This window comes from Hyaena hyaena, unplaced genomic scaffold (genome assembly GCF_003009895.1).
Source record: "Hyaena hyaena isolate Hyena2069 unplaced genomic scaffold, ASM300989v1 scaffold_390, whole genome shotgun sequence".
In the NCBI taxonomy this organism is placed as follows: domain Eukaryota; kingdom Metazoa; phylum Chordata; class Mammalia; order Carnivora; family Hyaenidae; genus Hyaena; species Hyaena hyaena.
Window position 1 is genome coordinate 203,052 of NW_024081018.1, and position 141,853 is coordinate 344,904.

The window sequence follows — 141,853 nt, forward strand, 5'->3', positions numbered from 1 at the left end:
CTCTTAATTTTGAAGGCTCTTTTAGGAATATATTTTGAATATATTTTAGGAATGTATTAATATTCCTGTGGTCAAAATAATTCATCTGATGTTCAAAAATTCTGTGTCAATTCTTTGAATTTCCTTTTTTGCTATTAAAATTTTCAGTTACGGGCACCTGGGTGGCTCAGTCGGTTAAGCGTTCAACTTCGGTTCATGATCTCGTGGTTCGCATGTTTAAGCCACTCGTCGGGCTCTGTGCTGACAGCCTGGAATCTGCTTCGGATTCTGTATCTCCGTCTCTCTCTTCTCCTCTCGCACTCACACTCTCTTTCTCTCTCAAAAAATAAATAACCATTAAAAACTTTTCATTTAAGGGGCGCCTGGGTGGTTCAGTATTTTAAGCATTCGACTTCAGCTCAGGTCATGATCTCACCCTTGTGGGTTTGAGCCCCACATCAGGTTCTGTGCTGACAGCTCAGAGCCTGGAGCCTGTTTCAAATTCTGTGTTTCCCTTTCTCTGCCTCTCCCCTACTCATATTCTGTCTCTCTCTGTCTCAAAAATAAATAAAACAATTTTTTTTTAATTTTCAGTTAAATTTAATACATGCTTAGTAAAAATGCCCTGCACAGTGTGATTCCATCTTGACCAAATTATTTCTCCAACTACCTAAGAGATCTCTATTTATATGCATACAGACAAAATGGTTATCACAGATTGTTGATGATGACTCTGTTTGGTAATGAGTAGAGTAACTTTTTTCTCAAATATTTTCACTAAGAACATTTACATGTAAATACAAAAGATGATTAATTCTTTTTTTAGTTTTTTTAACATTTATTCATTTTTGAGAGACAGAGCATAAGTGAGGGAGGAACAGAGAGAGGGAGACACAGAATCTGAAGCAGGGCCCAGGCTCCAAGCTGTCAGCACAGAGCCCGATGTGGGGCTTGAACTCACAAACCATGAGATCATGACCTGAGCCAAAGTCAGACGCTTAACCGACTGAGCCACTCAAGTTCCCCAAGATGATTAATTCTTAAAACTGAGTAGCAAGCACAAACTCAGCTGAGTAGCAAAGGACAATATTTGAAGGTTTCAAGAGCAAATGAATCGAACAGTCCTGTGGTCATTTCCTGAGTCCAGCTTCCCTGGGTGTTTGTACCGGCCCCGTATGGGGAAGTCAGTGATCAAGTGCATGACACACGGGGCTCCACACACTAGGGGCAGACATCTGGTAGTACTAACATTTGAGCCAAGGATTAGATGTGTGGCCCGGACTGTGTATGTTGTGAGGGTGGGGAGATACAGGGAAGGAGCTCTGTATTTTTCTGTTTCTAAACTCACTATGGACAACCCCACTTCTCAGGAGTAGGTCAAAGCAGAAATTTCTGGAGGGTGTGGAGAAATGTCCTCAGCCAGTCTGTCTGTGAGATTTTGGAATAGCAAGCAGTGCCCACAAGAAACCAAGGGGGCTCTCCAAAAACAATACTGCCCATCTCGCAAGATTCATTTGTGATGGGCCAGAAAATTGCTACAGCGCAGGGTCAGGAAGACACGCGGCAGAGCCTCTCACAAAGTTCTGTGGACAGCTTATGGAAGTTTCCAGTGGAGGATCAGTATTCCCACTGACCACTTGGATACAGAAATGGACAGCATGCTGATTCAACCCAAGACGGCATGAAGCCAAGAATTATGCCAGCGTCCATCTTAAGAGATTGCGTAGGCTGGAACAACACACGCAAAGTAACAAAGTCTGCTAAATAAACACAGAATGGGAAATTTTAGCTCGTCTCCAGGTAAAGACTTCAGAGCTTTAGTTGACTTCTCTCCCTATTACTGGATTCTGACATTGCTCCCAAAGCCAGTATTGGCAGTTCCCAAACTTACTGTCTTTACTTGGACTTTGTAGAGAATGTTGTTTCCTAAGTAGCCAGGGACCCTAAACCTTCCTGATCAAGGCACTCCATCCTCAAGACCCAGGTGTCATTCAGCATCTCCAGAAGAGCCCTGGCCTTCCCACAGCCCCTCTGCTATGCCTAAACCACTAGTCCAAACCTACCAGAGCTTTAACCAAATATAACCCTTTGTCTTTGCAAGTGAACCCTAAGCTTCCAGGTCTTTGTCCTCTGTGTTCCCATCAGCCTAGCATTGGAGACACGTGACTGGTGAATAAATGCTTGATAAATGAGTGGGTGGGTGAACAAAGCACTGTGGACTCCCCAGCTGGGGCAGCAAGGCCCAGGGACAAATGGCCCGAGTTCTGTGACCACAACTTCTCTAGACCCATGTGGTGGTTGGTCATCTCCACACCAACTCCAAGCTCCGAGGGGGGCCTTGGATTGTTGGTGCTTCTGAGTTTTCCTAGGCAAAGTTGAACTTCGTGAACTCATTTTGCTCATCGGTGAAGTGAGTAGATTGGGTGAACAGCTCTAGCCAGGGCCGACTTCACAGGCTTATGGCGCAGTTACACGGATCCAGGGTTTGTAAGGACCTGCACTTGGTTTAAAGCTCTGCTGTCACCATCTTCAAACCTCTATTTTTTTTAACAAAGCTCCCCATAGTTTCATTTAGCAGCGATCCCTACAAATTATGTAGCTGGTCCTATTCATCTACGACTATAAAAGGACCCATATTATTTTTACTGTAAGCTTAAACTAGTTAATGAACATTTAAAGCAATGCCAACTTGCATCTAACCTTTATCAGCTCACTGAACAAATATTGGCCTGCTTTGTGTAGTTGTCATTGGAAAATGCATACAAACATACATACTTACCCTTTGCCACACGTCATTATTTCATATGTGCGTACTTGTCCGTGCCTTGACATGGTTCCCATATTTGTCATTTTTAAAAGCTCTATCATATTCTAGAATGTAAATACACTATGGGTTTGAAGCCAAACCCTGATGGCTGGGCATTTGGGTTGCTTCCAATTTTTATAAATAGCATTTCTAAGAGCAATTACTTTCTTATTTTTTCTCTTTTAAGCTATTTCCTTGGTGTATATTCTCAGAAGTAGAATTATCAGGTCAAAGGGTAGGAACAATTTTATAGCTCTTAAATATTACTGGATTGTTCTCTTGAAAAAGTGGATCAATTTATGAAGCCATCAGCAAATACACATGTAACTGCTTCTAAGGTTCTGAAAGAATTATTTTTTACTAGTTTAATAGGTACATAATGATAGCTCAGAACTGAAAATAGCTTAAATGTCCAACAATAAGGGAGTGAATTTCAGAAGCATGCTAGGTCTGCATACTTTTTTTTACATGATCAGCAAAAATCAGGTCTACTGACCAGGCACATGGCAGTCCACCCCCTTCTTCCCGAAACTGAGCTACTATGTGCTCCACAAGGTGACCTCAAGCACAGACACCCTAGGCTGGCCAAAGGCCCTCACCCCAGACCAGTGCTACATAGACAATCAGGACAGCCAGGTCCTGGCCCCACCATTCCTAACTACGAGCCTCTACCTATGAGCTTGGTGTCACCTCCGCCAAGGGCCTCCCAGGTTGAGAGAGGATTCAATAAAATAATGTAGGAAGCAGGCTCTTTGAAAGCATCCAGATTAGTTACTGGCATAATGAGTTTGGTTCTAGGAAGGAGCTGGCTGTTTAGTCACTGATCAGTCTGGATGCAACCCTGGAGTCCCAGTCGTGCTCCAGGAGGAAGAAACAATGATGAATACCTGCTGGTGTCAGCGGAGCCAAGCTGTGTGCCTTCCAAGAGGGAGGAGTCCTTTCTGGTACCCAGCCCCACCTTTCTTTGAGCTTGATAGTAATACATATTGATTTAAAAAGCACTTACTGTATACCACACACTGTTCCGAGTGTTTGACCAAATTAACCTATTTAATCATCTTATTTAATAAGATAGTGAGTTACGTATAGGAGGATTAGGAGGAACTTAACTGAGGAACAATGGGGAGAAGAAGGGGGGAAATGGTGGGGGAAAGGGAGAGAGACAAACCATGAGAGACTCTTGAATGCTGACAAAAACTGAGGACTGATGGATGTGGGGGGGAGGAGGGATGGGCATGGAGGAGGACACTTGTGGGGAAGAGCACTGAGTGTTATGTGGAAACTAATTTGACAATAAACTATTTGTAAAAAAAAAAATAAGATAGTGAGTTAGCAACTGTGCCCATTGCATAGGTGAAGCAAGAGAGGCAGAAGAGATTGAGTGACTTGCTCTTAGTAAGTCAATAGCAATGGAAAGCTAGTAGCAGAGCTAGATGGAGCCCAGGAGGTCTAACTCCTGTCTCCAAGACCCACACACTTGTCCTCTGAGCTATACTATCTCTAAATGAATCAAAGGACACCAGAATCCCACGGGCCCCAAATGGCATCTACTACAACCATCTTATCTTTGAGTTGAAGAAACTGAGGGCATATCCAAGAAGCTAACCCACCCCAACTCACACAGTACACAGTGACCAAGCCAGATGGAAACCCAGGTCTCCCAGCCAGTACTCCCCACTCCCCACCCGCCACCACTAGCTCTCACCATGGCTCATCTGCTGCCCCAGGATCAGTGACGGGGCTGAGAGGAGACAACCCCCCAGCCCACATCCCTGAAGACCTAAGCCAGAGAAATGAGCAGTCTCAATGCTGATGGAAAATCATACCGGACAGGTCAGCTCTGGAAAAATCAAGCTGAGACCAATGCTTTTTGGATAAACACCAAACCCACCATTTGCCCTGGACAACAGAGTCTTTTCTTTCCAGCTATTTCTGTCCTGGACTGGGAGAGAAAGGCAATGAAAGCACATTTCTTTTGAAGAACTCAATGCAGAGGTACAAGGAAGGAAGACTCTCCAAGGCCTGGCCTATTGATCCCGGAGAGACACTCTCTGCCAAGAGGAGCCCCCGTACTGAGCTCTGTCCTCTCTCCTCTCCCAGCCTCCCTGGGCCCAGCTTCCTTGCATCAGGACACCTCTGGCCCCTTCTGGGATGAGTTCTGCTGCTCTCTCCCCCTCCTCCCCCTCCTCCTCCTCCTCTGCTGATGTTCACCTTCTTCGAGCCTCTACAGTTATAAATAAATGATGTCTGGATTGATTAGAGGATTGGCTTTCCCTCTAGCGACAACCCTGATCTCTCATTTCTGAAATCTTGCTGCCAACCAGCCTCACTCAAATTTCCTGTTGCATCGAGACTTAAGTGGAAAGCGTCCTCAACTGGGGACACCAGAGTGCCAAACCTGGAGTCAGGAAAGGAGGATTCCAGGTCTGGTCGCTGATGTTCTGTGTCCTTGGGCAAATCATTCAATGCTCTGAGCCTGTTTTGCTCTCAGTAAAGAAGACAATAATTCCTAGCCACCTTCCTTACAGAATTATTGGCAGAAGGGAACATTCTAAGTGTGGAAATACAGTGAATTGTCATGCCCGTGTGGACAGCAGGTACGAAGTGGCTCCATCTTGCATCCGGCCAACTCCATGAACCAAGGAAATCCCAGTAATTGCTGCGAGCTTCGCTTCCATCCTCATGATATAGTCACACACGCTCTTCTCCAATGTTGCTTTGGGGAAAAAGATGGCATAGACATGTGAAGATATTTTTGAGCAATACAGTGTCCTGCCCCACTGATATACAGTGATTATAAATTAGGCTTATGGAGAACATTTAATGACACAAGTAAATAATTGTGCCATAAGTGAAAAACCCAGAATACAAAATCGTGCATACAGGATACAAAGAAAGAACCCATAGACGAGATAATGCTAGTAGTAAATATATCCTCTGATAGGATACCTTACCTGCTTTATGAACTTTGTTTTTTCTACAGTAGCGTGTATCGAAATAAGACAGGGAAGGGACTAAAATGTTTTTTACTAAGGTTTTTAAAAAGTTATTGAGAAGTCTTGTCCTCAAGTTGCTCAGACGGAGCCAGGCACTAACTGTCGGATCAATGCTGTTAACACAGAAGCTACTGGCACACAGTGTGTTAGGGACGGAGAGGTTACCTCCTGCAGGGAGGAGGGGAGATAAGCAGACAAACAGCCAGCCCACGAGCCACAGAAACCCCACGTGTGACTTCTGTGGGCCATCACAGAACCTCAGAGCTGGCAAGAAGCTTAGAAATCCCTGGTCTCCCACTGTTCCCCATTCCCACTTCCCAGATCAAAATAGGAGGCCACGATAGGAAAAGGGACTTGTCTAAGATGCCATGTCTCATCTCCTGCTTCTCCAGCCCTTCTGTGTCATCTCTGGGGCACTGGGCCCACCCAAGTCAGTGCCTTTCTGCTCGTTACCTAATATTCCCCCCACTGCCCCATTTTCTGGTCAGTATATGTGGCCAGGGAATCAGAATCACTGTTATGGACGTGGGCACAACACATCCAGGATGTGAAGCTGCCGTCCTGCCCAGAGAATGTGGCTGCTGCAAACGCAGCAGCTGAATAACAGTCAGAGAAGTTTGGGATCTTAGAGCTTAATGCAGCGTCTTCATCTTGGAAGAGAGAACGTGGAAGCACAGATCTCCAGTGACTTACACAGTGATGTGCCAAGTCACAAACCTCACCATTTTTATTCATGATTTGGCGATCTTTTCCATTATGTTGTTCAACCCTTCAGAAATGAATGAATGGGTGAATGAATGAATGAATGAATGAACGAATGAAATGAAAACTGATAATAAATGCTGTTACTTAATAGATAATCATTACAGACTAGAATGTCCAAAATATCTGGAACATAAATAATAATCAGAGCCATTGTTTTAATATACAAAGATTGCCTGCACATCAATACCAAAAAAAAAAAAATTACCCAATAGAAGAAAAGAACAGGGGCACCTTGGTGGCTTAGTCAGTTGAGCATATGGTTCTTGATTTCAGCTCAGGTCATGATCCCAGGGTTATGGGATTGAGCTCTGCATAGGGCTCCGTGCTGAGTGTGGAGCCTGCTTGGGATTCTCTCTCTCTCTCTCTCTCTCTCCCTCTGCCCCTCTCCCCTGCTCAGGCTCTCTCTCCCTCTCAATCTCTAAAATTAAATTAAATTAATTAAATTAAAAATTAACAAAAGAAAAAAGATCTGATAAAAGATACAAGGATGTAATTCACAGGAGAAATACAAACAGCCAAGAGATATGTATCTTACTTTTGTAAGATGTGCTTGTCATAAAAAAATTCAATTCACGCAAAGGAGGATTGGGTCTGGAAGCTTGATGGACCTTCAGTTTTTACGTCATGTATTTCTGCATTGTTTAAATTTATTATCGCAAACATCTTATGAATTTCTTAAAATCTGACCACCCAAAATAAAAATATACACTCACATGATTTCAAAGCTAAACATTTCTTTGCTATTTGGAATTATCTTTGCCACTATCTGCCTTACCCATCTACATTATTAACATGTTCCATCAACAAATAAATAATAGATACATACCACCATCCAAAATTAAGTCCAAGTATGTCAAAATGACAAAGTAAAAAACAACTTTAAAATATCACATGAAGAATACCTGGGTGGCTCAGTCAGTCAAGTGTCCAACTTTGGCTCAGGTCATGACCTCGCAGTTTGGGAGTTCAAGTCCTGCATTGGGCTCTGTGTTGAACGCACAGGGCCTGCTTAGAATTCTCTCTCTCTCTCTTCCTCTCTCTCTGCCCCTCCCCTGCTTGTGCTCTCTCTCTCTCAAAATAAATAAGCTTTAAAAATAAATAAATAAAAACAAAATATCACATGACAAAAAATAAGAGTCTATCATCTAGATCTGAGAAAGGCTTTTCAAGCAAAACATAACACCTGAAGGTCATAAAGAAAATAGTTGACTGATGTGACAATTTACAAAGTAAAGCTTCTGTACAATAAAAGACTCATAAACAAGGAAACAAGCGAGAGATTGGGAGAAAATATTTGCAATATGTGTGGCACATGAAGGATTAATGTCTGGACTCTAGGCAGTAACCTAAAATCAATTCTAAATGACCAAATACCAATAGAAATAAAAATGGAAGGATATCATGAATAGGCAAGTCAGTAAAAATGTTTAATGATTAATTAATAATGTTTAACATTTCCACTTCATTTGTAATCAGAAGACCCATCAAATATCCATTAAAAGTAGTCAAAAATGATAATTCATGTTATAGAATACTATGGAGGCTTTAAGGCCAATCTATATGTACAAACATGGGAAGATTCCCAAACATATTTCCTAGAAAAATATGTTATGAAACAATGCAAACAGTATGATCCCAATTAGGCTTCTATCTGTTTTCATTTATGTACATATACGTGTAAGTGGATGGGCAAAGTTCTGAAGGAATATGCATCAAACTGTGTCCCCCTGGAAGAAAGTGAGAATGAAGGCCGTAGCTTGGGAACCAAGGGGACGGTCACCTTTTCCTTTTATTTGCCAATGTGCGTATTCTTTGAATCTTTTGCAAAACCATATACCTCTGTGAGGGGTGTATTTTAGAAAGCAACCAAACAACACAATGGAAAGGTCATCAATGGCCATTTTCTCTTGAACCAGACTATCAGGAATTGCCTCAACTTTAGGAATAATCCCTTGAGATAGAATGAGACCACCAGCTTTGGAAGCCTCAGGAAGTTTCTTCCGAGTGCACCCTGAGTCTTCATGGTGCATAAACATAGCTTGTTCCCTCTTGTTCCATCCTCAGGGTGCAACCTAGAAGCCAAACCCACTGTTGGCAAGGGGGACCTCTTCACACTTTCATAAAGAAGCGTCCCCCCTCCCCTCTACCCACCCTCTCCACTGCCAATCTCCACCTCTAACCCGTCTCCTTGACCCTGGCACCCTCTGTGGGAAGGACAACTCCAGGCCCTTTACCAGGAACGCCTAAACTTTGGGCATCTCAAGAGAAGAAATTGTACAAAGTGGACTCAGGCAAACCCCAAGCAAAGGTCTCCCAGAATCCATGGACACTTCCATCACCCTCACCTGAGGAATGAGAATTCCTTCTCTATTCCATTAGAAGATGGTAAACTCAGAAAGTTCGTGTATTCACAGGGTGTGCGAAGACCTCCTTATGTGCCAGATGTCCTACAGGCCTTTTGGTAAGGTGCTCATTTCATTCAGGCCACACTGCAACCCCAGCGTGGGCACTACTCCTTGTCTACATTTTACCGATGAGAAAACCAAGATCTGAACAATGATATCACCAAAGATCAATTCGGTGTCACAGACGTCTATTAATCAAGTACTCCAGGCACAGGTCAAGGTGTTTGGGACCCATAGAAAAATAGATGTGGTCCCCACCCTTGAGGAGTTCATAGTCTAAAGGTTGAGACTCTCAGCAACGAAGAAACCTTAGGTTGATACAGTCTTGACTTACAGTCTACAAAGAGGCGGGTGTCAGGCAGAGACCCATAATGAACACGAATTTGACTCCAAAATATGTAATTTCTCCACACTGTGCTGGGAGTTAGAGATGGAGACAAGTAGGCCCCAGGGGCCATGGAAATCAATGCATGGGGGTTAACAAATGCATCCAAAAGGTGGTGAGCCAGGATCTGGACCCAAGTCTGTGGGTCCCCAGGTTGTGTGCCCTTTCCTACTAGGCCACACTGCAGAATCTATTTCTCCACAGTAAGGAAATCTCAGGGTGCGGTTCACACTCAATGAGAGAGGTCAGTGTCAGACAAACAGATCATCATGAACACCTGCTTCACAGACTTTCACTCAAAATTATGCCCCATAATGAACTATAACCCCGGGAAGGTCTGTCAAAAAGACCAACGTTCTCCTTTAGCCTTGACCTTGGTGAGCACAGCCATTCCTCAGTGGACCTCAAGTGCAGTCTTGGGGCAGACACTGCTCTCCACACAGCCTCTGGAGCCCCAATTCCAAGGTGCCATCTTTCCTTTCCAGACCCATTTACAGATATTCCTCTATACTCTGTCTTTTCTGCTTTCAACTATGCAGCCCCTTCCAATGGCCACTTCTTGCAACCTCAATCCGTTTATCAAGTAGTCTGACCTAATTTCTCCCCGCTTTATCCCTGCCTCTGGGACCACTCCCAACATCCACACCAAGAGCAGCAGCCCTCCTCCACAACTTGACCCCCTACACATCTCACTCCGGGCACACACTAGCGCGGCTGGGGGGACCTCAGCGGGGGCCACCATACCACTGGTACCCTTGAGTTAATTCATCACTAGCCCCGTTTACATATCTCTGGTTTCCCCTGCATCGGAGGACGGACACCTCTCTTCACACTATCCACATAGTATGCACCCTTCCTTTCAGGGAGGGAGCTCCTCCAATCACAGATCAATCCAGAAGGTGTCCAATCACAGATCAATCCAGAAGGTGTCTTGATTGCTCTGGAGACTTAAACAGGATACTTTTTGGTCTTCCCTCTTCTTCTGCCTGCATACGCGTGCACATGCGCGCGCACACACACACATACACACACACAGCACATGCCTGCCACACATGTAGACAGAGACATTGTGCTTTAACACAATGGAAGCCAGAGCTTCCGAGGAGGCTCCTCCTCACTCCCCCAGCCCTTGGCCGTCTGCCCAGGAAGCTCCCCATCCTCTCCAGGCCCTGCGCCTGGGTCCTCCAGGAAGCAAGCACCTGACAAACTGACAGCAGCCGCAGACCACCCCACATCCCCCTTCTCAGCCTAGAGAATCCCATCTGAAGCAGACAGGGCTTTTTAACAAACAATTAGCTTGAATTTTTCATTAGCTGCTGCTTCCTTTGCAGTTTCTGCCTGTACCCCCTTGCATGGCCAAGCTATGTACAGCTGGGGAGGCCCAGGCCGTCACAGAGGAGAGCCCGGAGGATGCATGGGTTAAGGCTCTGGTGAACCCACCTCCGAAGTGGACCCCTAATGAAGCTCATTATAAATTACATCCATTTCTTCCATGCAGCCCATGGGCGGTCTACTTGAGAGACAGGTGTTTTCGAGAGCACCAGCAAAGTCCTCCCACTGCAGGGAAACCACTCTGCCCTGGGGCTGGGATGGCAACCATGAGGATAATGAAGATGATCAAAGTGATGGAGAAGTGGAGGCCTTCCACTGGTACAACGTTCCACTGTTTGCAATGCTCTTGCACATTCCGGCTCTCAGCTGAGCTTCCTGACAACCCTTGGAGCTCATTATGATCATTATTCTCAGCTTCTGGTTCACAGAAGAGGAAGCTGAGCTTCAGGGGTAAGTGACTTCATCCAACGACACAAAACAAGGGAGTGGCTGAGGCAGGATTAAGGATGCCTTTCAATGGCAACTCCAGGCCGGATTTTCAGAACAAGGAGACCAGCGAGTTCCCCTTTCCTCTCTGGGGCCCCAGATAGGGGAAACATTGTCTAGATGAGTAAATGGATGGATGTTCAGGAATTGATACTCAGCGGGGTTTCTGGAAATGTCTGAGAAGAGAGGGGAGACTCAGTTCCAAATGTATAAGCAGACAGTGAGGGAGGAGCCCTGGGAGGTCCACACATCGGCCTCCAGTCCCTGCCTCCAGCATCACTCCCCAGGACGTCTCCCTGAGGTCAGAAAGGTGACGTTCTCCCAGATAGAGCACCTATCCCTTTAAGGCCAGCGGGAGGGGAAAGTGTCCTGGAGGAGGAAGAAAGGCCTCTTCAGCCCTGAGAAGGAGTCTAAGGGGAGACATCTCCCCACTGCTCCCCACAACCTAAAGAGAGGGCCACCCACCTATCAGATCGGTCTTAGCACCTCATTTGGTTCCAAGTTACCCCATGGCCCAGGGTAGGAGCAGAAGATGAGCTGGTCGTTTTTAGATTGATCTAGTTGCTCTGTGATACCCAGTGGATGGTCAATAAATAATCGCTGATGAATGAATGCACGAATGTATGGGAGAAGGGCAGGGAGGAGGCCACAGCCCCCCTCAACCACACAGTCTCCTCCTCCATCTGCCCCTATGCTACTCCTGTGGTTAGCATCCTGGTCTCCTGCTGCCTTCTCTGTCTCCTGGCCACAGCTCCGTGGCCTTGAACTTACCTCCAATGCTCTCTGTCTTTCCCCCGCTGTCCCAGGGCCTCTGTGCAGCTGTGAACAGCAGAGGGGACCTGCTCAGTGTAGGTGCCTGTGTTGTCCATAAGCTCTGGAAACCAATGCCCTTAGAGGCAACACACAACCAACGGTAAAGGGGCCAGTGGATAAGCACATGCCCTCAGATGGAAGGTTCTGTGTTCTCCCGAATGTTCCCAGTGGAGTCCTGCCCAATTCCCTGTAGCAGCGTCCTCCTTCATGCACCCTCCTTCTACCGCTTTCCCGGGGGCTCCCCAGCTAGCCTACCTACCATAAGACCCCTAGGAGGGTTCCCTGTGCCCCCGGCCCTCTGCTGTTTCCTTGGCTCCTCTCCACAACATGGCCTCTGTTTCTACCCCACCAAGGGAAATTCTGCAGCCTGTTGTCCATGAGGGCAAACCAACCAAACAGCTGACATGGCCAGAGGACCAACTCCATGCTGTGGCCTGGGCTGTGCCTATATAGACCTTCTTTCCAAGCCTCACCTCTGGGGGATGCATTACTATTCCCATTTTATAGATGCACACACCAAGGTTCAGAAGAATATGACACAGGTCACAATAAGAGAGAAGTCCAGAGCCATCAGAGGTCTTACCTTGGCTTACATAGCATAGTAGGCATGGGCTTAGAACAGCAGTGACCCCCAGAACCAGTGTGGAGACACACAGAGCTCTGACATGGGACCCCCATCACCCCCTGGGCGAGTGACACAGAACAAAGGCTAAAGGGTGGGTGAGAGCCTAGGGGTTCAGGAATAGCAAGATTAGAGCACAGGGGAGCAGGCTGAAGGGCTGGGAGACAGGGCTCCAAGATCCAGACAGCCAAGTGCACAGGGCCCTGCAAGTTGGGGTAGGAAAGGTGGACCCCACCCCCCCGCCCCAGAGAGCAACCTGGAACTTGTAACGTCTCTGAGACAAGGGATTGGCAGGGTCTAAAACAGATTCCGTTTGAGAGAGCTTCCTCAGGCTGGGTGTGGTCAGAGTGGCTTGGCCAACTGTCCAGGAAGGAATCAAGAATCAAGGCCGGACGCAGGGCAGGTGATGTGAGGAGTCTGGCCAAGGAGGAGAGAAACCAAGAGAGCCGGAGGCGAGAAAGAGGGCGGAGTTGAGGACAGCCTCGGGACTGGCTCCCTGTCCCCACCAGAGAAGTCAAGGCCAGCCCAGTCTGTATCTCTGGACAGCCTCTCCACTCCTCTCTACTCCCTCTGCCTCTGGGAAAGGGCGAGGTTCCCTCGAGCCCCATCCTGGAAGTTGGCTGGGCCATCTCTGCCCCCCTGAAACCGTGAAATATTTACAGCCCGCCGAGCAGGGGAAGTGAGGGGGAGCGAGCACATGAATTATTGACAGCTTCACTTTCATCCTGGCCCAGGCTGAGCACAGACCCAGGGGAGCCCCGAGGCAATCTATGGGCATTAGGCAGAGTTTTTGAGGAAGCCAGGAGTAGAGGCCCCCCTGAGTGTCAGGGGAACCAGAGGAGGCCAGAGTAGAGCAGACCCTGTCCCAGCCCCTCGGGGTGCCCAGTATCCAGGAGAGGGTAGTGAGAAGAGTGACTAGCAAGGAGCCGGGCATTGCTGAGCCAGGCTGGGTGGCCCCCACTCCTTCCCTGGTTGCCTCCCAGACACCCAGGGATTTGGCCTGTCGGGGCTTCATTCACCCCTGCAAGCTGCTCGGATACCTGTCGTGACAGAGGGCAGCTGCCCACTCTGAGATGACTTCCGGGGTGTCCCTAGCCCTGCAGGGTACCAAACCTGCTGTGCCACCCCTGCAGCAGCCCCGAAGGGCCGGCCTCCTTTGCTCCCACGCTGTCTCTGCTGGGATAGAGCAGAGAAGGCTACGCCTTCCGCACCCCCTTGCACAGAACACCCCCTAGGAAAAGGCTTCAGGGCAACTGTTCTCTCCTAACACGTGAGCAGCACCAGCAACCTGCCTTCAAAGAAAGAGCTAGATCCTGCAGTTGAGGCATGAGCACCGGACTGAGTCAGAAGACATGGGTCTGAGTCACAGCGCCACTGGCCAGCCATGGACCCAAGCCTCAGTTTTCTCGTCCGAGAAACGGGTATGAATGTGGTACCCCCGGCCTGTCCTATGGGGCTGGCAGGCATCTCTAGGAACCCTCGAGAAGACAGACTCTGCAGACAGAGATTGTTCTCACCAAGACGGTCCCCCCCCCCCCAGCTGCAGCCAGAGCTCAACCTTCCCAGGCAGCAAAAACCCGCCAGCCAGGGTGACAGGCCACCCAGCCGTGTGATCCGTGTGATCCTGTCCCAAGACCAGAGGCTTTTTATATTTTCACATTTTGTCCTTCTAGGGACATGTGGTGTTGAGAGAGAGAGAGAGAGAGAGAGAGAGAGAGAGAGAGAGAGAGATGCAGCCTCCTGCCAGGCTCCCTCCCTCCTTCCTGGCACAGGGCAGCCTGCCCTCCCCCCAAGGGAAGGAACCGACATGGGGAGGGGGGACATGGGGAGGGGGATGCACTCCGAAGCCCACAGCTAAATAGGCAGCATCTGGGTCGCTGCCTTCCCTCATCACTGAACTGAGGAGCTCGCTGGGCTCCCGTGGGGCCTCCAATTTTCCACTGGGAGGCCCCGGAGGCCCTAAGCCCACGGAAAAGGGGAGGATTCCCTGCCACACACACCCCGGGCAGGGGGAAGCCAGCTGGTGCTTCTACTTTGTCCACTTGCTGCCTCCCTCCCTGCAGCTCAGGGCACTCACTCTGCAACAAAGTTAGCAACCGCAGTAAATTCCAGAGAAGAGAAGGAAGAGAGAACAAAGAAGTGGTCACTAGAGGTCTGGGTGTGGGGAAGGTAGCAGGGCTGGCCCTGCAATGTATAAAATGTTCTGTATAAAATGTTCCGGGGGCTCCTGGGTGGGCTCAGGTCATGACCTCGTGATTCCTTTGTTTGAGCCCCGCATCCCATTCGGAATTGTACTAACAGCTCAGAGCCTGGAGCCTGTTTTCAAGTCTGTGTCTCCCTCTCTCTCTCTGCCCCTCCCCACTCACACTCCGTCTCTCTCTCAAAAATAAATAAACATTAAAAAAAATTTTTTTAATGTTCCATTTGACTGGACATAGTACTTCTCAAAAGGAACACTACTGGCCTGTAGAGTGAGGTTGTTCTGGGATTATCCTGGCCCCTAACGCAGCACGAGCCTCCTACAAGACTATCCCAACCAACCCCTGTCTCACATTTCAGGACACAGTCCTCCACATTAAGAAGCACTGGTTGAGGGGCGCCTGGGTGGCTCAGTCGGTTAAGTGGTTAATCTGACTTCGGCTCAGGTCATGATCTCGCGGTTTGTGGGTTCGAGCCCCACATCCGGCTCTGTGCTGAGAGCTCAGAGCCTGGAGCCTGTTTCAGATTCTGTGTCTCCCTCTCTCTCTGACCCTCCTCTGTTCATGCTCTGTCTCTCTCTCTCTCTCTCTCAGAAATAAATAAAACATTAAAAAAAATAAAAAGAAGTGCTGGTTGAGGCCCCCCAGAGAAGAGAGACTGGGCCTCTCTCCTTCCTGCCTGACTCCTACTGCCCATGGCACTGAGGCCCCATCTCCGCCAGCGATTCGCACACACAACGCGCTCCTACCCACCAACCCGACTGACCGGCCCCGTGTCCCCTCCAGGTCGCTGTTGGACAGCCTACCTCTACCTGCCGGACAGATGGACCACCTGGCTGACAGGCTGACCAGCTGAACTGCCCAATGGTCTGCTTACCCGACCGAGAGAAAAAAGGAAGGCCTTTCTGGAACAAGAATTGCCGGAAACCTCACCCAGATCTGCACTCAGCCACATTCCGTGCAGACACCCTCCACCACCTCTTAAAGGGGGCGTTCTCACTTGCCTTGATTCCTTTCCTGGGGCAATTCTCTGCCACCCCCCCTTGAGGAACAGAGGCCCTGGGCCCTGGCTCCAGGTAAACCCACTCCCCAACAGCCCACCTACAACACTGCCTTTACACTGACCTCGGGGACGTGTCAGAATGAGAGATGGCCCCCCAGCGCCTCGCCTGCAGCTGGCAACATGCAGGCACAGCACTTCCCCAAGCCTCTCCAGTGGAGCCTCAGAGGGGCCTTTCTCAGGCGCCCCCACCCCAATTCACACCTGGCTGGCTGGTGTGTGTGAAATACGCTGTCTGCTGCCCCCCCTCCCTCCCACCTGGTCTCTTCCAAACCCTGCCTTCTCCACACAGAGTAACAGCCATCCACCAACCCAGTGCACCACCCCTCTGTCCATCTACCCACCTGACTGCTGGACCCAGTATCCACCACCGATGCATTAAATCACTCACTCGATACTCAGGATCCGTTGGGCAGTAACAGTGCCGCGCCTGGCCAGTGCAGGTCACTCGCTCAACTAGCTCCTCATTAAAAATACCTTAATGTTATTTTTTCAAACCGTACCCCTGGGAGCTTGGCCTTTGCACTCGGTTCACATGCATTAATTGAGCACCTACTATGTGCCAAGCACTGTACTTACTAGCTGGTGTGGATGCAAAGACAAAGGATCCGGTACATGCTTGCCAACAGTGTGTTTGTTGCCAAGGAGACAAACAAGTGAACAAGGCATTGAAAGAAGACACGGTCCATTTGAGGACAGGGACCGGCATCATAGGCCAGAGCAGAGTGGAGTTGTAGCCATGCCCAGCCCCCATTTGGGGTTCAAACATGTACCCCAAAGAGCAGGTGATGTGTAAGGACCACGGGGAGGTTCTCTTCAGTGCGGCTGAGTTTGAACGGGAGTTTAGATAGGAGAGTGAACTGGGTAGGCTTGTCCCGGCGCCCAGCTCAGTATGGCCCATTGTCTGCCGCGGTCCTGAGCACTGTGCATACGTTCACTCGTCTAATCAGAGGTAGGCACCTATTTGGTGGGGAGGGTGGCAGATTCCACACAGAGGGAACAGCCTGTGCAAAGGCAAGAAGGTCACAGTGACCACAGCATCAAAGGCAACTGAGAGATTGGCAAACGATGAGGCTGAGGACAAGGGCAGGGGTCAAGGTCATTCTTTCCCCAGATGTTCATTGTGTGGGGACCCAGAGATTCAGGGATTCTCTATGCAAGACAGACAGAGCCCCAGCCTCACGGAGCGTATAGACTAGTCTTAGAGTCTGAGTAGCCGGGGTCAATGGACGATTCTGAATGTACCCTTCACCTGGGTTGAGGATCACTATACTAAATGATCCCAAAACACAGTTCACACCCTAGCAATTCTGTAGAAAGGTAGACTAGAGAAAGGAGCCAAATCTTCCTGCCCCAGGAAAATCTGAGGGGCTAAGGCTGGCTGTGGAGCCAGGTTGGAGGCATCCAACACCACGGAGGCCCTTCCCGCCTCTGTCACGATGGGAGGGGGATGCTATGGTGCATCACCCAGGTCTCCCTGCCTTCAGGTTGGAGGTGCTCACTCCTGCAGCTGCTGGAGGTCAGCGCTGAGTCCTTTTCCAAGCACGGCCCTCCGCAGAAGGAATCCCTTCCCCAAGGGTCACACCTTAGAGCAGCCCACATCCAATGACTGATGGGAGGGCATAAAGGTCTTGCTTCCCAGACCCAAAAGGGAATCTCTCAGAAAGGTCATCCAATTCTAGAGTTCCCCATGGCATCAGCTGAGACGTCAGCTGTAGCTGATCACAGTTCATGCTCCCCTCCCACCCCAATCCCACATGCCCCTGCAAGGTGTTGATACTAAGTGCACTTCCCAGTAATCCTCCTGCAAGGAAATCTCAGTCTCAGAGTCTGCTTCCTCGAAAAACTGACTTATGACAATGGGCCATAATGAGCTGGGCACTGGGATGGTACTGCCTTGACAAGCCTACCCAGTTGTCCACTTGCCTATCTAAACTCCCGTTCAAACTTACCTGCACTGAAGAGAACTGCCCGGTGGTCCTTACCCATCACCTGCTCTTTCTGGGTCTCCATATGCCACGAGTCTGCCAGTCTCCCTCACCTACATGAGATTGTCCTGACCTGGATCTTTATCATCACTATTTCCCTTTTCTTTGTACTCCTTTCCTTAAGCGCACACGCGTGCGTGCACGCACACACACACACACAAACTGCTTCCTCCTCCAGGAAGCCTTCCTAGATTGATGAATCCAGAATCTTGGAGCATTCACATTTCTAGCTGTTGTTAGTTTGGAAATTTTTGTGTGTTTATAGATGGATATTTCAAGCTTTGCTTACAGATTTCTTTGAAGTCTACATTTGTGCATTTCTCTCACGAACGTCTGCTCTGCTTCTCCAAAAGAGGTGGGGGGTAGAGAGCCCAAGAGCGAGGTCCTCCTTCATCGGTGTCTCCCTTCACCCTATCTGTTTGGCAACCACTTGGCTGCCCACAGAAGTGACCAGTGAAAGTCCGATGACAACCCAGTAACTCAACAGGAACTAGAAGGAGGAACACAACCTACTTCTAGCTCTTATTCCCATCAAACACCTGCATATGCAGTCTTTCTAGGACAGAAGAAAGGGCCGGCAGGATAGCTATCATTATCTCCAGTTTATAAATGAAAATCCTAAGGCCAGAGAGGTGAAGTGACTTGCCCAGGGACACCCAGCCAGCGAGTGGCAAATCCTGGACTAGAACCCAGGCCTCCCAACTCCCAGCCCAGGGCCCCTCTTGTCACAGTCTGCAGGGAGGGGGAGCTGCATGTTGGTGAGACCGGCAGCGTGTGGCGGAGCTTGGGAATCTGGTATGAGGGTGAGTTGCGTGCTCCTGGCAGGTGAGGTGGCCCACGCCCACCCAGGGTGTTGGGAGATGCGGGCAGGCACTTGTGGGGGCACCCCAACCACCGCCCTTTCACCAGATGGCCCTATGCAGAGGGCCCTTTCAGCAGACATAGTCACCAAGAAGGGACCCTGGCTGGAGGAGGAGCCGGAAAGTCTTCCAAGGACATGGCCAAAGGCTGAGCCCCCTGATGGAAATGGGCGGGCGGGTACCAAATACACAAGACTCCATCACACCACCCAGCCAAGGCTTCTGCTCCTGCTAACCTCACCCAGACCCTGGAGAAGGGCACCAAGGGGCACCAAGGGTTCACAGGGGTCACAGCACCACTGGAAGTGAGAGCCCTGAACCTTACTGGGCTGTAAAGGGGGGAGGGGAAAGGAGAATGCTCTAGCAGCACTATTCTCTGACTCAAGGCCTCCCAGTGGGTGGGCATTAGCCCTGACTTGCATGGGTGCCTTCAGAGAGGCCTCTGCGAGCTCACCACCCCCATCTCTGCTGCAGCCAACTCTATGGTTAAAGCTCTATGGTCAGTCCTGAGCTTAGCTAACAGGAGCCTCACAGGGCCCTTGACGACTTTATATGTGACTGGAAGGACACTGGGGTTAATCGTCATGATCATAATAAATTAACAGGTATGGAGCCCTAGCCCCAATGCCAGGCTGTGTCCTGACACTGCATATACAGTTGGCTCGCGGAGCTAAACCCCGCACCACCACCTCCGCCCCCTGCAGGCAGGTGCTATTATTACGCCCTTGTACAGCTGAGCAGAAGCGGGCTTACTTGACTGAGGTGACCAGGTACAAGTGGTAAGGGTAGGGTTCAAACCCAGGCAGTCCCGTAAGAGTCTGCTCCTTTAGCCTCCGTGTGGCATCACCCTTTCTAGCGTTTGGGGGTGTTCTTGCCCTAAAGTCCAGTTCCTAAGCCCGTAGAATTGACCAGGAAGGGACACCTCCACTCTCCCTGCCCACATACATATACAAGTTTGGGGCTGGGATTTGGAGGAAAATGTCCAAGCCAGAGTTCCAGGCAGCAGAAAGCCTCCCTCTGCCGGGGTGGAAAATCCCAGACCTCCTCCCACAGCGCCGGCAGCGGGCCCACGGCAACCGCTGCATGGCCCCATGCTCCGTCCACACCTGCACCACCCAGCCAACGGCACCGGCCCCCCCCCCCCCTTCGGTTGAACGATGAAAATCATGACCTCCTCCCGCTGCCTAGCAGGGAAGTACGGGGGCCAGGGTGCAGGAGTGGCCGCCCACGGGTTCAGCACCGCAGCGAACGCCACATCCTTACCCAGGCAGCGCCCTCTGCTGGTCGGGCCGGCTGCATGCGGCGGGCAAGATGCCTCCCGCCCTGGGCGGAAGCCTCCACCTCCTTCCCTCGAGCTGGGCGCGCAGGGGCTGCCTGAGCCTAGTCTACCACTCCCTGAAAAAGTAAAAAAGGAGAGCCACGTGGAGACGCTAAGATACACAGGCTTCCAGACCGGATAGGTCCAAGTTCTGTTCGCCCCAACTTCGTGGAAGCCTCAGTTTACAGATCTCTACAATGGAAGTAATCGTTCCTCTGCCCTAGGATTAGGTTGAATGTGATGATGTCATTAGGATTCAGGCTAATAGGAAGTGGTCATAATTACATGACCCCCCTCCGCCACACCCCAGTTCAGGCAAAGAGGTGGCCCACACTGCGGGACTACCGAACCCGAGTTCACAGGGCGTCAGGTCCTCAAGCTCCTTCACAGCTCCCTTCCCCTTACGATAAGGGTGCCCAAAAGACAATGTCCCCCGGAATCCCTCTGAGGAAGGTCCTGGTGTAGAGGTCAACCAACTCTCCACTTGAAGGAGGGTAAATTAAACCCCTTCTCTGGGCTTTACCATTAAATGTGGCCACTGGACACGATTTATGGTTCCCAGATACTAGACTATCAACACCCAGAACACCTAGAGAGCTCTTTTTAAAAATGCAGATTCGGGGGGCGCCTGGGTGGCTTAGTCGGTTAAGCGTCCGACTTTCGCTTAGGTCATGATCTCGCGGTTCGTGTGTTCGAGCCCCGCATCGGGCTCTGTGCTGACTGCCAGCTCAGAGCCTGGAGCCTGTTTCAGTCTGTGACTCCCTCTCTCTCTGACCCTCCCCTGCTCGCGCTGTCTCTCTCTCTCTCTCTCTCCTAGAAAAAAAAAAAATCCAGATTCGGGCACCTGGGTTCAGTCAGTTAAGCGTCTGACTTCAACTCAGGTCATGAACTCAGGGTCTGTGAGTTCCACCCCCGCATCAAGCTCTGGGTCGACAGCTCAGAGCCCAGAGCCTGCTTCAGATTCTGTGTCTCCTTCTCTCTCTTCCCCTCCCCTGCTCATGCCCTGTCTCTCTCTCAAAAATAAAATAAAAACATAAATTTTTTTTAAAAAAATCCAGATTCCTGGATCCCCTCTCTCTCAGAAATAAAACAAACATTTAAAAAATTTTTTTTTATGGATAAAGGACCTGAACGTGAGACAGGAAACTATCAACACCTTAGAGGAGAAAGCAGGAAACAACCTCCTTGACCTCCACCGCAGCAACTTCTTACTTGACACATCCCCAAAAGCAAGGGAATCAAGAGCAAAAATAAACAATTGGGACCTCATCAAGATTAAAAGCTTCTGCACAGCAAAGGAAACAACCCACAAAACTAATAGGCAACCAACGGAATGGGAAAAGATAGTTGCAAATGACATATCAGACAAAGGGTTAATATCCAGAATCCATAAGGAACTCACCAAACTCCACACCCGAAAAACAAACAACCCAGTGAAGAAGTGGGCAGAAGATATGAAGAGACACTTCTCCAAAGAGGACATCCCGATGGCCAACAGACACATGAAACGATGCTCAGCATCCCTCCTCATCAGGGAAATACAAATCAAAACCACACTGAGATACCACCTCACGCCAGTCAGAGTGGCTAAAATGAGCAAATCAGAGAACTCTAGATGCTGGCGAGGATGTGGAGAAACGGGCACTCTCCTACACTGTTGGTGGGAATGTAAACTGGTACAGCCCCTCCGGAAAACAGGGTGGAGTTTCCTCAGGAAATTAACAATAGAACTCCCCTATGACCCAGCAATAGCACTGCTAGGAATTTACCCAAGGGTCACAGAAATGCTGATACATAGGAGCACATGTACCCTAATGTTCATAGCAGCACTCTCCACAATAGCTAAAATATGGAAAGAGCCTAAGTGTCCATCAACAGATGAATGGATCAAGAAGATGTGGTTTATCTATACCATGGAATACTACATGGCAATGAGAAACAATGAAATCTGGCCATGTGTAGCAACATGGATGGACCTTGAGGGTGTTATGCTGAGCAAAATAAGTCAGGCAGAGAAGGACAAATATCATATGTTTGCACATATAGGAGGATTAGGAGGAACGTAACTGAGGAACATGGGGGAGAAGAAGGGGGAAATGGTGGGGGAAAGGGAGAGAGGCAAACCATGAGAGACTCTTGAATGCTGACAAAAACTGAGGACTGATGGATGTGGGCGGGGAGGAGGGATGGGCATGGAGGAGGGCACTTGTGGGAATAAGCACTGGGTGTTATGTGGAAACTAATTTGACAATAAACTATTTGTAAAAAAAAAAAAATTTAAAAATCCAGATTCCTAGATCCTGGAGTTCTGATTCAGGCAATCACCATGGAGTTTGGGAATTTGTATTTAAACACTCTCCCCAAATTACTTGGACATCCAACCACATTTCAGACCATAAGGTCTTCTCCAGGTCCAAGATTCAATAACCTTAGATCAGTTGAAGAAAGGCCTAGATTGATCCCTGGGCCTTGTTCTCTAGTCTGGAGTAAGCTACCTTTCTCTCGGAAGACAGTTCGGAGAGGCTTCTCCCTGCCTCTGTTTCTCCTTTGGAAAATATTAGGAAATGGTCCCTGGTGAGCGAACATACTTGGTTGCTTTCCTGAAATACATTCTTCTTGCCTTCCTTGGTAAGAGAAACCCAATCTTGTTAAAGTGTCCCTTTAATCACAGAAAGTGATATTAATGCTGATACATCTCAGCCAGTTCTGGTAATCCCATTTTCTTGGCTGTTGTTTATTCCAGAAGCATCATGAGAACCAGTTTTGGCTGGGAAAATATGAAGGGAAGTTTGTGGGGGTGGGTACGGGGTGGGAAAAGGTTACTTGAAAAGAGATACAGAAACAGAGACTGGTTCTTCTCTCCCTGGACAGAGACGCGATCAAGGGTGCTGTCCAGAATCTCAGCAGCCACCTTTCAACTGGGAAGGGATAGCTTGAGGCGACACTTCTGAGCAGAGTGGAAAGCAGGAAAGAATCTCGTTCCTTCAATTACATTGCGAAGCTGCTACATACATTAGCCAACTCTGGAGGCACTTGCTTCTGGCGGCTGGGTTTTCTGTTACTTACAACAAAGAGCGTCCTTACTGGTACGCTCTGCTTCTGTAACCAAAGGAAAACGAACGCACCGCGAGTTGTGGGCAGGTTTTCTGTACTAGGAGCCGCCCTTCTTCCAATTCATTCCATTCTCAAGGCCTGTCAATTTTATCTCCTAAATCATTCTCAAATTCATTTATTTCTCTACATCCCCACTGCTGTCTTCCTGTGAGAACTGTGGCACTTACTTCTTAACTGGCCGCACACACGTACCCCTCCCCCACTCAACCATTGATCATCCCTCAGGCAAAGTGTGGACCATGTCGCTCTCCTTCTTCCCTTTCTCCTAGAACAGAGCCCATACACTTTCCGTGCCCACAGGGCCCTGCGTCATCAGCCCCTCTCTGCCTCTTCTGGGTCGCCACCATTTATCATTTCCCGATCGTTCTCTGCTTCCATCACACTGCACTCCTGGCATGTCGCGGAAGCTTGTCTCCACATCAGGAGCCCCTGACCACAGGGATGCCTCCGTCTGGAACCCTCTTGTCCATCCAATCTCATTCATCTACCTGACTCCTACTCCCCTTCAACCCCCTCCAGACGCCACTGCCTCAGGAAAGGAACCCCTACACCAGCCCAGTGCGCCTATTCTCCCTGCTAAAGGTTCTCAAGCTTCCCGAGCTTTGCCTTTGAAACACATCAGTTTGATTCGGCCAAACCTTGTCCCCCTGGCTAGACTATAACCTACATAAGGTCAAGGACCCTTTCTTGCTCATCATTTAACCCCAGCACCTGGCGCAATGCCTCGCACAAATCCAATACTCAGTACATCATTGTCAAGAAGGGAGTGAATAAACGAGCTCTCACCTTCCCATACAAGGAGGGTGCCAGCTTTTAAGCTCTTCCTCCAATACTTTAGGGAATAGACTCCTCCTCAGAGCAACCCTCTTCTGTGTCATCACAGATTGTCGGCGCTAGACAAGACCCAAAGACTTTCCAGACAAGCGGACAGAGGCCTTGGGCAATCACTGGTTTGTCATCAGTCCTTACACACCCTCTCTCTGCCAGGTGCTGTGCTGGGGGGTGGGGGGGGGAGCAGAGTAACTAGGACAGGGTCCCTTCCCTCCCAGAGCTTCCTTCTGGTAGATTTTCCCAATCTTTTTGTCCATTCTGCCCTCCCCTGACCCAGTTCTCCATCTGTCTTCTGAGGCACTAAAGGCAAGTGTGACGATGGGGCCCTGTCCTGCCTGGGGGTGCCCTGGGGACTTCCCAAGGCTCTGGTCTCAAGGACAGAGAGGTGTCCAGTCAGCGCTGACCAGACACTGAAATGGAAGACTTCTTGCCAGTCCTTCTTGCCCATCAGCCAAAGGAATATGGTACCATGGAGAATCTCCAGTGTACAGTGGGTAGTTCATAAGTGCCTCAGTTTCCCCCAGAGTGGCTTTCTCCCTCAGAAGCTGTGACGTCAGGCATACAGTAGGGGGAGAAATTCAAACTCTGTTTCAGAAGAAGATAAAAATCCTATGGAATGCCCCTCGGCTGCCATCTTGGTGCCTCTTGGTTCCTCTTTGTTCCTCTCCTCCAAGAAGAGACAGACCTCGTTGACCAGCGTAGAGCTGCCAGAACCTTCAGGCCTGACACCAGGACTGACAAGGAGACGAGGGGGAGAGCTAGGCTCAGGGTGGGGTCGGAGAGGGATGCTGAGGCCAGAAGCTGTCATGTGGGAGGACGGGAAGGAGCTGAAGTTGAGGAGCTAAGCAGCATCTCCAGGCATCTCCCAACAGCGGACTCTGCAGCTGGGCCCAGGTACCCACGCTCAGGCACCACAGTCTGAGCTTCTGGGCCCACCAGTGCCTTTCTTTGCCCCACCCCCTCACTCAGATGCCCCATGGAAGGTGCCCCAACATCACAGAAGCCTCCTACAGACTGGCAAGAGTGGAGGGCTGGAACCAGATGGAACGTGACCCTGGAGAGAAAGCCGTGGGCTTCTTTCCCCAACACATCAGGTGGTTATTCTTTGCAAGGTGGCCTGGAGGCAGCAGCAGATTAGGAAGAGAAAATTGGGAGGGAGGAACGCCCGGATGGCTCAGTCGGTTAAGCGTCTGAATCGGCTCCGGTCATGATGTCACGGTTCATGAGTTCAAGCCCCACATCAGGCTCTCTGCTGTCAGCACAGAGCTTGCTTTGGATCCTCTGCACCCCCTCTCTGCCCCTCCCCTACTTGTGCTCTCTGTCTCTCTCTCTCTTGCTCTCTCTGTTTCAAAAAATAAATTAAAACATTTTTAAAGAAAGAAAATTGGGAGGGAAATTCATTCAGGGAAAGAGCTGCTCTTTAATTTCTCAAATACATTCTTTGTTCTCTTCTCCTCCTCCTTCCCCTCCTCTCCCTCCTCCAGCTCTCCTTTCCCCTCCCTTCTCTCCCCCCCCCCACCTCCTCCATCTTTCTCTTCCAGCACAGACAGTCTTCATACAATTAAAGTAGGACAGGAATGTTTTCCAAAGCTTTAAAATATCTTTGTTAAGGAAATTCACTGGGAGGAAGAAACTCTGCTTAATTTCTTGGAAAATAAAAAGCATATGGTGCAAACTGCTGTTGTTTCTCTTGTCCTCCAATCCCCTCCTAAGGAGAGCACATCTTGGGCTCACCTGTCAGGCACACCATGCAGGTGGGGCCTGGGCGGTGATGGCCAGATCCAAATTTGCAGTCTCCCATCTGGCTCCTGGCCTGACTTCTGCTTGACAGGTGAGTTTAGGGACCTCTGCTGGCTAGAGAAAGAAAGTAACAGCTACCCCCATCTTCCCCCAAGTGGTCCTCCTCTCTACACAGCAGGCCAGAACTTCAGTTAACCCACATAGGCCCCCCACTGTCCTCCAGAATAGTCACTGCAAAGGCTCACTGCGTAGGCAGAAGCCAGTTCAGGGGGCTTACACCTCAGAGATAAGGCAGCAGCCGTATCCTTGTGGACTGAAAGACCCAGAAATGACCCAGAAAGGGCTATTTGAGAGTAAACTGAATAGTTAGGGATGGCAGTCCTTAACCTTTTTGGGTCTCTTTGGAAATCTGATAAAAACTAAAACTTCTTCCCCCAAAATGTACGTATACTCAAAGCAACAAGATTTTGCGTATAACTTCAGTCCATTCAACCCAAGTAAACGATCCGGGGGTCTGGGGACAACATCACCTTTAGAACCAACTTCAAGCTTTATAGACCTTATGCCTCAAGCTTTATAGGGCTCCATTCTGGTCCTTCTCCATCTCTATTCCTCCCTATGGGACAACAAGTCCTTAGGACCAAGAGGCTGTTCACATCCGGAGCTCATGCCCCCTTCTGAACCGTTCTCTAGGTACACAGGACCCTTCATGCTTTGCCCAGCCAGATCCAAATCCACTTCCAGGACTTGCAAGTTGCTCTTCACCTGATTCATCCTCTCAAGGATGGAACTTGCCACGTGTGTGCTGCTCCATAGGCCCGTAAAGCAGCTGTTTGGAGGGGAGAGTGGAATGTCCACACCGTGCACAAGAACCTTGTGGAAAAATGGAATAATTTCCCCCTCCAAAGATGTCCACAGTCAGTCCCCAGAACATGTGAATATGTTACCTTACAGGGCAAAGGGACTTTGCAGATGGAGTTAAATTAAGAATCTTGAGATGGAGAGATTATTCTGGATTATTCAGATGGCCCCAACATAATCACAAAAGCCCTTCTTTTTTTTTTTTTTAACATTTGTTTATTTTTGAGAGACAGAGAGAGAGAGAGAGTCGAGGAGGGGCAGAGAAAGGGAGACACAGAATCTAAAGCAGGTTCCAGGCTCTGAGCTGTCAACACAGAGCCCGACACGGGGCTCCAACCCATGAACCGTGAGATCATGACCTGAGCTGAAGTCGGACGCTTAACCGACTGAGCCACCCAGGAGCCTCAAAAGTCCTTCTAAGTGGAAGAGGGAAGCAGGAGAGAGAGAGAGATGAAGATGCTACACTGCTGTCTTCAAAGAAGGAGGAAGGGGCCACCAGGCAAGGACGTGGGCAGCCTCAAGAAGCTACAAAAAGGAAACAGATTCTCCCCTAGATTTCTCCTCCAGAAAGACACGCAGCCCTGCCGACACCTTGATTGTACCCCTGTGAGACCCACCATCTGACTTCCAGAACTGTAAGAGAATAAATCTGTGTTGTCATAAATTACTAAGTGTGTGGTAATCTGCTACCGCAGCAGTAGAACACAGCCCCTCAAAGTGCTGGACAGAGCCAGGAACGTGAAGCAAAGGAGGATGGGTTGCAGGCTGGGGGGCGGACAGAAAATTCAACTATGTTGTGCCACAGAACATCAAGGAATCTGGGGTTTCTGAATTTGAACACGGCCTCCAAGGTTATTACAAGGGTACATGTGTCAAGGTAAAAAGTGAACATGTTTTATGTAACAGTTGTTAACTTGACTTCTAACTTCTAATATGTGAACATATGGCCCACAGGCCACCATTGCACTCTTGCCACAAGCCCTACAACTCTTTGCCTTCCATAGGGAAGGCTCAGGACTAACCCCCTTATGGGCACCTACATTTAGGCCACCATCTTCCAATATGCTCAGCACCCACAATGTGCCATTATCTACAGGTGGTCACACGAGAGAGCTCTTTGTATCCTCTGAAGGCTAAGGCTCTCCAATGTCATAATCACACTAAACTTAAGAGCCAAGTGGGGCACCTAGGTGGCTCAGTCGGTTAAGCATCCAACCTCGGCCCAGGTCAAGATCTCACAGTCCGTGAGTTTGAGCCCCGCATCGGGCTATGTGCTGACAGCTCAGAGCCTGGAGCCTACTCTAGATTCTGTGTCTCCCTCTCTCTCTGCCCCTCCTCCACTTGCATTCTGTCTCTCTTTCAAAAATAAATAATAAAAATTTAAAAAAAGAGCCAAGTGAAATGCATATGCCATGATCCTCATTACCATTTCTGGGAAACATGGCAATTAGACATTTATGGTAGTGTTTGATTATATTTTTCTTGTATTTATATACCACCAAGCTACTTCTTATAGTTCTCATTTCCTTTGATATATCTTCAGTATTCCAGTGGAGACTTACTTTCTCATACCAAGTATATTGTAATCCTCATCCTATATTGACATTCATATATATTAAGAGATAAGTGTCCTTTCCATCTTCCCAGTAGCCATGGTTGCCTACATCCTCTGTACCTCCTTTCTCTCAGACCCAACAAATGTTATGGCCAAATCTTCATGTTCCTGAGCTCTCTGCCACCCCTTCCCAATCCTCAAGTCCCTCTACCTCTCTCTTCCATAGAAATCCACCTGCTCCCACTCTCTGCCTCACAGATGGTGTCCTGGCTTCCAGCAAGGGTGGGGCCCATACTGAGCCCTTCTAGAGGCCCCACTGTAGCAGCAGCAACGTAAGGACCATGGTGACAGGCAGAGCCATCCCCAGATGCCTCCTCTCCTTCTGTTCCATCTTCTTCCCTCTTGGTAGGTTCCTTGCTTCCCCAGGATTTTCCAGGACTTTTTTCGGTGACTTCTTCCTCTTTGCACTAAAAATGGTGTCAGCTAATTCTTATTGAGCACTTCTATATGCCAAATGGCTTTATCATCTGCTGTAATTTGTGATCTTTATAATAAGCCTGTGAAACGGGTCTTATATCCCTTCAACAGGTAAAGCCATGCACAGGCCTGGGGAGGTTACGTTCTTCCCCATGCAGCTCATTGGCTGCAGTTTCGTACTCAGAGCTTCGGTCCTTACCATCTAGTTGGCTTCCCACTGCTTTGCATTAGGTGACCAAAGAAAGATAATGGAATTTCAGGCTACAACCTTACCAGATAGGTAAAGTATTCCAGGGGGCAGAAAGGTCTTGGACTTCTGCTGCAAAGTTGGCCTCTTCCTTCTGCTCTGTGAAGATTTACACATGGTTATGGGTAGTTTGCACTCAGTTTGCGCTGAGGCTCTGGCCCAGGCTGCCTGGAAGAAGCAGACCCTTGAGAGCTGCTGTTAGAATCCAGGTAGTGGTATCAGATCTCACAAATAAAGATATAGGACGTCCAGTTAAATTTGAATTCCAGACAAAGAATCATTTTTTAGTAAAACTATTGCATGGGGCATACTTAGACTATCGTATACTAAAAAAACATTCATTGTTCATCTGGAATTAATGGGGGGGAGGTCTTATATTTTATCTGGCAACCCTGGGCCCAGGCCACTCCAGTGTGGGCTTCAGCTGGGCAGGTGGAGAGAGAGGGCAGCTGCAGTTCCTTCCACTCACCACAGGTGGGCAAGGAAGGTCTGGAAAGGCAGGGCCCAGCCTGAGCTGTCAGGAAAAAAGAAGAGGAAGCCCTTTTACTCCAAGCTGCCCTTTCCCCGGCCTGTTCCTTGTGCTCTCAGCCCCCTCCTGCCCATTCTGCCATGGGCCTCAGCCTCCAGTTTCCCCCTACTTCCCACGGGTCTTTCCTAGCCCAGTGGGCTCTCCTCTGCTGACCCCAGCATGCCCAGGTCTGTGAGCCAAACATGCAAGTCAGCCCAGGGCCACCTTTTCTGTGACCTGAGGTGGCACAAGTAAGAGGGTGTCCAGATCCCAGAGCCAGCACAGACTGCTTCTAACCCTGGAAAATGCCTCTGTGCAAACCCATTTATCAGAACCACCATTCTTGTTGCTGAGAAGCTGAGAGCTGTGCTTCGTGGTGGAGGGATCTGAATCAGAAGCCAGGGCAGACAAGCCAGAAGCTTCAGCCTCCCTCGTGCGCTCACATTCTCTCCTCTCTGGTCCCTGGGGACCGGAGGTGGCAGGGTGTGGGCAGAGGTCATTTCCTATTTCTCAAAGGAAACCATGAGCAGTTAAAAGCAAGCTGCCCAATCCGGGGAATGACTGACTGCTATGGATTGCAATGGGCCATTCCCCTCCCCAATTCATATGTAGAAGCCTCAAACCCCCATGTGACTGTATTTGGAGATAAGGTTTTTAGGAGGTAATTAAGATACAATGAGGTTATAAGGATGGAGTCCTAATGTGATGGGACCAGAACTTTGTAAAAAAATTTTTTTTAATGTTTTATTTGCTTTTGAGAGAGAGAGAGAGAGAGAGCATGAGCAGAGGAGGGTCAGAGAGAGAGGGAGACACAAAATCTGAAGACAGGCTCCAGGTTCTGAGCTAGCTGTCAGCACAGAGCCCGACGTGGGGCTCCAACCCATGAACCATGAGATCATGACCTGAACTGAAGTCGGACGCTCAACCGACTGAGCCACCCAGGCGCCCCATGATAGGACCAGAACTTGATCGTGCTGGCACTCTGATCTCAGACTTTGAGCCTCCAGAACTATAAGAGAGTAAGTTTCTATTGTTTAAGCCACTCAGTCTATGGTACTCTGTTATGGCAGCCTGAATTAAGGCAATGACCAACACATGTTGGGTCCCTGGAGTATGGCAGCTCCCAGGCACAGGGACAGAAAACCACATACCACCCCCTGGAAGTGGAGCCTACTGTCAAAGTACATGGGCTCAGACCCAGACAACCTGGAATTAAATCCCAGCTTTGCCATTACGAGTTGTGTGATGTTGGACCATTTATTTAACCTCAGTTTCCTCATGTACAAATCAGGACTCATAATTGTTGTAGAATTAAGTGAGTTAATGGATATACAATTATCTACTGAATGCCTCCTTTGTGTCAGGACTGGGGGTCTAGTAGTCAAAGCAGAGAAGTGTTCCCACCCTCGTGGAGCGGCAGAAATGTGTGTAAGAAGGTAAATACAGTAATGATAAATGCTAAAGAGATATATAAAGTTTCAGCAGGGAGGGCTAGGCTGAGGTGAGGGCCACAGTCTTAGGTAGGTAACCATGGAGGGCCTGATAGAAGTGACCATGAAGGCGTCTGGGAGAAAAGCATGCCAAACAGAGGAAAAGTGAGTACAAAAGGCTTGAGGTGAATGCATGTGACCTTGTCTAAGAAAAACCAAGCATGCTAATGTAGAACAGAGTAAGCAAGGGGGAGAGCTCGGGAGAAGAGAAGTAGTGGGAACTGAATCATTCATGACCATTGAAAGGACTATGACCCATACTCTGGTATATGAGCCATTGGAGGGTTTAGAGACATGAGTTATGTTTTTACAGAATCACCTTGACACTGTTTGGAGAATATACTGTAGGTAGTTGGAGAGCTAATGCAGAGAGACCATAGGAGTAGTCCCGATGAAAGATCCTAATGGCTAGACCTAAAGCGGAACAGTGCAGGTGATGAGATGAGGTCAGATTTCAACTATATTTTATAAGTAGAGCAATACGACTTACCACAGATTGGATGTAAAAGTGGAAGAATGAGACATCAAGGAGAGCACCGGAGTTTGGTCTAGGCAGCTGAAAAAGGGAGTTGAGGTTGTGAAGATGCCAAAAGAAGTTTGATGGGAAATATCAGAAGATCCATTTTGGATTTGTTAGGTTTAAGATGCCTACTAGACATCGAGCAGAGTTACAGGGGAAGCAGTTAGATCAACAAGCCTGGAGTTCAGGAGTCTGGGCTGAAGGCAGTTTTGGAGTCATCGGCATGTAGAAGGTATTTACAGCATGACATTGGATGACATCACCAAGGGAGCAAATGTAGACGGAAAAGAGGAGGTCAAGGGCTGAGCCCTGGGACTCTCCCACATTAAGGGCTCAGGGAGCAGTCAACAAAGGAGAGTGAGGAGTAGTCAGCATGATTTCAGTATCAGTAGCAGTGTTTGTTTTGTTTGTTGTTATTGGCTGCATCACCAGTTCTTAGCACCAGTTCTCAGGTCAGGGTGATACTGTCTAAGGCTCACAGAGGGTGCCTGAAGGATCTGAAAATTCAATAAAATTGTTGAATTTTTCATCAGACCAGAAGAAGGGCCAAAGAAAAGAAACACATACTCAGTCTTGTAGTGATAAAAGGTGGCGCAAAAAGGGGGAAAAGTCTTGCCAGAGAAAGGTGGAAACAGGAAAACATTCCTCATGTATAAAAGGGAAAAGGAGAAAAAAGAGGAAGTCACACCCCTTCTACCCACTGCAGCCACCCACTTCCACCCAGTTGAGTGACAGAATAACAGGAGACAATGAGAAGACAAAGAGTTTTTTTAACTGCTGCCTTTATTTTAAAAGATCAACTATAGTCATATAATTAGGATGCCTTGTTTGATAGAAGGATGAAAAGCCATACTTGATTAGGACAGGAAATAATTAAAGAGGTCTCTCAGGTGCTGTTTCATAACTAGCTGGCCCCTTTGACTTACATCCTGAAGGCACTTAGGAAACTGTGATTGTTTGGCCAAGGTATTAGGGGTTGTTGAGACTCACAGAGGATGGGAGACATCCCTGAAGACTGCCATGGAATGGATATTGAGATGGCCCCGACACTGAGAGCCTAGGTAGGCTTCCAGGTACAGAGTGAACAACTCAGTCTACACCAAACTACACCAAACAGGTGAAACCAAACAATCCATCTGCAGCCACCTGCAAGATGACAAGATTGCTAATGTATCCTGAGAGAGCAGAAACTGTAAAACTAAATGCAACATCCTCACAGCCCAAGGAGGCAGAAGGGAGATGACAGATAGGATAGATGTTAAGTTACTTGCTTAATGCTCTCAAGCAATCCACATGTTATATATACACATAAGTAGTAAAGAGAGCTGCCTTTTATTAAGCACTCATGGACACTGAACTAAGCTCTTCACACAAATTATCTTCTTTAATACCAACCACAATCCTGTGAGGTAAGGGTGCTATTTTTACTCCAACCCTTTTACAAATCAATGTGTTTACATTTAGGAAGGGTCAAATGACCTTCCCAAGGTCATAAAACTAGCTATTAAGCAGCTAAGTTGGGCCTTGAGCCTGGGGCTGTCTGGCTCTAGAGTCCATGTTCATACACCCATACCACTGATTGGATACCAGAGTCCATACCATAATACCATAATCCCTTCCTGAGGTTTCCAGGCAGCCATCCTCCTCTTACTTCTCAGCCCTTTGCCACCACTTTCTTTGGGTAGTTTCTGCCCCCTGCAGCCCCCACTGCCAGTGAGCCCTCAGCTCCATCTATGGTCAGAGCACATGATCAGTGCATGGTAAGGCCTTGTGAATACTTCCTGAATTAAATATCTGGTATAACTTTGAATTGGGTTCTCTAACACTGAGAGTGAGGAAACTCAGTCTCAAGGGAGGCAGAGAGCCAGAGCTTTTGGTGAAGACCAAGTCACCTGAGATGGAACACTTTTTCACGTGGTTTTGAGAAGCACTCCAAACAGACCCACAGGTTGCTTGTGGACCATCACTGGCCTCCGGCCATTGTCCAACTTCTCTATCCAGATCAGAAAACTGATTCATTAACTGGGTAACAGGCTCCATTGTGTCACCACTAGCATGTCAACACTGTCAAAGCAACTGGTCAAGTAAGTAGAGGTGGAAGAATGATCACCCGGACCCTCTGGTGCTGTGTAGACACCTAAATTTCACTTAGGTTTTAGGTCTTAGGTTTTATCCCTGTTAACTCTTATGTGATATTGAGCAGGCATGACACATGCAGAAATTCTTATTTCTTTGCCTTCGTGTTCAGAGAATGGGAGCTCACATCAAAACTTAGCTATATCCTCTACTGAGATTTTTTTTTATGAAAAAGAATAATCCTGGAAACTCTTCATCTAGAAGTTTTACAATCTCAACACAAGAGATATCAAACAGATAGCATCTATTCCAAGGTGGTATTTTAAGGCCAGAAATCTAGACACATCATTGGACAAAAGATTATTAAACTACACCTATAAACAAGAAACAGACTAAAGGTATGATCTAGGTGACAAAATATTAGAATGTCAGGGACGTTTCAATGATTTGTGAAAACCATGTGATAGCATATTTGAAATTGGAACAGTACCAGAAAATACGGGATATATATGGTGATAGAATCAAAATACAGACTTTTCATGGAAGACATTTTGCCAAATCATCCTGCAGGCCTGGACAGTATAGAACAAATATGGTAACAAAAGGTTTATGAAAAATCTTTAAGCCCCAGGTTTATTACCTGCTTACTGGGGTAATATTTTAAGATCTAAATCTTAATAGTTGTCAAAAATGTCATTGGCGCCCATGTTCTGTGAAGCTGATTCTTTCCTGAAGCTAACCATGGATGGAAGACCCAGGATTCAGCACCAAGGACAGCGCTCTCTTAATCGATAGGAGTAACGTTCAGTTTTTCAATTCTGCAGACAAGAAATTTTTGTGAGTTCAAAATGAAACCACAGAATATTAGTGCTAAAAGCAATAAAGTAGTGAAACAGTTTCATTTTACAGAGGAATAATCTGTGTCTCAAAGAAATCAAATGACCCCAGAGCCAGAGCACCAGAACTCAGGCTTCCTAACTTCCAGCCCTGTGCACTCCCTGCTGACAGGTGAACCCCAACTGTAGAAATGGTCATGCCAGGGTAGGAAAGCCTGATGCCATTAAACAATCAAATACTTTAACTCATCTTAGCAAATTTCTCAATGTTTCTGTAATTTAGCTCAATATCATTCCCTTCACCTCTATAGACACCTTTCTAGATTTTTCAGGGTTCAATCAACACTTGAACCAAGAGTGAATATATTTCAGAGGAAGAAGTTAGGTAGAAGACACAAAAGATTGACAAATCTCCATGGATCCTCAATCAAGAAAGCTTTTCTTATTACCTTCTGGGAGTGCGACCAGTTGGAAAGAGAGTACAGGTAATGAAGCACAAGTAAGTGGATTGCTCTTGCCAAGATCACAGCTTGAAAGAATCAATGGCAGATGGGAAGCCCTAACCAGCCAAACCCAAGACCAAGGAACAGGGTCTAGGGACCATTCCCCAACCAAACCTCAGCCAGTCAGCAGCACATGTTGAGACCCCAACAGACATGCACCATAACAGGTTCTTGGTGTAAAACACAGGCATGGCTTCTGCCCTGGCATGACCATTTCTACAATTGTTCAGCATCCCAGATCTCTGTTGAATCAGCCACACCACAGGAAGAACAAATCTGTGGCTCTACCAGATGAGAATCTTCCCATATGGAGAATTCAGGGGGATATGTGAATTTGGACAACTTGTACAAATTCTCTAAGCCTGAGTGTCCACTTCCATAAAGAGAGGACGTTGAACTAAATGGTCTGAACTTTGTAAATTACCATCCCAGGACTACCTTTCTAAGTAAGATTCGATGGACTGGAAAGATACCATTAGAGGGGCACCTGAGTATCTCAGTCAGTTAAGCTTCTGACTTCAGCTCAGGTCATGATCTCAGTTTGTAAGTTCAAGCCCCATGAGCTGTGCTGACAGCTCAGAGCCTGGAGCCTACTTTGGATTCTGTGTCTCCCTCTCTCTCTACCCCTCCCCTCTCTCAAAAGTAAATAAACATTTAAAAATAATAAATAAAAAAAGAAAGATACCATTAAGTAGTAGGTCTTTGAATCTGTAGGTCAAGCTCAGTGCCTCCTTTCCCCAACTTTTTCTATCCACCAAGAGTAATCACTCCCCTGATCTCACTTGAGATTTGTATATACCTAGATAACAACATTAACCATAGAGTTGGAAAGGAGGAAGGATATTAATGCAAAGGCTACATGAGGCCAGCTGGCTGGACATCAGAAGGCAGCTTTTATTCTGATGAGCTTGCTACCAACGCAATTCTAGTCTTCATTCTTACAGACTAATAAACTCAAATTCTATCAGGGTCCCAAATCAAATTTGGTCAGATTTGAGGATACTGATGTACACTAACAAACCTTACATGAAGACCAATGAATGAGACCAGATGTCAATTAAATCGCAGTGAGAAATGTAACTGTCAAGTGGATTGGAAATTTACTCAACCTGACCACAAATTCTCCATGGGACCCAAATTATAGAAACATTGAGGAATTGGCTAAGATGTGTTAATTAAATTTTTGATTGTTTAATGGCATCAGGCTCTCTTACCCTGCCATGACCATCTCTACAACTGGAGTTGACCTGTTAGCAAACTGGCTCCCCTCTACACCTGCCAGACAAGTTCTACCCAGATGGGAGTTAGAGAGACCTTGTTGCTTTGATATCTGACTGATTGTCCCTTCTGCTTCCGTTTCTGACTAATTTCTCTTCTGACTGACACTTTCTCTGTATGTGAGTAAATTTATTTACCACCAAGTATGTTTGGTTCTCTTGACATTCTCTTCCTTTAAGACTATATTCTTGTCTGTGCTCTGATCCGTCATACATTGGTCATGTACTTTGACATTTCCTGTTTGCCAAGTTTGGGAATTAGGGGAGGGTACTGTACCTGTTAGATATGGTAACATCACACACCACCCTCAAACTCAGGCTTGAAGCCACACTCATTTATGATTTCTCGTGCATCTTTGGGTCATCAGATATTTCTCAGACCTGCTCCTGTACCTGGGGGTCTCCTGAGAACCATCTGATCTAAGCTGGTCACCACTGAGGCAGCTCTGGTCTTTATGGTTCTCACCCCCAACCCCACCTTGGCTGGCAGAGACATGTTTCTCTCAAGGCACTGGGAGCTGCAGAAAACCAAGAAGAAACCCATAAGACCTCCTAAGGGCTTAGAACTGGCACATTGTCACTCCTACTTCCTTCTACTGGCCAAGGAAGTCACATGGCTGAACCCATAGTCAAGGGCTAGGATGAACTATAAAGTCACATGACAAAGGGCATGAATATAGACAAGAGTATAGAATGAAGCCAATGACACAGACTACCATAGGTACTTTGCTCCTGTCCCCATGTATCTCCTATAGGAATTATCACACTAACATTGTTGGGACACTTTTTAGTTTGAAAGAACTTTAATGTATATTATCTCATTTATCTCACAACAACCCCATAAATTAGGACTTGACATAGCCTCCCCTACTTCACAAATGAGGAAACTGAAACTCTGAAGGATTTTGGTAAATTGAGACCAAGGGGCTTGATTCTAATTTATCTGGCTCCAGATGCATGTTCTTTCCTGACTACTTCTTTGTTTCCTCCCACCCCGGCAGGGCCTTGATGCAGAATCAGGTGTCCCCTGTGCCTCTTGGACACTGTGACTGACACTCATGTTCCCATGCCAGATCCCAGACCCCTGCCTGCTCAAGTTCTGAGTCAGAAGCCCCTGGCTGACTCCTTGAAGTTCTTATCTGGCACCTCCTCACGCTGCCCCCACCTGCCCCTCCAGCACTCATGCAGCTGAGTGTGGAGAGAGCAGCGTGTTCCCTACCTTGATGTACCATTCTAGGGGATATCCTGGTCTAGTGAACTCTCTGACCCACCCCTCTTGTTGCTGCTTTTTCTAAGAGTAACCAGGCTGAAAGGGCCTTGGTTTATGCACAATGAACTGCATAACCTGGAGAGGCTGGGAGTGCTGAGATTGTCTCAAAATGCAGAGAATTGGATCCAGGCTTTCAAGTTGCACTTCCAGGAGCTTCCTTCTAGACTGTCTGTTGTATTGACATAATTCAAACTCAAGGAGAAGAGTTTTCAGATGACAGGACTTGAGCCTCTCCTGGGGTCCCACCAACCCTCTTTGACCTTCCCTGAAACTCATTTTCTTTTATTCACCAAGAACTGATTAGAAGCTTACTGTTTTCCAAACATGCCATGCTAGTTGGAGATAATGAAAAGATGAATTAGATATTGTCCTTGGACACAGGAAGAGGAGACATAATTACAACATGATGAATGCTATATTCAGGAATGTACCTGGTCCCATAGGAGCACAGGGGAGGGAGAGCCTTGGCAACAATGTATGACCAGAAGAAAGCTCTGAAAAGAAGGAGATGCCATAGCCGGGTCTTGAAGGAGCCAGGAATTTTCCCAGTGCATGAAATCCCAGGGAATGTGTCAAGGGAACCATCCCAGATGCAGGGGACAGCATGGGAAGAGTTCGGGAGGCATGTCATCTTGGCAGTGTTGAAAGATCTATCTATAGAGGAAGGTTGGGAAGCAAAATGAGGTGGGGCTGGTCTTATGTGCTGATCAGCTGGGTTGGGTTTGACTACAAGTGACAGAAACAAAAGTGACCTAACCGAGATAAAATATTATTTCTCACTAGGGTAAAGGCCAGATTTGTGATCCAGAACTGGATTGGATTCTGCTGTCAGGGAGCCAGTCTCCTTCTATCTTGTTGCTTTCCTGTGCTTGCACTTGACCTCGGGATCCACAAAAGACATCTTATTTCAGCTGGCAGAGATTAAAAAATAGACAGAAAAGAGAGCAGAGAGTGAGTGCTGACTCTTAAAACAGGGTGCCCAGCAGGCTTCCAGGTAACACCTCAATTACTCCCGCCTTAGTCACTTGACAACACCCAGTGATGAGGGCAGTTGGAAAATACCTAGTCAAAAATGATGGGGTTAAGCAAGAAGGGAGAGCCAATATTCGGGGACAACAAGCCACATACACCATAAAAGGAGTTTCAATTTTGTACCGTAGCAGATGGTGCATCATTGAAGAATTTTGAGGAGGGGAGTGACAGATGTGATTTGCATACGGGAACAATCACGGAGGATGCTGTGTGGAGAAAAGACTTCGGGAAAAGCCAGAGGCTCCTGTGCAAAGGCCCCCTCAAAGCATCTGTGACCAGCAGAGAAGGGAATGGTGAAGCCGAGATGAAAGATATAGAGAATAGGGCCTGGGAGGGAGTCAAGAATGACCACAAGTCTCTAACTTAAGTCAATAGCAATGCTCGATAACTATTTGTTAAATAAATAAAAAATAAATGAAGAGTGTTTATGAGGGATTAAATAACTTCACATTTGCGAAGTGTTTCAAACAACATGGAACACATAGTAAGCACTCAGAAAGTGGATGTTACATCTCTGGTCTCAGAGAAGGCCCTAGGTTAATGGTCTTTCTTACTGGGCAGGACCACCTTCCATTTTGCAGGCTCCCCACTCACCTACTCCCTTACTCCACACTGCAGTTTGAGTGGACAATCAGTCCGCGTCCTGGCCCAGTGCTGGCTCACAAAACAAAGGTAAAGAGAATGACCCAAATGGATCTGGGTTCTTCAGCCCATTCACAAAGACCTTGGGGGGGCCCACCCATAATGGGGAAACCGTTCTAATTTTAAACAAGTGGAATGGGAAACACCAGGCCAAGGGGAGGGTTTCCTGAGCCAAGGGGTGGGCAGGTTGGTGCAGGATTGGCATCACTTGCTCACAGGATGGGGTTGGGGGTGGGTACTTCTCCAACCCTTATCCCAGCCAAGTCAGCCACATTTAGAAGAAGAATGTGAAGAAATGACTCAACTAGTTGAGAACATGGTAGTTGTTTTCATTGTGCTCTTCTATTTTTCACGCTTTTTCTATTCTATGTATTGCTTTTTAAATAAAAATAAATAAATAAAAATTTAAACACACATACACATCCTAGCCCCAAATGCTGGCCAATTATAGCTCTGATGAAAGGTGGGACGCCGCTTCTCAACCCCTCCGCGCCAAAAAGCAGCTCACTGATTCCTGCCAACCAACCAGAAAGAGGGCAAACCCCTCACCTCCCCTACCAACCTCCCCGGGAGCTAACATGCCTTGCTATTGGCCTGCGGGTGCTTCCTTCACCCCATTGGTCCGTCGAAGCCCCGCCCCGCCCCCGCGCTCCAAGACTCTGTTAATTCCATCAAACATTTTTCAGGCGCCTCCTGTGTGCCAGGAGCTGAGGATACAAAGATGACTAAGCCTTGGCCCACGGCCTGGAGGTGCTCACACGGAGAGACCTATTAGGACCGGCCTGCTCTGGCGGTAGGAATCTGGCTGGAGCTGAATGTTCACACTCCTTTGGCAGATGGAGATGGAGGGGTCTGGGCCACAAGGCAGCGCCTGTGGGGACAGAGCTAAGAAGGGAGCTCAGATTCTATATTACTGCCCCCACCTCCTGGGAGAAGCCAAATTAGAGATAAACAGAGTCCTGGCCCTGCCCTGGGGACAGAAGCCCAAAATGCTGTCTGTATCTGCGTAAAGCACCTTCCCCTTTCCACCTTAGATTTGGGGGCCGGGGTGCAGGGGCCGCAGCTGGCCTCCAACCTTTGCTCGCTGCCTCATTGTCAGAAGAGGGGTATGTGAAGTATGGGCCTGAGGGCTGCCGTATAAGACACTAGTTGGACTCTGTGAGCATTTTTCAATAGTGCCACCCCCCAGGATGAGCGTGTACCCCCCCCAGTCACACCTGCCCATCTCAGAGCTGGGCCTTCTCCCTCCCCACCCTGTCACTCTTGGAAGGTTGCCAGTTGGTCAGTGGGTTGTTCTGTGAGGGTCAGGGAGGAAAGCGAGGCCTGCCGAGGGCACCGAGCTCCCATCTGCCTCCATCAGACAAGAAACTGAGCCACTCAGAACCTGAACCAATGTGGTTTTTTCCAAACTGCTTTGATGAAAGTCAGTATCACCTGAAACCTGAGACTGAGGTCTGTCCACAAGGATGGGCAGGTGGCCGTCTCCGCCGCTGGTGCGCCCTCCCTTCCTGCAGCCCCTAGGAACCAACCTCAAAAGGCAGGAGGCGCCATTACCATGGGGGCCAGGAGCCAGGCCCTCACTGCGCCAGACCAAAACGCCACTCTGGAAAGTCTCAGAGCATCAATATTTCATGCTGCTGGAGCTGTCTTTGTTTTTATGCAAATCGCTCAAGCTGCCAGATGGGCAAGGGCTGGCAGCGTCATCCATCACCAGGCTGTTCCCTCCTTGCAGCCTCGCCTGCTGCCAGGGCCCCGCAGGCTGGCCTCAGCTGCGGCCTGTCCCCTCGCTCAGTCTGCACGGCAGGCCAGAGCCCCGTCCTGAAAGCTGGGGAACGTGACTGCCGCGCTGGGGGATTCACAGGTGCAGGGACCTCATGATGAGACAGAGGCGGCTTGTCACTTCAGTACAAAGTCATGTAGCTTTTATTTTAACACTCAAAGAACCTGTAAGGAAGGCACAATTTCCCCTTATTATCCCCAGTTCGAAGATGGAAAACAAAGTCTTTCAGAGGTAAAGGGATTGCCCAAGGTCACCCAGCAAGTTGAGTAGCTGAGCTGGTCCAGGGTGACTTCCTGTCGTCTGGCCACACCTCTAATCCAGACCCACTGTGAGCTGTGGTTAGAGGCTCTGCTCTCCGTGGCCTAGCCTGCTCCTGATTTGCACGATGCCCAGTGTTCACAGTCTCCCTTCCCACAGCGAGGCCACCCACCCTACTAGCAACCTCTGTCAGGCCACAGCTACCCCTTACCAGGTTCCCAGGGCCTGAGCCCGTGTCCAAGAACCTAGCCAGCAGGCCCTTCTTCCGGTACAGGGTTCTGCCTCCTTCTTGCCAGTGCTTGGCCCCCTGAATCGGGAACAATTGATTCTTCAAAGCTGGCTCCTACCTATGGCTCCTCCTATGCCAGGATCCCATCAGGTCTCTGGGCCCTGCCCAGTGATGATACCCAGCCCATCTATGCCCAGCGTCCAACACCAACTTTTCAGGTGGAGTTGTATACCTTTTGGCCTCTTCAACATGACATCCTTTCTGAACCCACTGCCAGCCTAGCCCATCCCAGTCAGTGGGTTCACCAGTCCCACCAGCCTGATCCAGTCTGCTGCTTCTGCCCCAATGTCCCTGAGCCAGCAGGGACAAGGCCCCAGTCATAGCTCTCAGCCCTGCCTGGTCCGTCCCACACTTCCAGGGCTCCAGGACAGTAACAGTGATCTGAATGACACACAGGGCAGGACCCTCCAAGCACGCAGCCCTCGATCCTGGGGGGTGAGGGGGTGGGGCGCAGAACCTGCAGGGGTTGGTCAGATGACTGTGGTGTCACTGAGTGGTGCCAGCTCAGCCAAAGGGGAAGTCAGGAGACCTATGAATAAGTCGGTGGGGGGCCTGGGGCAAGTCACAGCCCTGTGCATCCATGTCTGTATAATTCAGGTTAGGATCAGTGATTTCCAAGTCCCCTTCTGAGTCTCTGCATCTATGAGCCAGGGGTCACCACTCCTCATCACTTTCTTCCCCTTTTTACCCCTCCCCGGGACAGGGTCAGAGTCGGCTACCGTCAGGGTTGTGGTGAGCCAGTGACCCTTGCACAAGCCCAGAAGCGTCATGCAGAGTCTGGATGTCCTCTCTACTGCTGTAGAGCTTCTTGCATTAATGAGAGGCTGAAGCAGACCACTCCTAAAACCTCCTAATTCCAAAATTCCGAGTCTCAGGTCCTGCCCCTCATAGATGGAGTAGGAGCAAAATCCCATGGGCTGTGTCCTGAGACTACATTATTCATGTCACCCTTGCATCATAACAGACCAGCAAAGGGTTACTATTCCCCCTCTAGGTGAAGCAAACTCCTCCCTACAGGTGAAGAATGGAGCCTCAGAAAGGTTCAAACATGCGCCAAGGCCACACCATTAGAATTTGAGCCTGGGTCTGTCTGAGTCCGGAGTAGCTCTCCACTAGCCACTGTTGTATTGAAGGGACCCTGATGGCACGTAGGCAGGACATTCCCGAGTTGGGGGTTTGCCAGGTGAACGGGGCTTCCCCACAGTTGCGTGCCTTCCCTTGCATGTGCCATTTTGCACATGCCTGGAATGCCCTTCTCCAGATCCCTTCTGATCCACGAGCCAAACCTCTCTGCTTCGCGAGATCCCATTTATCCTACAAGACTCCGTTCAGGCTGCTCTGAAGAGACGAGATCTTCTTACCTGCCTGTTCCACCCTAACCTAAGTGTTCCCCCCTCTGTGATCTGGTTGCAAATACTTCCATTCTTTTCCCAGGCAGCAGGCTCAGAGCTGGGCGCTGTACACGCAATATCCATCCTGGCCCGTTGGCCTTCTGTGAGGCGGCTCTGGAGATTTCCATGGATCCACACCTTGTTGCCTTTTGCCTCCCGCCCCCATTACATCCCTGCCTCCCCCACTGAGCACTGTGCCAGGCACTCCTTCGGTGCTGAGCAATCACGTGCTTATGGAAGAGAGGCTGCTTGCACCCGCTCATATCTTCAGGTGCTGAGAGATGGAGCAGGGCTGCACCACAGAAATGAGGCTGAGCTGTTCCGACCAGATGGTGGTTTGTTCCCTGACATGCAGAAAGCAGCTTCCATTCACTCCGCCCCCCCACCTTGACTCACTCTGCCCCCTGCCTCCAGGCCACCCCTCTCCATTTGTCCCAATGTATACAGTTGGGGCAAGGGAGGCTCCCCCAGGGTGTGCATAGCCCTCCTCATCGTCTTGTCCCAGTTTCTACGTGGGAGTTTAGGTCAGAAGGGTGAGCCCATGCCGAAGTCTGAGAGGTCCCAGGACCTGATAGGGGAGTTCAGTTTTCATGGCTCAGTGTCCGATTGGTCAGATGGAGGCCCCGGGCCTCAGGCCCTGCTCCCGGCGGCCGCTGGTAATAGAGCCAGAGGTCAGGATGGAGAGCAATGGGATCAGGTTCTCAGGCAAGGACCAAGTTGGACTGTGTCACCTGCCTGCACAGTGGGGAGAAGGGACCAAAGGACGTATCTAGGAGGGGGACCAGGGCCACCAGGCGGGTCATACCTCAAGTGGGCAGTATCGGGCAGTGATGACATTAGCCAGTGGGTTTTGGACTGTGCTCTAAGGAGCTGAAGAGGCTCCAGGGAGCAGGGAATTGAGGGCCCAGCAGGCAAGGCTCGGGATGCCCACCCCACCCCCCAGCTCCAGGAGAACAGCTTCTATCTGGTTTACATATTGGACTTTCACACAAAATTTCCTTTGAAGAAAGAAAACGTTGTAGGAATAATGAGGAGGAGGGGCGGGGAGAACTCACCCTACCATGCATTGTAAATGGGTCTTAGACCTCAGCTCCTCTTCCTTGCTGTCACCCGGCCTCAGAGTGAGCAGGAAGAAACCACTTATAGATTCCCCAGGAGACAAACAGTGCACACCGCCACTCTACAGCCTGTGTAGACGCTGCGTAACTTGGACCCCACTCTTCCTGAGCACGCCACACTCTAGTCACTAGAGAGCCTCCCTGCTAGCCCTTCAAACCACTGTACTGAAAGGTCCCCTCCGTGCCTTCTCCCCTTCATGTCTTTTTCCCAGCCTGGAGCCCTGTTCCTTCAGCTCCGGTGCTACCTCCCTAGGGAGCCCTCACAGACTTCCTTAGGCAGAGGTGGTCCCACCTAGAGCCCATGCCCGCCTGCCGCCGCCTGGTGCGTGGCACATACCTTTGGCACACAGGTTCAGCCAACAATCCTGGGTTCACATGTCAGCTCTACCATGTCAGGAGCTATAAGACCTTGAGCAAGCAAACCTCTCTGCGACTCAGTTTCCCCAAACTTGAGATAATTATAGTACCTACTACTATTGTTGGGGGGGGAGGGGATCAAATGAGATACTCTACCTAATGGAGGGCACAGGGCAGACGCTCAACAGATGATAGCTGCTGTAAATACCCTAGCGGCTCAGTGAGTTCTTGCAACCAGTTCTGAGCTCTGCTTCCTGTACCTTCTGCCTCCTGTGAATTTTGCACACACAACTCAAACGCCTTTGAGCTTCTCAGTGGACTCTTGACAAAAATCACAAGTTTCTCTGCCAATGAGAGCAGAGAAGACAGGCAATGTCAGGAAGAGAAAGAAGCGAGGTGAATTTTTTTATAGTTTTATAGCGTTTAGGAGAGTCTTGTGTTTTCTACCCTTAGAAAGCCTTGCTTCTCACCCAACATTTATGGCATTGTGTTCTTTTTTAAAGTTTTTTTTTTAATGTTTGTTTATATTTGAAAGAGAGAGAGAGACAACGTACAAGCAAGGGACGGGCAGAGAGCGAGAGAGACACAGAATCCGAAGCAGGCTCCAGACTCTGAGCTGTCTGCACAGAGCCGGATGCAGGGCTCAAACTCACAGACCGTGAGATCATGACCTGAGCTGAAGTTGGACGCTTAACCAGCTGAGCCAACCAGGCGCCCCTAGGGTATTATATTCTTTAGCCATGACCCCCTTCACCCCATCTTGCCTACAGGCTACCTAGCAGCAGAGTGGGGTGAGGGGGAGCGGTCTTCTCCGAGGAGCACCCCAGGCAGACATCGCCCACAGACAGTAGGCTTCGGGGCTGCAGGGGCGGGGCGAGACCATCCTAGGCTCACACACGACGGGGCCCTCCTCTCAGGACACCTTCCAGTCCTATGCTCTGCAGATTACCCCTCTCATGCCTGTCTTGGCCCGTAGGAATCAGACCCTTGAAGCTGGTTAGGCCCCCCACGACCCCGGAGCTTGCCTGCAAAGTGGCACTCATCCCCTGGTGCAGAACTTGCTGCTGGCATCTTCTTGGGCTGCCCCTTGGACTTGGGCACCTTGAAGGATGTTCACATTTGTCCCCTCTATAACCCAAGTACCCAGCACGGTTTATGTGCCCAGTAACTGACTGTTGGATAAATGGACGATGTAACCAATTGGTAAGTCAGTCACTGGAGGTGCTGAGAAGCCAGCGGACCTCCATCTCCATGCCTCTTGGACTATGATTCTGGTTTCTGGAAGCCACTTCTCAGAGCCCTCAGCATAAGCGGGTGGGGGGGGCGGCAAGCCACAGCCAGGCTAAGCCCAGCTACCCAGATAGAAGGGGGCACCCCAGTACCCCAGGCCAGCTGCTCCCGTACAAACTCAGAGCTGGCTGGGAAAAGGGATGGGGTTACTTGGCACCAAATGGAACTGTGCAAAGTATGGCAGGGACCTGGGTCAGAGAGACAGGGAGAGTTTGCTCTCTGTATGTCGTCACAGCTAACACCAGTGCCTCCACTCACTCAACTGCCCTAGCATGCGGGGCCTGCCGTTAGCATCTCCCCCGGGCCCACATACCCCCTTGGTGCCGCGGGGGGCTGAACCAGACCTCTTCTCTGGCCACAGTGTGCCCCGGGATGGCAACCTGGAGATCAAAGCTAAGGACTAGCTGTCAATCCCCGGTAGTGACATTGTAAAGGACCGTAGCTTGCTGACTCAAAGGAAAACAGTGTTCAGCTGCGATCACTTACGAAGCCTCTCGTCTCTCCCCCAGCCTCTTCTGTGTGTCCTCAAGGTACCTATGCTTGTCCGCTTGCTCTCTCTTTGAGAAAAAAAAAAAAAAAAAAGACCCTTTCCCAGAACCCAGGAGTATTCTGGAGAAATTCTGGAAGATTCAGCCAATCTGGGATTGTTTGCAGATGCCGGGCATTTAACTCTATCAGACTGGTAGGGACCATTCCACTCCCACGTTACCCAAAGGAAACAAAAGCATAAGTCTGTACAATAACGGGGGCATGAATGCTCATAACAGCCTTATTTGCAACAGCCCCCAGCTGGAAACAACTCAAATGTCCATCAACAAATGACGGGATAAACACTGTGCATTATAGCCGCACGATGGAATACGCACAGCACTACAAAGGGGAGGATGAACATGCACCGACACGGATGAATCTTAAAATAAGTCTGCTGAGTGAAAAGAGCTAGACAGAAAAAGAGTACATGTTGTATGGCTCCATTTATGTAACACTAGAAAATAAAACTAATCTACAGTGACAGAAAACAGACCTGTAGTTCATTGTGAGCTGGGGTGAGGGGAAGGAGAGGGGAATAACAAAGGAAATCAAAGAAACTTTTGGGGGTGATGGAGACGTTCACTATCTTGGTAGTTTGTGATGTTTTCGTGAGTATACTAGTATGTATACCTATCAGATTATATGCTTTTAGTATGTGCAGTTTGTTGTTTGCCAGTTATCTAAATAAAGCTATTTTTTTAAGTTTATTTATTTATTTTGAGAGAGAGGGCAAGTGGAGTAGGGAGTAGAGAGAGAGGGGAGACAGAGAATCCCAAGCAGGCTCCTGACTGTCAGCACAGAGCCCGATGCAGGTCTCAAACTCACACACCATGAGATCATGACCTGAGCCGAAATCAAGAGTCGTACACTTAACTGACTGAGCCACCCAGACGCCCCTAAATAAAACTGTTTCTAAAAACCAGGGAAGAGGTGGCAAATTGCAAGATTCTGTCATAGACACAGCTTCAGCCACACCCATGGACCCCGCTCTCTGGCCCAGCTCCTGGCTGGGTGCTAGGCACATGGGGGCACAACCAAGGCTGGTGTCCTCAACGTGAATAAATGACTGTTGGCCCGTCTGACTCATCTGGCCCAGGAGAAACCTCTCGCCCCTAGTCCTGGCTCAATCACACGTGCTAAGATACTCGACCACACTCACCGCTTTCGGATGATGGATCTGACCGATATTAACTCCCCAGGCAGAACCATGAGCAGTCCATCTCAGCCCACTCCCTGTCCCTCCCTCCGTCTCCTGCTCCCAGCCCGACCATGGACTTACTCCCCAGGGGCAGCACAGAATCCCAGGACCGGTCCGTGGGAGAATGGGGTGACCTGGAGCAGTCCTGGGCACAGCTGGCCGCCCTCTGGGAGGCGGGATAAATGCCAGCCATCCTGCATCCCATACCCTCGGGGACCCTCAGGACAAGGCCAACTGAGCAAGCCTGAAGGGGAAGCTGAACTCTGAAGGAAGAGAAAGGCTGAGGGAGCGGGAGGACATTGCTGACAGGGCATCCTTTATTGATGGGCTCATTAGCTATTGATGAGAACGGCCTTTGTGTTGGCCGTGTTGCCTGTCCCAGGGAGCTGAGCTGTGGTGGGGCCAGCGCGTTCAGGCTGGGCCACAAACACTTCCTGAGCCAGAACTCAGACCCTGACTCAAGGAACGGGTAGGTCACCAGGCTCTGTGGGGCATCAGCTCCTCTTCAAGATGGAAACCCACAAAGCACTGGGCTGCTCCGTGCTTCGTACGTAGGAAAATGAGGCAGCCCCCACCACGAGGAGCAGCAAAAGATCTGTTATCCCGAGATGTCTCCACAGCAGAGCCTCCTGCGGAGTAAAGGTACACTGTGCATCCACGGATCCCTGAAAGCCAAACCACAATCTCCATAGGCACTTTCACCATGGCAGACATCGATCTGTTTTGTACATATGAACAGTTAAATCTTACAGCAACACTGTGATGGATGTACTATTCTTCCCATCCCCGTTTTATAGATGAGGAAATGGAGGCTCAGGGAGGTTAGATCATTTGCCCAAGGTCACACAGCTAGTAGCTGAGCCTGGGTTTTGGACCCAGGCAATTGGCTGCAGAGCCTATGTGCAAAACTATCACGTGGGGTTCCCTCAGGGAGATTAAGGGAGATGCTCAAGGTGGCCAGCTAGTAAATGTAGAGCTCAACACCAAGTCTTCTAACACCAGCTCAGCCTCCTTCTACCTCTCTGCCTCTCCATCTTGCTGTTACCCAAATAAAGCCCGTCAGTATGGCAGGGACAGGGAGCTGGGGAAGTTCCCTCTTCCTTGCCAGGCTGCCAGGGCAAGGGGTCCTCTCTCCCCCAGGCCAGAGCTTTCCCAGGGAGCCTGAAGGGATTCTAATTGGGGTTGGAGAAAGGACCCTTCTCCAGCTAGTAGGGTCAAGGTTATTCCAGCCCCCAGATCCAACGGGCCCAAAGCAAGCCCCCAGCTGTACACCATGGCCCTTCTCACAAGTACATTGGGGGGAAACCTCACATAAGAACCTCAATGCCAGGAGTCACTAAGGACCCCAGCAAAACAATGCCTGACTTTGTCACCCATTTATGGGCAAGGTGTCCTACAAGCTGGGGGTAACAATGCCACCCGCCGCCACCCTCTGTGCCTACATGTTATCACTGGCTTTACAGAAATGCCCCAAGCCAGCAAGTAACTCAGCATCCCGGACGGCATCTGATCTGTGCACCGTTGGCCATGAAGGTGGAGGGTCATCCTTTCTGAGTTCACTTTGCCCGGGTCACCACCGGTGCCCTGTACCTTCACCCTGCCCACCGACCCTGACGGATCCTCTCTCTCAAGCTTCCTCCAGAGAAAGACAGAGCAAGGGCGATCCTGTTTCATGGAAGGATAGGATTTCTGCGTCCCGGGCGTCAATCCGGCAGCCTCCTTCCTGCCAGTCGTCCTGTCTGCCTTGAGACCAGTAGATGCCCTGAGCCATGGAGAGCTGACCAAGCCGGAGTGCCCAGGGCACACGCAGGCCAAAACAAGAAGCACCTTCTCTGTTGCTACTGCTGGTGAGTTCTTAGCCATATTTCCCCCTCTTACCCACACTTCAATCTCTGCAACGGGATCTTAACCGCCATATCAAAGGGCCCCAGGCTTCCTTCTCCTAGAGTTCCAGAAGCATTCTGGGGAAATTCAATTGCATGCATGGCAGCCAGCATGGGCTACCCAGATCGGCTTCTTTCCCAGCATGCTCTCAGAGACACATTATTCTCATAGTCTACATTCCCAGTTCAATCCGCTTGGAGCCTTCCAAGAATACCAATTTCAGCCCCCCAACTAAGCTGAGCCCTTCTCTTTGTACCAGAAGGCATAGTTGTCCCCAGGTCTCCACCCACCATGCCCATGTCTGCTCCAGAAATTCTAGAACCTTCCTGAGGTTTAAGGAGGCCCCAGAGCCTCACTGCTCAATGCCCCGCTTTAGTCAGGAGAATAGACAATGGCCTCTGTGGTATTTTGTCAGGCACATGGGCACCTTCCACACCCCACCCCATCCCACAGAGGCAGATGTCTGCAATTCCACCATAAGTGCTCTATTTCATTAGCTCATGCTTTTGTGTGTCAGTCAATGAATTATTCAACAAATACAGAGTTTCTTCTATGTGCAGGGCAACACACTAGGTATTGGGGTGATACGAGGGTATCAGTTCTTCCCCTAAATCTCTCTGTAGGCACTGTTAGTATCCTGCTTTACAGATCTGGGAACTGACGCACAGAGAGGTTAAACAGCTTGCCCAAGTTCACACAGCTTGCTACATCCTAAAACATAGCTATGGGGTGGCTCTTCAGGGAGGTGATCCCAAGAAAACAACCTAAGGTTGGGGATGCTCGCAAAAAGGAGAGGCCGGCATCTGGCATTTTGTTGTTCACTGTCCACACACAGTCACAGGACCTGCTCATCGCCACCACCACCCCGGGCCTCCTGGGCAGTTAGAGGAGGGCAAGGGAGAAGGTGTGGCGGCTGCCTGGCAGATGGAAAGGGGCCGTGCTGCTCCCCGCCGCGCAATCCCATCCAGTTCCCTGAAGGATACCACATGTATCACAGACCCCTGAACTGGCTGCAGAGACTAGATGAGGCTGGGGTCCCCCCACAGCCTGGGAGGAAAAAAAAGGCACACGCAGATGTATGCCAGGTGGAGTGGAGGGGGGAGCTTTCAGGCGGGTGTGAAGGAATCCACGGGAGGCCTGATCCTGGGGTGATTGGATCCACCTGTGAGAAGGAGGCCCCTGCTAACCATGTGGGGCTGGGGGAGGGGGCAGACAGGAAGTGCAGGGGAAGCAGCCATCCGGGCAAGAGGTGAGGCCTGAACAGGCTGGCAGCAGGAGAGGAGGGGAGCACAGGGGCAGGAGGGTGGGACCTCATGTGATCACCAGGATTTGGAAACTCGTGGGACGTGAAGGCTGGGGAGAAGGCCTTTATCTGAACAAGGAGCCAGACTAGGGCACACACTGGGGGAAGGAAAAGACAGTGTGAGCTCAGACAATCCCGGGGACGCCAAAGGAAGGCCTGCTTATGCTCTCTAAACCAGGCCAAGGCAAGGCAGCTAGCGCAGCCAGGCCCAGGCTCGCCAACACCACATCACCAACTTTATGGGGCACTTGCTGCGTGCCCGGTGCTGTTCTCAGTGTCTGACATACATTCACTCCCGTAAGCATCTGGACAGCCCTATGATCTAGGGAGTCTCCCCATTTTACAGATGAAGAAACTGAGTTCGCGCTTGTAAGCATGGTGCTACACTGCCTTCTGGGAGATGCTGTGAGGGTGCGGGGAGGGGACGAGGCAGGTATAGGTGAATCCAGCAATGATGAGCTACGATGTATCATTGAGAAAATCGAGGAAGAGGAGGGAGCACGTCCCTCGCCTTGAGTGGCCCTGCCTAGCAGCATGGGGTGAGCTTTAGGCCTAAAATCAGACCAAGGAGGCTTGAGTCCCTGCAATGCCACTTGCTACCTTTACCTCTCTAGGCCTCAGTCTCCTCATCTGTAAAAGGGAGACACTACTAGAGTCCTGCCCGTCTCCTGGGTCTGTTGTGAAGCTCAAATGGAAACCTGAATGTGAAAATAGTTTAGAGACAGTAGAGCTGACAAAGGTGAGGTGCCACCCAAGACTTAGGGGGTAGCGTGGTCTGAAACACTCTCCCTCAGGTGGGCAGCCCTGGCCCTGGCCTGGAAGTCTCCATCCTGCCTGTCTTCACGAGCATTCTGACCTCGAGTATCTCCCACACGCTTCACACACACTCAATCAATACAAGCCGCTGCCGTAGGAAGCGTAGAGGTGGGTGGGCAGGGCAGAGGCTCTTATGCCCATTTTAAAGATAATGGAATAAAACTGAGGAAGCTAACGTGACTCCCTATAGGTGCACCGCTGATGAGAGGTAAGGGCAGACTCGAGCCAGGTCTACTGACTCTGCGAACCCTGCTCCTTCCAGCTACCAAACTGGCCTCGTGGAAACTGGTGGCCAAGGGCAAGGCTGTCGGCAGAGGGATAATCAGAAGTGTGCCCTATTTGGTCTGAAAACAAAATCCACCTTTTTTTTGGAGGGGAGAACAAGTTTTACCAGTGTGCCATTCTTTATCTGGCCTCCCCCGCCCACACCCCGCAATTGAGCTCAGTGGCGCCTCCTTCCAAGTCCCTACAACCGGAGGCAGAATGACAGGCTGGGACAGGGATCTAAGGACAGGGCATCACGGTGTGAGTGTGTGGAGAGCGTCTGGCCTCGGTCTCGGCTCTCTATAGTGTTACTTCCTGGCTGCTCCCCTCCCAGGGACCTGTGGACCCCCAGGGCTCTGGACAGAGCCAGCCCAAAGCCATGATGTGCTTGCCATTTCTCCAAACCCAAAGGGTATGTCAGTGGCAGACTCCAGCAGAGGCAGCATCACAAAGAACCCCCCCCCCCCAACAACACCATACATAGGCAGAAACTTCAGGAAGCCTCCCGGGCCCAAAACTTCGGTGCCATCTCTCCTGGTACCTGGAAACCGCACCTGTTACCATCAGCAACAGATGCATCCTTCTCTCCCGGACAAACAGGAAGGCAATGTGGGGGCCCCGACGGTGCATAAAATCAAGAGCTCCGGAAGTCTTGCCTCCCAGCTGACTTCCAGAGCAAAAGTATTTCCCCCCATGTTGGGGCAGGAGCTGTTCCGGTCTCTATGGTTAATAGCAGTTAAATCGTAAGCCCTTATATTCTTGCTGGAATGAATTATCCTGTGATCATTCTTTTCAGCGTTGCCGCTTCTCAGGTTTAAGTGAAAGAGCTCATGCCCATATCATTGTGCCTCTTTAGGAAGACAGCCCTGTCTTTGAGCAGTCCCCGCTGGGAGAGAGACAGACGGCCTACACCGTGCCCACTCCACCCTAGCAGGGAAGAGCTCCATGTGACCAGCTTCCCGAGCCCCCTCCAGCCCTCCCTGTCTTCCTTTGGCTGCTCCAAGTAACACGACATCCTCCTGTTGCAAGGGGCAGCCAGACTCAGTGGGAGAGGGGGTATCAGGGGGCTCCCTGGAACAGAAACGTCTGTGGGTGTAGACTGTTTCTGGGGCTGCAAGTTTGTGCACAGGAGCCTGCTCATGTGTCTCTGAGTATTTGCACATGAGTACATGTCTATCTAGGTGTTTGGGTGTCTGGGCAATTTTATGTGTAGGAAGTCTGTGTCTGTGACCGACTCTGTGTAGCAGTGCATGTGTGGCCATGTGTATACTCGTGTGTGTGTATGTGTGTGTGTTTGTCCCAGGCACAGTCCCTGGCTGTGTGAGCATAAGCCACACACGCCAGGGTGTGTGCTCTTGCTAGGCTATGAGACACAGGGAAGCGTGTTGGTTTTGGAACTAGAGAACTTAGCTTTGATCACCACTGAATGGCCAGAGGACCTTTGTGCAGGCATACACCTTTCTAGACCTCAGGTCCCCCATTTGCTAAGTGGAGATAATAATCCCACCTGCATCGTGAGGCTGAAATCCTGTGCGGAAGCGTTTGGCTAATAGGGGACTGGAGGGGACGGGAGGAAGCAGCTTCACCATAGGCACAGGGGCTTGGAGTCCAGGCCATACACGTCGCACCCAGCCTCTGCCTGTCCCCAGGCCTCCCCCTCCCTGACCAGGATGCTCGCCCCAGCACCGCCAGCCTCTGAAAGGGCCCATCGACGTTGTGCCAGCACCAGAAGAGGGAAAGGAAAAATGGCCGTCCCACCCCCATCCCTGACCCATGGCCCCACTGACACTAGCTGCCGGCATTCACTGAGCGCCTACTGCATGCCACATGCTTTCAGGGTGCTACCACTTCCTCACAACACACTCATGAGACCGGTAAGGCCACTTGTCCCGGTCACACAGACAGGACTGGCAGCTGGCTCTCCCGTCTCTCCCAGAGCCTGGGCTCTTCTCTAGGATGGAATGCCTGCCTCAGGCTCCCTGGGAAGCTGACTCCCTGGGACTCCACCCCCAGCCTGCTGACTGTCTTCGCTTTCCCAAGTTCAGGTGTCCTGGAAGGACCCCACTCCTGGCTTCAAGTTCCACCCCTCTGATGCCTCCAAGACATCCATCTCTGCCCTCTGCCTTCCGCTCAGGAAGGCTGTGAGGCCCAGGTCCTGGCGTAACTCCCCACAGGGACAGCAGAACCGCAGTGGCAGCTGAGCCAGCATTTCCGGCGAAAACTCCATCAGACTATTCGCCGGCTGGGGAAACCAAGGCTCTCAAAGCGTGGGGCACCATAATGCTCACCCCTGGTGAGGTGGACAGGAACCCAGCCATACTTCTCGGGCCCCTGACTGAGGCTGGGCCAATGGTTCGGGGGGGGGGGGCGGGGAAGGGAAGACATGGGGCGCAGACTGTGGGCAGGGCAGAGACCCGGAAGAGGGTCAGCGAGAGCCACCCTGGAGAAACAATGGGCAAGACCCAGGCTGAGGGGAAGGGAGGCGGCCCCAGAGTGGAAGGCTGGGGCGCTGTGGAGATTTACACCATGGGACCAGGGACTCCTTCCCTCAGGACAACGACGCCCTCTTCTGACCAACCAAGAGCAGCGCTAAGGTCGCCCTTCCCCTCCCCCACCCCCACCTTCTTCCATGTCCCATCATTCACTCAGCAACAGGCGTTGGGAGCCCCTGTGCCAGGCCCATCCCCCTACCCACTGCCACCCCTGTGACATCTGAGCTCAACTACGCAGCCCTGCATCCCCTGTCACTGGGGCTTTCTGGGCCCTGTGTTACAGCGCACAAGGTTGTCTTTATGTGATGGCTTCTTTCAACCAGGCTCTGACTCAGAGGCCACCACCTCACCTGGATGGGTAGGAGGTGCTGGGGTTGCTAAGCAACCAAGGACGACTGATGGGGAAAGGTCATGGAAGGGGCTCAGGACAGGACTGCTCTCATCACTCTGTGACCTTGGGAGCCCACAGCCCAGCACTCCCACAGATGTCTTCAGAACATCTGCTCTGGGAGAGGGGCTGGGCTCAGCCCCCGCCAGGCTCCACCTGCTGGAAGCGCCCAGTCTGGTCAGGAAAGAGCCCATCAGCACCACCAAGCCATATCCGCAGTCCGGGTACAAACAGCGGACGCTAGGAGCACAGGGAGGCAGCTGGGGTTACTGTGGTCTACACCCGGTGGCCAGAGAAGGCTTTCCAAAGACAGCCCGAAATGACAGTGGCTTCCACCTAGGAACATGGTGCCACTCACAGCATACATTATCTCTTGCTTGGCCCAAGTACCCGGGGGGCGGGAAGGTATGATTAGATCCATGCTGAGGGCAAGAAAGTAGAATTGGCAGAGGCAGTGATTTGCCCAAGGCTGTGTGTGAGTGCAGAGTTAGGACTCACACGCAGGCCTGTCTGGCTCTGGGGGAAGGGGAACTAGCAAAGGTCAGAAGACTCTGGAGGGTGTAAGGTGCACTGGCCCCGCCTGCCCCCATGTACGATGATACTGAGGGACCCAAAGAGGACAAAGCTCGTGGATCAAATAATGGTGTGCCAAAACCTTGTCGGGGACTTCTCAGGAGGACGAGAGGACCATCACCAGGCCCCCTCAGGGAGAGCTCCACCTTCAGGTGAAGGTAGCAGTGCGGCACGCAGGTGGCAGGACAGGAGCAGAGAGTGGCCTGCATGGGGGACGCACAAGTTTGTCCGGGGACCGGCAGGGCGCAGGGGGTGGGGAGGTGGAGGTGCCGCTCTAATCCAGTGCATGATCTCGGCACGGTGCCAGGCAAGCACAGAGATGACACCGTAAAAGACTCTTGAATATGACAGTCACTTCAGCTATGGGTGAGAGCTCAACCCTGAATTCTGCTAATTCTATCGAAGCCTTAGAACGCTGGACAGATGAACAGACGTGAGGCTCAGAGAAAGCCATCAAAGACCTGCCCAGCCCCCAAATCTCCCTGCCCCGCAGCTCCACCCTCACCCCACCCATAAGGTCTGTCTCCCCCCCACCTCCAGGGTCCTGTGTGGGGTGGAGGAGGGAGGCTCAGGGGGCAGAACCAGCTGCCATCATGGCTCCCATGCAGTGGTCACTGCACCGCCCTGTTGGAAGCAGAGAGCAACCTCGGCAGAGGAGCAGCTACTCCCCGGTGCAGCTTCTCTCCCGCCACCAAACAGGCAGAATGCCCAGCACTAAGCAGAGGGCAGTCGGCATGCCAGGGCCAGGGGCTGCCTTGATGCTGTACACACTTCTGAGAGAGGGTGGCCTCCCTGCTGTCTGCTCTGCAGGGGTGCAGCCTGCCGGGTGGCCCCTGGGAGCCACACTCCGCCCTGCCCCTCGGGTGCATTCACTCCTCCTAAACAATCTGCGGAGCCCTCGCAGCATGAGTGGGCACGGTGTGGCACTGTGCTCAGCACTATGTAAGAGTAACCTGCTCCTTCCACATGACCCATGCAGTTCTACAAAGCATCCCTACACCTCCTTTGATCCTTACGAAAACCTGGCAGATCATGCATTTTTATTTCCTGGGGTTTGGGCTTTAGGTTTTTTTTTTTTTTTACTTGTTTGCCTTTTCTTTTTTTAACGTATTCATTGAGATGATGCATACTAGATTAAACTGTGCAAGTTGATGGGTTTGGCCATATGTATACACCTGTGAAAACTTCACCACAGTCGAGATAAACATCACTATCACCTCTAAAAGAGTTCTCTTGGCCCCTTGGCAGTCCCTCCTTTTCCCTCCCTGTCCCCAGCCCCAGGCAACTGCTGATCTGCTTTCTGACATTCTAGTTTAGTTAGCAGTTTCTAGAATTGTGCATAAACAGAGTTGTTCTATATGTACCTTTTTTTTAATCTGGCTTCTTTGATTCAGCATATTTTCCTATTACTGATGAAAAAAATGGAGCCTTGATGAGGAAACGTAGGTAGTCAGCAATCATAAAGCAGCAGAGGTATTGCAGGTGTCCTGGCTCTGAGCCTGATACGCTGTCTGCAGCACTCGGTTCACTCATGGCTCATTCATTCATTCACCAGAGATTAACTGGGCATTTGGGTGGGCTAAGCCCTGGGCTGGATGTCAGAACCATAATGGTGCACAAAGCAGACACAGCCCCTACCCTCATGGGATTGCACTTCGTTCATTCATTCATTCATTCATTCATCCATCCATCGGCTTAACAAATAATCACTGCACATCCACAGAAAACTGTGAACTGGGCGCTGCCCCACCACTTTCTTCACCACCCTGATGCTCGTTAACCATCTTCCTATCTGCCACTTTGAGCGGGACAATGGGGTGATGCAGACAGAGATCATCAGAGGTGATGTTCTGTCCTCCAGTATCATGTAGAGCAGAAGGAAAACTAGTAGGTACTATCCTGCACTCTGCAAGCGAACGCCAGAGCTTCAGGGCTAAGGCCGACCCTGCAGGAGGCAGCACTTCCAGTGTGAACGTGAACGTGCGTGATCCAGGCGGAGGATGGGAGCTCAGGGGAAGGGGAGGGCTCTCCGAGCTGGCCTGGCCAGAGCGGGCTCCTCAGACAGGGTGGGACCTGCACGGTCCCCTGTGAGCCAGGAGGAGAGGTGTGCCAGGCAGGAGCAAACCAGGGACAAAGACATAGAGGCAGGGTGGGGTGGAGAGGATCAGGAAGACAGCTGAGAATTCCTCCTGGGTCAGTGTGAGGCCACAAAAACAGGCTTTCTGCCTGCACCTGTGTTACATTGTGTTTCTTTGTGGAGCTGGAGCCAGAGGAAGGGAAATGGGGAGGGTAATTAGTCACAATTTTGTAATAATTTACAATTTACTAAGTGCGCTTACTGTTGTTATCTTCTTTAGTCAGTATAATCTCTGAAGTGAGAGTTACCATTATTTTTCCCATTTTACAGATTAGAAAACTGAGGTGCATAAAAATCCCGTGATTGGCACAAAAATTCACAACTCCTAAGTGAGAGGGCAGAGCGTCAAGTCAGGACTCTTGTCCCCAAGACCAGTTCTCTTTTCCCCATGTCTATAATCATCATTTACTAATCTGAATGGCGCCCATGCACAGATGTAGAGCACGCTTCTGTAGACCACAGAATACATTGTTTGAACTTGGCAATGTCCTCCCACCTGCCACACCACCGACCCTCTTCAGCTACCTTCCCATCTGCCGTTATGAGCTGGGAATGGAGATCAGGAGGAGGAAGAAGGCAAATGGCATGGCGCTCAGGAGAGGAAGTTAATTATTTGGCCAAGGAGCTCTCCCTAATCCCCACATGCTTTCTGCCTCTGGCCTCCAGAGAAGGTTCCTAATAAGGGCTCCCCACCAGCCACTCAGAAGTGGTTCCCAAGGCCTTGCCCCAGAGGCCCCGGATGGTACCCCATCCTCTCAGTCTGGAGAATGGGGGATGGAATTCACACCCAGAAGGAGAAAAGCAGGGTCACTCCCAGGGCCAGGACCCCAAAGGAGAAAAAACTACAGCTCTGATGTCACAAGTCTCCCTCGCTGAGTGGCCCGGGACACACCCCCTAACTGGTCATATGGGTCACCATGAAGGAAGAGCTAACATTTCTCCAGGGCTTACTGTGCACAGAGTCAGGGCTCCAGCTCACGTCGACTGTTCCCGGCTCAGAGCTCCTACCCACTGCTCCATCCTGCCCTTACTCACCCCAGTGCTCAGCAAGAGCCAACACCTGTCGCCAAGGGCCAGCGTTGGACATGCTTGGTGGCAGGCACACCCTTCCCCACTCCACAGCCAAGCAGGCGGCATCTCAGTGAAACCAGGCAGCTTTCAGAGGCCACACACCCCTAAAATGTAGGGCAGGGGCCCCACTAGGCCCGGCCATCCAGACCTGAGCTCCACAGTTGATCTGAGAAAAGAGGGCATGGGACTGACGGGGCTCGGAGCACCCCCACTTCCGCGGCCCCACCCGCAGGTCCCCACAAGGCCTCCACTTCCACGCACGGGTCCTGTGGTCTAGCAGAAAAGGCCCTGGGCCAGGAGGCAGGCTCGGCTCAGGGATCTGTACCCCTAGAATGATCTTGGAAAGACCACTTGGTCCCTGTGACCTGGTTTTCCCATCTGTAAAATGGAAACAACATTTTCCAAATGCACACAGTTATTGGAGTTTAGTGAGACAAGCAAGTGTGGAATTATTTTGAAAAGGCTAGAACACTGTATACTTCAAGGTATATCCTTATATATGAAACTCCAAGGTTCTGACTGCCATGATTTTACATCTCTTCCACCTATACTCCATCTTCGTGGCCTGTGTCCTTGAGTTGAAACTGAAGCCTGAGTGGACCCGCAGAAGGAAACCTAGTCTGTGTTTGTACATACCCAAGCCCACTGGGCACACTCTTCTTAACCCTGCCCCAACTGCATGAGAGCATGCGCACACACACACACACACACACACACACCTACTTCCCACCTGCCTAAAATGATTTTTCCAAAGAAAATCATTCCCCATAAACATCAGAAATGTATGTCCAAAAAATACCAATGGTTGTTGGCTTCTAAAGTTCCTACCATGTAGGGGCGCCTGGGGGGCTTAGTCGGTTAAGCGTCCGACTTTTGCTTGGGTCATGATCTCGCGGTTCGTGGGTTCGAGCCCTGCGTCAGGCTCTGTGCTGACTGCCAGCTCGGAGCCTGGAGCCTATTTCGGAGTCTGTGTCTCCCTCTCTCCTGACCCTCCCCTGCTCGCGCTGTCTCTCTCTCTCTCTCTCTCTCTTTCCTAGAAATAAATAAAAATATTTTTAAAAAAATAAATAAAGTTCCTACCATGTGAAGAAGTTGGCCAAAATAATGGCTACAATTTAATGCTCTTTCCACCAGATAGAGCATTTTACATATACCGTCTTATTTAATGTAGTCTCCAAACAGCCCTGGCAGTGACTTACAGAGGAGGGGCTCGGGCCCAGAGGGCTTGCACTACTGCAGAGGGTCCGTCCACTGCCCACCCACCTCTGTGCTCTCGTTCTCCCTTCGCAGCAGAATCATCTGGGCTCTTGCGCCCACTCGCCCCAGCACTTGGCCCCGGAGGGGGTGGTAGAGGTAAGGAGGAATGTGTGACACATGAGAGAAAGAAGCTGGCTCAGGTGGCAGGGAAAAGTGTTGGGGGAACTGACGGACATCAAGACATAAATTTATCTACTTTGTCATTAAGAAACGTTGACTTCCTCTTTCACGATGGCCTTTCTCTGCCGTCGTATATGGAGACCATCTCTGGCTGGAGGACGTCTTCCCCTCTCGGCCAGGCTCCTTTGCAATTTCATCTAGTGGTTAGTGTGTGCAAGCTCAGGGGGTGTGAGTAGCTCTCAAGGCCACTCACGTTTCAAGCAGCCACGTGGTTCCTTCCCAAGCTAAAAATGTCATTATTAACCCATGGGTGTGCCTTACCACAATGATCCGGGGCCCAGGGTAGCCGATCCTGGCTCCTGCGTGATGACCTTCTTCCTCTCCACAGCTTGCGGCAGGCAGGGAACACTGACGGTCTTCATGCTACTCTCCTGACTCCCCTAGGATGGATGTGTGTGGCTGGAAAGAAATGGAGGTTGCTCTGGTCAATTTTGACAACTCCGATGAAATCCAGGAAGAGCCAGGCTATGCCACAGACTTTGACCCAACCAGCCCAAAAGGCCGGCCTGGGAGCAGCCCCTTCTCCAACTGGAAGATCCTCATTGGTGACAGCAGCAGCCACGAAACGGCCTTCTCCAAGCTCGCAGGAGATTATGTGGACTCCCCAGGGCCGGAGCCAGCAGTCTTGAATGAAGGAAACCAGCGGGTGATCATCAACATTGCTGGGCTGAGGTTCGAGACCCAACTCAGAACTCTCAATCAGTTCCCAGAGACCCTTCTGGGAGACCGGGAGAAAAGGATGCAGTTCTTCGACTCCATGAGAAATGAGTATTTCTTTGACAGGAACCGGCCCAGTTTTGATGGAATCCTGTATTATTACCAATCGGGCGGGAAAATCCGGCGCCCAGCCAACGTCCCAATCGACGTCTTTGCTGATGAAATCTCCTTCTATGAGCTGGGAAACGAGGCCATGGACCAGTTCCGGGAAGATGAGGGCTTCATCAAGGATCCCGAGACACTGCTCCCCACCAATGACTTCCACCGGCAGTTCTGGCTCCTCTTCGAGTACCCTGAGAGCTCTAGCGCCGCCCGGGGTGTGGCCGTCGTCTCTGTGTTGGTCGTGGTCATCTCCATCACCATCTTCTGCCTGGAAACGCTACCGGAGTTCCGGGAGGAGAGGGAACTAAAGATGGTGAGAGACCCCAGCCTCAACGTGAGCAAGGCGGCCCTCTCCCACACCATGTTCACTGACCCCTTCTTCATGGTAGAGTCTACCTGCATCATGTGGTTCACCTTTGAACTGGTGCTCCGCTTCGTGGTCTGCCCCAGCAAGACCGACTTCTTCAGGAACATCATGAACATCATCGACATCATCTCCATCATCCCCTACTTTGCGGCCCTCATCACGGAGCTGGTCCAGGAGACAGAGCCCAGCACCCAGCAGAACATGTCCCTGGCCATCCTGAGGATCATCCGGCTGGTGCGCGTCTTCCGCATCTTCAAGCTCTCCCGGCACTCCAAGGGACTGCAGATCCTGGGCCAGACGCTGAAGGCTTCCATGCGGGAGCTGGGCTTGCTCATCTTCTTCCTCTTCATTGGGGTCATCCTCTTCTCCAGCGCCGTCTACTTTGCCGAGGTGGATGAGCCAGAGTCCCACTTCTCTAGCATTCCTGATGGCTTCTGGTGGGCAGTGGTCACCATGACAACTGTGGGCTATGGTGACATGTGCCCGACCACCCCCGGGGGAAAGATTGTGGGCACTCTGTGCGCCATCGCGGGGGTCCTCACCATTGCCCTCCCTGTGCCCGTCATTGTCTCCAACTTTAACTACTTCTACCATCGGGAGACTGAGAATGAGGAGAAGCAAAACATCCCAGGTGAGATCGACAAAATCCTCAACAGTGTGGGCTCAAGAATGGGCAGTACAGACTCTCTTAGCAAGACCAATGGTGGCTGCTCCACGGAGAGGTCCAGGAAGTGACCTGCCCAGGGTCCCTTGGATCCCTGAGTCTCCCTGTGTCTCTTTGTCTCCCTCCCCACCCCCACAGCTTCTCTCTCCTCCCTGCCTCTTGCTCTCCATTTTCCTAAAGACTGTAGTTCATCCTTTGTGAACAGCAGGCCATCTTTGACTACAAGCTGTTTGAATCAACCCAGACTTCCTCTCTATTTTGCAAGCTCTTTCCTCTCAACCAACTGTCGGAAGATTCCATTCTCCTTTCCCATGAAGGGCAGTTCTGGTCCTGGCTGCTCACCTGTGGTCCCCAAGACCGGCAGTACTGGGATCACCTGGGAGCAAGGAAATGCAGAATGGGAGTCCACCTCGGACCTACTGAATCAGAAGTCTCCCTGTAATAAGATCCCGAGTGATTCTTTTCCACATTAGAGATGAAGAGCCCTGGCTTTGGTCTTCCCAAGAGGAGGCTTATTAAGAGGCCGGGGATTGCTGCGAGCAATGAGCTCCGCGTTGTTTAATAATAATATCTCACACTTCTGTCACGTTGCATAAATTTTCCAAAGCTCTTTCACCAACACAATCTCACTGCATCTCAAAATAACCAGCAGAACAGATTTGGTTCTCATTCTCACGTTGTAGGTGAGCAAACCCGGGGACAGCGACTCACCCGGAAATGGTGACAGAGCCGATGCTGGAACCCACACCTACCCACTAAGCTTGTGCTTCTTCTGCTTGTGACTGCGAAGGGGCTGGGGAGAGAGAAGGGAGAGGGATGTGAGGGCTCTGTCTTTCAGAGGGTCTGGGCAGCAGACTTCAGGGCAGCAACACCCTTTCCCAGGGACCCCAGCATCTGCATGGGGAGAGCAAGGGCCGGCCTGAGCTCTTGCTCTCCAGTCCCCTCCTCGGACAGCAGGCAAGCAGAAACACTCCCGGGTGCTTTCCACCTGGCCCATCTCTGTGAACTTCCGCACAGGCTGGCAATCCCGAGTGTGGGACGTGTGTGCACCAGGCCCTCAGAGCACTGCCCTGGGAAATTGGATTTGTCCACCTGCTTCGGGGTTCAGCTGCCACTGAATCATGAGGAACTGGCCAGCGGCCTGTGGGACAGCGGGTGAGGGAGGAGCAGGGCCCTAAGGGTGCACCCAGATCCCAAGCCCACCTGAGGAGGGCGGTCGGGGCAGACTCACCTGAGGAACTGCCCTCTTGGGAGCGGGTCCTTGCTCAGCCCACCAGGCTCCCAGGAAGAGGGAGTGGCATTGGAATTTCCCAAAAGGCATAGAAGGAAGCCTTTATTCTGCCCCCTCCAACCTGGCCTCTCAAGTAAGGAGCCCTGGGCCTTCCTCCGGCCTGATACCCAAGTCTGGCCATTCCTCCACACTGAGTCAGCATTGGGCTGCCAGGTCACGGGCTGACCTGGGCCCCTGGGCCACAGGTCACTGCCCAACCCCACGTCACACAGCCCAAACCACACAATACACAACACACGATCCTGGAACACACCCAGCTCACACAACCCTGCGAAACACAATGCTGTAGCCGCAGACACCACCATCCAGCTTCTGTTCCGTGACAGCCTAACAAAATTTACTGGTGTGAGAGAGAGCTGCTCCTCTCCTTTCTTGTTGTCCTGAGTCTACGCCCTAAGTAGCTGGATTTAATTATCTTTAAGCTCCCTTCCTGCTCCAGAAACTCCAGTCTCCATTAGCTCCAAGTTCTCCCTTAGAACTGAGTCATGGGAAGCCTGGGCTTTAGACAAGACATTGGCAAGTGGGACTCCTGTCCCAGGCCTGAGTCTCAGGAATTTTCTAAGTTCCTTTCTAATTGCTCTCCTTCAGGGCACTCTCCACTTGCCTCACTCCCAAGCCTGTGGGGTTGACCAGATGTCCTGGATTCAAACATGTGGGAATCATGCTGAAGGCCTGTGCTGGGCTCCAGTTCCAGGATGGTGGCCTGGTGAGCAGACTTTTCCCACTGTCTCCTGTGGCATTTCTTTTACAAGCTCACACAAGCTTAGGTGCCAGAAAGGTGATTTGGAGCGATACGAATTCGTCTCTACACAGAGCCCTTGCAAAAGTTATTTCTGCGAGATCCCAAGAATCCGCGGGGCGGTCTTGACCAAAGAGTCCACGTGCCTGCCTTCTCTCCTTCTGGGAGCCGCATCATCACAATTCGTCATGCTAAGACCTCTCCCACAGACGCCTGAGACCCTTTGTCCCAACCCCCTCCGTTTTGTCAGGTGAGGAAACCGGTTCAGAGAGGTTCGTGGGCAAACATGGTGCAGTAAAAGACCCCAGGGCAGGTGGGGCCAGTACCCCCAGAGGCCAGGATAGACTCCCAGAGCTGCAGCCCCAGCCTTTCTCTGCTAACGTAGACTAGCAGAGCAGAAGGAAGCTAGTCTGGTTCCTTAGCTGATGCCATTACTCCTGTCAGGGTTAGGAGGCCCACTCATAAGCTTCTCATGCCTGAGGGGCAGGTTCCGACCTCTGGGCAGGTGCCAGGAAATAGGGCTACAGCGGTGAGCCCTCCATTCCCCATGCCACTGCTGCCACGGGGCTGGGGTGACAGTCCCCATGTGCTAGCATCACCCCTCCAGCCACCAAGGGAGATGGGCTGTGGGGCGCCCTTGCCGTCCAGCCCCCAGCTTGCAATGAGATCTGCTGTCTGTAGGGAGCACCCAAGGTGACTCACTGACAAATGGAAAGAGGAGAGTTGGGGCAGATGGGACAGCGCTGTCGAGGGGGGCAAGTGGGAAAGTTGCTCTCACTACCTGCAAGGCCAGAAGGACTCAGCGGCAGGCAGGCAGACAGCCTTGCCTGTAGGAGGAATAGAGCGAGTCTTGAGGCTTCATTCAGCGAGTTCGTATTTACCAACCTACTGTGTGGTGACACGTTATATGCGCTGAATAAAGACATAGAAAGAACAGAAAGGTCCCTTTTAATTTTCCCAGTAAAAATACTCAAGTAATGCAAGAGAAACAACAAAAACCTCTTCAGAGGGGCTACAGGGTACGGAAGGCTTCCAGACCTGTGTTTTCTTTTCCACCACATCCTTCATTTGCAAAGAGCTACGTAAGGTCAGCCGTGATCTCTCAGTCATGAAATGCAACCCTGGCTGGGGCTCTGTACTGAGGGTGAAGCTGCTTTGGATTCTGTCTCTCTCCCTCTCTCTCTGCCTCCCTTTGCTTACTCGCACACAGGCACATGCACCCTCTCTTTCAAAAATGAATAAGTAAACATTTTAAAGAAATAACCCAGAAAGGGGCACCTAGGTGGCTGAGTCGTTTAAGCATCCAACTTTGGCTCAGGGAGTGACCTCGCAGTTGGTGAGTTCAAGCCCCGCACCGGGCTCTCTGCTGTCAGTGTAGAACCCGCTTCTGATCCTGTTTCTCTCTCTCTCTCTCTCTCTCTCTGCCCCTCCCTGCTCATGCTCTCTCTCCCTCTCTCTAAAAAATAAAACTCAAGTGTTTTTGAGTGGGAAGCTCTCTAGATTTGGCCTCAAAGGACTTGGCTCAAATTGTATGAACTGTAGGACTCTGAGCCTCAATGGACCTCAGTTTCCTTATGTGGAAATAAAAATGGAGATAAAAAAATTCTGACCTCGCAGCAAACGTGGTAGGATTCTCCGTGCCCCACCACCAGGGGGCTGCCCTCTCCTCAACCAACCTGGTCAACGGGGTTCCTCAGGACCTCCACAGGCTGCCAAAGTGGCTGCTCAGAGACAGCCCTCTGTCAGAGACAGTCCCTTGTGATTCCCTACTTCTCTGCTTGTTACATGTGTACTTGCCATCTTTGAGCTTACTTCCACATCTGAAAAATGGGCAGAATTACACCCACCTCCCCAGGCTGTTGGGAGGAATCAGTGATGGGGTGTTCCTAAAAGTGATGAGGTTGGCAAGCACCACACCAAAGAAAGGAACAATCGCTCTTTAAAAGCTATCATTTTAGGAGTTCCTGGGGGGCTCAGTCGGTTAAGTGTCTGACATCAGCTCAGGTCATGATCTCGCGGTTTGTAAGTTTGAGCCCCACATAGGGCTTGCTGCTGTCAGGGTGGAGCCTGCTTCAGATCCTCTCTCCCCCACTAGCTCAGTCCCTCCCCCATTCCTGTTAGCACTCTCTCTCTCGAAAGTAAATAAAATATTTTTTTTAAAAAATCTGTCACTTTAGACCAATCAGCACCGCCCAAATACAGACAGAACGTGCCTTTGCAATCCACATCAGATCCTGACCTAAGCAGAAGACAGCACTGATTTCAAAGATAGCATAAAATAGAATGAGCTGATGTGGGAAAGGAAAAGAAGTAGGAACCGGATACCATCATGTTCAATAACCAACGACCTGTTCAGGCTGCTCTACACACCTGTCCTTTCCTTTCAACTGAAACAGCCCCTCTGAGCCAGGTATCACTTCATTTTACAGATGAGAAAACGGAAGCTTCAGAAAGTTAAGTAACCTGTCCCGACTGTAGACTATGGGGAAGTCATGGCAGGTACCCCAAATGCAGGGAGCACAAAATCAGGGTGATCGGACATATGGTACTCCAATTGTCCTACCCCTCACCTTCTTGCCCAAATAACCAACCCCTCTGTGGGTCACCCTCAGTTCACCCCCCCACGTGCAAACAAAAGGTGGGCAACATTCCCTGTGGCTCTGGGGCTTCAGAGAGACTGAGGTTGGAGCCTCATTCTGTCCCCGTTGCCCATGCAAAGGCCACTCAGAGGAGCTCTGCAGGAGCTCTGGGACAGCCTCCCGGGCTCAGACCTGTCCTGCATTATGGCCCAGAGGGGAGGCCACCCAAGACGCTGCTCACACAGAGGGTCCCTGCCTGCCCTCTCAGCTCCGGTGGCCCTGCCCCGCCCCCAGGGGCCCCATCACTCACGGGGCTCCCTGGGGGGTGCACACTGGTGCAGGGGCACACTGGGCAGGCCGCTTCCTGTACCAGGTGACACAAACTCAACTAAGGACTTTATCAGCTCACGTGACTGAGAAATTCAGGACAAGAGCAGATTGTAGGTGAGGCCAGGGACTCCAAAACCACCATCTTAAGAGCTCAAGTCCTCACTGTCCACTGCCCTTCTTGCTTCCCTCTGCTGGACAGCCTTCACAGCCCAGAGACGGGCGCTTTCGGTGGGGCAGGGAGCCTGGCAGCCCCCGGGTCATAACCAAAAATAAATAAATACACATATATAATCACCTTTGCATCTAATTATTATCGGTAACATCCACAACCACACTCCCAGGGCCTATCATAGCACGTGGTAGGGTTTCAACAAATATCTGTTGAATTAATCAATGGTCCCTGCAAACTCTCCCTCCCAATTACCCCAAAGGGACTAAGCTAAGCCACTCTATAGGCCTGGTAAGATTATGTTCTCCTTCACCCCTACCCTCCGCCACACCCTAGACCTACAGGCAGAGCAGACACTCCTTAGTGAGGAGTGATCGCAGATGACCCTTGAAGCATTGCGGGGGTGGGCTCTGGGGCTTGGGGTGCAGCCAGAGAGGGGTGCAGGGAAGGCTCGGCCTAGAGCACGCTCCCAGCCAGTGGTGAGAAAGCTCCCTGCCTCCCCCCCACACCTGGGCTGCTCTGCCTGGTGGACAGGATGGGAGGAGGCCAAGGGGACCCAGGACCCCTTCTCTCTCTGAAGGTCGCTCACAGGGCCCTGTCTCAGACCCCTTGACAGCCTTCCAGTGCAACACCTGAGTCTTCAGAAGGCCCCCCCCTTCTCAAGCATCGGGGCCCCCAGGTCATTTTGGACTGCTCCCCTCACCCTCCCCTCTGCCCAAACCCGCTGCACAGGGCTCAACAGGCCCCTCCCCCCTGGAAGTCCAGCTCACACCCCCTCATACCAGCTGCGGAGGAAGCTGTGTGGCCCACCCACCGGGGACAGGCCCACCTTTTCCCATCCCTCACTCCCTTCTATTAGGTCCTGGGGAGCTTGGGGAGGGAAGGGGACACCTTAGGTGCACCACCCGACAGCTGACTGCAGCCTCCTTAAAAATGAAATGCATTCACCCTGTGGAACGGAGCTTCCAAAGACCCTTTGAAGTGAGAGGAATAAAGCCGCTCTTGTCTCCCCAGAGACCCAGTGCCTGCCCAGCCGCATCCTAGACACAGGGGAGCGGTTGCCCTCAAACGCACAGATGAGAAGGAAGTGGGGGTAGCAGGGTCCTGGGGTGATGGGTAAAGGGGAGATCAGACAACTTTTGTTATTGCATCTCAGGGGAAGTGGAGGTGAAATGCTGCCTGTGAAATGTCAGCGGATGATGAATGCGATTTCACTCCCGCTGCCTGCGCGGACACACCACACCGGAGAGAAGGGCAGTGGCCTTCCAGAGGAATTCTGGGTGGCCCTCCTGTCCTTCTGAGCCTGAGGGGCCGTGGCTGAGCCCCTCCTCCTCACCACCACCCTATCAGTTCCGCTCTTCACAGAAGCAATCAATACTAATACAACAGAGATAATACCAGGCTCCCAAGGTGATAGTGAGAATCAGATAAGATAATACATTAAATACTTTCGCAAAGGTGAACTGTGCTAAAGGGAGGTTGGAGGTAGATGGAGGCTACGATAAAAACTCCCCCACAGCTTGTAAACCCTTCAGGGACAGAGGCTGTGCCTTTTTAATGTTATAAGCTCAGCACAGTGTCTGATACATAATAGATGCCCAACAAATGAAGGGAGGGAAGGAGGAAGAGAAATAACAGAACAGCAACAGGGGGTAGAGGCCTAAGGCAGAGCCAAGGCCACAGGTGGGCCGAGTCAGAGGCCCCCGACTTCCGCCACACTCCCTGAAATGGCAACACTTGTGACACAGCTACCTGGAGACTTCGGGCTGAAGTGACTTCCTGGCACAGAATTTTCCATGCAGGCCTGAATTCTCAGTTTTGCCTGTGATTCCAAGCAGCCGAAGATAACCAGTAGTCGCCGTGTGCCCAATTCACCTTCTTGGGGGTATAGACAGTGCCCTCCTTCCTTCCCCAAACATTCTCCACGTTCCAGCTGTGGGCCAGATCTCAAGACTGGCTCTGGGGTTACAGAGCTGACTGTGAGCGGTGTCTGCCCTTGGGGAGTAGAAATGGCCTCTCCCTATGAAGGGGGAGCAAGCCACCCTTCCGGCTCCCAGGCTCAGTCACACTGGAGAGAAAGCGGCCCGTGTGGCCCACCCTCTACCCGGTCCTGGGACAGAGCCCACAGTAGTGAGGGAGTAATGAAAGCTTGGTTTCCCCGCCATTTTCAGCCCCACTGGGAGGCCAGTCACCACAGTCAACTGGGAAAGAATCTGAAGCCCAGGGTTGGGTGGGGGGCTCTTACCGGTGCTCGACACAAATTCTGGTCCACGAGGGAGTGCTTGCTGGAGAGAGCTGAGAGAGAAAGACGTTCCCTTCTGGTCCTGAAGATTAAGGTACCACGACACTTCCCTCTGGGTGGGGGAAGGGAAGACAGGGTGTGTATTTCCCAAGTCAGGGTCATCTGCTTTATCTTGGAGAGGGTGGGGACCTCGCTGCAGGGGGTAGCAAGAGACAGGGCCTGTGGTTCTGTCTCTCTTCCTTGGGACAACAGACAAAAGAGAAGGTTTGTGGCCTGGGAGTTGCGGGGGGGGGGGGGGGGGGGGGGGGGGGGGGGGGGGGGGGGGGGGGGGGGGGGGGGGGGGAGCTCAAGTCCAGCATAATGAAAATTGAAGGGGCTTTTTAAAAAAGCTTCAGTAAATGCAACAGGCTCCAGCCTTCCCTTTGAAGCCGGATAAAGGGGGAAAAGAAGGGAAAAGACTGAGATTAAAAATAGTTACTTAGAGAGCAAAGAAATGTTCAGATGTCCTGACGTTTGTTACAATTTTCTCTGTAAGTGAAATTCATCTATAAGTGAAATGTTCAACTGTTTTAACAATAGATGGGTGCTTTTTTATGGACACGAGGTGTGTGAGGATCACTTTACTTTCCAGGAAAGCACAAGCAGAAGTCACCGTGTTGAATCTGGAGAGTCAGCATGTGGAAGGAGCCCCGGGTTTACAGGCCTGGTTCAGATCCCAGTTTTGCTGTGTGACTGTGACCAACTTACTCAAATGCTCTGAGACCCAGTTCTTTCAACTGTAGATCAGGGCTCATTGTGCCTATTTATTAGAGATGTCAAGAGAATCAAACGAGATGTCAACTAGAAGTCCCCTTTCATAGGATAGGCACTAAATCAATAGTAGATTTCTCCATTCATGTGGGATCTCAAAAAATTGTTCAAAACGTAACTAGGGCCCTCGTTGCCACTTGGTCACAGCATACCTGAATTGAGGTTGGGACAGTAAGTACGGGGGCCACTGGGGGCCCTGGTGAGACTAAGTCTCATGTTTTCGGCGAAGAAGGAAAGCCTACCTCCAAGCCTCCATGGACGGTTCCCTGTGTTCTCAGAATCCCCTCCTAGCCCGGGAATGACCACAGCAGCAATTAATTAATGGCACGGAGTTTATAAAAATGATTTCAAGTGTGTTTTTATCTCATTCGAACTTCACGGTAACCCTCTGAGGTATTCAGTAGGGTTTTGGAATTTGTCCCACTGTGGAGTTGATAAAGCTAAAGTTCTGACAGATTCAGTGACCTGCCTGGCTCTCACCATCTTGTCATTGGTGGAGCAGTGCCCCGAGACCGCTGCCTCTCCCTGACACAACAGCCACCTCCACACCAGCGGGTCTGGCCAGCGCATCTCCCCAGTCACCAAGCGTTTGCTCTGAGGGGGAATGGGGTCCCTCCCTTCTACACCAGGAGGAATTAGCCTTTCCTGGGGGTCAGATGTTTACCCCGCAGAACATGTGGCTCAAACAACAGAAATGTATCATCTCATATTCTAGAGGCTTGAAGTTCAAGATCTCTGTGCTGACAGGCTGGCTGTTGGTGTACAGATAGATGGCCTTCTTCTCTCTAACTTCTTCACATCATCTTCCCTCTGGGTCTGTTTCTGTGTCCAGATTGCCTCCCTTTTTATAAGGACACCAGTCATATTGAATTAGGGCTCACCCTAAGGACTTCATCTTAACTTGATTACCTCTGGAAGGTCCCTCTCTCCAAATAAGGGTGCATTCTGATATACCCCTCCCCCTGCCCTTGGCTCATGGAGCCCACCACCCGCCAAGGGCACACAGGACACTGGGCTGCAGAGTGGCCCCTCGGGACTGTGTCAAGGACTAGAGGGGAGAAGGAGTCCCTGCCAGCAGTGTTGACCTTTACCCTCCCCCACTGCTACTGCCTCCTTGGGGGCGGTGGTGGAGGGGGTGAGCAGGAGACTGGAAGAGGAGACAGGAGAGGAGTGGGTGGGAAGGAGAGGAGGGGAGGCAGCCAGCCTGAGTGGTGCTGGGGCTACTAGGCAAGGAAGTCCCTAAAGCGTGGGGCCACCCGCTCCCCAGCTCCTAAGCCTGCTTGGTGCACAGCCATCTCAGTGGACTGCCTGAGCAGGCTCTGGAAACAGTGCCGGCTCGTGACTTGTCAAATGAACTTGGTTTTACTCAGATGCTTGAGTCCCATTGTGGAGTTTTTTAATGGCCTGGTTCCCGCCTTGGGTCCCAGTAAAGGACCCCTGAAGCCAAGAATTAACCCCGCACAAAACACATGCACGCACCCCACTGGCCTCACTCACCCGCAATGTCCCTGAAGTCCTTTCCCGGGGACTGAGGAGCATCTGGAGCTGGGGGCAGGGGGGGACGAGGGAGGCAAGAGCACTATGGGGGTGTGAGAAGGGCCTGGGGCAGAGCAGGGAGGCAAAACAGGAGGCCCAGCATAAAAGGCGTTTTCTAGTGAGGTGACATATGCAGGCTCTGCTCTGGCTGTGAGAACAGGGGCCCCAAGCCCTGTTGGCTGCACCCTCTATTTGTGCCCGGCTCACCCAGGGCACAAAACTCTCCCAAGAACACTCTGCAAGCGCAGATGCTTTCCTTGTAGGCATCACTTTACTCCTCTGTCTGGGTCGTGCTCCGTTGGCCCGGGAGAGTGGGGAGACCCCTGTGCTGGCTGCAGGCCCCGGCAGGGCAGTCACCCGCCAGACAGCTCATTGCAAGAGAGTCAATAGATAGTACGTAAAATTGCTTAGCAGAGAGTAAAAGGCGCTATACAAAGTAGGGGGGAGGCGGACGGTCAACTGACATTATGTGAAAGGTAGGTAAAATCTAGATTGGAAACGCACCAGTGAGTTGCAATCCCTTCTGAAGCCACAAGGGTGGCCTCCTCGTGTTACCATCCCCGCGCGGCGTGGTGCATGGCAGATGCTCCGCAAATGCAAGAAGGAAAAGAATAAGAGAAAGAAAGAGGGATGTTGCGAAGAGCAGGTCGTGTCTCTTGAAAAATATTAGTAACCTAAATTTATTGCACACCATGTGCTATTCTTTTTTTTTTTAATGTTTACTTATTTATTTCTGAGAGAGAGAGACAGAGCATGAGCAGGGGAGGGGCAGACAGAGAGGGAGACACAGAATCCAAAGCAGGCTCCAGGCTCTTAGCTGTCTGCACAGAGCTGAGGTGGGGCTCGAAATCATAAACCTGAGATTATGACCTGAGCAGAAGTCAGACACTTAACCAGTGGAGCCACCCAGGCACCCTGCCACGTGCTATTCTAAGATACTTAATGTAAATGAGCCACTTAAGGCTCATGAAGCGCTATGAGGTAGGACACGTCATAAACCCGACCTTATACAAGAGGTGGCACGGTCACAGGGCCATCACATAACTTGCCCAAGATGCCCCAGCGAGCAAGTGGCCAGGCAGGACTGGAAGCCAGGGGCTCGGCAGTAGGTGTCAATGCTTCTGCTGTGCCCTGAGTCACCTTTCCCCATAGTGTGGTCTCAGGAGAGCCAGGATGGCTGAGCCCAGAAATTAGGTAGAGCCCTGGAGTCCCCTTCTTCCTCCTCCAGCCCACCTCCCGCACACTACAGCTCCCACACCGCCTGACCGTTCTGTGCCGTCCCCATTGCTTAGAAGTGATGGAAAGATGCATCCTCCTTCCATCTTACCTGGTGTTAACCCCATCCAAAACAGAGGAGCCAAGTCTGCCCAGCTTTTTCTCCTCTGTGGTCGGCCCAGTGTCACATGCTTGCAAACACTTTGAACCACCTCTGTTTCTTCCCCCATGAAATACCCTTTTCCTTATTTCTGCCATTTGAAATCCTACCCATCCCTTAAGACACTCCAAACACTCATTGCTCCATGAAGCTTGTTCTGATCTCACCTTGCCTATTCCATGTCTACCTGACCCCATCCACTGGGAGTTCCTGGAGGGTGGGGTCTTCTCTGGTTGGTCTCCATAGCCTCAGAACCCTGAGACCATGTGCCTGGCACAGCGTAGGTGTCCCATATTGTAGTCGCCAAATCAAAAGCTCAACGATACTGAGATTCCTTAGTGTCAAAAGACTCTTTATGGTGTGCATTAGCTATCTATTGCTGTGTAACAAGTTGCCCCAAAATTTAGCAGTCAAGAACATGTGTTTATTGCTTCATGGCTTCTGGGGGTTGGGAATCCAGGCTCAGCTGGGTTGGGTCCACTGGCTCAGCGTCTGTCGTGCCCAACGTGTCAGCTGCTGCTGCAGTGACTTTAAGGCTCAAAAGGAGATGGATCCGCTCCCATAGGATTTGTTTTCTCCAGGGCTGTTGAACTGAAGGGGACAGTTCCCCTTAGCTATTGGCTGGAGAGTAACCGTCAGTTGCTTGCCATCTGACCCTCTTCATAGGGCAGCCTGCTTCCTCAGAGTGAGCAAGTAAGAGACTTGTTTGTCTTTGCAAAACCACCTTGGAAGTGACACTCTGTAGCTTTGAGTATTCTGTTTGCAATTCACTAATTCCAGCCCACACTCGAGGGTAAGGATTACACCAAGGCATGAATCCGTGGAAACAGGGATTATTGGAAGCCATTTTGACAGGCTGTCAGCCACACAGGGTAAAGCAGTTCATAAGACGTTATTTGCCAAAGTGGAGCTCAGCCAGAGGAGGGGATGGCCAGACCGAGAGGAGCAGGGGCACCTGGGTAGCTCAGTCAGTTAAGCGTCCAGCTCCTGATTTCAGGTCACGGTTCGTGAGTCCGAGACCCATGTCAGGCAAAGGCCAGGGGCAGGAGGTCGGAGTGATGAGGCCACCAGCCAAGGCATGCCAGCAGCCAGTGGAAACTGGAAAAGGCAACAAAATAAGCTCCCCCCAGACCTTCCCAATAGAAGGCAGCCCTGCTGACACTTTAATTTTAGCCAGCTGACTTTCAACCTCCAGAACTATGAGATAATACATTTGCGTTGTTTAGAACCACTAAGTTTGAGCCGATTTGATGCCATGGCAATAGAAAACTAATACAGCTCACATCCATTATAAAGAAATTGGCCAGGAGATAGAGCGGGTCAACACCTTAGCCCTTAAACTCAGCTGTCTGGGGACACGCCGCTCTCACTTACTCCCCTTTGAGCCATCTAGAGCCCTTGTACTGCAGCTGTGAGTCTACACTGGAGCCAGAGGGCTGGAATCAGCACCTTCAGGGCGTCAGGTGTCCCATGGCAGAAGTGATTACCAGAGCTCCCCAAAGGGGAGGTGACTTCCCTGAGAGGTCCAGCCTCTGCTGTCGAATAACAGAGCCTCTGGACAATACCCACCCTGGAGGATCAGGTCTTATTCCAACAAGGGAAGAAGTCATGGCTTTTAGCTAACCCCCCACCCCAACTCCCCAACATCCTCTGTAGTGCCAGGAAGCCTGCTGTGAGAGTCCTCAGCTCCAGGGCCCGACACACGGGGGCTGCCCACCAACAGACCTAAGGAGATAGTCAAAGCTGCCGAAAGCCTCAAGGGCAAGTCTGAGAAATGCTCCCTGTCTCCACTCTACCAGGCCCAGTTTGGGTCCTGAAGCACAGCTGAGCAGCCTGGAGCTAGTCTCCTTCCTAGCTGTCCCCATAGGTCACAGCTCTCTGCTGCCCTCTGGCTTCCGCTCTCAGACCCTCTAACAAACCCGGTTTCGATTATAAAGGTCACATCCCATCTGGGTGCCCTTTGTGGGTTGTCCAGAAGCTGTCAAAGTCCAGGTGGCCTGTCTGGAGCAGCAGAGTGGGGGATGGAGGAGGCCTAGAACTGCCTGAAAAAAGGGCAGGCTTCCTTGAGCCAGCATCACGCGTGCCTGGGGGCCCCTGAAAGGAGCTGGTCGATGCCAGGCCTGCTCCCCTTTCCTCCATTCAGCTTCCTATGCCATATCAGGGTCTCAGAAGCACAGGCTGAATGGGGGCCATACCTTCTAGACTAAAAACTGGGACACTCATTGGCATAGACACAATCTGGCAGATGGACTTTGATTTCAGAATTACCACCTTTTTTTGGGGGGGGGACACTGCAATCAATCGAGAGGACAATAGAACAGAATATTTAAAACGTAAAATATGGTCCTCTCAATAAATCTCCCCATGCTAAAGCTCCCGGCGGCTGTTGCCCCTGCAAAACACTATGAGGACAAAGATCATGTTTCACTCACCACTGTGTCCCCAGCAGCTTCGAGCTAGGCATTTTGTAAATCTGTGATGGGAGAGAAAGAGAGGGTACACTTTGATGGGGCCCAGGCGGATGCCCAGCACGTTAGCCCCAGACCTCAGACCAGCCCCCCAGGCCCCCCTAGCTATACACGAAAGACCAGCGTCCCCTATGTTGCCCTCTAGCTCAGGTACTTCCAGTGGAACAAGTGACTTTCCAGTTTCCTCTGCTTGGGGAGACAGGCTGATCCCACCTGGAATAGGCACCCCCAAGGGGCCAACCAGCCCTAGAACGAGCTGGGGGTCTCTGAGCAGTCAGAGCAACTTCCCTGGGGGAGGGGCTACTTTGGGGGCTGGATGGTGAAGGACTGGTGAGCAGCAAGGAGGTGTGGAGGTCACAGGCACAGTGGGGAGGGGAGGACACTCAGGATACCATTGTCAGAGACTGAACTTTGTCCCTCCAAAATCAGTGCTGGAGCCCTAACCCCCACTGACTGCATTTGGAGTCGGGCCTTTAAAGAGGCGGTTAAGGTTCAATGAGGCAGTAAGGGTGGGGCCCTGATCCAATGTGACTGGTGTGCTTAGAAGAAGGGGAAGAGGCAGGAGGGGCATGTTTGCGCAGAAGGCAGCCCTCTGCAAGCCCTGGAGCCTCAGGAGAAACCAGCCCCACCAACACCTTGACCTTGGGCTTCCAGCCTCCAGAACCATGAGAAACGAATGTCTGTTGTTTCAGCCTCCCGGTCTGTGGTGATCTGTTACTGCGGCCTAAGCGGCCTGAGACACCACACCCTGTGAGGAGAGAGGTGGTCAGAGAGAGAAAGGGATGAGGGAGGCAGGGCATAAGAGCCCAGTGACCTTGGACAGGGAGCAGCCCGTGGGCAGCAGAAATCCCTCCCTCTGCTTCGTGAGTCTAATTAAGTCCTTGGGATCCAGCCCAAATCCATAGCCTACCTGCCACAGAGTGATGGAATGTCCACATGGGCACCTACACCAGCCTGTCCGTCGGTCCATCTGACGGACTGTCAGGCCAAAGGCCAAGGTTTCTGAGGTTTCTCGGGTCCCTACCAGGCCTGTGTCTGGGACTCCCTGGGAATATGCAGACTCAGGAAAGTGGTTGCAGATTCTCTACTCTTTGCATATTGTCCAAGCCCAGAGGGACATAGACCCAGGCCCTAGACCGCTGGCCCAAGCATCATGTCAGCCTCACTGCTCACTGTCTCAGCAGCTGAGGCTGAGACCCCGGCCACCAGGGTGACTCAGGGAGTCCCAGGGCCACTTCACTTAGAACAATGCTCTCAGATGACAAATGCCCCCAGGGGACTGATGTGAGGAGTGTGGCTCAAATTTGCCGCCCCCCCCCCCCCAGGAAACGGGGAGGGGGGGTGCTGGCTTACAGAGCTTCCCAGGCAACAGTTCACAGCGGCAGAAGCTACGGCTGGGCCCAGCCCAGGACACTCCCCAGCACATGAGCAGCCTCTCCGGAAGCTCCTTGTTCCCTCTCAGAGGTCTAAAAATAAAGCTCTAAGGACACAGTCATTCTGGTGTCAATGCTAAACAGAGCCCTGGGAAAGAAAGAGGCTCTCAGGTTTCACGGCTGGGGCCAGAGGACAGGGCAAGGATAAAAGCTACCTAGAGATGGAGCTTCAATGTTATGCGGAGGAGACCAAGGCCACCAGCCCAGAGGAGGTGGCCAGGGCCATGAGCAGTCCTCCTAAAGGAGGCGTGATTCCAGCAGCCAGAGCGGGGACACAACATGGGTCTGCATCTTGTCTAGCCCAAGCCCCAGCCCCGAGGCTCCAGGGAGTGTCTAGTGCAGCAGACTCTGCTCACCAGGCTCCCTGGAGCTGTAACTCCTTGGGGTGAAGGCCTACCCTGCCCGCCTAGAAGGGCTAATGCTGTCCCCAAGCCCCTCAGCACACACAGCAGGCGTATCTCCCCCTGGCCAGCTCTAGTTCAAAATGCTATCTTGGGATTACAGATAATCCAGAAAGATCAAAAAAGGAGGAGATCAGAAAACAGAGAAAAGAAAGGCTAGCCAGTGAGAGGTCCAGTGAGTGAGGGGTTTGAGAGCAGGGACCACATCCCCTGTGTCTGTGCCTCCTGAAGAAGCAAGCACTGTGCCCTGGGCATAGTAGGCACTTAGTAAATTCTATGACTTGGTTGGCGATTGCCCCCACGCCCTGCCAAGGTGGCCTGCTGGGGTGGAGAGAAAGAAGGCTGCAGGATACAAAAAGGTGTGCAAAGCTGGCATTGGAAAGTATATCACTAGAGGGCGCTCCAGGACAAGAGCTGAGTCTGGGCAACCCAAGGACATGTTGGAGATTGTTTATTCATTCAACACACCTCCACCAAACATTCCGCTGTGTGGAACACTAAGTGCTATGAAGGATATAAAACGATTGAGATATGACCCCTACCCTCAAAGGGTCATCTCAGAAAGGTGAGAGGTGGAAGCAAATAATAATGTATCCACATTTACCTACTGGCAACTTCTGTCCGTTAAGAGCTGGTTAATCTTCACATGCTATTCCTTCCACCCATAATACTTGTTCCTCTTTCATATCTGCATGTCTCACCCCTCTTGCATGTCTTTGTCCATATGGCACCTCCTCGTGCAGCCTGCCTTGCCCACCTCATTTTAAAGCATATGGTGTTCTCATGGCATTCGTTATCCTTCTCCACTTCCTCCCATGGCACCTAAAACCAGCCCACATCCTAGATAGTCAGTCTACACATGTACTGTCTCCATCGTCCACGTCCCCACAGAGCTCCGTGACAGTGGAGGCTTCTGTACTGTTTACTGAGGGACACAGTGCATGGAACAGTGTTTCACGTGCAATACAGACTCAAAACATTTTTTATTTATTTTTTTATATTTTATTTATTTCTAGGAGAGAGAGAGAGAGAGAGAGACAGCGTGAGCAGGGGAGGGTCAGAGAGAGAGGGAGACACAGACTCTGAAACAGGTTCCAGGCTCTGAGCTGGCAGTCAGCACAGAGCCTGATGCGGGGCTCGAACCCAGAACCGCGAGATCATGACCTAAGTGAAAGTCAGACGCTTAACCGACTAAGCCACCCAGGTGCCCCTCAAAATATTTTTTAAATGTTTATTTATTTTGAGAGAGCTCACGTGCAAGTGGGGAAGAGGGGAGGGGAGGTCGGGGGAGGGGGACAGAGGATCTGAAGCAGCTTGCAGACTCTAACTCACAAACCATGAGACCATGACCTGACCCGATGTTGGACGCTCAACCCACGGAGCCACCCAGGAGCCCCATCAAAACATGTTTTTAAGTAAATAAGGTGACAATTCTAATTAGTCCAGGTAAACTGATTAGTCGGGAGTCTGTGAGCAAGCATTGCTGAGGTTTGGAGGGTTTGGGTGAGGTAGGCATCATGTGCAGTAGGGGCTCTTCTCAGAGGAGGTGACATTTAAGCTGGTCTTGAAGGCTGAAGAGCAGTTCACAGGTTGGAGAATGTGGACAGGGCTTCAGGCAAAGGGAACAGCATACGCAAAGGCCCAGAGGCCAGCCCTGCAGGGTGCTAGGAATGGCCACCACCTCGCCACCGGCAGAAGGTTGGCCCCTCCTGTTCTCAGCAGGGAGCTGCTGCAGGCACTGGCCAGTAGGGGGCGCATGGGGAGGAGAAGCAGCCACAACAGGGCTCCTGGGCTGTGGCCAGTCCATGTCCCTCTGCCTGCCCCAGGCTGTCCCTCACCCCATGCTCCCATTGCCCACCTCCTGCTCTTCGAGTGTGTCTCACTTGCCTCTCTTGCTGCCTAAGGCCTCCTGACATGCGGCAACCTCTACGGCCCTTGGTTCTGTTATAGCCTCCCTTCTGTGGCCGCCATCAAGAAACCAACTGCACAGCTCAGAAAACAATCCATCATTTTGTCATAACATTTCCATTTCAAAGACTTCCTTTCCAAGTTTCTCTCTCTGGCCGAAGCTTCCTCTTATTAGCATGAGAGGAACTGGCTCGGAACTGAGTGACAGGGGAAGGAGAAGGACCGAGGTGGGGGTGGGAGGGAATAGAGCTGTGAGCTGAGGCCTCTGCCCCTGTGTGTACAGAGACAGAGAGGGGGGTGCTGGGCCAGCACGTGTGCCTGCCTATGTGCGTCTGTGCGTGTCTATGTGCACGCATGTGCACGCTCATGTCCCCATGAACTTGTTTCCCAGCACTCATGATTCATGCTACCAGGCCATAGATTCACCCACAGCATAAACCACCCTTGGGTGCTTGCTCTGCCTCCAAGGTGTACCCAGACCCCCCACCCTGCCTTCCCACCCCCCATTGGGCACTGAGGATTCGGAGGGGAAAGAAGCCCCTGCTGTCCATCAGACATTCAGGCAGAGACCGATGTGTGCGCAAATAACTATAGCAGGACAAATCTGTTGTGAAGATCCCGCTGAGCAATTAGGAAGCTAGAAGAGGAAGTCTAACAGAGGGATGTCACCTCAGGGGACACCTAAACTGATCTTGAAAGATGAGGAGCAATTCATAGGTCAGAGAGAATGGAAAGGAGAAAAACTGGCAAAGGGATGGCATGCACAAAGGCCCTGAGGCCAGCCCTGTAGGGGTTTAGGTGTGGCCATGGCAGCAGACAGATGGCCACACTCCTAGGACAGGAACAAACACAGAGGCTTCCCCAGCTGCAGCTGCGGTTTCTCTGCCTTGACTTTCATCAGCAGACAGTGCAGGTGGGAGAGCGCGGAGCGAGCAGCTCGTGTGTGCGTGTGTGTGTGTGTGTGTGTGTGTGTGTGTGTGTGTGTACAGGAAACTCCGCCCAGCATCGCGGCTCCCCCCCGGCCTCCAGGTGGCCCCTCTTCACAAGCAAGTAACAGAAGTGCTGACAGCCCTCCCAAGGCCCCTTCATCACCTGGCAGACCCCCCAGAGAGCAGGGCCTGGGGCAGAGCCCAGTGTGAGCCCCTTGGCTGAACCTTAAAGCCCTGGAGGCAGTGAGGCCGCCTTCTGTCCTCTTCATTGTCCTGCCACTGGAGGTGACCGTTCCTCAAGGACAGCAAAAATGGGGAGCATTGTGGGCTCAGCAGCAGGAGGGAGAAGATGCAGAGAGGGCCCTGTGGTGGGTGGGTGGGTGGTTGTAAGGATCCAAGAGGAAAGGGGGAGACCAGCAGTGAGCAGTACAACTCTTGAGGACCTCACTGATTGAATTGTTCATTCCTTCATTCATTAATATTATTCATATCAATAATACTCGATAAATGCATTCCATGAGTTAAGTGCCCCAGATATCACCATGAGAGGTCAATGTCTGTCCTCAGGGAGTCCCCAGTAGGTGAGGGAGACAGACAGGGAACAAATGTTAGGAGCACTACGCTAAGGAGAGCACTGGGCATAGGGAGCTCGCAGGAGGGAACCGAACCCAGCCTGGCCAGGAGCATCCTGGAGAGATTTGCACTCAGCTGAGGTTTGAAGGACAAAGAGGTTGGAGTGTGGAGAACATTCTCTGCAGCCAGAAAAATCCCAGGAGGGACTGCCTCACTGTATGGCCACTATCTACCGAGGACAGGGACCAGCACTGGGGTCCAGTGGGCTGGGGCTGGCAGCGGGGGGCCATTCGGTCCAAACCTCCCATTTATGAAAGCCATCATGTATAGACTTTCTACATGATCTCCCACGGAAGTCTGGATGTTTAAAATGCAATTTGCTAAGTGTAAACCATTAAAACATGACACAATTTTTGTGAGCTTGTTCGGCGCTTTTTTTTAATCTACAAGAAGCCTAAAAATAATGAAAGTGGCCCAGTTCTGTCTCACGCTTGGCAAACAGACAGTATTGGTCTTGGATAAGAAAGGAGAGGCTTAGCAAAGTCGCCCAAAGCCAGACTTACTCCCTGACGCCATGCTGTCCTCCGTGACCCTGGAGGACTCAAACACGAAGGTTCAAGGTGCTCTGTTCTTGAAGCCCTGGAATATTTTCCTGTAGTTTCTGCCCCAACCCACCGCAGACTCCTCAGCTCACCTGGGACTGTAGCCTGAGCCCTTCCTCTTCCACCTAAGCCCTCCCAGCCCAATCCTGCGCCTTCCCTGCCAGAGGTCACCTGGCCAGTGTTGGCTGCTGGGCCACAGACCCACAAAGGCACTGGGGACAGCATTTCCACTGCCCTGGATCCCTTATCTTCTTTGTCTTTGCATACAGCTGAGAAAGACCCCAAGAGGTGGCCCCAGGGGATCCTGTTAATAGGATTGCCAGGCTCTTGGCTCCCAATAGAAGCCCCTCCCTCCACTCCTCTTCCTCCTTTGGGAAGTGTCCTGGCCAAATCTGTAGCTTCAAGCTCTCCGAGACTGCTGCATGACTCACCTGCTGCTCAGGGCAAGCGTGGTCAGGATAAGGGGGGATGAGACCTAGATACTAACCTGGCCCCAGCTCCCTCTCCATGCCTTCCGCGAGTTCAGCTACTATAAAGTGTGACTTGAAGCCCAATCACAAAATGGGGGACCATACTGGCTGTGGTTTAGAAAACAGAAGGCTGATCAATTACACCGCCTCCTGTTGGGAGACCGCAGAGAGAAGGGTCACAAAGAAAAAGGAAGGAGCATTCAGGGAGCAAATGTGTGCAGATCAGAAGAGCACCGTGTGGGGAGCCCACCAAGGGGCTCTGAGCGCTGAAATCCCCCCAAGAATCTTGTCTGCCTGACCCGCATATGGTCACAAGGTGCATAAGTGAGAAAACCTCTTAAATCCCCCTGAACCTCTTTGTTCTAACCCTCTGGTATCTGTATTTCCTCTGTGGCCTCTGTTTCCAGAAAGGAGCTGAAGGAACCTGGGAACTGTTCATTGACCTGTCGCTAGGGTCCTGGCTGAGCACTAGGGGGCCACACCGAGCACTGGTAGCCTCCGCCCTTGAACGTGGATCTGCCCCAGGGATGGAACCACTCTCCATGTGCTGGTGAGTCAGGTTTAGAGCCTCTAAGACAGGCTGGGACTCTCAGCTGTGGTTCTTCCCCAAAAGTAATGGTAACGTCAGGACCCTCAGATCTTCCCCGGAGCCTTCTGTCTACTCCACTGTGTTCTTCAAAATGTCCCAAAGCCCTTTTCTTAATAGACTTAGAGCCTTTCTCTCCCTGGGCCAGTGTTCTCTACTCAGCCCCACACCCCAAGCCCTTGCTCCTCTGGTACAAGCCTCGTCCCGCAAAAGTCTCCCCTACTGTAGCTTTTGCCCAGAAAGATCTGGAGTGAGAGAACAGAAAGGTAAGACACGTCTTGGTTTCACCTGACCTAAGCTTGAGGTGGTCAATTCCCTTGTGAAAGTCTCCGCCCGCCAACAGTGTCCCGAAGCCTCCCATACCCATGTAGCCCCGGTGCTGCCCGACGTACCACGTGACAGCCACTCCCCACCCCCATAACAGTGCAGGGCTTTGGCCCACAGAAGCCACACTTTGCAGAGATATGTATTTATTGAGAACCTTCTGCCAGAAAACTTTAGCCATATGTGTGCATGTGTGCGTGTGCATGTGTGCGTGTGCATGTGTGTGTGTGCACATGCATGTGTGTTTAGGGCATGCGTGCGTGTTCCACAGTCAGCACTGCAATCAGATGGCCTTGGCCAGCCCCAAGCGGTTGTTGATCCTGTCAAAGACGCTGTAATACTCCCGGATGAAGACATCTCCCAGGATCCACAGTGGGTCATCACCTTGACCCTGGAAGCCACTGGAGCAGAAGCCCAGATCCTGGGAAGGACAAGGCTGAGATGAAGCTGGTCCCAACCACAGCCACCGTGTTTGAGGGTAAGCCTCGCCTACCACACCCCACAATTCCTCTCTCAGCGTATTTCCTTTCCTCCTTGAAATCACCCTCTTAGGTGATTTCAGATTCAGCTCGCTCAACAGGTGAAGAAACTGATACTCAGAACATCAGGTAACCTAATGCAAGATCACCCGGCGGGGTCCCCTGACCCTACTCCTCCTCACAACCCTTCTCTTAGCACCTACTGCCCGAGGACCAGCCAGACCAGGCTGGGGGGCCCAAGGCCTTACCAGTTGTATATACTCAGGGCTAGGTCAAAGCTGAGGCCAGTGGCTCAGGGGGACAAAGGCTGGGTGCCCACAAAGCCAGGGACAAAAATCCCAGACAAAGCTCCAGAGCCCTGGACTTAGAAGGTTCCCACGGGGGCTGTGGTCCTGCCTTCCCCGCCCTCCCTCAAGCCCTGGGCTCTGTCCACCCTTTGTCTCCTGGGATGTGGCTCTAGCACCCTCAGGTGGGGCCCACTCAGAAAGGCCAGTGGGTTCTCCATCTGGGCCGCGCCACCAGACAAGTTCGCTGACTTGCCAGGAGAGAGAAGGGGTGCCCGGGGACCCCAGGCTCCCTCTCCTGAGACTCATACCTGGCTGGTGTAGGCAGAGGGGGGCAGTGGGTACTTTCTGCCGTTGATCTCAAAGACCACCGTCGGCATGCTGCTTAGCTGTCCGCAGTTGATGTCATACTAAAGACCAGACAGAGGTCCTCTTAGATGGGCAATGGGTGGGATCTGGCTGCGACAGGCAGAGAAGGGTCGAGGCAGGACCCCTTCCTCTGCACTGGAGCCAAGGGGGCAGAGAGGGGGAGGCCTGCCCACCCAGAGAACTCTAGGGAGGTTCTCTCTCAGGCCTCAAAAGAGTCACATTGAGAGGGACCTACTGTCAGTCAGCGCAGGGACAGACCCCAGCTTGAGAGAGAGGGACTGGCCTCATTGTTTCCCTTCTAGGCTCAGCCAGAGCTCCCCAGGACACTGGGAGCTCTTAGCTGTCAGGGAGGAAGCAGAGAGCCCTGTGGGTTGGTGGAGGAACAAGGGGTTACAGCAGAGCTCAGGGACCCATGACCCTCCCAGGGAACAGGGAGACAGGAGAGCCCCAACAGCAATGGTGGGCAGAGCTGGAAGGCCAGCCCCTCCGGGGAAAATGGGCGTGGCCTCACCATGCCAAACTGGTCTGGTGTGGCTCCAATGGCCGTCTGTATGTTGAGGATGTCGCTGCTAGGCCCAACCAGCATGGAGGTCCCTGTGTCCAGGATCGCCTGACAGCCACCATGACAGGCCACCACCACGCCGTTGACGGTAACCCTGCAGAGTGGAAACAGGACAGGCTCGCAGCACGTCCAGCATCCAGCCCTCCTTCCCAGCGTCCCATCCCTCTTCCCTTGCCAGGATCCTCAGGCAGCGCACAAGCCCAAGCACCCCTCCCTGAGCTCATAGAAATGACCTAAAACCATTTTCTCCCAAGTCGTTAGCTAAATGAAGGCTGCCCCACCTTGTGTGGCACAGAAATGTCAAAAACAGAAAAGTCACACGGCAAGACTTTGGAATCAGTGGTGGAATGAGTCCCTCACGAGTTGCGTAAAGATCTGGTTTCAGATGGTCTCCCTGCCATTCACTTGCTGCAAGTCATGTGCAAGTCATCCAACCTTCCTGAACTCGGGCTTCTCATCCACAAAATGGGTATAGTAACAACCCCTTCCTTGACTTCCTCAAGGGATGGTCATGAGGTTCAGACCTGATGTCAGCAAATTATAAGATGAGGATTGTTAGCAGCATCACCTCATAGGGATTTAGTGAGGAATAAACGAGCCGGTCCTATTATCATTCATCCCAATGCCTAGCAGCTAGTAAGTGCTCAATTAATGCAGCACTCTTCAGACTAAAGCATCAGTGAATGTTTGGCATGCTCACCGGCAAAGACCTTGGCCTTGCAAGTGTCTAATTCAGAACCGGATGTGATGGTTTTACAAGCTACTATGTGCGGTCCTTCTCTGAGCCTCCCGGGCTGATCCCCAGGCCCTCCCGTCCCCACACCTGAGTCAGCCGGTGGCTGGGGCCCGGGACTGCGGCTCACCCACCTGTCCACGGTGAACTGCCAGTACTCCTGCACGGTCACGGGTACCCAGTGCAGGGAGCCTGTGTAATAGGAGGGGTCGATGGCTCCCAGCGTAAGCATGCTCCCAGGGCCATTCCTGAAATCAAGGAAATTGGTGAGGAGGCGCCGCTGCCCCACACAGGGGCAGATGTCGCCGAGACCCCACCCTGTTGTCCTTCCTGTCCTGACCCCCACCTCCCGCCCGCAGGCCTCAGATGAGCTCTCCGGGCCTCCCTGCTCTTCGGGGCTTTTCCCTGATGATGGCTGCAGCATCCTCTCCCTCTCTGAGCTCTGCAGCCCCCCCAACTGCCTCCCGAGGGGAGGTCAGGGAATGACCACCACGCAGGTCACATGACCACCGGGCTCTGCTCAGGTCACCCTCAGGGGGTCACCCTGTGCCCACTCCCTGCCCCCAGCCCTTTGGCTACAAGAAGGAGAGAGGGTCTTCAAGGAGGTCCCACATACTCTGAGGCTTTTGTCCCAGCCAGGAGACATGGGCACAGTGCAGTGTCACTGAATTCCCACTCTGCTGCTTTTTTTTTTTAATGTTTATTTATTTTTGACAGAACCAGAGACAGAACGTGAGCGGAGGAGGGGCAGAGGGACAGGGAGACACAGAATCCAAAGCAGGCTCCAGGCTCTGCACTGTCAGCACACAGCCTGATATGGGGCTCGAACTCACGAACCGTGAGATCATGACCTGAGCCGACGCTTAACCGACTGAGCCACGCAGGTACTGCCCCCCACCCCCACCCTGCATTCTGCAACTTTTAGTTCCTAGACCTCAGCAAGCTCTGTCTCATCCCTGGGTGCTAGCACATGCTGTCCCCACTGCCTGAAGTGTGCTGTCCTCTGTCTCACCTGGTGGCTCACCCTGTACATGCACCTCAGTCACACTGGGCTTCCCTGTCATTACCAAGCCTTCACCGCACCCAGGTGTGCCCTGCAGTGAGTGCACTTATCCCAACTGTAATCATAAAGGCGTAATTACGTAATGTTCCCCCTGCTAAAAGTTAAACCCTCAGTTTATGTTGTTTGAGCATGTATCCCCTTCTTCTGGCCTAGCACCTGCACGTAGTAACAGACCACAGATAGGTATTGAGTGAATGAATGAATGAATGAATGCACCAATTTACCCCCTGTCTGGGTTACCTTGACCTCAGTGGTCCAGCACCTTCCTTCTCCCCGGTGTGGTGTCCTTCTTCCCATCCTGCTACCTGCCTTTCTGTCCAACTGAGCTGCCCCATCACAGGGTCAGAAGACAAAGGAGGGAGCACTGGACTGAGAGTCAGGATCTCTAGGCCCCAGGTGTGACTTAGCCACTAGTTCCTGGGGTGATGGTCCCTTCCAGGCCTCAGTTTCCTGCACTGTGAAAGGAGAAGATTGGACTCCATTGGAGCCTACTCTAAAAGTCTGGGGGCGCCTGGGTGGCTCAGTCAGTTGAGCGTCGACTTTGGCTCAGGTCACGATCTCCCCGTTCATGGGTTCAAGCCCGGCATCAGGCTCTGTGCTGACATTTCAGAGCCTGGAGCCTGCTTCAGATTCTATGTCTCCCTCTCTCTCTGCCCCTCTTCCACTTGTTCTCTGTCTCTCTGTCTCTCTCTCAAAAATAAAATAAGCATTAAAAATAATTTTTAATAAATTAAAATAAAAATAAATAAAAGTCTGTGAATCCCAGTGACACCCACAAATGACTATGGAGGCCTGGCCGCTTTGGAAAAAAGATGTTAAATGCTCCCATGCAGAGATGGGGTCAGGCTTCATTTTTTTAAATGCTAGAAACCAAAGTCAAATGTGGGTCCGGGGGACTCTGCCTATATCGATGGCTATGTCGGGGGCCTTCAGACAAGAACTTGAGTCTGCTTGGAAACAAGCAGAGGTCTGCTTGGATTCTGGACACTACTCTCGGGTTGCAGAGTCCCAAAGGGGTGGGTATTCCTCAGCCGACACACCTCGCCAGGCCATGGAAGCCTAGCCCTGCCTGGGGACTGCTCCTACCTGTCCAAGTAAACAGAGAACAGGTCTTTGGCCACCAGGTGCTTCTGCATCATGTTGTCAAACACGGGCACTGAGTACGGGGAAGCCAGAGAGGGGTAGGCCAGCCCCAGGATCCCATCGAACTCAGAGTAGGTAAAGACGATGCCAGGTTCCTGGGTGCTCAGGCCCACAGTCTGCTGGGTGTCCATGATGGAAGAGACCTGTAAGAGAAGCAGAGTGACCTCCATCAAGGGCCCTTCGGCCAGAGGCAGGAAGATCCCAGGGCAGGCCGGCATCAAGATCAGCCCTGGGGCCCGCCCTCCCTCCTCCAGGCAAGGTAAGTATGTGAGCGTAAGAAAGAAAAGACCCCCTTCCCAGCTCTGCATCCTGGTTTTGAGGGAATTGGTCCAAGGAGGCCAGGAACGGAGGAAGAGGCTCTGGGCCCCGCTGCCTGGCACCGACTCTCAGGGATGCCTGAGCTGGGCAGACACCTGATTGTGGGAGAAGCTGAGGACAGGGCTGTCAACAGGGAAGAGCCGTGTCCATTTTTCAGCTCAGAGCAAAAGAGCCTTCGGCCAGACCCAGAAAGAACTCAAGGAAGATAGAGGTGATAAGCACGAGGGACACTGCTTGATCTTGGGTAGTGGGTGAGGACGGAGAGAAGGATGCTAATGTGTAGTGGGCACCTGCTGTGTGCCTACCACCGTGTTGCGAACTTTACAAGCCACAAAGTGGCAAAAGAAAGGGGAATCTTCGTCCAGAGGGCACAGATGCCCTGTGACGTGAAAAAAGATGCTGTTCAATGATGACACGTGGGTAGGGGCCTCGCCTTCCAGGGCGACTGAGCGAGGCCAAGCCAAGGGCACTGCTCAGAGACTCGGAGGCAGGGCTCTGATGCTCAGCTCCCAGCCGCCAGCTGGTGACAGAAGCGTGACTTCGGGCAAGTCACCAACTCATCCAAGCTTCCGTTTCCTCATCTGAACAATGGGGATAATAGCATCTTCCTGAGAACATTTCCGGTGAGATCGCACAGGTGACACTGAAGAGAGCTCAGCGCCGATCAGGCAGTTGGACACTGGGCATGGAGAAGCCTCTTGGGAGGACTCTGGGGGCTGGCGTGGGAAGGGGAGGAGGGTGGGGAGGAGGCGAGCCACAGCAGCAGCTGGCTAAAATCCCTCTCAGCATCCGCCCCCCAGGCCACCCGGGGGTGGAGGTGGGGTGGGATCCAGAAGATCTCTCAGCCACAGCTGGAAGCACAGCCCACCAGAGCCAAGGTGGTGAAGCGGCTGGTAGGGAGGGAAAGGTGAGCACCTGGTGACCCAAAGCCCCACTCACTCTGACAGTATCGAGCCCCAGAAAGCCTTGCATGCTGCCTGTGCCATACTGGATGGACAGGGGCTCATCCAGGTTCTGGAAGGTGGAGGACTTGGCTGGGTCAAAGCGATGATGGTTTTCTGAAACACAGACCCAGGGTTAGTGAGGCTCATAGAATCTTCTCGCCCGCGGACGATGTCAGGCAGGGCTGAGACCCTCACCAGGCCTTGTGAGAATATGGTCTAAATACTAACCATTCTCTCTCCTGAAAATAAGCAGCCCATTCTCTCTTGATCCCACAGAGTTTAGTAAAGAAAATTATTCTTTGCTGCTCAACCCACCTCTCTGACCTCGGGGGCTCCCTGTGTAGCTTCTGAACAAAACAGGAAAGAAAAAAACCATCCCTGTGGTTTCCATGGACATTTTCCTTTTTCCAGCTTTGTAATCTTAGGCAAGACTCTTTTCTTCTCTGAAATTTGTTTTCCCCCTCTGGTAAATAGGGGTAGAGAGAGCACCAGTCTCTCAGGATTGTTGAAGGACCAAATTATTAACATGTATTAAATGTTTACTCATCATCGGCAATAAGACCCTCTCACTTTATTCTTCAGTCACCCATCGGCAAATAATAGCCCCATTTTAGAGAAAGGAAAACTGAGGACCCCCAGAGGGTCAGCAGCTTGCCTTGGCTCCTGATGGAGGCTAAATAAATAAATAAATAAATAAACTGCCCAAACTTCCTAATTTCCAGCAGGTGCTTTATACATTAGACCTGTGATTTGCATGCCTTCCCAATCCATGGCCAGTTGGGAGGGCCGAGCAAGGAAATGGGCACAACTGGGAGGCTGGGAACGTCAAAGCAAGCTCTCATGCACCCACGGTCCTCCCACCCAGCGACCCCGACCATGGCTGGCAGAGGGGCCCTGGCGTCCGAGCCTGGAGAGGCGGGCCAGAAAGGGAGGTCACTCACGGCAGGCAGAACTCTTGCAGTAGACAGAGGGCACCCAGAGGTCCGAGGAACCGGTGTCAAACACCACGGTGAATTCCTGGGGTGGGGTCCCGATGTAGATCTTCCCAAAGTACTGACACTGGGGACAGACAGCACCGGCTCAGGGGTGGGGAGCACAGCATAGGGGTGAGTGTCGATGCTTGGCACCAAGGAAAGGGGCTAAGGGGAATGAGGGTCCCTGGGGAGGGTTCTTCACCTCCAGCCGCCACGCTGGCACCCACCCCAGCCATGCTCGCCTGGCGCCTCCCACAAGCCCTATGACCACTGCTGGAAGCAGACATTAGATCAAAATGTAGGCCCTTCTTGGTAGGAAGATGGGTCCCCCCGCCAGGGGCAGGGACATAGAGATGGGGCACCCGCAAGGTATGGACCCCCGAGTCCCAACTCAAGCTGCCCGTGCCATGCCTCCTTGCCGCCAGCCTCTCCATGTGTCAAAACTAGGGCCCCGGGTGGGGGCGAGCGTGACCTAGATAAGGAAATGAGAGCACAGGAGACAAAAGGCTGACTGTTTACTGCAGTGACAGATGACAGATGAGGGAGAGACAGGCTCCAGAAAGGACACAGACACAAGGGGTGTACCTGTCATGTCCTAGGTGGCTGCAGATGGGTACATGTGCCCCTTCCCTGCCCAGCCCCCACTAGGACATGGGTTTCCTGGGCTGGGAAAGACAGGCATGGAGGTGCACCTGGGAGCAGATTATGTACCCTCAAGGGATGCTGTCTGCAGGTTGCCTGAGCTCAGACCCTTCTGGTGGTGACATTCAGAGCCCTGCCTTTGCCAGGTCCGCTGGCCCGAGCTGACTGACGGCAGAGCTCACTGAGGCGCAGGGAGATGGCCTCCACAGTCCACAGGGCTCCATGATTCCTCAAAGTGGGAAAGAGGCAGGGGCCGGGAAGGGGCGTCCATCACACTCTGCGTGAGAAGCAGAGGAAGGGGGGGCGGAGCCACTTACGTCCAGGTAGTTGGTCAAGGCCTCGTTGGACACCTTGGCTAAGTTGGAGTACTTCTTGGTGATGGCATATGGGTGTGTCTTCAGAAAGTCCTCCAGGAGCCCACGCTCTTTCAAGGCCTTCCTCAGCGACTTGCCTTTGTGCAGAGGGACCCTGAGGAGACGGGGGAGAATTCGTGATGCCGGTGGGCATCTCCCCAAGGCTGCCTGGCCTCTGAGAAGTGCCCAGAGGCTCTGGGTTCTGTGAGCTACTCCTCCACAAGAAGCTCCGAGCACCATGGAAACCCCCACTCCCCCAGGGCTGCCCCCAGTCCGTGCACTGAGCCCACCCCGATGCCTGGCACTCAAAAGAACTTCACTTTCAGGGCCATAAGGAACTCTGACTGGTCAAAGCCACCCTGGCTCCTTTTTTAGGGATCCGACTTCTCAGGGATGGATTCAGGCTTCCCCAGCCTCGGGGCTTGATAACAGGGCTCAAACCTGGGAGCCAGAGAGAGCATGGTTTTGTGGTAAGAGTGCAAGTCCACGTGGGACCAAGTCCTAACTCCTCCATCATGAACCACGTAGCCTTGTGTAACTCAGGGATCCTCCCTGAACAACAGCTTCCTCATCTGTAAAATGTAAATACTACTATCTACCTAATCTGGGAGGCTTAGCGACAGCCCAGGTAAAGATCTAGTTGAGTGTCTGGCACCTAGTAGCAAGCAGCTCAAGAAATATCAGTTATGGGGCACCCGGCTGGCTCAGTCAGGAGAGTGTGTGACTCTTGATCTCCGGGTTGTGAGTTTGAGCCCCACATTGGGTGTAGAGATTACTTTTAAAAAATCATTTGCAAAAAGGGTCTAAAAAAAAAAAAGAAATATCAGTTATAATTTTTGGAAGAGAATTTGGGAACTTCTTCCCCAGAGAGAGATTTGTTTTGTTGAAGAAATGCACACATAGCTCTTCTCACGTGCCAGACTGTTCAAAGCACTTTACCAAAACCGACTCATACAGCCCTCACGACAGCCCTGTGAGAAGGGTGCTTTCTTTACCCTAGTTTTATAGCAGAACAGGAAGCAGGGCACAGGGGGTCAGGTTAGTGACAGAGCTAGGGATCAAACCGCAGGCCGTTTGACTCCAGAAACCGTGCCCTTAGTCTCGCAGGCTGCCCCCTCTGACCCCCTGTTCTTGCTCACTGCGCCCCGGGTGGCAGGGCGCACTTAGAGGAGAGGGTCCCAGATGCCAAGGCGAGACCGGTGGGGTGCTTCCCCTGGGAGCCTGTCCTCGGATGATTCCCCAGGGCAAGGAGCGGGAGCCTAGCAGAGACCCACCCGGAGCAGAGACGCATGACGCCCTTCCCCACACCGTCGCCCCGGGGCCTGACACCCACCTGGTGACCCCGCTGCCCTGGGAGAGAGCCAGGAGGGCAAGTAGCACCACGAGACACTTCATCCTGGACCGCGGGCTGGCCACTGCTGGAGCCAGGGCCCATTCCCATAGCCTTTATAGAGCGAGCGGCAGTCCCGCTGGCTGGTAGCCCGGGCTGCGGAGATAACCCCCCAACTTTGGACTGCTCCCCAAACACATTAAGTTAGCACCCAGAGTACATAACCCCCACTCTGATAAGGGCCATGAATTCCACCCCTGCAGGGACTTCAAAGTGGAAGGGTACACGTGCTGGGAGTGTCACATAGGCCTCCCCGACCTGACCCCCCAGCCCCCTCCACGCAGGACTTCTCCAGCTAACACGGGCGAGTCCACCACTGGAAACCTGTGTCACGGTCTATAAAGAGGTGTCTTCGAAGCAGCCCCCTGCCCTGTCCTAGCAGCCTCTCCTGCCTGGGCCTGGCTTCACAGAGAGCCAGCAGCCTGCCCTGCCCGGGACCCTCCAGCTCAGGTCTCCCAGCCCTGTGTTCCAGGGAGCACTCGGGCTACTGCCGAGGCACAGGGTGCTTCTCCCGCCTGCCCCCACCCCCACCCCGGTCTGAGAGAGATGGCAGGCCCAACTCCTGCATTCTCGGGGCCGTGGCCCCTGGTTCCGTGTTACAAGGGTGGTTAGAAGGGTGTTGGGAAGGGCGGGGTAGGTGCCGGATCCCCTGAGCAACGGGGAGGGCAGGTGAGGGTGAGCAGGGAAGGCAGAGGGAGGGAGGAAGATGTGGCGTGATGGCCAGGTGTAGGCAACAGGTTAGGCCAAGGGCCGCACCCTAGTCCCACACAGAGGCCTGGGAAGAGCTTCTCGGAAGCACACGTGTGGGCTTTGTGATGAGTGGAGGGCCCCCGAGAGAGAATTAGGGCCAAAGGAAAACAGAGACTCAGCCACAGAAGCGGTAGAGAAGACCACATCTTGGGGCGAGGGGAGGCTGTAAACTGGAAAGTCAGGGTCAAGTCAGAATAAGGCAGGGACCTTGGGGCCCCAGGTGTGCAGGAGCGTGTAGGGCCAGCTGCCAACACCCTCCAGGAGGGGCATCAGGGTAGCAAGGGAGGCCTGGCAGGGGATGGAACAGAGAGGGCAGGCTGGGTACCCAGAGAGGCGGGCATGCGGTGGGCCCTGGACACAGGGGCAGGCTCAGGGAGACAGACGTGGAAGCTTCCTGTATTTGACTTGACGGCCTCAGGAGGCCCATCAGCAGGGAAACTGAGGGTGTGGAAGGAGTTAGGAAGACAGCCAGGTGTGATCCCTCCCATGAGATGCCACACCCAGCCATCCACATCCCTGCTCAGAAAGCCAGGACTTGCTGCCCCCTGGGCCCCAGGTCATGATCATGAGCACATCCAGCTGTCCTTTCATCCCAAAAACTGGGGAAGCAGAGAGAAAAAACCCTGCTCAACGTGTTTCCTGTTTCTTCCCTGAAGACATTTGCCCCGTGTCCTGCCCCAGTGGCCCTGCCTCCAGTGGTCTTTCCTCCCTGCCACCAGCACGAGCATGAGGCACGGGAGAGGCCCACCAAATGTTTGGTTAAGCAAGTGAGTTAATGAATGGCCTTCCTACCCTTCTTGAGGCACAGCAGGCCATGTCTTTATTATGAGCTACAGAGGAGGAGATGGAGACTCAGAGAGGTTGATGACTTGTCCCTGTTGAAGGAGCTTGAACTGTCATGAGGTCCCTGGTCTGACACACTACGCACTGCCCCACAGGGCCCGGGATGCTGTGGGATCTCCATGAACTTACAATATCTTGTCTGGACCAGCGCTGCTCCTAGCTCACTTCTGCTGACCTCCCGATACCCCTCAGGACAGCCATGCCTGTGCGCAGCATCTGGGGCTGGGACCCTCCACTGTAGCACTCTGCTCTGCGTCACCAGGGGCCCGGCCCGGCCCAGGGGCAGACGCTCCTGGACAATGAGTGTGAGAAGTCAGGCTCAGCCATCCCTCCCTTTGGAAGGTGACCCTCAAAGCCAAAACCAAAGCTCCCTTAGCACTGGTCGCTTCATGTTTACTCACAAGATTGAGATAATTCTAACAGTACTCAAGTGCACGCTATCAGAAAGGCTGCCCCCGATCGCACAGAGCGTTAGAACTGCTTATCCCTGGGTGCTGGCCAAGAATTGCAAAAAGCTTTTAGAAAAACCATGATAAGATTTCATCATTGGCTACACAGTCCCAGGCAGGGGCAACTCCCCTTGATCTAGATTCTTTTCTTTTTTTTAATGTTTATTATTTATTTTGAAAGAGAGAGAGAGAAAGCACACATAGGGGAGGGACAAAGAGAAAGAATCCCAAGTAGGCTCTGCACTGTCAGTATTGAGCCTGATGCGGGGCTTGAACTCACAAACTATGAGATCATGAGGCAAAATCAAGAATCAGATGCTTGGGGCGCCTGGGTGGCTTAGTCGGTTAAGCGTCCGACTTTCCGACTTTCGCTTAGGTCATGATCTCGCGGTTCGTGGGTTCGAGCCCCGCGTCGGGCTCTGTGCTGACTGCCAGCTCAGAGCCTGGAGCCTGTTTCAGTCTGTGACTCCCTCTCTCTCTGACCCTCCCCTGCTCACGCTGATTCTCTCTCCTAGAAATAAATAAAACATTTAAAAAAAAATTAAAAAAAAAAAAAAAAGAATCGGATGCTTAACTGACTGAGACAGCCGGGCTCCCCCCACCTTGATCTAGATTCTTTGTGCCTGGGGACTAAACAACAAAGGAGCCTGGAGCCTGCTTCAGATTGTATCTCCCTTTCTCTGCCCCTCTCTGGTTCGTGCTCTGTCTCTCTCTCTCTCTCTCTCTCAAAAATAAATAAACATTAAAAACGTTTTTTTAATTTAAAATACATCCATTTTACAGATGAATAAATAGGAGCTTAGAAAGCTCAACCAATCTTCCAAGTCACTCAGCTATTAACAAGGTGGATCTGGGATCCAAACTTGGGTCTGTTTGGTTCTTGACTGCACATCCTCTGAGTCTGACCACATGGCTCTCACAGCACCAAAATTCCAAACGTCAGCAAAGATGGCCACATTGTGTCCACAGAAGCCTCAGGCTGAAGATGCAGGGGTCCTGGGGTCTTTAAAGCAGGACAGGGGAAGAGCAAAGGCTCAACTAGGAGCTGAGAGGGTAGAGACCTGGAAAATGCCTCGGGGTGGGGGAAGGTGGGGGTGGTGCCTGGGGGGGCTCAGTCAGTTACACAGCCGACTCTTGATTTCAGCTCAGGTCATGTTCTCTCACAGTTCATGGGATCGAACCCCAGGTTGGGCTCTGTGCAGGTAGCTTGGAGCCTGCTTGGGACTCTCTCTCTCTCTCTCTCTCTCTCTCTCTCTCTCTGCCCCTCCCCTGCTCATGCTCTCTCTCCAAATAAATAAATGAATATTTAAAAAAAGAAGAAGAAAAGAAAAGAAAATGCATCAGAAGGCTGCCCTGCACATTTGTAAAATTCCCCACACTTCTCCCTTCTTGCCCCCCGGTGATGTCTGCGACATGCTGGTCTGTCCACCAGTATCTCAGGAGAACTTTGTGGGGATGACAGCTCCCAGCCTCCAAAAAAACGAACCTCTATTTGTTGTGCAGGAAGCACCCTAAGACCTGGAAGCATCTGTCCGACGCAGCATGGAATTGGCAGGTCCTCTTGGGAGATGGGTAGGAAGGTAGTCCCACCGTGTGGGTGGCAGAGCCCTTTCCGGGTTACGGCACGAGCACTGGGGAGGTCCCTCCAGCTGCTGAAGGGACTGGGAGAAGGAGGAAGTAGTCAAGGCGAATCGCCACGGTGCTGAGGCCGGACTCCGGGTGCTTGGCCAATCCGGTCTCTAGATCCCTGTGTCAGGCATCTTGAGATCATGTTGTGTTTTATAAATACAGTTTTGAGGCACCACTAGACAGTTAGGGAGGAGACTTGGTCAACTCTCAAGCTATAGTATTGTCGTGATGTCAACGTCACCAACTTCACAGCTTTGATATTTGTGCTGATTCATAGTTTAACAATCATGAGGAAATGCCCTTGATTTTTAGACATCCTGAAGGAAAGGAGTATCGTGTCTACAAGTTCTCACAGAGTTTCTAAGAGATCGGAAAACATGCGGAGAGGGAGAAGCATGTGGTGAGGTGTCAACACGTGTGTCTGGGTGAAGGTATGCAGGAATTCCTTGTACTCTTTCTGTATGTTTGCAATTATTTCTAAATAAAGGGATTTTAAAGATTGAGGCAACTCAAATACTTCTTCAAAGGAAGTCCATATTTATGAGTTTGATACGCGCCATCCAGCGTGTCTAGGAGGAAGAGGATGCTAACCAAAGAGCAACACAGCCAGCTACTCAGGCAGCCCCGGGCCGTGCGCCAGGGAAAGCCATTCAGCTGAGGCAACAGGGAAGCGGGGTCGCAGCTGGCGCTACATCCCCTCCGGGAAGGTGAAAACAGGAAGAAAGTACAACGGGAAAGAGGAAGGATGGGATGGGAAGATTCTCTGGTACGGCTCAGGTCATGATCTCACAGTGGCTCGTGGGTTCGAGCCCCGAGTCCGGCTCCATGCTGGCAGGAAGGGGCCTGTTTGAGATTCTCTCTTTCCCTCTCTCTGGGCCCCTCCCTCATGAGCATTCTCTCTCTCTTTCTGTCTCTAACTTTCTCTCTCTCTCTCAAAATAAATAAACTTAAAAAAAAAAATTCTCTGGTAAAAATCAGGCCTCTTCCAACTATGCCTGCCCTTCCACATGGGGCCTGTGTATCATGACTGGGCTAGGTGGTGCTCAAATGGGACACTGAAGGTGGACGGGGGATCACAAGGCCACTGCAGGACAATGAAACAGAATCACAGTGTCACACATCTTGAGATCATGAATGTTTTGCTTTCTAAGTACAGTTTTAAGGAATCACTAAATAGTTGAGAAAAAGGACTTGGTCCAAAATATCAGCTTCAAAAACTTCATGACATTGTATTTGGCAATGATTGTTTGCAGATGACACCAAAAGCATAGGCAACAAGAGATGGAAAATCGATACATTAGACTACATCAAAACGGAAAACATTTGTGCATCAAAGGACACTGGAAGCAGAGTGATAAGTGCAACTTATGGGATGGGAAAAAATAATTGCAAATCAAATGTCTGATAAGTAGTTAACATCTAGAACATATCAGGAATTCCTACAATTCAACAACACCCACACAAAACAAGCAACCCAGCTACAAAAAGGGCAAAGGACTTACACAGACATTTCTTCAGAGAGGATGTACTAAGGGCACTTGGGTGTCTCAGTTGGTTGAACATCCAACTTTCAAAAATAAGTGAAACACTATGTAAACAAACAAACAAACACTATACCAAGTGAAATAAGCCAACCTCAAAAAGACAAATACTGTATGATTCCCCTCCTTGGGCACACTTAGAGCAGTCAAATTCAAAGAGACACAGAATGGAATTGTGGTTGCCAGGGGCTGGGGGGAGCGGGGAGTGGACACTTACTATTTAATGGGTATAGATTTTCCATTTAACAGTGGGAATGTACTTCATGCTGTAGAACTGTATGCTTAAAAATAGCTTAAATGGAAACTTCTATGTGGTGTATATTTTACCATAAAAAAATAAAACAGGGCACCTGGATGGCTCAGTCAGTGAAGCGTCCAACTCTTGATATAGGCTCAGGTCATGATCTCAAGGTCATGAGATTGAACCCAGTGCTGGGCTTCACGCTGAGCATGGAGCCTGCTTGGGATTCTCTCTCTCTCTCTCTCTCTCTCTCTCTCTCCCCCCTCCCCCCATTTGCATGCTTGCTCTCTCTCAAAATAAATAAACATTTAAAAAAATAAAATAAAATTTACTTGTAAATAAAAAGAAATACACTCTTGTGAACCAAACATAAAATGTAATATAAATCTCTTTAACACTCACCATATGAGGGGCGCCTGCGTGGCTGAGTGGGTTACGTGACCGACTTTGGCTCAGGTCAGGATCTCTCAGTTCATGAGTTCGAGCCTTTTATTGGGCTCTGTGCTGACAGCTCAGAGCCTGGAGCCTAAATCAGAGTCTGTGTCTCCCTCTCCCTCTGCCCCTCCCTCACTCGTGTGTGCGCTCTCTCTCTCTCCTTAAAAAATAAACATTAAAACTCACCATATGAGAGATGGACGACTTTTCCTGTTGCCCATCCTCTCGCTGACCATCTGGAAAACTAGCCCCTTCCTGGCATGGTTCTGCAAGACCCTGCAGCATTGTAGAAAGGGATGGATGTGGGGTCTGAATCACAGGGTTTTCAGAACTGGAAAGCTTGGCCCCCAGTCCCTGCGGCCGACCGTGTGCCAGGGCTTCGCCCTTTGTTTTGTGATCGGCACCCTCACGGCCCTCATCAGTAAACATCTCCCACCTCGTAGGGTTTTGTGATGACCAGTGAGGCCAGGAGAACTGCCTGGTAGAGAGACCACACCCAGCAAATGCTGGTGGTTGATATTACTCTCTTCTCCTCTCACATCACCAAAAGCATTCGGAGTCGGTAGTGTCGCCCATATTTTACGAAGAGGAGAAATGGAGCTTAAAGGCACTAAGTCACTCACCCAGCTCCCGGGTCAGTGCACGGTGTTGCCAGGGTTTTAACCCAGGACCACTTCGATTCCAAAACCCATGAGCTTCTACTCCACTCTGCTTGGACCTCATTTAACACAAGAGAAACGTGCGGCTCAGTGACACTGGTAAGGGGATGAGCTCAGATGCCGAGGGGCCAGGCGAATGATGCAGAAGAGTGTGGGAGACAGTGTAAGAAAATCATCTGCCGGAGATTCTACCAAATAAACTCCGTTTTTTCCACACTGCGTGTTAGGCGTGTAACCTGATGGGAGCCTGTAGGGTATGGAAGAGTGTTTCAAATTCTAATGTTTAAAGTAAATATCAAAACATGCAATCAATTTCATTCCCTTCCGAAAACTGTTTTAAGCATGATGCACGCTTGCTCTCTCCTTCCCCCAAGGCCAAACAAAGAATTTGCAGGTCCAATGCAAGCCCCAGAGGCAGGCGGAGGCCCGGACGAGTAGCGCTCTCAGGTTTGCCTAAACGAGTAGCCACCACAACCACCAGTCTGTGCCACTGTGGGAACCCAATCCAGGGATACCAGAACTTTCCATTTTCTGAGAGATATGGAATATGCTGCTTCAGGAGGAAATATACCGATTGTCAAATAAGGGTAATGCTTTATTTTTACACCATGCAGAGAAAGGAAGACAGGTCTGCAAGCGAGCCCCTCCGTGCTGGTGTCTCGTATGAGCCAGTGTTTTCTCCAGCCTGGACCAGCCCAGAGCTGGTGCAGGAGACACAGAGGGAAGGGAGGTCAGAGGCAAGGAAGTGCAGGATGCCTGATCCTGACAGGCTCGGCCTAAAGGGGCAGGTCTACAAGGCAATCTTTGTAGATCTCACTCATTTTCAGCACTGACATTCTCTTCTGTCAGATCTTTGCTCGAAGCTACGCCCAAAGATTTTTCTGCAAGCCGCCCTCCTCAATGGGAAGGCTGCACAACAGTCAGCCACAGTAATTAAAGAGGAATTTTCCCCTCTGAGGTGAATGTGTGTTAAAAATATCAAATATTAATCACTGGCAGCATTAATTTATAATAGCGCTTGTCTCCCTCTCAACTCCAAGCCGACATCTGGCCCGACGGCTTTGAAACTGACACTGGCTCCATCGCGGGAATTATAAATAGCCTGAGTTAAAATCTTCACCTTGAACTGAACAGACTGGCCCCACGGGGTGGTGTGCAGGATGAAGAGGGCTGCAGCGTGCAGTGAAGTCCTGGGGGGGTCTATTTGGGGTGGTGTTTAGATTTCTTTTTTTAAAGGCGGCAATTGCGGATTGAATGGAGGGGCATGGGCAAAGGCGGGGAGGGGGGGGCTCTGGTCTGCTTCCTCCCGGTTTGGGGGGGATGTGCCGGCCTCACTCAGCTAGCAAGTGGTGGGCGAAGTCTAAGAACAGTGAGTCCCTGGGGCCTCCTTGCTTAATCCCTTTCCCAGCATTCTTGAGCTGCAGAAAGTCCAGCAGTCCCCAACCACAGGACGCTGGGTGCCTACCAGAGGAGGGCCACCACCACGGAAGGTACACTTTGTGACAACCCTATGAGGCAGCGGGGATTATTGTCCCCACGCATCACGTGTGGAAACAGACCCTGGGAGCTGGCTGACCCTTCAGGGGCCTGAGCTGAGAATCCTCAGCTCTGGGCCTGGTGCCACCAGGAGGGATTAGACCACCGGACCGGAGGCCAGGAGAGGACAGAGCACCTTGTGGAGGGGAGACAGCAGCTGGGAGGTGGGGAAGGGCAGTGTCTGGGAAGGAGGGCAAGAGATGCTGGGGACCCCACGCGGATTGTCCCCAGCTGCCCAAGGGCTCAGGGAGTCTCCGGGGAGAGCCAGCAAAGCCCCCGCTGGCCCACATGCTTTGCCTTCAGGCTGTCTCTCCCAGCCCAGGTCTCCTAGGAGGGCACAGGCTGCCCAGGGCCATGGTGATTGAGGCAGTCTTTCCAATACGTACCCAGGGCCCTAGGGAGAGGAAGAAAATGAATATCCTGAGAGCAGACCACTGATAGTGCACCATTTAGTAATTTCACTACAGTCCCTTGTCAGTTAGGGGCTGGGGGGCCCACCTTGTCCCCACAGAACTGCAGCGGGCAGCAAGGACCTTCTCTCGTCTTTCTCCAGCTGGAGCCTGGCTGCCCAGCTGGGCCCACACCCTCCCCGGGGCTTAGGTCCCCCTGAGAACACTCCTGAGGTCTTCCCTCTGACCCTGCCTCACTGACCCTGTCCCTTCTTGGACACTAACAGACTAGGAGGGCACACCTGGCACAGGAGGCTCTCAAAAGTGTGCCCTGCCTGCCCCGGGGGCGACTCACTAACACACCTGCCCCCAGCAGGCTCCGGAGTAGGGGATCCCTAGCCGAGGGCCGGGCTCCATCTTTCCATTGTCTGATTCCCTAACACGCCCTCCAGACACGGAGCATCCCATTTGGTGGATCAGATCCCTGTCGCTCCCTCTCCTAGCTGGGGACTGGGGAGCACATGCAGGATGTGTGTTTGGCTCCTGGCTGGGGCCCCGGGGCATCACGCTCACCTGGCCACCCGCAGGGCTTTCTAGCACCCAGGTGTGGGCCCCGCTGTTGGCCTGGAAGTGAGCAGAAATTACAGCCCCCTAGAGGGGTCTTCTCGCTCTGTTCCACCTTCACCCCATCTTTGTATTCCTCTTCTTGCTTTGCCACACTGATGATGCAGTAGTGCCCCCTTTGAAATCTAATTCTGGATGGATGCAGACGCAGGCATAGCCACACACACCCCTTCCCAGCCCCCTCCTGTCTCACTAGTCCTTGTTTTTTTGTTTTTTGTTTTAATATTTTTAATATTTATTTTTGAATGAGAGAGAGATAGGCAGATCGTGAGCGAGGGAGAGTCAGAGAGAGACAGAGACAGAGAATCCAAAGCAGACCCCAGGCTCTGAGCTGTCAGCACAGAGCCCAACGTGGGGCTTGAACTCACCACCAGCTACAGTGATTCCTGGCCGGTACCAGGCACACACATGCTTTGGCAGGTTTAATTTGAACCCAATTGGAGAAGAGCCAGGATAGAATTCAAAGTCCACTCTCCTTATGCTTTTTCTAGCAAAAAGAAATTGAATAGCACAGTATTAAGATCATAGCCCATATTGAGCAAACATTCATTTTGCTTTAAAACAGTGACTCGTGTTTAAGCAAGGTATTAAGAGGCACTGAGATAAGATTTGCCTATCTATATTCCCAAACGGAGTTGTTACTGAGCTCTGCCTCCATAAACCTGTGTTTCTGAGCTTTGTAATATGAACAGAACATGATCTGAACAAACTGTAATTTCTTGCTACCATGTTCCAATTCTGGGGACAAAAGAACATCCAGGAGACCCCTCCATGTAACCTTGGCCTGGTGAGCCGGTTCCAGGAGGGGAGGCAGTGGACCGGGGATCCCAGGGCCGACTGTCCAAGATGTTTTCATCAATAAACAAGAGTAGGGCGCCTGGGTGGCTCAGTCGGTTATGTGTCCGACTCCTGCTTTAGGCTCAGGTCCTGATCTCACAGTTCGTGGGTTCGAGCCCCTCGTCAGGCTCTGAGCTAACAGTGTAGAGCCTGCTTGGGATTCTCTCTCTTCCTCTCTATCTGCCCCTCCCCCACCAAAGTTCATAAATAAACATAAATAGATAAACAAACAAACAAGTGAAAAGCACTCCCAATGTGCTTCTGTGTGCACAGCCTGTCCTAAGCACTTGGCATGCACTAGCACACCAACCCTAAAAGGCAGGTACTATTATTATTATTGCCATTTTACAGATGAGGACACTGAGGTAGTTACTGAAGTTTAGTAACTTGCCCAAAGTCCCTCGCTAGTAAGTAGCCTGACCAAGTTTCAAACTCACACGGTATGAGCCACTGTGCTGCACCAATTGTCAGGAAACATTAACGAGGTAACTTTGCTGCTAATTCCATGAGAAATCCCAACAGAACAAAATGCAAAATGACAAGGAAATGTCAAGCTGCCATTCAACATGTTTGTTTACTTAGTCTTCAGGACTTAGTTTTGTGACAGAATTTCACAGGCTCCTCTGCGCCTTGTCTCTGTCAGAACTGTGCCCACGGCTTCTTACTCATCAGTGTTTCTCTCTGTTTAGACTCACTTAATCCTCCTCACGAGGCTTCAGCCCCAATGTAAAGGCTCCCCTACTTTGTCCAGGGGTTTTCTCTTGCCTCGGGAAAGGGGAGGTGCTGTGGGCCCTGTGGGCCCTTCTGAGGGCAACTCAGGCTTTTCCTTCAAAGTGCACTAGTATTTTTTTTTTAATTTTTGTTTATTTACTTCTGAGAGAGACAGCAAGTGAGAAAGGGGCAGAGAGAGAGGAAGACACAGAATCCGAAGCAGGCTCCAGACTCTGTGCTGTCAGCATAGAGCCTGACTCGGGGCTCGAACTCACAAAGATAGATTGTGACCTGAGCCGAAGTCGGATGCTTAATGGACTAAGCCACCCAGGCGTCCCCAAAGTGCACCAATATTCAAATGAAACCAATATCCCTGTGATCCATAAGGCAACAAGGATTTCCAATTAGGCAGAGGTAAAGATAAGAATATTCTGGAAAGAGGGCCATAAACTGTGTCCCTCCTGTGGCCTGAACCAAGTGGTCTTCTTGAGCCCCAAGCCCTGTGCCCTCAGACTCACCCCAGCTGCAGGCTCCCGAGGCCCTTTCTTTGTAAACTTTGAGAGAAAGGCCTCGACTGCAGGGGAGAGGGGCCTCAGGAGAGCTGCAGGGAAGCCCAATCTTTCCCCACCATGAAAATGAGTATAAAAGAAAGCGCCTTCAAAATGGAATTGGGAAGCCCAGAAGGGAGAGGTCTCATGAACGTCCCAGAAGCTTGCATCATTCAGCAGGAAGAAGAAAGATTTCCTCAGCCTGGCAACAGCACGCTGCCCCTCCTGCGGCCAATGGGAAGCTGCCACCACTTTGAACTCTCGTTTTCCTCCAGTGAAGTTTGTTTAAAATAAACGTCTCCTGGGGTGCCTGGGTGGCTTAGTCGGTTAAGCGTCCGACTTTTGCTTAGGTCATGATCTCGCGGTTCATGGGTTCGAGCCCCGCGTCGGGCTCTGTGCTGACTGCCAGCTCAGAGCCTGGAGCCTGTTTCAGTCTGTGGCTCCCTCTCTCTCTGACCCTCCCCTGCTCACGCTGTCTCTCTCTCTCTCTCTCTCTCTCCTAGAAATAAATAAAATATTTTTAAAAATTTTTAAAAAAATAAATAAAATAAAATAAAATAAAATAAATGTCTCCCAACTTCCTCCTTTCCTCTATAAAAGGACACTGTCCTCCTCTGAGCTCCAGACTTGCCTCTGGCTCTCCAAAGTGGGTTTGCCCCCAATTGCACTTCTTCTGCTAATCTGGACTCCATCCGTTTGCTCTTGTTGAACTTTGAAGGTTGACCCCAACTAAAAGTTGTTCTCCTGGGACTCTGTGGCCCTGGGCTTCCGAGGCTAGGAATGGCCCTGACCAGGGTTGGAACAAGGAATGGGTCATATTTCAACCTTGTTCCTACCCAGGATCAGCTGTTCAGGGTATAGTTTAAAGAGGCACAAACATCCCTGGAATAAATAGAAGCCTAGGTGTCATTTGGATTTGGCTGCTACCTAGGAACTTCTCTACTTGTGTGGATGTGGCCAGTGCCCAGCTGTGGTAAAATAAAAACACTCTTGGGGTGCCTGGGTGGCTAAGGTCATGATCTCATGGTTCATGAGTTCGAGCCGTGCGTCAGGCTCTGTGCTGACAGCTCAGAGCCTGGAGCCTGCTTCCGATTCTGTGTCTCCCTCTCTCTCTCCACCTCTCCCCTGCTCGTATTCTGTCTCTTTCTCTCTCGAAAATAAGTAAACATTAAACATTTTTAAAAAACAAAACCAACACTCTTTGAAGGAGACATCCTGTCTCCAGGAAAAGGCACATGTAGGGATTGAGGTGCTGCTAGAAGACAGCGTCACTCCAGGGCCAGCTGACATTCATTTCAAGATGCATCCCAGTGAACGGAAAGCCCCAACTGCACCGTGCACAGTGCAGTGCTTTTGTACTGCAAATGAGAGATTTCTTTTATTATCCAAATTGTAAACAATTTAGTATACCATTCAAGAAGCCGGCTGCTGTAGAAAACCACTCATTACAAATGCCGTATTTGGTACATCTTTCTTTCCCACAAAATAAACGTCGTATGAACATTGAGGGATGCCGAATCATTGGCCAGCCTAGAACACCCCGGTCCTGTCATGCCTGAGACCCTGAAGACCTCCCAGCTGCCTGCGCGCACCAAATCTTGGAAGCTGGGTCCTGTTTCCACTAAACCCGGGACATTTTGTCCGGCCCTGAGCGGCACTGAGATGGGGCTGGCCTCCCTCTCTTCACCCTGGACACATTGACCATACCCTGACAACTGAAGTTGGAGAGTTTTACTTAATTTTTTTTCACTTTATGGATACTATTTATTTTTTTAAACAGCTTCATTGTGAAATAATTCACATCTCAAAGGAATTCATCCATTTAACACGTATAATTCCATATTCCTTTGGACATTCACAGAGTTAGACAATCATCGCCACAACCCAATTTTAGAACATTCTTACTGTTTTCCTACACTCAGCTCTAGGCAAGGACCAACCTACTCTCTGTCTCTGGAGTTTTGTCTGTTGTGGGCATTTCGCATAAAGAGGGTCATACAAGGTATAGTCTTTTGTGTCTGGCATCTTCCACTCAACACAATATTTTCTTTAGTATATATATATAATTTCTTTTATATTTTTATAAATTATAATTTATAATATATATATGTAATATATATATGTTGGGGCACCTTGGTGGTCGGTTAAGCAGTGACTTCAGCTCAGGTCATGATCTCACAGTTCATGAATTCAAATCCCAAGTCGGGTTCTGTGCTGACAGCTCCAAGCCTGAAGCCTGCTTCGGATTCTGTGTCTCCCTCTCTCTCTCTGCCCCTCCCCAACTCGTGCTCTGTCTCTCTCTGTCTCTCTCTCAAAAATAAACATTAAAAAAAATTTTTAATAATATTTTTAATGTTTATTTTTAAATTTATAATAAATAAGCAAAATTTATTTAAGTTTATTTAATAAACATTTTTAAAAATTAAATAATATATTTTTAAAGTTTATTTATTTTTGAGAGAGAGAGAAAGAGCATGAGCAGGGAGGGGTAGAGAGAGGGAGAGAGAGAATCCCAAGCAGGCTCCACACTGTGAGTGCAGAGCCTGATGCAGGGCTCAAACTCCTGAACCCATGAGATCGTGACCTGAGTTGAAATGAAGAGTCAGACATTTACCCGTCAGAGCTACCAGGCTCCCAAGCACAGTATTTTCGAGGTCCATCCGCGTTGTGGCACATGGCACTACTTCGTTCCTGTTTATGGCTGGATAAATTCTTTTGTATGGGCACGGCATCTTTTATTTCCAGTTGGTGGAGGAAAGTTGTTGGTGTAAAGATGGTTCCTCACTCTCCTTTCTACGACTGCTGGAAAGGGTGGAAGAAACCCCTATAGGGAGTGGCCTCAGGCCACTTGCGCTTCCCTCCTTATGGGGGAGGGGGTCTGAGTTTTTGGAACATTCCAGGTGAGTTCTTCCAGGTTGACTCTTGGGCTGGTCCAAGACCATGAGGAGGACCCCCTCCCCTCCCTGCTGGCCCACCCAGCTTCCCTCGGGCCCTCCCCTTGCTCGGCTCAGCTTCCTCCTCAGACTAGTGACATCTCCCCTGCGGGGTCCCCTTCCTCTGCCCTTCCTTCAACTACCATTCTCTTAGATGGGAGGGTTCTCTTTTTGTCTTTGTTTCCCCCACGAGGAAGTCCATCCAACAGAAGTCAGTGTAACTTGTATAATTCCACATTTTGACACTCACAAACCGAGGGCAGTTCTGCACTTTCCCACCGCTGCTCTGCCCTCACGGGCCCATCCTGGTTCCCCAGGGCTGCCGTGGATTTCGTGTATGGCTCTCCCAATCTCCAGGGCCCCCGAGGCCCTCCCCTTGGTGGGGAAGAACTTGTAAGGGGACAGTGGGGTCAGCAATTGGGTGTGGGGACTCTGGGGGGAGAGGGTGTGTGTGGGAGGTGGCAGCTATAGGACGCCATGTCCCAGAGTCCCCTGAGACCCTCACCGCTGCTGCTTTTCATTCATTCATTCATTCGTTCGTTCATTCGTTCATTCTGGAGATGTCTGTTGAGCACAGCTCTATGCCGGGCACAAGACACAGGAGAAAACCACAGTCTCTGTCTTCCAGCAACTCATAGTCCTTTGCTTGCCATACAATAAAGGGACCCTGTAGCTAATAGACTGGTTGTTAATTAGTTAGTTAATTGACTGGAGTTCCACTTCAGATGACCGGAAACTTCTCAATCCCCTGTGGGCCCTCCCTTCAGACCTGCCAAGGTGTCCCACCATCCTCCCCATCCACAGCATGGATCCAGGCCCAGGTCTCAAAAGCCAGCCATGCCGCCAGGTCCAGCATCTCCACTCTGAAGATGTAGGAGAGGTCTGGCTCAGGCAGGGCCCCCGATCCCGCTTCCTCCCCCAACTCCCTTCTGCCATCAGTGACAGAGGGCAGTGAGGGGCAGGAGGGCACCGCCTTGTGTAATTTGGGTCTGGAGAGGGGCTCACAGGAGGCAGGTAGCCTACCAATGTCCTTTGTCAAGCATTCAGTGGTACTTGGACTTGGTACGCCTGGTACTGGGCTTGGTCTGTAATGAGAACCCTGGCCCCCGTACCCTGAGGCCAGCCCTGTCAGAGAGGAGCCTCTGGCCCCGGTGAATGCAGGGATCTGTGGCCCACAGGCCATGAGGGAGGTGCAGGCACCTGGCGGTGAGCTAGGCCCGGAGCGTGCCCCCCACCCCCCGCCCTCCTCTCCACCCACAGGCTTCTTCTCAGCCCCTGGGCCTCATGCCCCAGGGATGCAGTCTGAGCACAGGAGGGGAGCCCAGGTCCTGGGAAGTGAAGCCACGGAGGGACAGGCTGGGGGTGGAGGCGAAGTCCCCAGGCAAGGCCTCCGTCCTCTGGCTGCACAGCTGCTCTGGCCCCAGCCCCCACTACTCAACCCTGGGACACAAGCAGGACTCAGATGCTGCCCCTCCTACTGTCTCGGTTGGAGGCTGACCTAGGCATGGGTGCCCCCTAAAAGCACCTGAGGTGTGTTTTTGTGTTGATGGATGCGGCGGGACACGGGTGCATTTGAGTGGCTCTTGAAGGAGATGTTGAAGTCACGAGACACCAGGGGAGAAGCAGAACATTCCCCATAGAGGAAGAGCCTGGGCAGAGACACACGTGGCATCTTCCCCACACTGCGGCAGTCCTGAGGCCGGGAAGCCTGGTGGGGAGCGTGGGAGAGGCAGAGAAAGGGTGGGCAGGGGCTTTTCACTCCCTGCCGAGGTTTGGGCTTTCTCCTTCAGGGCTGAGGAGGGCTGTCGAGGAGCACAACCCAGGTAAATGTGCTGCCCAGAAAGATGACCGGTAGACATGCCAGGGTGGATTTTAAGGGGAAACCTGAGGCACAGAGAATAGGTTGGAAGCAGTTGCCATAGGCCATGCTGGGCAGAATGATTGCTTAGACTTGACCATGGCTGCAGGGAGAAAGGACAGAAGAGAGGAAAAGTCTTGACTGCGTTGAGCTTCAGAATTCGGTCCTGGGGGTGGTGGAAGCACTAACCCAGGTGACAGGCTGAGAAAGTGGAGATTCAGGGAGTGAGGTGGCACTTCCAGTGCTGTGTCCTGGGGCACAAGTGGGGAGAAGGGCCACTGCATCGTCCTATCTGGCCTCACCCACCTCCATGTTCCTATTCCTGGAGAAGTTGGGAGATACATCTCACTGGAAGGCGACAGCAGCTTCTAAGAAAGTGGTATCTAGGTAGGATGGCACCCATAGGGACAATTAAGTATTTCTCCTGTGCTCCTTAGGGTGACAGATTTCTTTCCACAGGTGGAAGAATTGTCCCTTTAAGCCTCTGGTTGAATCTAACACTTGGGGACATCTGGGAATCTGCTTTGAGACAGGTGCATCTTTGACCCTTCCACGACATCCCCAGATTGGCCACTAGATGGCACCAGACTCCACTCTTGGAGGAGGAAGGGTTGGGGACTAAGGGAACGTAAGACTCAACTGAAGGGGGCCAGAATCCTTAAAGAGTGTCCTTTTCATCTAAATCTGATCTAATTTAATCCTTCTGGAATACATCCTTATTATGGATATATTTTATTCTTATAAGTAGGTTCTTTTTATAATTTTGAAGAATATATTCCCAAATGTAAAGCATTCTCACACACACTTTTCTTAGCCCCTCCCACCCACTCCTTTCTGCTCTTCAGTCTTTAGGGGGGAAAAGCAGCAGGGAACTGGGGCAGAGGCCATTTATACATTCCTTGGCATTCTGCTACAAAAAATGAGAATTGTTCCAGTTTGATTACCCGGGGTCTGCAGACCGGCCAGCTCCCTGGTGGGGCTGGAGATGGGGCTACAGGTGGGGTGCCCCATCTCTGCTGTGTGAGGCACATGGCCGGTGCCTCGCCCAGGATGACTCTGCCTGAGGGCGCTGCAGAATTGGGGCAGGCCCGGACACCAGCATGACCCAGCGGCAGCGATGGGGGGTATCTGGGGACCCACAGGAAAAGGATGGAAAGACTGGAACCCTGGACATGGAAAGAAACTCTATGACCCATAGCTGAGCCTTGTCCAGAGTCTGGGCAAGAGATTCACGGGCTGCAAGAAGGGACAGAATTCAGCAAGGGGCGCCTGGGTGGCTTAGTTGGTTAAGCGTCCGACTTTCGCTTGGGTCATGATCTCGCGGTTCGTGGGTTCGAGCCCCGCGTCGGGCTCTGTGCTGACTGCCAGCTCAGAGCCTGGAGCCTGTTTCAGATTCTGTGTCNATAAATTTTTAAAACTATAGAAAAAAGCCCATAACATTTATATTGTTTCTTTCTTTCTGAGTTAAAATAACAGATTCTTCCAGAGCCCTTAGCCAACACTGATTTCCCCACACACTTTTTTTCCCCTCTTAAAGAACTGACCTTCTGGGATGCCTGGGTGGCTTAGTCGGTTAAGCGTCCGACTTTCGCTTAGGTCATGATCTTGCGGTTCGTGGGTTCGAGCCCCGCCAGGCTCTGCGCTGACTGCCAGCTCAGAGCCTGGAGCCTGTTTCAGATTCTGTGTCTCCCTCTCTCTCTGACCCTCCCCTGCTCACGGTGTCTCTCTCTCTCTCTCTCTCTCCTAGAAATAAATAAAACATTAAAAAAAAAAAAAAGACTTCAGCAAGATCTGTCAAAGGATCTGAAAACAACAACTGCTAAGTGGGGTCCAGGCCTGGCCTGAGTGGATCCTACAGTAAAGCCTGTCCTGAGCACCCCCGAGCAAGGCTCTCACAGGTCAAGGGCAAACAAGGGAGGGCGAGAGCCTCCCGGGCCTCAGAAACCACAATGCGTTTGGAGGCTTCTGAGAAACACAGGATACAATATACTTTCATTTTACATTTTTGCATTTTTCTAGGCTAGGACTTGAGGGGAGGACAGGGCCATGGGGACAGAAGCCTGGCACTTAGGGGATGCTCCCAGGCCCTGGGTTCAGACACAGCCTCAGGGCCATCCTGATACGGACTTCTTCAGCCCACACATGGTGGTCTGGTGATATCAAGAACTGGACACCAAGCAAAAGGGACTAAATTGCAGGAACGAGAGCTTCAAATCATCCAGATTTTGCCAATGGAGTCCCTACCCAGATGCCAGCTCACGGCCCCCTTCCTGTCTCCAACCCAGCAACGCACCTGAGTCACAGACCGGAGAGGCACCTTCCCTGCGCAGAGCACACTGCCTGTCATCCTTCAACGAAACCCCGAGTCTACTTTCTCAAAAAAAAATTGCCCTAGATGGGAGGAGGACAGCAATGTCATCCTTCCCCCCCTGGAAAAAGTCCAGTCTTGTCCCCTTCCCGCCCCCACATCCCCATCACCAGCACAGCACGAACATGATAGTCACTGGCCCCTTGTTCATGGTTTTATTCTGCAGCCAGGCAGGTCAGCGCGTGTAGCTTCCAGCGTCACCGCGCTGTCCTGGGTAAGCCTCGGGCAGGGTCCAGATGTGAGGAGCTTAGAGTGGCTGCGTTTTAGATGACAATGGAGGCCAGGGACACAGCTCCCAAACAGCTTTGAACTTCAGGAAGATGCCTTATCTGGGTGTGGTGTGTGTGCAGCCTGGGCCCTTGGTGGTAGTTGCACCCTTGGATCTAAAATCCGTGTCCCTGCCTGCTGCCTCCCCTCCCCCGCAGCTGAGCAGAAGCCCTGCGTCCTCAAGGTCACAGACATGCTCCCGGGGGCTGATCCTTGGAAAGGAGCTGTTTGAGGTCACTCCCTAATTGCCTCCTAAAATGTCAGGAGTGATTAAATTAAGCTGCTGCCGCTTGCATTTTAGAAAGAGGTAGTAGCAACTGGAGGCTTTCCTGCTTAACTGGTAAGAGGTGCTGGGAGGGGCTTGGGAGGCCATGCAGCTCTGGCCTGGCGGCTCCCCGCACCCGACATGAGGTCACTGCCCCACTGCCCACCAGGAAGGGCTGACCTTGGGCCCGTGGCCTAAAACCCAGGAGTTAGTCAGTCAAAGGGAGATGAACAACTGGGTTGACAGTCCCAGGCCTCACAGAAAGGGCCTGAGGCTCAGGCCGGGACCTGTGACTCAGATCAGTGTACCAAGGGGCTGTGCTGGGGGATGTCAAGTTCAGGCAGAAGAGCACATGCAGGAAGGGGGACAGGTGGGCCTGGGGAGGAGGACAAGTCACCTCCAAGGAGCAGACACGTGAGCGAGGCACGAGCTAAGGGAAAACAATGCCCTTCCTGTTCCGTACAACCCTTGGGCTGCCACTGGGACCACAGCCCCAGGCTGGGACACCTTCAGGCCAGCCTGGCAGACCAGGGGCATGTGTCCGCATGAATGCACAGACACGTGCCAGGAAGGAGGGAGGGGGGAGGCAGTCTGGGGACTGGGGACAGGGCGATGGGGGAGCTGGGCCACATGGCAGAAATCAAAATCCATAAGAGACCACCGCAGGCTGTGCTCATGCAGAGGTGTGGCCACAATAGACGGGCTCCTAGAAGTTGATGCTCTTCAAGTCCATGGAGCAGCGGTACCTGCCGTCCGGGCACCTGGAGCACAGCAGGTTGGGCAGACAGGGGCAGGTGTGGTGCTGGCGTTTTCTGAAGAAGGGGACCTGGAGAGAGAGGAGAAAAAGGATGTCACCTTCACCACAAGCGAGGTGGGCCTCCCGGGAGGGGCCCCTCGCCAACCCAGCCCCGGCCAGTGTCTCACTCCTCCGCCGAGGAAACTGAGGCACAGAGTGGCTGAGCAGCATGCCAAGGCCACACAGCTAATTTGTAGAGGAGCTGGGATTTGAACCCATGCTGTCTGGCTCTCGCCACCACACCCACCGTACTGTCCACTCCAACCTTAAAACCCTGCAAGCCCCAACGCCCTTGTGGACTCGACGCGCACGTAGATGCGTGGCCACAGTCATTGGTTGAAGAGCACTTCTAGCTCTTCATCAGGTGCTCCACGTGAGCGCGTGCTGGGGACGCAGCTATGGACAGGACAGACCCAGTCTCTGCCTGTGACTCTCGCCCAGAGGCGAGACCGCTGAGCTTTCCTCAAGGGAGGCTGAGTAGGAACGGTTACGACCACTGAGAGTGTCACACTGCAGCGGGGTCAAATCCCAGGTCTGCCACATCCCAGCTGTGTGACAACTGGCGAGTCCCTTAATCTCCGTGTCTCAAAAATGGGTACTATCATCCTCAAAACGGGTTCATAGTAGCACCTACCAGAAATGGTTGTAAAGAGGTTTAAACTACATGTTTGCAGAAGCAGGTAGTCTGAAAAGTGGCACGTGGTTCTATTGTCACTGGGGTTCAGGACTCCTGAGCCACAGAAAGCCCGGGGAAGGTGGCAGACACACGGGGTCCCCGTGCACACCTGTGGCTGCTCCCGTACCTGGCCGTTCAGAAGCAAAGACCTCCTGGTCCTTCAACGCCCCCTGGGCTGGGAGCCACCTCGGTGGACAGGAACAGGGTCGGAGTCAGGTGCGTAGGGCCCCAAAGAGTGGGCGCCTCCTGAAAGCATATGCGCCGGGCACAGGCCCTGCCTCACCCTAACCAGGCCTTAGATGGGAGGCCCTTTTGTGAGTCCCATTGCATGTTCTTGACGGAAGGGTCCTGGGGCAGAGGCCTTTCAGGACCCTTTGAGAATCTGAATTTATATTCAGATCTGAAAGAGACTTAAAGGGCAATCTCCCTACTTCCCTTGTTGTTGTAGGTGACCCTAGGCCCAGAGCCATCATGCTAATTGCCCGACGCCACAGGGCACAGATGAGCAGCTGGGGTTCCGGCCTGCAAATCTAAAGGGCTGTGTGATTAGTGCCCCCCACTGCACCCCAGGCTTTCTCCAAAAAGCAAGGAGGCAGTGCCCAACACCCGTGAGGTGTTACTTAAGTCAGGGTCTGAAAAGTCGCAGCCGTGTCTGCGCAGTACCTTATGGCTGCCCGGGTGACACTCCTCTCCCACGCGCCCCAGCGGCGTGCATATCCGGAGCCCACGCAGCCACAGGCTGACGGCGCAGCAGGTGCCCGCCCCGCACTGCACATCCCGCTCACAGGCCTGCGATGGGAGACAGAGGGGTCATTAGTGCTCGTTAGCGCCGCTCCAGAGAAACCGGAAGGAAGATGTATCTCCGGAAACCTGGATAGCCAGGAGAGGCTGACAGCGGCGCCCCTCACCTCTGCCTCACACCTTGGGCAGCACATTCTCGCTCCTGCTCTGCTCACCACAGGATGCTCAGGGCCCCTCGGGGCAGCACAACTACATCCGTGGACCCCTCCAAGCTCGGTTGAGGCCGCCCAGTAGGGGGGCAACCCTCCTGATAAATCTAGAGGTTAGGAGACATGGCTCTTCCAGGGCTGGAGAATGCTCAAGGGACCCCGGTGACGGTGACGTCAGATTAATTTGAATTCCCAGAGGTGGGAGGGGCAAGGCCCAAATCCCCAGGTGGTCAGTGCTGAGTTTCCTTGCACCAGACTCTCTCTAATCTTGACCCCACATCCGTGGTTGCTGGCAGCCTGCACCTTGACTCTCACCAGAATCCCAGCCTCAGTTGAGGGGCCGGCACCCCCCAGACAACCGGTGTCTCCCCCAGGGCTTGTCTGCCTCCTCCTTGACCCCCAGATAGGGATGGGCCCCTCTGGGTTGGGCTGGGCAGCCTTGCCTGGTTTCTGGAAGTTGCCGTTTGAAGAGAAGGCCACACAAGCCTGCTTTAAACAAAATCCACCTCTGAGCTGCTCCAGACTCAAGTAGGGCCACGACGGAGAAGCTCCCAATCTTTCCACTTGCAGAAAAGCTTTGTGGCTTATCTGGGCTGACACTCATGGCTGAGTTTTGGTTCACTCTTCTTCTCCAACAGAAGGCCATGGAGTGCGCTCTGGCTGCCTGCCTGGGACCTGGCAAGAACTGAAGGCTGCCCACTTGCTCAGCCCCAAGAGGGAAAGTGGGGGTGCAGGGTCTGCTTGTCACCCAGAAGAGGGTGCTGAGGGTTGACAGGGGGCAGTCACCTGGCCATGCAGGTCTCCAGCCCAGTGAGGGCACCAGCCCCTCAAAGCCCAGGGTTAGCACCAAGCAGACCCCACCTGAGTCTTCTCCCACAGAGGTGGGGCATCATTGTCCCACTCTGGCAGGAGGGAGCATCCACACCTGAATTCAGGACGGTCACTGTGTGCAGAGCAGGGCCGTGTGACATCCTCCCAGGCCCTTCCCTGGAGTCCGCCTCAGGGCAGCAGCCGGCTTGGGGAACAGAGGGAGGTCCTGACTCCCTTCGCTCGGGGCTCCACACTCTCAGGCATGTCTGCCATGCATTTCCTCCCACCCCAGATTTCTCTATCACTGTGCTTCTCAAAGGGTCCACCTGAAGGGTTTGCTAGAAAGGAATTTTCCCACCGTCACTCGGCCAGATGTTGGAGCTCACACGGCGAGGTAACCTGGGCATCAGGGTCAACCCTCAGCTCTCATCCCGATCGGGGGCTTCCCTCCTTCGTTCTCGGCCTCCCCAGTGGCCAAGTTACACAAAAGGAGATTGCAGAGGCTGACATTCATTAGGTATAATTTTGCCCCAACAGTCTTAGTCACGCTCCAGCTCGCAAAAGCATGGACTTGCCTTTCATACTTGTTCGTCATTGAAACTCAGTCTTTTTCCTCTAAAAAAGAAAGAAGTTTTCCTTTCTCTGAACATTAAAACTAATAAGACTCGAAAACAACAAGTCACTGTAAAAAAAAAACCAAAAACTAATAAGACTCTGGGAACTGTTTGGCATTTTTCTATATTTCCATGCTCTGTGTAAAACGTTGAGGGACTTTGGGGGAAAATTAATTTCCCTCTTTTTTTTTTTTCTGGAGGCTTTTATCTGGAAAGCTCTCAGATAAAGTATTATTCTCTCTTTTAGTAGGAATGGTCCCACCACCATAACACATTTGAGGGTGGTTCTGGTTAAAGCCAAAATACTACCAGAGAACCATAATCTGAGTGTTTTGAATTCAAAGACAGACAGCATCTGTATGTGGCAAACTTCCCCCTGGGAGCCTCGATTTCTACTTGTTATCGGATGCTCACTTTTGGGTGCACCCAGCCAAATGTTCTTATCAGAACCGGACACGGCTAAAATACATAAATAATAAAGGAAGGAAAGAATTTCAAGACAACCTTGCTTAAGAATCAAAAAAGCAGGGGCGCCTGGGTGGCTCAGTAGGTTAAGCAACCGACTTCGGCTCAGGTCATGATCTCACAGTTGGTGGGTTCGAGCCCTGCCTCAGGCTCTGTGCTGACAGCCAGCTCAGAGCCTGGATTCTGCTTCAGGTTCTGTGTCTCCCTCTCTCCCTCTGACCCTCCCCTGCTCATGCTGTCTCTCTCTCTCAGAAATAAAAACATTAAAAGCATTTTTTTAAAAAGAGTCAAAAAAGCAGAAGTTACATGTCCCCAATTAAAGCTAATTAAGTCAGCATGCTATGTAAATTAAACTTGACATGTGAACCAGATTGTATACAAAAACCAAAATTTACACAGAAGATAAATCAGGGGGATGCTAATCAACTTTATAGAGGAATTCCTTATTACACAATCGGAATCTTCGCATCACCAAAGGTCTAAACGTCAAAATGTTTGATGTTCTCCCAATGCAGCTGGAAATTAGATTTGATTTACACCCACCTGCTCAGAAGTAGATCCCGTCTAGTGGAGCAGGGTCTTAACTAATCTGAAAATCGTGTGGAACGCCGCTCTAAAATGCCGGCTGCCTGCTGACTCCCCAGTTTTTTCGGTTTGCCCCCTGCAGGGTCGCTGGCTCTCATCCCGTGCAGACCCTGACACACCTCCCCACACCCAGGGCGTAGAGGAAGTTGGACAACTTACCCCGGTGATCACGGCACAGTCCGACACCGTCACCAGAAGGAACATGACTGAGACTCGCATGGCCCCTTTCATGGTCACTTGGGGTGAAGGCACAACGCCTGCCGCTCCACTGCCTCTCCCTTGTTCCCGCTCAGCCTCGCGTGCCAGCTGGGGAAGGCCTGGCTGTCCGGCCCCTTCCCTCCTCCCAGATTTATACGGTCCGATCCAGGCTGCCTGTGGGTGCCTGTCTCTGCTCTTCCCTTCCCCGCCACCGGTGGTATTCAGATGATCTCAGGGACGAACAGGAGACCTGAATCCCTGATGACATCAAATCACCATCAAAACCAATACAAATGAACACATCGGGACACTGACAGTGGCTCTAACTCTCCTGGGAATGCAGAGATGCAGCCAGTTGTGTACATTTCCCTCCATCGTCTCCTCTGCCTCCGGGGTATCTGTCTACTCTGCTCGAGGCGGGGGCGGGGGCGGCTCTGGCAATGAATTAAGGGATTTACAACATCACCATCTATCCTTTTCTGCTCCAAACTGTGCAACATACAGGATCATCACGGCCAAGCCAACAAGAATTATCTGGGACTTTACCATTTACCGTGTGTTCAACACAGAGTTGGTGGCCGAGAGGACACAAGTGAGTAAGGCTGTGTCCCTGGTCCTCTAGAAGGTGAACATTCCAACAGGGAGAAAGGAGACAGTAAGAGAGCAAGGCCAGGTTTGTGGGTTGATGTCTCTGAGAGGCACACCTAAGGAATTGCTCTCTGAGAAGCTCAGGAGAGACACCGAGTGTCACCGGTACAGGAACCAAAGGGCAGAAGATGAGCTGGTGCACAGATCTCCGTAGAGAAGCATGCTTGGGCCGGAATGCAGCTAAAGGGGGCCAGGAGCCTCGCTGCTACCTTCCTGGTTAGGGGGTGAGCATGACAGTGAGTGAGCAAACATGTTGGGTTCAGGTGCCAGCCTGGGGTAAGCTGACTTCAGGCATGGGCCCTCCTGCTAGGAAGGAAGCCCTGTGGGGGCCTGGGTGGCTCAGTCGGTTAAGCGTCTGACTTCAGCTCAGGTCATGATCTGGCGGTTTGTGAGTTTGAGCCCCGCATCAGGCTCTGTGTGGAAAGCTCAGAGCCTGGAACCTGCTTCAGATTCTGTGTCTCCCTCTCTCTCTGCCCCTCCCCTGCTTGTGCTCTGTCTCTGTCTATCTGTCAATAATAAACAAATGTTTAGGGGCACCTGGGTGGCTTAGTCGGTTGAGCGTCCGACTTTTGCTTAGGTCATGATCTCGCAGTTCGTGGGTTCGAGCCCCAGGTCAGGCTCTGTGCTGACTGCCAGCTCAGAGCCTGGAGCCTGTTTTAGAGTCTGTGACTCCCTCTCTCTCTGACCCTCCCCTGCACACGCTGTCTCTCTCTCTCTCTCCTAGAAATAAATAAAACATTTTAAAAAAATAAAAATAAACAAATGTTTAAAAAAAAATTAGGAGAGAAAGCCCCTGGTTGGTCCCAGACTTCCCACACCAGCCCACCCAGAGAGAGCTCCCGGAATCCTTTACCAGACAATCTGCTTCTCTCCCCAAGGATAAAAGCTATTGTTTCCAAGGTATGCTTTGCGGTGTGTTCATAGATGTTACACACACCAGTACATAAATAAAAGGTGTTGACAGTCAATGCTTCGGGAAACACTGATTGCAAAAGTTCAACCAGGATTTTCACTGCAGGACTTTTCAGAGCCTTTTATAGGCTGCCAAGCAGGAAATGTAATTTGCAGTATTTCCCAAACCAAATCATCCATCAAATGGCTTTTTTTTCTTGGAGTGTCTCGGGGAAATAGGGTTCTCACATAGAAACACTGGCCGGCGCTTCTGAGTGCAGAGAGAGGTGAACTAGCACAGTAGCTAAGAGCTAGACCCCAAAGGCAAGACATTTTGAAACCTCAGTTTTCTCATCTCTAGTGTGGGGGTGATAGTACCATTTACATGATGGGGTTTTGTGAGTATTCATCCATGTATTTATTTACATTGACTCTATAGTTATTTACATTGAAGTATTGCGCTTGGTAATGGAAGTAAAGCAGTGAACAAAGCAGGGCTCCTGCTCTCATGGAAGGAAGGGAGTGAGCTAGGGAGATGGGTAATAAACAACCAAACAAATAGATTTATAACAAAATGGCTAGGTGTGTGGAATTCTCTTAGAAAGGAACAGAAGTCAGCAGAGCTTAATGAGTGATATTTTGGATGGGGTGAGTGTCTTTCTGAAGAGACACTAGAGAAAGCCTAATAAAGTAAAGGGGTGGGGGTGGGGTGCCTGGGTGGCTCAGTCGGTTAAGCGTCCGACTTCAGCTCAGGTCATGATCTCACGGTTCGTGGGTTCAAGCCCTGCATTGGGCTCTGTGCTGACAGCTCGGAGCCTGGAGCCTGCTTTGGATTCTCCATCTCTCTCTCTCTACACCTTGCCCACTCACACTTTGTCTCTCTCTCAAAAACATTGAAAAAAAATTTTTTAATAAAAAAAATAATTTAAAAAAAGTGAAGAGGTAACCTGGGCAGGACCTGGGAGGAAGAACTAGTGCAAAGGCCCTGTGGCAGAGCCTTCTCAGCCAATTCCGGAGCAGCAAGGAGGGTGGTGAGCAGGGGGAGGGAAGAGAGGGGATGCAGCTGGAGCAGGAGCCTTGAAGGACATGTTGTGGGCCTGACTGCAAGTGTGCCTGAGCCTTTGGCTGGTTTGGGGCAGGGGACGGGCAGGATGTGATTTCCACTGTGAAAGGGTGTCTCTGGCTGCCTGTGGGGAATTAGATGAGATGACCGGGGTGACGTGCTTATCACTCTGCCTGGCACAGAGTAGCGTTTGCTAACTGTTCGCAACTTTTATCACAAAAAAATGGGCCTATCTGCCTTAATATGAAGTTCTCCTGCGAGGAAAGAATTAAAATAATGAAACTGGAGGGCATCTGGGTGGCTCAGTCAGTTGAATTGACTCTTGATTTCAGCTCAGTTCATGATCCCAGGGTTGTGGGATCGAACCCTGAGTCAGGCCCCACATTGAGCATGGAGGCTGCTCGGGATTCTCTCTCTCCCTCTGCCCCCACCCCCACCATGTGCACATGTGCTCTCTCTCTCTCTCTTTCTCTGAAGAAGGAAAAAAAAAATAACAAACCTGGGGGCGCCTGGGTGGCTCAGTTGGTTAAGCGTCCAACTCTTGAGTTCAGCTCAGGTCATGATCTCATGGTTCATGAGATCGAGCCTCGTGTTGGGCTGTGCGCTGACAGTGCAGAGCCTGCTTCAGTTTCTCTGTCTCTCTCCCCCTCTCTATGCCCTTCCCCCATGAGCATGCACGCTCTTTCTCTCTCAAAATAAATAAATGTATTTTAAAAATTAATAGACCTGTACGGCCCACCTGTGCACTGGGGCACTGGGTCAGACGTACAACCCGAGAACCGAGAGGTCACCTAGCCTGCCAGACACTCACCCTGAGGAAGAAAGCAGGATCGTTCCGGGTGCTGGAGGGGCCCCGGAAGCAGTCCTGGGGGCCGTGGGTGCCCCTCACACAGGCCACCTTCCACCAGACAACAGTAGATGGTACTTGATCGCCCCCATCCCTCCCCCACCCCCTATGCTCACCCCCTTCCTTCAGCACAAACGAGTGGTTCTGAAATACTGTTGCCAAGAAAACCAAGAGCATTGACTGCAAGCATTGTATTCACCTTGAACGCTGGCACTCGAGCAAAAGCCAGCGTCATTAGGAAGGTGAGGGATACATGACCTTGCTGGAAATGCCAGAGGAGGTTTTGGAGAGCTTTCAGGGCTCCTTACCCAATAGCTCAATTAAGCAAACATTCACCGTGTGCCTCCCACGTGTCAGGCCCAGGAGCTCTGACTTCTCTGGGCATCAGAGCCCTTCTGTTCCTGAGTACAGGTGGCTTTCAACAGTGTTCTTGACACGTTTGGGCCAGGTCCGGGTTACTTTTGGCTGAGAGATGGAGTGCAGAAGAGAGCGCAGGAAGCGGGGAGGCCCTGAACGAGGGGGGCAGGAACCCCAGGAGACAAAGGAGATGTGAGAAAAACAGGATGACAAGTGCTAACAGTGAACTTGCCTCTCCCAGGGAGAAGAAGGCTGCGGAGATGGGTGGGGCCAGAGAGGGCGAGGCAGGTAGGCGGGGGCAGCCCCACCAGGTGCCTCCTAGGGAGCGAGGGAGGTGCCTGGCCCTGTTTCTCCCTCTAGTTGATGCCAGCGTCACCATTTTCCATACTGTTTGTACAGCTGTGCGTGTGTGGGCGTGAGTGCGCATGTGTGCATGCATGGATGTGTGTGCGCGTGGCAAGGGCCACTCTCGGGACAGAGGTCAGCGCTGAGTTGGCACCCTCCCCTCAGATTGCGTACCTTCATCCTTAGAGTAAATCTGACTCCAGGAGCATCAGTGTTCCCTTCCAGCTCCACCATGAGGTCCTTGTCCCACAAGCTACAAAGCAGTGCCTGTCCCGGGGCCTCGATGCCCCTTCCCCAGGTGGCACAGAACGTGATCACTATTATCGCTTCCTTGCTGATGATTAAATGAGACTTGGCTCTGGCTCTTTTAGGAACGATAAGAAGAAAGAAATCAACAAACAGCGGAAACCCAAGCCCTGGGGCCAGGGTTGCTGAACCCCGAGTTACAGCCCCCCAAGGAGTTCATGAACAGAATTCAGAGGGCTTCCAACAGAATTGTAACATTTTCTTTGATGCTAACTATAAGTCACAAACACACAGGTGTCAGGAAAACCCGGGTCCTCATCACCAAAAGAAATTGCAGATGTTTTCATATCCTATCAGCCTTGTTGCAAACAGCTGCAAAGATTTCTGCTCGTCGCTATACTGAAGTCATGGGAGTTATTAGGGCCACCACCAGGTTGTGTTACTTGAGGTGTTCGTAAAGAAACACACATCACAACTTTGTTTTTAATATAAGGCTCGATAACTATATTTTAATGCAATTGATTTCCTTTATAATCTTACATATTTTATGTTATACATTTAAAAATGCAGGGCAATAGGGGCGCCTGGGTGATTCAGCCGGTTAAGCATCCGACTTTGGCTCAGTTCATGATCTCATGGTTCGTGGGTTCGAATCGCACACTGGGCTTTGTGCTGACAGCGCAGAGCCTGCTTAAGATTCTCTCTCTCTCTTTCTCTCTCTCTGCCTTCGCCTACACTCTCGTGCTCACTTTCTCTCTTTACCAAAATAATAAATAAACTTAAAAAAAAGAAAAAAAGAAAAATGCAGGGCGCCAGAGTGGCTCCATTGGCTAAGCGTCCAACTCTTGATTTCAGCTTTGGTCGTGATCTCACAGGTTCGTGAGTTCGAGCCCTGAGTCAGGCTTTGTGCTGACAGTGCGGCATCTGCTTGGGATTCTCTCTCTCTCCCTCTCTCTCTACCCCTCCCCTGCTCACACTGTCTTTGTCTCAAAATGAATAAAAATAATAAAAACATTATTCTGAGCAGAGGTCATGGATCTCAGTGGAACCCATGGTAGAAAAGTAGTTAAGAATCCATGAAGCAGAGTGAGGAGACAGGAAAACAGAAGAGCCAGTTGAGTGAGGTGTAAGGTCATAGTCCAAAGAGAGAACCTTAAACTGGACACATTTGAGGGAAAAAAAATGTCGAGGAGGAGGAGGGGCGCGGGGAGGGGAGGGACCAGCAGCAGCAGCTGGAACAGGCCCCATGGTGCCGTCGCTGGGGTCAGACAGAGCAACAGGTTTCAACAGTAGGGCCACGTCCACACCGAGGGGTCATGGGAAGAACAGCTTCTAGTCTGGACCCAGGTGGACTCCGGCCCTGGTCCCTGTGCCTCCTTAGCCCATATACTACTTTCACCCCTGTCTACCTCATCTTCAGAATGCTTTGGATTTCAGAACAAAAACAGGGACGCCTGGGTGGCTCAGTCGGTTAGGTGTCCAACTTCAGCTCAGGTCACGATCTCACAGTTCGAGTTCGAGTCCCATGCTGGACTCTGTGCTGACAGCTCAGAGCTTGGAGCCTGCTTCGTTTGGATTCTGTGTCTCCCTCTCTCTCTGTCCCTCCCCTGCTTACACTGTCTCTTTCTCTAAAAAAAAAAAAAAAAAAAAAAAAAGGACCACGGTCCCATCAGGCTTTAAAATCTCAGTCCATGCTCAAGTTCCTTTGATCCTAACTGTCCCCAACTGGGTTTCCAATGATGGCAAGACCTCTCTGATCAAGTTGAAGTGTAATTAAAGAGAAGATACCATTGCAATAGTGCCAGAGACAATCAAGTACCTAAGAATATGCACCCTAACTACCTGGGCTCATTAACCTGAGGTCATCCTGACAGCATCCACACTTGCAGGCTCTGCTCACGGCACCTCCTTGCACCCAGCCTGGAACGTGGCCCCACTTGTGTCCTTGATCTGTACCTATTCACCTTCTTTCCTCCTCTAACTCTCTAGAAGGATAGACTACCTTCCTCTTCCCCCACCACCTCCTCAACCCACTCTAGTCAGCTTCTGGTCCCACTGACCAGTGACTTTGTCCTTCTAAATGCCAAGTACAAGGTGTCATTTATTTTTTTTTTTAAGTTTTTATTTATTTATTTTGAGATGAGGGAGGGAGGAGCAGAGAGAGAAAGAGAGAGAAAATCCCAAGCAGGCTCCACACTGTCAGCACAGAGCCTGACATAGGGCTCGAACTAATGAACTGTGAGATCATGAGCTGAGCTGCAATCAAGAGTCAGAGGCTTAACCGCCTGAGCCCCCAACGTGTCATTTTCAACCTCTATCTTAAGTGCATTTTTAGAGCCTTTGATGGAGTAACTACTCCTTTAAATTCCTCTTTCTTATTTTCCCCGGCATTGTTTTCTCTGCCCTCCTCACCCTCCTCCATCAGAGGTTCCTCTGCTCCTTCCATCCCTTAAACTGTTCCCTGGGGTCACACTTAATAGCCTCCTAGCCCTCCACACCCACCCAAAAGGAACTTCCCCGCCACCAAAGTGCTTATGATCCCAACCTATGTCCCCACCCCACCATTAGGGGAACACCTACCGCTAATGGCCCCAGGGCTGCCACACAGCGAGACCCACTGGAACACCCCATCCAGGCCCCTGTCCACAGGCCCCTAGCTTCTCTTGTTCACCGTCACCCCTCAGCCCAATTTGCACTGCCCAGGGTTCTCAGTTACAAGTAACAGAACCCAGTGTGGCCAGCTTCAGCAGAAGGGGGACTTAATAAAGGCTAGTAAGCAGCTCATTGAATTGCCTCGTGAATGTCCAAGGAAAAGTCCCAGAGCCACTTGCAGAACTGCCTAATGGGGGAGGAGCCTGCCGAAGCCAGAGGTGGGGGCCCTCCAGGCCCCGAGTGGAGCATCTTCTTCACATCGTTTCCTTCCTGAAGAAGGCACATGTGGGCCTTTAGACTGCAGAGCCCCATTGCCCCCTGCACCGCCCCCCCCCCCCCTCCCCCCACTCAGTTAACAGGACCACAACACACTCAGCAGCCCACCCAGGGAGCTTCCTTGTTCCCTGAAATTCTCTGCCTAGTCCCGGCATCCTGTCCCCTGTGCCTGCCCTGGAACTCATACTCGTCCCGCCCACCCCTCCCCCTTCCGTGTTCACCACCACTATCCATTACCATCTTCCAGAGTGGCCCCCTCCGGGCTTACCCCACTCCAACCTAGCTTGGAGATCAAAAGTTCCCCAAGGACTCCTTACCGACCTCCGACCTCAGGATCAAACTCAAACCCTCAGGCTGTTGTCCAAGGTCCCAGGTCCAAGGGTGGACCGCCCAGCCCCACCCTCCTTTCAGCTTCATCTCCCAGCATCCACGACGCCCCGCCCCGCACACACTCACCTCCCCAGAGATGTGGAACTACTCTCAGCCCCCCCACCCCACCCCCCGCCAGTCTGAGCCGACCCCCTACACCTTTCCCTTCCCGAACCATCCCCCTCCCTCTGGCCTGGGCGGGGAAGCCCTATCTTTTCCTCCTAGTCCAACCACTCCCTGATGGTTACGAACTTGGGCAAGTAACCACACCTCTCCGGACCTCGGTTTTCTCTTCTGAAAAATGAGAATAATATCCTCCTCACAGGTGCATGTGGAAAGGACACAAGGAAACTCTGCAGAGGGTTTAGACATCACAGTGGGTTCAGAGATGCTCCCCCCGCACCCGCAGAAGATGCATCCCCATCCCATTCATCCCAACCTGTGACTGTCACCTTTGCATCCTGATAAGGAAGAGACCAAGGGAAGATGGAGACGGACGTGGGAGTGATGCCCCCACAAGGCTAGGAATGCCAGGAGCTGCCAGGAGCTGAAAGGAGCAAGGATAGATTCTCCCCACGGCCTTTGAGGGAGCATGGCCCAGCCTTCACCTTGATTTCCAACTTCCAGCCTCCAGAACTGCGAGAGAATCAGAGAATCCGTTTCTGTTGTTTTAAGACATCGAGCCTGCGGCAGCTTGCCCGGCAGTCACAAGAACTAGCACAGAGGCCGTCTCTCCTCCTCCCCCTCTGTCCTCGCCCCTGCCAGTGGAGACCCCACCAGGGATGCTACAGGCCTGGGGACCAGGGAGGCCAGGCCCCAACCAGCCAACAGCACATCGAAACCCCTATCTCCTTTATAATTGCTACAGAGAAGGCCTCTCTGCAGAGCAAAGCTTGAATAGAGACATTGCACCACCCTTCACCCTAGGAAGGGAAGAGCCTTCCCAGTGTTGCAGAGCTAGGAAACATAGGGGACCAGCTTCACCTCTCAAGGGCAGGGCAGGGTGATTCGTTCCCATTAATCTTAGCTTCTTGAAAGCACCCCAGAAATTTACAGCATTTGTTTGTTTGCTTGCTTGTTTTTTCGGTTTACTGTTATTATTACTATTATTTTTAGTAATCTCTACACCCAACATGGGGCTTGAACTCACGACCCCGAGATCAAGAGTTCCATGCTCTGCCAACTGAGCCAGCCAGGGGCCCCTCTTTGTTTGTTTCTTAACTTCTTCAAAGAAATGCTTGGACACTCTTTCCCCCGGACATCTGTGGGCCCTATAGCATCCATCATGCTTCCTAAGGGTCTACATAAAGAACTTAAAGTCCCAGGCATTGTAAGGACATTTGTGTCACCGTCCAGGGTTATGATAGACCAGGGCTGGCCAAGGTGAGTCTGCAGGAAGCCAAGCATCCGCAGGACGGGGCTTTCTTCCCACAGCTCTCTGGTACCCATGGCCAGGAGACCACTTTACATCTTCACCCTCAAGTTTTAGTTCCGAGGGAGCTTGATCCCTCCCACCGGCTCACTTCTCAGAGAAGTTGCTGAGCCCAGAAACGTTATGGAATTGCCTGAGGTCACACAGCTAGACAGTGGCAGAGCCCAAACTCCACCTGCTGCAGAGAAGGAGGAGGGGCAGAGAATGAAGAGGCTGCTTTTTAATCCTGGCTCCGGCCCCTAACTCGGCTGGAGTCCCTTACATCTCCTGTCCTGTGTTTTTGGGAAGACCCCAGGGAGAGTGGGCATGATGCCACACTTTGTGAGCTGGGGTGTCTTTCACAGAGGAGGGATACAGTCCTCCGCTCCGTGGGAGCCCTCGTCGTTTATTCTAACGCTGTAAAGGAAAGCAACAGAATCCTTTTCTGAGGTCCTGGGGGTGGGGCTTTTGTTAAAGATCAGTCTTGGCGGATCTAGCAGAGCGTTGTAAGGAGAGGAGGTTGACTGGGCAAGACCTCGTCACAGGCAAGCGCTTCCTCGGTGTCTGGCCAACACCAGGCACAGGATGGGGCTCACTCGGGCTGGCTGAGCAGGCACTACAGACTGGAGAAGGGGCACAAGAGGATGTTAATAAAATCCACGTCTCCTCTCCCCAACCACCAACCCCCTCCCCGCTTCCACGCTGGGGCATGTCCCACCCCTTCCCTACCCCCAGAGCCAGGCTGGTTATTGCTCTCCAGCCCAGCCCCCATCCCTGCCCCTGGGTGAGGATCCCCACAGAGAGAATCCGGGGCACAGGAGGGAAGGACAGGTCGGGAGCCTTGAGCCCAGAGACACGGAGCTTTTTGAATATGGCTCAGCCCAAGAGAAAGCCTGGGATCTCCTCTCTCTTGGGCTGTGCTTCCAACCTGTGGGGTCAAGGTTGAACTTGGGGGTTCCTTGGGAAGATTGACAGGACAATTTCCTGCCCACCTGCCTCACCAGCCCTCGGGTCCCACCCCCAGGGCCAGCCTGCTAGTCCCCTGACTGCCTTCTTCCCAGACAGCCCCCAGGGCCTCCAGCCCCTAATGGCAGAGTCCCAGAGCCCTCATTGTCCCCCTCCCTCACCACAGGCCCATTTTCAGCCAGAGAGCAGGTGGGGTGTCCCAGGGCACCCAGCATGTGAGGGAGAGCCGGAGGGGCTCAGCCTGAAGGAGCCGGCATTGTGCTCGCTTCGGCAGCACATATACTAAAATTGGAACGATACAGAGAAGATTAGCATGGCCCCTGCGCAAGGATGAAGGAGCCGGCATGATGGCATGCCCCGCCCGTTGCGAGGCTCCGTTACTAAGCGGTCCCCCTGCGTCATCTGACTTCATTCTTACCACAGCCGAGGGGAGATATCATCACCCCATCTTACAGATAAGGAAACGGAGGCACCATAATTACCCAAGGTCAAGCAGATGGTAGGTACAGGGCTAGAATCCAACCCCAGATCTGACTTCAAGCACCTGTACCTAACCACCGCCTCTTACATCTGAGAAAGGCCACCGGAAGGAAGGCAGGGCAAGCTTGCTCTAGGCTGTTTCAGAGACAAAAGCTGGATCACAGTGTGGAGGTTACAGGAACTGAGATTTTAGCCCAGCCCAAGGAAGACTATCCCAGCAGAGAAGGGAGGCAGTGAGTTTCTTGTCGCTGGACATCCCGTGGCTTGCTGTCTGGCCCTAAGTCTGTAGGGGTGACCCTTGCCTTTGATGACTTTTAAGAGCCCAAGACACTGAGTATACAGATGGACACTGGCCAGGCCGTATAGGAAAACAGAACTCTGACCCACGTCTGCAGCAGCCACACCAGGAATCCAGACCTGTAGGAAGTCAGATTGCTGCCTCCAGCAACAATCCACGAAGCCCAACAATAACCCCTATAAACAATCAGCCCCCAATAGCCAAGACTTGCTTCATAACTGACAGCCCCCCTAATTTTCATCCCTACTAACACCTAGGACCAACCAGAAAAAGTTAAGGAAGCACCCCTAACCTGACATAGGACGCCGGCTTCTAGGTAGCCCGCCCCCAGCTTCCCCTTACAACAGCCTCCAGGCAGCGCGAACCCGAAACCTCCCTTCCCCTCCGTGCCTGCCTTTCAGTCTCTGCCGGTCCCTGACTCTCCTGCTGCAGCAAACTCTGAAAATGGGCTTTTTGTCTCTTATTTGGTCTTTGTCTATTTCCACAGTGTTTTCAAATGCTGAGTCAAATGAAGGTGTGTGTGAGGAGAGACAGACAGACAGACAGACAGAACGTGATGTCATACCTGTGTCAGATCACGCACGTCCATGTGTATAAACCCCCTATGTTATTGTTGCCTGTGGACCCTGGGCTCCAGGGCCCCAGCTCATTATCTTCCCAGACCTTGGATAAGTCCCTGGTAGAAGGCACCTCTGGGGCTGCATGACGACACATCCCCTGGACATACTGATTTCAGGGGCCGATGAGGTGGAAAGTTCCACTCGAGCTCAGATTTACCTGCGCTGATCAGGCCACTTCCTCGCACCTGATGCCCCAAGGTCTTCTTGGCACAGCAGGAGATCAGCCTACAAGTAGAGGGCATAATCCCCACCCCACCCTGGAGGGCCCGTCAACCAGGGGGACCAGGAGCCAGTGGGAAAATGCTCCAACCTAGAAGGCCCTCGAAGAATCTAGCCCCTGCCCTCAAAAACACATCTTATATTAGCATTCCCTCACTCTTGCCTTCCCTTCCTCATTCCTCCCTCTTATTTTCTGAATCACCTTCCAAATAAAACACCAGCCACCAAGCCTTTGCCTCAGGCTTTGCTTCCTGGGGAGCCCAAGCTGTGGTGTCACTGGCCATCTTAGGGCTTCTCTTCCCTCCTATACGAACTAAGGGTTTCTTGGAAGCTGCACCTCAGGGACTGTCCTGGGGGGAAGGGGGCCTCCCACAGCCAGAAAGTTGAAGCAAAGAGCTCCCCTCCCCCAATCCTGTCTAACAGAACAGCTCCATTTTCAGCTGGCTTGTCTACTGGGGCTCCATGTGAGTTCACCCCTCCAAAGGACTTGTCCTTTGACTTGTTAGAAGACCACTAGCCTTGAACACTCCCTCCCAGCCCTGGGAGAGTCCCATTCCCCAGCCAGGCCTGCCGAGGTGGCAACCTCTAGCCAGAGGCGGCATCACTCAGACATCCTCGCCAAGGACACACACAGAGCCTGTGTCGTCACAAACTCACATCAAAATGAAGCACAGGGTTAGTAGATGCCCTTGGCTGGATATTTCTAGTAAATTTCTAGACATTCCTATCTGGGATGGGTTTCTTCTTCCCGTAAGAAGATCCCTGAGGCAGCAGAAACTTCTCTGGCTCATCAGCTCATTGGTTCTCCCTATAAATGCCAGAGCCGCCCCACCTCTGGGCACACAGCAATGTCTTTGAAGTGGTTACAGCCATAACCAGGCCTGGTGCTGCCTTGCTGATGGCAGGGCTGGGAGGGCTCAGGGACAGTTGGACATCAGCCTCCTCATGCACTAATGGCTCTCAGGGTAGAAGTAATCTCAGAAGATGCCCAGGAGTCAGAGAGAAAAGAGGGTAATTGCTAGAAGCCAAAGGCTCAGAAACCGGGAAGCTTATGGTGGGCAGGACCCCCTTTCCTGAGCAGCTGGGCAAGATTTCTTTGCTTCAGGACTTGTCAGAGCAGGATTCTCAGGAGAGGAAAACCCAGGGGTCAGTATCCCCAGCCAGTTCCCATCTGGTCCAGTCTACACAAGCTTCTTTCTAAGTAGAGTTGGACCTTGAGCCCAAAGACATTGCATAATGTCCTCTCATACAATTGCCCCAACAACTCTACCAGGTAGCTTTATCATTATGCCCATTTTACAGATGAGAAGACCAAAGCTCAGAGTTTTAGTCCAAGGACACAAAATTAGGGAGTGGGATTAGTCACGGATTCAAATCCAAGTCTGTGACTGTGAAGCCCATGCTCTTTGCTTCCACTCAAGCCGCTGCTGGAACGAACGTGTCTCTCAGCTCAAAAGAAGGGCTTGGCTCTGACAGGGGTCTCTGAGCAGCCGTCCAGCCTCTGACTCCATCAACGCGCTGAGATAATGCAAGTGGGAAGGTTCTGGAACTCATAAACCTGCCATAAAAATGCAATCTCTGCCATAATGGCCAGAATAATGTTGTTCTAACTTAAGACAAATGGGGAGTTAACTCGTTACATTGTAAGGCGCGTCTCCACAGAGAGCTGAGGGCCTTCCAGCTTGTGCCTTGCAGATCCATTAGCTCACTGGGTTTTCACAGCAACCCAGTAAGTGGACAGGAGCCGTGAGGCTCATTTTATGTATGTATGTATATCCTTTTTTTTTTTTTTGAGAGCACGCAAGTTGGGGAGAGGGGTAGAAGGAGAAGGAGGGAGCAAATCTCAAGCAGGCTCCACATCCAGCACAGTGCCCCACACGGGGCTTGATCTCACAACTATAAGATCATGACCTGAACCCAAACCAAGAGTCTGAGGCTTAGCCGACTGAACTACCCAAGCACCCCTGTATTTATTTATTTTTAAAGTCTATTTTTTTTAGTAATTTGGCTGGCCTCGAACTCATGACCCTGAGAGTGGCATGTTCTGGGGCAACTGGGTGGCTCAGTCGGTTGAGTGTCCAACTTCAGCCTGGGTCATGATCTCACCGTTCCCAAGTTCGAGCTCCGCGTGGGGCTCTGTGCTGATAGCTCAGAGCCTGAAGCCTGTTTCAGATTCTAAGTCTCTCTCCCTCTCTCTCTCTTTGCCTTTCCTCCACCCACACTCTGTCTCTCTCTCTCAGAAATAAAAATAAACATTAAAAAAATAAAAAGAGCCCTGTGTTCCACCAACTGAGCCAGCCAGGCGCCCCCATGAGGCCCATTTTAGAGATGAGGAAACGGAGGCCTGAGGGGGTAACATTATTTGCCCGACGTCAGTGACCAGACCAAGGTTTAAATCCCAAAGCCAGTCTCAAAGGCCTAGAGATCATCAATCCAATTTGAATTCCCAGCCAATATTTAAAAATCAAGAGACTTTACAGAGAAACCCTGTTTCTGGTGTCTGTGAAAAGTCAGACAGTCTGGCTTCACTTGGGCCCATGTCCCACATGGACCCAGTTGGCTGGAGCCGAACGGTGGCTGTCTCTTCAGAGAGGCCATGTGAGTGCGAGGGGTAACTGGCCACAAACTTGCGACATACAGTCGTTACTCTCCTGGCCCCCGTAGGGCTCAAATTTTCCACCCAGCTCTGTCCCCATCTCTGTGTGTGATCTAGAGTAAATTACTGCTCTTCCCTGGGCTTCAGCTGCCCCTTCCATAAAATGAGGGGAGGGGGATGTGACTCGGTGGCGTTGGAGGCCCCTTGGTTTCTCACCCACGACAGTATTTACTGAGCACCTACTGTATGTCAGGCACCATCGCCAGTAATTTCACAAAGTAGATGTTCTTTCGGTACAGAGTCGTGGAACGGTCATAAGCTTAGAAGTCAGCTCTTATTCACCTCCTGCTCTGCCATACATCAGCTGGGGAGGTGGGCCTTGTGTCCACTTGATGGATATTTACCAGGGGTCACCATGTGATGGCCACCGTGCTCAAGATGAGAGGCTCAGCCTCGGCGCTAGGAGTCAGCCACTGGACAAGGATGACAGTACCCTGTTCTTCCATGACGGAGCTGTCCACATGGTCTCCCTGAGGACGTTATGATGCTAGTGGGGCGGGGCTTAGGTAGGTTGAGAGATGGGAGGGATTTGAAAAGCATCCTGGGAATGAGCAGAGCCCGACATTTTTGGAGTGAGGGGAAGGTGGTGGAGGGGATGTGCAGAGATGAAGCCAGCTCTGTGCTTAGAGCAAACATTTAATGCAAGAAGGAGTGAGAGGGTGAGCAAGCAGACAGGAGCTCATGGGGGACTTGAGGACCCACACTCGGACTTTTAACCACGTCCAAGGCAATGGGAACCCCTGCAGGGTTTGGAGCACGTGCAGAGCACAGTCAGGGGTGCTGTGGAGTGGTCTACCACTGAGGGATAAATAGTGTGCAGCACCAGGATGGCTCTGAGAGGCACCATTATCATCCCTGTTAGAATTATTAGAATAAGGGGCACCTGGGTGGCTCAGCTGGTTGAGCATCCGACTCCTGATTTCAGCTCAGGTCATGATCTCACAGTTTGTGGGTTTGAGCCCCACATCAGGCTCTGTGCTGACAGTGTGGAGCCTGCTTGGGATTCTGTGTCTCTCTCTCTCTCTGCCCCTGCCCTGCTTGTGTTCTCTCTCTCTCTCTCTCAAAAATAAATAAATAAACATTTAAAAAGATAAAAATCATTAGAATAATAATTATCCTAAGTATTCTGTGAAATGCTTCTTTTAGTACAGCTTTTCTTTAGAAGTCTTTATATATTGGGGCACCTGGGTGGCTCAGTCGGTTAAGCACCCGACTTTGGCTCAGGTCATGATCTTGTGGTCTGGGAGTTCAAGCCCTGCATCAGGCTCTGTGTTGACAGCTCAGAGCCTGGAGCCTGCTTTGGATTCTGTGTCTCCCTCTCTCTTTGCCCTTCCCCTGATCGTGCTCTGTCTCTCTCTTTCAAAAATAAAAAAATATTAAAACTAATTTTTTAAAAAAAGTTTTTATATATTTATTTCGAGAGCGAGAGAGCATGCACGAAAGTAGGGTAGGAGCAGAGAGAATCCCAGGCAGGCTCTGCACCCTCAGAGCTGAACACAGGGCTCAAACTCACAAAACATGAGATCATGACCTGAGCTGAAGACAGACGCTTAACTGACTGAGCCACCCAGGCGCCCCTGAGTACAGCTCTTGGACTTGCAAGCGGGAACAAAATCCCAGCCCACCAAGCTGCCGGAGCATAGCCCAGGTCCCCGGTGAGGATGGGGTCACTCTGCATGCTGATCTCTGAAAAAGAGCCCAGCCCCCTGCATTCTGGGAAACACGCAGCCAGTCCCTCTTCTCTTACTAGGACCTGTCCACCTGGAAAGCAAATACAAGTGCCTTCCTGCTCCCTCTGTGCTCTGCTCTTACAATCCCAAGGTTTAACCAGGGGACTGTGGTCTGTGAGTTGCCTGCAAGGAAGCAGAATGTTTGCGGGCGCCTGGAAAAGAGCCCCATAATCCCTTAACAGGATGAGAGCCTTGTAAACACAGGAACAAACTCAGGTTGGTCTGAGCACTGCGTGGATGGGACCTCAAAGCAGACAGCTACAGGAGCCTCCTGCCCACGCGGTGGGTCAGGACATCAAGCCAGGGGCTCATGGACAGGAACGGGGCATTGTTCCCATCCAGGGTTGACTGAACAAGGCAATAAACAGAAGCTGCCTGGGAACAGACAGCCAGAGCTTCATATCGGGTGATAAATCTGGGCTGGACAGCTCCCCACTACAGCCAGCCACCGCATCCTTCCGGAGAGCGCCCAGGACCCACCCCCGCCTCACCTAGCCGAGGGCCTCCCTCCCTCTCTTCTCATTAAAAAATAATCCTTCCATTTCTGAAGGTTCAGAGAGAGTATGTGGTTGATTGCTTTAATGTCATCCTTCAACACATGTTCTTTTATGCATAATAGTTCATTAAAATAAATAAAAACAATTAAGTTAAAAACCATTCTCTTGGTGGCAGATTGGGGACCTTCTTCAGCAAAGGGACATTTTCTACTTCCCTGTTTTCCGTCCCCCCATGTAGGATTTAGCAACTGGAATGTCTTTTCCTGAGGAGCAAGAACAGCTGGGTATAGCGAGGCACAGCTGGATTCTTCAAGGTAGGAGGGTCTCAGGAAGCATGGCCACCAGGTCTCACTACATACCATGTGCCAGCCGCATGGCATGAGGGGCAGGGCTCTGCCCCTTGCCTGCCTTGGGGAAGACGGGTTCCCCAGCCCTCACTTCAAGCTGCTCTGCCTAGAGGTGGGAAGAGCCCCGAAGATGGATTAGGAACAGGCAGGATCACTAGTTTGTGGCAACGTAAGCAGACACACCCCTAGTCTTATATCAAAACATGAAAGAGACTCCATGGCCGTTTTTAGCTCATTTTCCTCCATCTACCTCCATCCCTCCCAGGCACCTTCTGCTCTCACTCTTACAGGGAAAACAAACAAGCTTGAGGTCCTCCTAAGCATTCTATCCAATGGGATCTTGGCATACAATTCCTCCCAGTGATGATCAACTAATTCAGGAAAGGCGGAGGCCAGTGCCAGGTGGTCGTAATGGCTTCCGAGCGAAATGTACTGAGGCTGAGCCTAAGCTGGCTCGGGGCTTGGTGGGAAAAGGTGTCAACATCGATCGGTGATGTCTGCCGTGGATATAGGTTGTGGAAATAATGGCACTTGTGCCATGTATTTTCAAACCAGGGGACCCTACTCGGAAATAATCCTTTTATTTATATCAGAGTCAAAGGGATGTCAACTTGCAGTGGAGAACCCAGTTATGCTTCTGCCTTTGATCATAGAAATGGTTTCCGGCAATGCCTTCCACCTCTGGTACAAGTCACCAGCTTAGAACCAGAATTCTTCCTCTTTTTTTTTTTTTTTTTTTTAAATGTTTTATTTATTTCCAGGAGAGAGAGACAGCGTGAGCAGGGGAGGGTCAGAGAGAGAGGGAGTCACAGACTGAAACAGGCTCCAGGCTCTGAGCTGGCAGCCAGCACAGAGCCCGACGCGGGGCCCGAACCCACGAACCGCGAGATCATGACCCAAGCGAAAGCCGGACGCCCAACCGACTAAGCCACCCAGGCGCCCCCAGAATTCTTCCTTTAAGAGCTGTGGATTATTGGTGTTGGGAAAGGGGCTCTGACTCATTTATGCTCATGGAATAAACGGTTTTATTTCTTTTCTTACTCTTTTTGGTAGAGACCAGGGCCAAGCCCTGAAAACGCTGTCTTCTGGGATACCAGTCCTTTCTAGGGAGGCCACCCACCCTGGCCATCCTGGGCAGAGGCTATGTGATGCATACACACGGGTGAAGAGCCTTGTCCTACAGGGTCACGGATTTCCCCCAAATGATGAGACACTCATCACTTTCCCTCAGCTAATGTTTACCCTCTCAAAATGGTTCTCTTCAGCTCTGAGGAAAATAAGACCTTGCGCCTTCAGGCCTCAAGGTCTCAAGGTCAGTGGTTCAGGTCTCAAGGTCATTAGTTCGTGCCATGCCCATGCAAGTTCACTTTGAGAATTGTTTTCCAAAGGTCAGTAACTGATTCCCTTCAGGAAACAGGACTGGAGTGGCTACAAAGGGTCAGCCATCCTAACAGGGATGTGCCTGATCCTCTGCATAAAGCCCTCAGGTTCCAAATTGACTTGCAGAGGAGGAAGGGGTCACACTGCCTTTGGGAGCATCCTTCTGGAAAGGCACTCTATCATGGATGAGTGGTTTTTCTCTCTCTCTCTTTTTAAATTTTTTTTATGTCTATATTTTATTTTGAGAGACAGAGACAGAGAGTGAGTAGGGGAGGGGCAGAGAGAGGGAGACACAGAATCTGAAGCAGGCTCCAGGCTCCGAGCTGTCAGCACAGAGCCCGACGCAGGGCTTGAACCCACGGACTGTGAGATCATGACCTGAGCCAAAGTCAGACGCCTAACCAACTGAGCAACCCCGGTGCCCCCCTCTCTCTCTATCTGATGCGTTTCTGTCTGTCTGTCTGGCTGGCTGGCTCTCTCTCTCTCAGATGGCCTTTGAACAAGATAACAGGCCCATCTATCAAACCCTAAATAGACTTTACTTTGGTAGATTCACAAACAGGGTGTGTGTTCCTTGAAAAGCAAGTGGGTACAAACCAGCTCAGTGTCTGAAAAGAGCTTCAGTGTCCCCCTGGGGTACAGCCCAGCCTGGAAAGGAAGAATGCGATTGGACACAGGAAACAAAGTTGGACAGGATGCGCCTTGGGCAGAAGCTAACGAGCATGGGGCCGAAGTTCATTACTGGTGTAGGGAAATGTTAATATTATATTGCTAAATGAAAAAAGCTGGAAATAAAAAAAAAAAAGAACGTTCCGTGTAATTCCATTTTGCACGTGTGTGGGCAGTGGGAACTGTGGGTGCATGCACATACACACAAAGAAAAAGAAGGTTGAAAAGAAAGGAACTAAAATGTGAGCATTTCATCCTGGCAAGGAAGAATTGCTAATGACGTTGAGCTGGGTTTTATTTGTTTGTTGGTCTTTATGGTTCTTTTGTCTTCATTCATTTGTATGCTTTCTAACTTCTCTGTTGGAGCATGCCTTCCTTTTGTAATAGAAAATGAAGTAAATGTTTCTTTAAAACAATTATAAAGGGTAGAAAAGGGAAAATATAAAAGAACAGTAGTATTGGGAGTATTTAGAAGTAGGCTCTGATCCTCAATTTGCCCCTATTTAGCTCATGTCCTTCTTTCTCTTCCTTGGGTCCCTGTTTCCTCTCCCCACCTCACCTGCAAGGCACATGCTCAGAGAGGGCAGGGCTGTTGTTTCCATGGGGCCTGGTTGTTATTTGCAAAGCAAGGGTGCTCAGCAACCAGCGGAAGTTGGTTATGGTTCTAGGAAGAGATTTTTGGTCTCCTCTCCGGAGACTGAGGTCTAGCGAGGGCAGAAGAAAGGCAGGCTGGGGGAAGCCAGCAAGTGGTCCAGAGGGAGGCGCCCACACTCACCATCGAGTGCACGGCAGGCTTCCAACCCAGGCACAGGGAGTGCAGAACACCAGGGACCCCTGGACTCCTGTCAGCAAAACTCCGGCCCCATCCACGGCCATGACTAATGTGAGCTGACACTCAAGAGTCTGGGACGCGGTGCCCAAACAGACACGTTATTTCTGAAACAGCATGTGTGTGTTTGCGGGGGGCGGGGGGGGGGGAGCCAAACTGGGAGGGGCGGATGGATGAATGTGCCTGCAGGTTGGTGAGGCCTACCACCAAGAAGAGTGGCTGAGCCACCATGGCAGTGACACACGGAACACAGGGGGATCCCAGGACAGGGCTGAGCATGGCTCCAAAGGCCTTTGGGAACACTGCACACCGTGGAGAAAATAGTGGCCCAGCAGGGCTCGTCAGGAGCAATCGCGGCTCCATTCTGCCATGTAAATCTTGCTCCAACGCACTTGGGTTAATTCAGCAAGAAGTTTCCGGAGCTCCCAACTGAGCACCTAATTTCACCTTCTTTTTTTTTTTTTTAATGTTTATTTATTTTTGAGAGAGTGAGAGGGGTTGGCAGTGGGGCAGAGAGAGAGGGAGACAGAGGATCCAAAGCGAGTTCTGTGCTGACAGCAGCGAGCCCCAAGCCGGGATTGAACTCACGAACCACAAGATCATGACCTGAGCAGAAGTCAGATGCTCAACCGACTGAGCCACCCAGGCGGCCCCATAATTTCACCCCTGGGTCCTCCTCCTGGACTAAGAAAAACAAGAAAAGGAACAGCCAGAATTTCTCAAGAAATTAATTGAAAACAGCATTAAGCGGCTCATGAATACATAATAAGAGTAATTACTCCTTTCTCAAAGGCAGACTTGAAGGCTGCGTGCTTTCCCCCCCGGGGGGCCTGCTCACCAGGGGCTCTGGCTGTTGGGAGAAGGCATTCTCGCCACTGCCACCACCAAAAGGCAGCTGTTCCCTCTCCAGCAAAACTGCAAACCAGCACATCCTGCCTCCCAGCCCAGGAGCCTGGGCCACAGACATCACATCCATCACGGGTGGCTCTTTCAAGGAAAACCAGAAAAAGCTGCCCCTGTGCATGGCATGCACCTGCAAGAGGCTCTTTCGTGTATTCGTTATATTTTTCATTTGCATGTTTGCATGGGTAACTCCTTTTTAGTGCCGATGACAGACCAAACCATAGGCCAAGCATCTTAGGGCTGGAAGGAAAGCCAGAGAGGGGACAACACCCTCCCCTCCCCCCGCCTCCCGCCTCCCCCCTCCCCGGCCTGGCGCAGCACCCAGGACTTCAGGGCAATCATTTGGTGGGTGAGAACATCAAGGCCCGGGAAAATCATAGGACCGGCCACGGTCACAGACACAATGACCGTGCAGGTCTTCTTCTCTCCCACTTGCTCTACTACATTGCTTTCTTCAGTTCTGTTCAATAAACCAGAGCAAAGTGAAAGAGGCAACAATGCATGAGACAGAGCCCCGGCCCTCAAGGGACTGGTGGGAAAAACAAGGATATAAAGGCCTGTGATGTTAAAAAATAATAAAGCCTACAAATAAGGCCAAGAGAGGACACTATGTCCTCTGAACATCACTCAGTCATTGTTTCACACGCCCACCCACGGATTACTCCGTTACCTAGGGGAATGTATTTCTGTGTGACTTGGCTGTTTACCACTGAGGGCTCAAACTCTGTGAAATTACATATTGACTTGTAGATCATGTCCAGTAAACATATAAGTAATTTCAGGGTGCCTGATGGGCTCAGTCTGAAGAGCATGCAACTCTTGATCTCGGGGTTGTAAGTTCGAGCCTCACATTGGGTGTAGATTATTTTTAAAAATTAACTTAAAAATATGTGTGTGTGTATAAATCATTTCTATCAAATAGAAAAGGTAACACCAAAGATTGATTTTATAATTGGCTCCTAGAACATCAACCAGCTCTATTTTTTGATTGCAGTAAAGTATACATAATATAAAATTTCACCATCTCAGGGAAGCTGAGTGGGTCTGCTGGTTGAGACTTCAACTCTTGATTTCAACTCAGGTCATGATCTCATGGTCTGTGGGTTGGAGCCCAATGTCAGTCTCCACGCTGTCAATGCAGAGCTTGCTTAGGATTCTCTCTCTCCGCCCCGTCCCTTAAAATAAATAAATAAACATTTAAAAAAATAAAAAATAAATAACATTTTACTATTCTTACCAATGCTCAAGTGTACATTTCTGTAGCACTGACCACTCACACAGTTGAGCAGCCATCACCACCATCCATCTCCAGAACTTTCCATCCTGCAAAACCAAAACTCTGTGCCCATTGAACTCCAGCTCCCCATTTGTCCCTCCCCCCGGGGCCTGGCAATCACATTCCACTTTCTGTCTCCATGAACGTGACTACTCTTGCAGCTCAGATAAGAGGAATCCCATGGATTTGTCTTCTTGGGACAGGCTTCTTTCACTCAGCACAATGTCTTCAAGGTTCAGCCATGTTGTAGTCCATGTTGGAATTGCTTCCCTTTTTAAAGCTGGCTGATATTCCATTTAGGTACAGATCTCATTGTGCTTATCCATCCACCTGACAAGGGACACTTGCGGTGCCTCCACACCTTGGCTATTGTGAATAATTCTGGGAACACACATGTGCGGATATCTCTTGAGGCCCTGCTTTTAGTACTTGTGGAAACATACCCAGAAGTGGGATTGCTGGATCGTGTGATTATTCTCTGTTTAATTTCTGAGGAACAACCAACTGTTTTCCATAGGGGCTGCACCATTTTACATTCCCACCAGCAAAACGGCACAAGGGTTCCAATTTCTCCAGATCCTTTCCAATACTTGTTATGTTGGGGGTGGGTTTTTTTTTTTCAGTGTTTTGGGGTCCTAATGAGTGTGAGGTAGTATATGATTGTGGTTTTGATTTGCACTTCCCTACTGATCAGTAATGTTGAACATCTTTTCATGTGCTTATTGGCCACTGGTACATCTTCTTTGGAGAAATGTCTATGTAAGTTCTTAGCCGATTTTTAAAATCAGGTTGTTTGGTTTGTTGCTGTTGACTTGTAGGAGTTCTTTTATATCTTTGGGATATTAACCCCTTAGATACGTGATTTGCAAATGCTTTCTCCCATCCCATGGGCTCTCTTTTCATTTTGTTGATATTGTCCTTTGATGCACAAAAGTTTTCCATTTTGATGTACTGTAATTTATCTATTTTTTCTTTGTTTCCTGTATGTTTGGTGTCATATCCAAGAAATCATTGCCAAATGAAATGTCATGAAGTTTTTTCCTTGTTTTCTTCTAAGAGTATTTGGTTTTAGCTTTTACATTTTAGGTCTTTGAACTATTTTGAGTTAATTTTTGTATATTGCGTAAGGTGAGAATTCAATTTCAGTCTTTTGCATGTGGATGTTCAGTTTTTCCGACACCATTTGTTGAAAAGACTGTGGAATGGGGCTTTGGCATTCTTGAAAAATTCATTTAAGGGTGCCTGGGTGGCTCAGTTGGTTAAGCATCTGACTTTGGCTCATGTCACGATCTCACCATTTGTGAGTTCAAGTCCTATATCTGGTGACCTCGAGCCCCACTTCTGGTGAGTCCTGCTTCTCTCTTTCTCTCTCCCTCTCTCTCTCTGCCCCTCTTGGGATTCTCTCTGTCTCTTCTGCCCCTTGATTACTTGTGCCTTCTCTCTCTCTCAAAAAAAAAAAAAAATCATTTGACCACATATGTGAGGACAACCAGCTTTGTTTTTAACCTGGAAATTTTATGCAAACATTTCCTTTTAAGTACTTGTAAATATCCAGTTGCTCAAAACGCTCTTTGAACCAGCTTTGCCACCATACTGATTCCCTTCTTCCTAAGTTACTAAATCTCTGACACACACCCATTCCATATTTTGTGAGAGCCGTGTTTATAAATGTTGCACATCATCCTTTGCCAGTAACACACAGAGTGCTATGGGTATCTGGGTGAAGATCGCTTCTGGCTGGAAGATTCAAAATCTTTTCACTTTTGAGATCAGCCTTGTGATTAATGGGTGGACTTTTGGTAGATGGAAATGGAGCTCTGCGGCAGATATCAAAGACCCCAGGAACAGCGAGAAGGGTGCTTTCCTTCCTGTTTGCTTCCTTTCTGGCACGTCCTAGCCGGCAAAATCCAACGGCCAACATAGTTGTGATACTTTCACACAAGAAAGCCTCAGGAAAAAGCCCCTTGCCTCTCTCATCCGCTGTTTCTCCTCGCAGCCCTGCCTGAGGGGCCCCTGTCCCAGCTCCAGGGTCATGCCGCACCTCCCAAGCTCCAACTTGCACCTCAGCCCCTTCCCCTACCCCACAAGAGGCTAGAAAGTTCCTGGGCCTTTCCGTCAACACTTGGGATTCATCTCTGATGCCGCCTCCACTAGGGAACCGCGTTTCCTGGCTGTCTCAATCCCACCACATGGGGCCTCCGTGAAGTATCTCCCTGCCAGGCTCTAAATGTTGCCAACATCAATCACAGGGATAAACAGCAAACAAGCCCAAGCCACAGCAACCATCTCTGTCAGATCCAAAGTAGGATTTGGTAGAACACTGACTTCTGTCCGCAGAATGAGACCGAAGTCCTCATGTGCCCTTTCCTCTGGCGGCAGGTATCTCTGCAGCAGGGCTGGTGTGAGACCCCCCACCAGGTCTGGTCACTCGGCAGGTGCTTCTGCCCCTGGCCGAGGGGGGAGGGGCAAAATTTAGTGCTGATGCATGTATTTTGAGGATCTCGGGTGTGCATGCTCCTTCTTGGGCTTTGGGATCACGTTGCTGTGGTGCCGAGGCCTTCCCAATCCAGCCTTCCTAGCCGATGGTCAGGGCCTGTCCTCTTGCTCTTGGTGGCCACAGCAGCCTGCACTGGCTAGACACGCTGGGCACTCCAGCTTCCGACCAGCTGAGAGACCTCACTGACCTCACCTCTCCTCTCCTCCAAGGAAGGTCACGAGGGCAGTAATCAAGGGGGGACACCCCCCCCCAGCATGCAGCTGAGGTTCAAGGCCCCAGGGGGTGCACGCCTCCACCTATCCTCCAGCCTCAGCTCCCAGATGCCCTGATTGAGGCCTCCGGGCCATCCAGGTGCTCAGCTGTGGCACCACCGATACAACTAGTAAAGGCCATCTCCCCCTTGGGGCCAGCAGGGCTCCCTAAGGGGCTGAGTGGTCCAGAAGCAGGACTGTCTGGGCTATCGTCAGGCTGAGTAACTTGCACCTACTGCGGGAGGTTGAGGGCAGGCTCGGGGACAGCCAGGCTACACCTCACCCACCTTCACTAGCTGAGTAACCTTGGGCAAGTCACTCTACCTGTCTAAGCCTCAGTCTCCACATCTGTAAAATGGTGCTGATGCTAATACCTCCTAAAGCTGCTGGAAAGTAAGAATAAACACTTAGTACAGCACTCGGCAACAATCTCCAGCAAATGTTAACCATTTCTTGGCGGTCAAGGGCAGACTTTGCCCCATTTGTGCGGTTGTGTGGACAGAAGAAACGCGGAGTCTTAGGGAAAGGACAAGGAAAAAGGCCAGAAAACTTGTGGCTCGTTTCCCTAGACATTCTCCTTGCTGATCGATGTTACCACCAACTCGTAAAGGAGGTTAGACCTAATTTCATATTCGCTTGTCCAGAGAGTGATAAACTGTTATCTCCTTAAAGTAATCCGCACTGCTTTCAGATGGGCCCTTCTCCGCCTTGACAGATGGGATTATATTCATTTTGCTTCCCCTTTAGCGATTGAAAAGATCAATGAGACATTAGTCTCCTTGCTTCTAACTTTCTCCTGGGGGAAAAGGCTGATGGTCCAGAATTAATGCGGCACTTGATTTACTGTGCGGTGTCCAAAGGCGCGCGGACAAACTCTCCCACCACTGGGAAGGGGGTGGGAGGGGGAGGCAGACTTTGGCCACTTTATGAGACTGGTGCGGGGGCCTGTGTTGTCTAACCTGGTGGAGAAAACAGCTGCAGAGGGACTGAATGATCTGGGATCTACATCCTGGTGACCGGCTGGCCTTAGCCTCAGAGTCCCCCGAGGCCACAGACACTTTCAAGTTGACCTTGACAAGTTAATGGCCTCTCCAGACTTCAGTAACTTCATCCAAAGAATGGAAATACAGATCCGTCAAAGATGACTGTGGGATTAAAATGAGCTAATGGATGTGAAGAGACGTGCTTTGTGTTAGGTTTTCATCTTTAAGTGCAAGAGTAAAGGCAATGTTCTTAAATGGAAAACTGACCAAGTTTACAGATGTTAAAACTGAGGCTTAGAAAGATGAAATCCAGGGGCGCCTGGGTGGCTCAGTTTGTTGAGCATCGACTTCAGCTCAGGTCCTGATATTATGGTCCATGAGATCGAGTCCCATGGCGGGCCCTGTGCTGACAGCTCACAGCCTAGAGCCTGCTTCCGATTCTGTGTCTCCCTCTCTGTCCCTCCCCCGCTCATGCTCCCTCTCTCAAAAATAAATGTTAAAAAAAAAATTTTTTTTTAAAGAAAGATGAAATCCATAACAGTCACGATGCTCAGCATCCCTCCTCATCAGGGAAATACAAATCAAAACCACACTGAGATACCACCTCACGCCAGTCAGAGTGGCTAAAATGAGCAAATCAGAGAACTCTAGATGCTGGCGAGGATGTGGAGAAACGGGCACCCTCCTACACTGTTGGTGGGAATGTAAACTGGTACAGCCCCTCTGGAAAAC

At 51.3% G+C, this 141,853-nt stretch overlaps 3 protein-coding genes, 1 long non-coding RNA gene and 1 pseudogene across 4 annotated transcripts; 2 read left to right on the plus strand and 3 right to left on the minus strand.

The window, feature by feature from the left end:
* Nucleotides 1-5,311: 5,311 nt before the first annotated feature.
* Nucleotides 5,312-31,556, minus strand: LOC120244549. The gene is made up of 4 exons (XR_005531565.1): nt 31,489-31,556; nt 31,327-31,392; nt 28,865-29,006; nt 5,312-5,501 (listed from the first exon to the last, which is right to left on the minus strand). It is a non-coding gene; the product is annotated as an uncharacterized LOC120244549 (long non-coding RNA).
* Nucleotides 31,557-59,954: 28,398 nt separating this feature from the next.
* Nucleotides 59,955-61,490, plus strand: KCNA10 (potassium voltage-gated channel subfamily A member 10). Its single transcript, XM_039251123.1, has one exon. The coding sequence runs from the start codon at nt 59,955-59,957 to the stop codon at nt 61,488-61,490; it is 1,536 nt and encodes a 511-aa protein (XP_039107054.1).
* A 20,977-nt stretch (nt 61,491-82,467) lies between these two features.
* On the minus strand, nt 82,468-91,443 carry LOC120244546 (chymosin-like). Its single transcript, XM_039251130.1, has 9 exons — nt 91,382-91,443; nt 90,013-90,163; nt 89,021-89,138; nt 88,075-88,193; nt 86,761-86,960; nt 84,746-84,859; nt 83,828-83,972; nt 83,259-83,357; nt 82,468-82,605 (listed from the first exon to the last, which is right to left on the minus strand). The coding sequence occupies exons 1-9, from the start codon at nt 91,441-91,443 to the stop codon at nt 82,468-82,470; spliced, it is 1,146 nt and encodes a 381-aa protein (XP_039107061.1).
* Nucleotides 91,444-111,027: 19,584 nt separating this feature from the next.
* PROK1 (prokineticin 1) lies at nt 111,028-115,448 on the minus strand. Its single transcript, XM_039251079.1, has 3 exons — nt 115,377-115,448; nt 112,457-112,582; nt 111,028-111,147 (listed from the first exon to the last, which is right to left on the minus strand). The coding sequence occupies exons 1-3, from the start codon at nt 115,446-115,448 to the stop codon at nt 111,028-111,030; spliced, it is 318 nt and encodes a 105-aa protein (XP_039107010.1).
* Nucleotides 115,449-125,744: 10,296 nt separating this feature from the next.
* LOC120244552 lies at nt 125,745-125,820 on the plus strand (annotated as a pseudogene).
* The last annotated feature ends 16,033 nt before the right edge of the window (nt 125,821-141,853 follow it).

Bases quoted from the DNA above. Each gene is read 5' to 3' on its own strand.
- KCNA10 (XM_039251123.1), top strand. From the start codon at position 59,955: ATGGATGTGTGTGGCTGGAAAGAAATGGAGGTTGCTCTGGTCAATTTT.
- LOC120244546 (XM_039251130.1), bottom strand. From the start codon at position 91,443: ATGAAGTGTCTCGTGGTGCTACTTGCCCTCCTGGCTCTCTCCCAGGGC. The intron at 84,860-86,760 runs GTAGGAGCAGTC...CCTTGATTTCAG, and splicing joins TTCTCTGTTTACTTGGACAG to GAATGGCCCTGGGAGCATGC. The intron at 83,358-83,827 runs GTGAGGCCACGC...TCTGGTCTTTAG, and splicing joins CACCAGACCAGTTTGGCATG to TATGACATCAACTGCGGACA.
- PROK1 (XM_039251079.1), bottom strand. From the start codon at position 115,448: ATGAAAGGGGCCATGCGAGTCTCAGTCATGTTCCTTCTGGTGACGGTG. The intron at 112,583-115,376 runs GTAAGTTGTCCA...CTCCCATCGCAG, and splicing joins ACTGTGCCGTGATCACCGGG to GCCTGTGAGCGGGATGTGCA. The intron at 111,148-112,456 runs GTACTGCGCAGA...CTCTCTCTCCAG, and splicing joins GTCACCCGGGCAGCCATAAG to GTCCCCTTCTTCAGAAAACG.